The 140172-nt window shown below is 29.6% G+C and overlaps 22 protein-coding genes across 48 annotated transcripts in view; 15 read left to right on the forward strand and 7 right to left on the reverse strand.

The window, feature by feature from the left end:
- Nucleotides 1-4621: 4621 nt before the first annotated feature.
- not (non-stop) lies at nt 4622-9058 on the forward strand. Its single transcript, XM_035083490.1, has 7 exons — nt 4622-4739; nt 5520-6160; nt 6605-6737; nt 6830-7045; nt 7134-7548; nt 7637-8200; nt 8278-9058. The coding sequence occupies exons 2-7, from the start codon at nt 6041-6043 to the stop codon at nt 8333-8335; spliced, it is 1506 nt and encodes a 501-aa protein (XP_034939381.1). The 5' UTR covers nt 4622-4739; nt 5520-6040; the 3' UTR covers nt 8336-9058.
- Nucleotides 9059-9250: 192 nt separating this feature from the next.
- Nucleotides 9251-11758, forward strand: LOC118066881 (hexosaminidase D-like). The gene is given in 9 exon segments (XM_035083268.1): nt 9251-9279; nt 9362-9416; nt 9522-9737; nt 9806-10094; nt 10097-10153; nt 10223-10297; nt 10359-10830; nt 10924-11010; nt 11080-11758. Coding segments are annotated over 9 exon segments (1455 nt in total). The 3' UTR covers nt 11255-11758.
- Nucleotides 11759-12704: 946 nt separating this feature from the next.
- LOC118066861 (ionotropic receptor 25a-like) lies at nt 12705-16099 on the reverse strand. The gene is made up of 5 exons (XM_035083230.1): nt 15862-16099; nt 14640-15799; nt 13717-14567; nt 13297-13635; nt 12705-13225 (listed from the first exon to the last, which is right to left on the reverse strand). The coding sequence occupies exons 1-5, from the start codon at nt 16061-16063 to the stop codon at nt 12886-12888; spliced, it is 2892 nt and encodes a 963-aa protein (XP_034939121.1). The 5' UTR covers nt 16064-16099; the 3' UTR covers nt 12705-12885.
- A 1306-nt stretch (nt 16100-17405) lies between these two features.
- P5CS (Delta[1]-pyrroline-5-carboxylate synthase) lies at nt 17406-33647 on the forward strand. 2 transcript variants are annotated; one of them, XM_035083448.1, is made up of 6 exons: nt 17406-17552; nt 30597-30964; nt 31029-31365; nt 31524-32989; nt 33084-33374; nt 33460-33647. In XM_035083448.1, exons 2-6 carry the CDS (start codon nt 30863-30865, stop codon nt 33616-33618), a joined length of 2355 nt encoding a protein of 784 aa, XP_034939339.1. In that variant the 5' UTR covers nt 17406-17552; nt 30597-30862; the 3' UTR covers nt 33619-33647. The 2 variants fall into 2 exon arrangements, with proteins under 2 accessions (XP_034939339.1, XP_034939338.1); XM_035083447.1 differs by lacking the exon at nt 17406-17552 and adding an exon at nt 28368-28676.
- Nucleotides 20592-29669, reverse strand: Oct-TyrR (Octopamine-Tyramine receptor). 2 transcript variants are annotated; one of them, XM_035083469.1, is made up of 2 exons: nt 29611-29669; nt 20592-23646 (listed from the first exon to the last, which is right to left on the reverse strand). In XM_035083469.1, exon 2 carries the CDS (start codon nt 23627-23629, stop codon nt 22412-22414), a length of 1218 nt encoding a protein of 405 aa, XP_034939360.1. In that variant the 5' UTR covers nt 23630-23646; nt 29611-29669; the 3' UTR covers nt 20592-22411. The 2 variants fall into 2 exon arrangements, with proteins under 2 accessions (XP_034939360.1, XP_034939361.1); XM_035083470.1 differs by lacking the exon at nt 29611-29669 and adding an exon at nt 28911-28988.
- Nucleotides 33648-33651: 4 nt separating the features above from the next.
- U4-U6-60K (U4-U6 small nuclear riboprotein factor 60K) lies at nt 33652-35718 on the reverse strand. Its single transcript, XM_035083466.1, has 3 exons — nt 34933-35718; nt 34249-34837; nt 33652-34177 (listed from the first exon to the last, which is right to left on the reverse strand). The coding sequence occupies exons 1-3, from the start codon at nt 35453-35455 to the stop codon at nt 33718-33720; spliced, it is 1572 nt and encodes a 523-aa protein (XP_034939357.1). The 5' UTR covers nt 35456-35718; the 3' UTR covers nt 33652-33717.
- On the forward strand, nt 35683-39150 carry LOC118066973 (WD repeat-containing protein CG11141). Of its 2 annotated transcripts, none has more exons than XM_035083451.1 (3): nt 35683-36047; nt 36117-38138; nt 39019-39150. In XM_035083451.1, exons 2-3 carry the CDS (start codon nt 36164-36166, stop codon nt 39027-39029), a joined length of 1986 nt encoding a protein of 661 aa, XP_034939342.1. In that variant the 5' UTR covers nt 35683-36047; nt 36117-36163; the 3' UTR covers nt 39030-39150. The 2 variants fall into 2 exon arrangements, with proteins under 2 accessions (XP_034939342.1, XP_034939341.1); XM_035083450.1 differs by lacking the exon at nt 39019-39150 and adding an exon at nt 38222-38436.
- LOC118066983 (protein IMPACT-like) lies at nt 38448-40039 on the reverse strand. 5 transcript variants are annotated; one of them, XM_035083471.1, is made up of 5 exons: nt 39915-39979; nt 39669-39832; nt 39372-39604; nt 39003-39248; nt 38448-38898 (listed from the first exon to the last, which is right to left on the reverse strand). In XM_035083471.1, exons 2-5 carry the CDS (start codon nt 39687-39689, stop codon nt 38586-38588), a joined length of 813 nt encoding a protein of 270 aa, XP_034939362.1. In that variant the 5' UTR covers nt 39690-39832; nt 39915-39979; the 3' UTR covers nt 38448-38585. The 5 variants fall into 5 exon arrangements, with proteins under 5 accessions (XP_034939362.1, XP_034939364.1, XP_034939365.1 ...); XM_035083473.1 differs by having other exon boundaries at nt 39669-39701; nt 39915-39962; XM_035083474.1 differs by lacking the exon at nt 39669-39832 and having other exon boundaries at nt 39974-40039.
- On the forward strand, nt 40019-43104 carry deltaCOP (coatomer subunit delta). Its single transcript, XM_035083468.1, has 8 exons — nt 40019-40157; nt 40351-40390; nt 40501-40724; nt 40799-41190; nt 41248-41415; nt 41497-41810; nt 41892-42208; nt 42298-43104. The coding sequence occupies exons 1-8, from the start codon at nt 40155-40157 to the stop codon at nt 42385-42387; spliced, it is 1548 nt and encodes a 515-aa protein (XP_034939359.1). The 5' UTR covers nt 40019-40154; the 3' UTR covers nt 42388-43104.
- LOC118066984 (DNA-binding protein RFXANK) lies at nt 42738-44085 on the reverse strand. The gene is made up of 3 exons (XM_035083476.1): nt 43580-44085; nt 43155-43508; nt 42738-43034 (listed from the first exon to the last, which is right to left on the reverse strand). The coding sequence occupies exons 1-3, from the start codon at nt 43841-43843 to the stop codon at nt 42840-42842; spliced, it is 813 nt and encodes a 270-aa protein (XP_034939367.1). The 5' UTR covers nt 43844-44085; the 3' UTR covers nt 42738-42839.
- Nucleotides 43946-44825, forward strand: LOC118066985 (EKC/KEOPS complex subunit TPRKB-like). The gene is made up of 3 exons (XM_035083478.1): nt 43946-43995; nt 44026-44127; nt 44221-44825. The coding sequence occupies exon 3, from the start codon at nt 44228-44230 to the stop codon at nt 44768-44770; it is 543 nt and encodes a 180-aa protein (XP_034939369.1). The 5' UTR covers nt 43946-43995; nt 44026-44127; nt 44221-44227; the 3' UTR covers nt 44771-44825.
- Nucleotides 44811-55705, reverse strand: Npl4 (nuclear protein localization 4). 3 transcript variants are annotated; one of them, XM_035083453.1, is made up of 13 exons: nt 55585-55705; nt 54648-54783; nt 54220-54300; nt 53941-54148; nt 53601-53766; nt 53369-53506; nt 52991-53294; nt 52776-52913; nt 52556-52703; nt 52317-52477; nt 46177-46328; nt 45558-46010; nt 44811-45254 (listed from the first exon to the last, which is right to left on the reverse strand). In XM_035083453.1, exons 2-13 carry the CDS (start codon nt 54666-54668, stop codon nt 45242-45244), a joined length of 1983 nt encoding a protein of 660 aa, XP_034939344.1. In that variant the 5' UTR covers nt 54669-54783; nt 55585-55705; the 3' UTR covers nt 44811-45241. The 3 variants fall into 3 exon arrangements, with proteins under 3 accessions (XP_034939344.1, XP_034939343.1, XP_034939345.1); XM_035083452.1 differs by lacking the exon at nt 55585-55705 and adding an exon at nt 55355-55437; XM_035083454.1 differs by lacking the exon at nt 55585-55705 and adding an exon at nt 55355-55437 and having other exon boundaries at nt 44811-45454.
- LOC118066978 (uncharacterized) lies at nt 46594-52052 on the forward strand. Its single transcript, XM_035083459.1, has 4 exons — nt 46594-47198; nt 47780-48103; nt 48288-48437; nt 48528-52052. The coding sequence occupies exons 2-4, from the start codon at nt 47780-47782 to the stop codon at nt 49872-49874; spliced, it is 1821 nt and encodes a 606-aa protein (XP_034939350.1). The 5' UTR covers nt 46594-47198; the 3' UTR covers nt 49875-52052.
- LOC118066979 (uncharacterized) lies at nt 55229-61765 on the forward strand. 6 transcript variants are annotated; one of them, XM_035083463.1, is made up of 11 exons: nt 55229-55426; nt 57135-57240; nt 58077-58168; nt 58800-58909; nt 58999-59121; nt 59206-59537; nt 59656-59952; nt 60034-60224; nt 60311-60499; nt 60787-60843; nt 61000-61765. In XM_035083463.1, the coding sequence occupies exons 2-11, from the start codon at nt 57147-57149 to the stop codon at nt 61231-61233; spliced, it is 1719 nt and encodes a 572-aa protein (XP_034939354.1). In that variant the 5' UTR covers nt 55229-55426; nt 57135-57146; the 3' UTR covers nt 61234-61765. The 6 variants fall into 6 exon arrangements, with proteins under 6 accessions (XP_034939354.1, XP_034939355.1, XP_034939352.1 ...); XM_035083464.1 differs by lacking the exon at nt 55229-55426 and adding an exon at nt 55541-55672; XM_035083461.1 differs by lacking the exon at nt 55229-55426 and adding an exon at nt 56512-56678.
- A 44-nt stretch (nt 61766-61809) lies between these two features.
- On the forward strand, nt 61810-64845 carry LOC118066977 (sodium-independent sulfate anion transporter-like). Its single transcript, XM_035083457.1, has 9 exons — nt 61810-62042; nt 62138-62364; nt 62433-62628; nt 62720-62937; nt 63015-63354; nt 63420-63722; nt 63792-63937; nt 63999-64329; nt 64394-64845. Coding segments are annotated over exons 1-9 (1929 nt in total). The 5' UTR covers nt 61810-62041; the 3' UTR covers nt 64561-64845.
- Nucleotides 64846-65255: 410 nt separating this feature from the next.
- On the forward strand, nt 65256-68502 carry LOC118066976 (DNA primase large subunit-like). Of its 2 annotated transcripts, XM_035083456.1 has the most exons (9): nt 65256-65271; nt 66007-66122; nt 66211-66545; nt 66613-66834; nt 66907-67065; nt 67149-67536; nt 67602-68108; nt 68177-68276; nt 68354-68502. In XM_035083456.1, coding segments are annotated over exons 1-9 (1905 nt in total). In that variant the 5' UTR covers nt 65256-65269; the 3' UTR covers nt 68430-68502. The 2 variants fall into 2 exon arrangements, with proteins under 2 accessions (XP_034939347.1, XP_034939346.1); XM_035083455.1 differs by lacking the exon at nt 65256-65271 and having other exon boundaries at nt 65633-66122.
- Nucleotides 68503-68682: 180 nt separating this feature from the next.
- gw (trinucleotide repeat containing adaptor protein gawky) lies at nt 68683-83914 on the forward strand. Of its 9 annotated transcripts, none has more exons than XM_035083240.1 (11): nt 68683-68853; nt 74609-74771; nt 74896-75073; nt 75254-79206; nt 79293-79487; nt 79975-80133; nt 80677-81120; nt 81186-81524; nt 81651-81874; nt 81947-82337; nt 82620-83914. In XM_035083240.1, the coding sequence occupies exons 2-11, from the start codon at nt 74703-74705 to the stop codon at nt 82962-82964; spliced, it is 6297 nt and encodes a 2098-aa protein (XP_034939131.1). In that variant the 5' UTR covers nt 68683-68853; nt 74609-74702; the 3' UTR covers nt 82965-83914. The 9 variants fall into 9 exon arrangements, with proteins under 9 accessions (XP_034939131.1, XP_034939132.1, XP_034939133.1 ...); XM_035083241.1 differs by having other exon boundaries at nt 81660-81874; XM_035083242.1 differs by having other exon boundaries at nt 81204-81524.
- A 17288-nt stretch (nt 83915-101202) lies between these two features.
- Nucleotides 101203-102698, forward strand: LOC118066958 (SKP1-like protein 17). 2 transcript variants are annotated; one of them, XM_035083422.1, is made up of 4 exons: nt 101203-101439; nt 101511-101760; nt 101833-102132; nt 102204-102698. In XM_035083422.1, exons 3-4 carry the CDS (start codon nt 101833-101835, stop codon nt 102420-102422), a joined length of 519 nt encoding a protein of 172 aa, XP_034939313.1. In that variant the 5' UTR covers nt 101203-101439; nt 101511-101760; the 3' UTR covers nt 102423-102698. The 2 variants fall into 2 exon arrangements, with proteins under 2 accessions (XP_034939313.1, XP_034939314.1); XM_035083423.1 differs by having other exon boundaries at nt 101203-101760.
- Nucleotides 102699-102971: 273 nt separating this feature from the next.
- LOC118066959 (ribosomal RNA-processing protein 8) lies at nt 102972-104221 on the forward strand. The gene is made up of 3 exons (XM_035083424.1): nt 102972-103622; nt 103700-103936; nt 104008-104221. The coding sequence occupies exons 1-3, from the start codon at nt 103342-103344 to the stop codon at nt 104219-104221; spliced, it is 732 nt and encodes a 243-aa protein (XP_034939315.1). The 5' UTR covers nt 102972-103341.
- On the reverse strand, nt 104203-108387 carry mus301 (mutagen-sensitive 301). Its single transcript, XM_035083421.1, is given in 15 exon segments — nt 104203-104661; nt 104729-104863; nt 104946-105059; nt 105167-105340; nt 105416-105511; nt 105580-106128; nt 106199-106339; nt 106418-106655; nt 106735-106880; nt 106949-106966; nt 106968-107146; nt 107243-107519; nt 107597-107775; nt 107845-108018; nt 108088-108387. Coding segments are annotated over 15 exon segments (2724 nt in total). The 5' UTR covers nt 108290-108387; the 3' UTR covers nt 104203-104559.
- Nucleotides 108388-108912: 525 nt separating this feature from the next.
- On the forward strand, nt 108913-109842 carry LOC118066960 (general odorant-binding protein 56d-like). The gene is made up of 5 exons (XM_035083425.1): nt 108913-109054; nt 109143-109200; nt 109303-109494; nt 109575-109639; nt 109715-109842. Exons 1-5 carry the CDS (start codon nt 109001-109003, stop codon nt 109739-109741), a joined length of 396 nt encoding a protein of 131 aa, XP_034939316.1. The 5' UTR covers nt 108913-109000; the 3' UTR covers nt 109742-109842.
- Nucleotides 109843-110900: 1058 nt separating this feature from the next.
- The window catches only part of LOC118066868 (dopamine receptor 2-like), a 59093-nt gene continuing 29821 nt past the window's right edge, over nt 110901-140172 (forward strand). For 2 of the 3 annotated variants that reach the window (XM_035083248.1, XM_035083250.1), the window contains exons 1-6: nt 110901-111014; nt 111430-111483; nt 111590-111661; nt 111902-112140; nt 112230-112376; nt 128338-129685. In XM_035083248.1, the coding sequence (XP_034939139.1) occupies nt 128499-129685 (1187 nt within the window). In that variant the 5' untranslated portion in view covers nt 110901-111014; nt 111430-111483; nt 111590-111661; ... (1 more) ...; nt 112230-112376; nt 128338-128498. Of the gene's footprint in view, nt 111015-111429; nt 111484-111589; nt 111662-111901; nt 112141-112229; nt 112377-114810; nt 114947-128337; nt 129686-140172 lie in introns of those variants that run through there. The other variant, XM_035083249.1, reaches the window with a different exon arrangement.

The following is a 140172-nucleotide window of genomic DNA, read 5'->3' on the forward strand; positions in this document are numbered from 1 at the left end:
TTTCAACCGTTATCAATATCTACTTAATACTTATATAGAAAGATTAATTATATTGCTACTCTACTTCACTATTCGCAATACCATCTATTCATAATTTTAGTAAGTAATTGTTATAAAAATTAAAATTGACAAGAATGAAATGATGATATAAACAAAAACCTAAATGAAGATGCTATTACCATACCATTTATATCGTTACTCATCATCGATACTTTACTACTTAATAAATAATAATAATAATACTATTATTACTTATTATAAAATCTACTGTACTATTAACATATTACATGATATGAAATGATATCTCGTTCATCGAGTACGCATAAGTGATGATCATGAAGCTATATAAATCACAAGATCATAAAAATGACATCAATATTTGTTCGTTCGCTCGCACTTACGTTGACTGTCACATTGGATAACATTTAGGTCATCTCTTTTTCGACTTACAGAAATAGAAAAAAATTTTGCAGTAGTCATTACATGTCTCGCCGCGGTTGGGACCAAACGTCTCCTAATATACTTTAAGCTATTTTTTCGCACCAGCAACCAAACCTCTCCATTAATTATCCATCAATCAGTCAAAAAAAGAAAAAAAATAATTCTTCATAAGAAAAGAATCATCATGACTCCTTAGTCAGCAAACAATTGGTGATACGACGATAAATTCTTTAGTATTACCGTGGGTAATTCTCGTCGGACATCTACCAATGGACACCATTTGATGCTTCCATCGTTGAAAAAATGTAAAGAAAATTTTGTTTTTACTGTGTCCATGGCAATGTATACTTGATCCTTGTATATTAAAATGAAATAATTAAGTATATAAAATACAATTAAGTCAGCATTCTCATTCGATTAAACCAAAAACGACCTGTGTTTTAGACAGTTCTTACATATGAGTATTTAAATAACCATTGTTTGAATAAGCATCAATACATATTGTATATAAATAAATAAACTACGAACGCACTGCATTCAGTAGGTTGTATGGAGTGCGAAAGAGAAAAAAAATATTACTTATATACTAATAAAATAAATTTTGCTTCAAACTTGTACATGTAAATAATATATTAATCAATATTTATACTTACTCTTGCACTAATTTTGTCAGCGATGTTATAAAAGCCACGAATTGACTTGTTTTTCACTTTTATTGCGTGATCTTTTCTCTGTCTATCTAACTATTGATTAATTTCATTTCTAAATTATATATATTTTCATTGAACAAAAGATATTCATGATACAATAATATAAATGAATAAAGACAATTAAAACTAATTTCCTCCTCTTGAACCCATGAAAGTGTCTCATCTCCAGTTAATTGTTGCGGCGAATTTGTACTTAACTCGGCAGATTACTTGAATTACTCTGCGAGCTTTATTAAAATATATGTATCTATTGTATTATATAGCAATTAATTAATTATACATTTGACATTATGTAAAAAAAAACGATACAAGAGCAAGAGTTTATCTGGTATGTTCTCAAAGTAAATTTAACAAGGTGCGATAAAATAAATGATAAAAGCTTTTTCGCACATGCCATTTTGACAGATATAATTGCAAAATAAACGCAACGAGCGTAATATATTGTTTAAAATAAAAACGAGAATAAAATCAATTCAATAAAATGCGATAAAATTATTTAAAAACTTATGTGACAACATATAAATTGAACGAAAGAAACTAAGTAACTTATGTACGTCAATGAATATAAAAACTAACTTCGTTATTCAGAGTAAAATCATATTTTTCTGTCGTTATTGTTATTAATGAGTGTATCATAGTGATTTAAAGTAATTAACATTAAAAGGATAACCAGTTATTGCATAAAAAATAACGAAATGAGAATAAAAATGAACAAAATAAAATGCAATTAAATAAATACTTCATTCATGGTAGTATATTGAATATTCAGGCATTCATATGTAGTTTAGAGAAGCAATATTTTTACCCAAACATGTTTATTTGAATATTTAATTACAATTTATGTGAAAAAATATACGTTATATTATTTAAACAATTCATTCGTTTTTTAAAGCTCTTATTTTATACATGTGGTAATGAAAAAATTTTAAAATGTAAAAATATAGCTGACATTTATAGATTTATCTATCATTAAAAAAAAACTCTTTTACAGTAATAAAACAGTTTGACATGTAGCCAATAAAAAATTTACTAATTCTTCTGAAAATACATTTGATTTATTATTCATAAAATAATTTTTCACCATATTCTTAACACGAAAAATATTTGAAGTTAATTTTAGTTATCCTCCAATATAACTAAATTAAATAAATTAATCTTTCAAAGTGAAAATATTGCCACTCTATGGTAGTTACAAAATATTTCAAAAATTTCTCATTATACTTTGATCTTTCATTTATTTGGTTAATTTATAAAATTAAAAAAAAAAAAAACAAATTTATTGAATCCCGTAAATTATATTCACTTTTACTATTCACCAATATTTTTTGCAAAAGTTAAATTTCATTGTGTTATTTATATCGTTTGCACAACTTTTAACGCACGATATATATAAAATTATGAACTCATTCTTTTATTTTTGTAAACCACAGCTCCTACCGTTTATTAGTGGTCAAAAAATCCTACATTTTCACATGAGTCAGTTCTTTTTTCTGGCATAAATATTTTATGCGTAAATTTAAACTATGGTCACAACAGTTAAGATTATTAATAAAAAAAATAAAAAACAGATAAATATAAATCATCAATTCTTGCTACACTCCAAATAGACAGCTTGGAATAGGTAACTAATTTCACATGTATACATATGCATAAAAATAATTTATGAAGGTAATAATAATATTACAAAGAATATGCGTCGAGTGACAAGAGTAGTATGGTCATAAAATAAATAATATGTACGTACAAGTGATTAAAAATAGTTTAATGACTGTTCAAGTTGAACTCGTTGAATGAAATTTCGTCAATCTGCGAGGATAATTTTTCACGTTTGTAATGATAAGCTTTTAAATTTACGTTCGTTAGCAATGAAATTATACAATAATTCAAACATTAGCAGTAATTACAATAAATTAACTCAAAAATTGAATGAAAAAAGATCGATTAAAAACTTATGATGTTAAATTAACAAATAAAATACCAAATGTCGCGTTCGACGGTGCCGTAGGTTTGATCTTACCTACGTTGTACATAAAGCACTGCCCCACTTATACCTGATGAAAAAAAAATGAATTTTTGCATGACTGATCCTTAATGATCGAAATTGCAGCTCATTACTAAAAATACATGTATTCCTTAAAGACAAAGGTGATAAAGTTTAACGATTATGTGCTCTCTAGCTCATATAAAATATATAATCGTGCTGAACTTTGTTATCTTTAGTCAACGATTTATGTAGATCGTTTGGAATCGGTTGAAACGTATCTTGTTGATGTACGTTACATGACATCGGTAGTTTTCCTATGAGAGTAAAATGAAAAAACTCGTGTGAAAAAATTTATAGATTAAGATTAAAACATTAAAATTAGAATAAATAATCCTCACTGAATACTCAAAAATAAAAACTAAAATGCAGTGAAATAAATATCTGATTGGATATTATTGCAAAAGACATAATAAATGAACATTTCTGTTCAATAATTAAAGTGCTCCAAAAGATAAAAAATTAAATGAAAATCATTATATGGAAAATTATTATTATAATTATTAATGTAATAATAAATGAAATAGACATTATTGTTATTACTATTACTATTATTATTCGGGATCATTGGACACCATCATTTCTTTCTACATCATGCATTGTTATTAAATTTCATAGTATCAGAAATACTTTAGTAATAGATACTCCAATGCATGACACTTAATAAATAATAAACGGAACGAGAGATTAATTACAATATTTAATCGAGATGAATCATCAACCATTTCACTGTGTGAATGCAATAATCATGTTCTCAGGTTACTGTTCCATCCATTTCAAATGTTTAAAGGCAGACATTAATTTTTTTATCAATAGAAATAACAAACTTATTTAACAGTATGTATCCAGAGAGTGGTTATTGCAACGAAACATTTTTCTTTCAATAATTAATAAATTCATTCATCATTTTGCAGAATTATCATCAATTTATTGTACATACCATAGGTAATGAGTAATCCAATAATTGGTATTGACTTAATGTTTCGCCGTTAAAACTACATACCTTTTCAAAATAATCCTAGTTTACTATTCAATATTTATGGAAATTGGAATGGAAAATTTCAATGCATCCATTTATTTATGTGTCTAACTTTCTGTCGTAAATATTTCAACAAGTATTTAATAACTAAATAATGCTGAATATCCTTCTGACCTCAGACAGGTACCAGTATTAGATACCTTAATTTTTCAAGTTTAGTCTTAACGACTTAATAACTCTTCATACCTGTACCCCTGACATCTACACTGTAGAATTTACAACCTGTCTAATTTCGTTTCATCCTAGAAAATAAATAATAACCTTAGAATATCGTATAATGTAAAAACCATGTATATAAAATAAGAAATACCTCGTTGAGTGTAGAAACAAGAATTAATATGTACTGGAAGTTGCAAGATTATTATTAAACGAAAAAAACGTAAAATGTATATATTAATGGCTAGTGTTGGAAAATTTACTAAACTTTTCTTGTAGATAAACTATTAATTATTGAATTTAATTGGTCAATAAGTATACTGAAAGCATACCAGGTCTTTTATGAACAGTTGTAAGTATTGAAAAAATTATATTTTTTACCAAGATCAATTGCATTAGTATGACACTGACAAAAAAAGTAGAAAAACAACTTATTTTGTTAATTACTTTTATCTTACTTTAATGGAATGAAAAAAAAAACATGCACAGGCATGTCAAAAATAATCTATTTATTATTAAAAAACTAGATTAAATATTATTATTTTTCATTGGTGTTTCATTGTTTATCAATGATAATTTGAAAACAAATTTGACAGTAGAAAGGTTAGAAAAAACATGTGACAAGATCTACTTGTGCCATCTATCAGTCAAAACGATAAAAAACATCCGCTTGTCGTGCAAAGTTCACCAATAATTACAATATTTTTTAAATATTTCTATATAAGATTTGCAAATAAGTCGCCAATTTGACAAATTTTTTTAAAGTAAAAGAATCTATGGGAAAAATAGATCTGTAAATTCCAACAAAATTACCAGAAATTTTCCCGTATATTTTGTACCAAGCGTAAATGAAGCCGATTACATTATAAACTGATGAAGGTAGACGTAGACAAGGATATTATTATTGCAGTACTTGAGACCCAATTTAGTTACAAGGTGCAACATAACCATCAACAAGATGCACGGTCATTCGGATCGTCGCCAGTTTTTCTTATGCTTCAACACTAATCCTATTGTGATCATTTTGCTTAGTTATAACTTTAAGTAACGAAGGTAATAGGGAATAGGCGACAGGGCAAGTGGGAAATTACCATCGGAGCAGGTAAAAGAGGGAGGGTACTTAAATTCCCAGGTACACAATTGGTGGTTGCTGATTCGTCGGGCACACACTCATCAGGGGAGAGGAGCTAGTGGAGCATAGGAAGGGACGAGCATCTTATATACCGGCTCAGTATTGCAGTGACCAGCTGAAGAAAGTTGGTGTCTGAAAGTGTTCAGTGGAAGTTTGAGTAACGTAGGTTAACAGACATACATTTTGGAGTGTATAATTTGTCAAGTCAACTTGTTAAAATTTTTTAATTCAGTTCCTAGTGCATAAATAATACATAATAGTGCCTGACGTGTTCAAAAATCAAAGCAAAAGTGTTAAGGGCTTACGCGCTTTTCCATGTCAACAACACGCGCTATCCTTCCAAGGCCAGTGTGCTACGCCCCGTGTATATACAGTTGCATTGTTTTGAATTGCACGGTACAGTGGTGTAAAAGTTTACCGAGTATTTCAACATTAAGAAAGCTCCGAAACATCAACAGTGGTGTTCAGAGACATCAACAACGTGTAAAACCTACGTCAATCTTTGCAAAAGTGGGACTGAGATGAGTGACCATGGCTGTATACATTTGAATAATTTCAAAGCTGCCAAAGGGATACAACCTTATAAAGTGATACATTCATATTTTGTAACGAGTACTTCAACAGAAGCACGAATAAGAAAGGTATGACATCTCATTTCCAAGCCTCCGGGCATATAACAGTTTCACGCCGGCTGTCGATCCTGCGCCCTCTTCTCTCTTAATTTTACTCAATCTTTTTTTTCACAACCGACGCTACTTTTGTCATCCTTTTATTGCATGCCAAATCTCTAAATAACCTTTTTTCTTCATTAAATTCCTATTATTTTTGTGAGTGCGAGGTTAGGCTCCGCTTGACATACCAACATATGACTCCTCGTGAACTTATTCAAGTGACAAGCCTGTCGTGGGATCAGATGTTAATGCTAGCAACCCTGTATTTACATACACACTCGCCAACTTGACATCATCTGTGACAAGGCTCACACTTGAAATTCATTCACTTTTCCAGGGTCGGAAATCGCAACATGAACCCTGTACTAAGTTTTGTTTTTATTCTATTTATATTTTTTTTTTCTTTTTTTATAGGCAGTTAGCTGTCTATGCCATACTTGTAAAACTTACAAGGATCGGCTACACTCTTGCCTTCATTGTATATTTTTTGGCTGTTATGCGAAAGGACACATACAGGAACATGCCAAAACAAAAAAACATTTTTTAGGTAATGTATTGAAATTTTTTTTTTTAATATTGAAGTCAATCATTATGGAGTCAGCTGAATAATAAAATTTATTTTTTGTATATTTGTTACAGCTGTTGATTTGTGTTATGGGAATATTTTGTGCTTCCAATGTGGGGATTATGTTTATGACCGCGAACTATTAACTGTAGCAAAGGCACAATGGAGCGAGTCAGCCAAGTCTCTCAGCTTAGGAGAATTTTATCGAGCATGGGAACCGACTCAAGTGGAAGCAGAATTACTCAGAAAGCATCCACGACGACGTCGTGTCCTAGAAAATTCCACGATTGGTCAGTATTTAAAAAAAAATAGTAATGGAAAAAGAAATTTTTTGTTGCTCATTTATAGTTTTTAATAACCAATTAATTTTTATTTTAGGTTTGAGAGGTCTTATAAACCTGGGCAGTACATGTTTTATGAATTGTATCGTCCAAGCACTGACTCATACTCCATTATTACGAGATTATTTCCTCGCTGACCGTCACCACTGCCCTCAACCAAGCCGATGTCTAGTTTGTGAAGTGTCTCATCTTTTTCAAGAATTTTATTCAGGAAGCAAAGCACCACTAACATTACACAAACTGCTCCATTTAATATGGACACATGCAAGACATTTAGCTGGGTATGAACAGCAAGACGCTCATGAATTTTTCATCGCTACGTTAGACGTACTACATAGACATTGTGAAGCTGCACCAATTTTCGTGAAAGATAATCCTCACCATTGCAACTGTATAATTGATCAAATATTTACTGGTGGCTTACAAAGTGACGTTGTTTGCCAATCTTGCAAGTAAGATATCTCTCTTATTCATAATTTAATTATTATTCATTTAAAATATTTGTAACAGTAATATTAATAACAATATGAAATTTTTCAGTGGAGTCTCCACGACAATTGATCCATTCTGGGACATATCTTTGGATCTTGGACCTACCGCTGGAGCCTCTGGCTCGGACTCAAGTGGACCTCCAACATCGTTAGTTGATTGCTTAGAACGTTTTACAAGAGCTGAACATTTGGGTTCTAGTGCGAAAATAAAATGTAGCAAATGCCAAACGTACCAAGAGAGTACCAAGCAGCTAACAATGAAGCAGCTGCCAATTGTTGCGAGTTTTCATCTCAAACGATTTGAACATTCCAGCATCCAGGACAAGAAAATATCCACATTCATTTCTTTTCCAGAGCAGCTTGATATGACACCTTTTATGTCTCATAGAAGAAATGGAAATAATAATTCTACAATGGACGGTTTACCGAAAAATGGGGAAGATACAGCATTCAGTGACAATAGATATTCTCTGTTTGCTGTCATTAATCATGAGGGATCTCTCGAAACTGGTCATTACACTGCTTTTATTCGACAACAAAGGGATCAGTGGTTTAAATGTGATGATCATTTGATAACGAGAGCCCGATTAAAAGACGTCCTAACGAGTGAAGGGTTGGTATTTGTTTTATTGATCCATTTCTTTCGAATTTATCTAGATTTTGTTTTTAAATCAAAATTATTTTTTACAGGTATCTTTTGTTTTATCACAAACAAATTTTGGAGTATGGACGTAGTAATAAAATATGAAGAATCATCCCCGTAATTAATTAATTTATTTTGTTTATATTGATAATTTTTTGGTAAAAGTAATTCTAAATTTATTGGAAATCGAATGCTTAATTGCTGTATTTATTTACTGCCGGTGGACACAGATTTTTTGAATGCTTAGATAGCGTGAAAGATTGTGTTTATAATCATGTAAGCTTAAAGTTAAAATCGAGTGAAAAGAGAAAGCGTATATAAATATATATATATAATGAATTATGTGAGTATGTTAAATACATATTTTAAATTAATTGTTGAATTCTTTTTGATAATTAAGTCAAAGTGATGATAAACACTTTAAGCAATCAATTTACTTATGCGAAACCCTGAATTGATCGAAAAATAGTTTTAAGATTAGCTCAATTTTTTAAAAACAATCCTATCTTTTGTAAATCGCTGACTGTTATAAAATCTTTTTCTCTTCGCCATTATATACATATATGATCTCCCGAGGATAGATTTTGCACACTCTCATATTAGTTGACTCATTTATTTTTTCCAATTTAAGACTGCAAGGTACAATGACAAAGCGTTAATAATTATGATGCACAGATAAGATTTTATCTGGCGGATAGGCTGTGTTTGCTATCCTTGGTCAGATCATTTTTGTACAAACGATATAAAGAATGTAAAGGATAAATTGTTTTATCCTTAATGCGATTTAGTTCGCCCGACTGTGTACAATAAATTAATGTTTCAAAATAATTGATTATATGTTATTATTAATATTACACCCCTACCTCAAGTATTTTTAAACATAATTAAAAATAACATTTAAATGGTCATAGCTAAACTTAAATACATCTCAAACAAAATTCGAATGATATTTATTTCGCGCCAATTTAGCTGTCAAATATAAATATAAGCTAATTTGATTCATGTAGTAATGAAACAAACATGGACGACTTGACGTTTGGTTCACACAGGTAAACAAGCAAATAAACCTTTTAAAAAATCATAGCAAAAACGGAAATGACAATAATTGTAAATATTTTATTTTCGCTATAGATTAGTTCACCTTGATCTCAAAGGAGCTCCTCCTCGAGTTTCTTACTTTGAAAAGGTATAAATTCCGACATAAACAATGCTTTACCACTCAATAACATTGCTCTAAAAAAATAACAAAAGTACAAGTAGCTATGACGTTATTTCTGACATAAAATTTTAGTTGTTTCCTCTCTTGAGAACATGGGGAGCAACAGGATTACTGTTAGAATGGGAAGATACATTCCCATATACTCGCGAGTTGACAAGAATTGGAAGCAATGGACCCAGCAGTTTAGGCTGTGGATATACAACCCAAGAAGCCCAACAAATTCTTCAGATTGCTGGAGATTGTGGTTTAGCTGTTGTGCCTTTAGTCCAAACTTTTGGTCATTTAGAGGTAAATTTAGGGAAAACATTGAGTTCCTTTAAAAGAGTTATTTTCATAAACTAAATTATTTTTTATAGTTCGTTTTAAAACATGACGAATGGAGGTCACTCAGAGAAGTAGAAAATTTTCCCAGTTCTATTTGTCCATCAAATCCTGGGACATTATCTTTAGTAAAATCGCTTATTCGACAAATAGTAACTTTTCATCCAGACATTCAATATTTACATATAGGTGCTGACGAAGTATGGCATTTAGGTCTTTGCAGTGTATGCACAAAGCGAGCTAGTTTAAGTAAGCATGGAAAATCATCTCTCTACTTAGAACATGTTATGGCGATAGCTCAATACATCAAGGAAGTGTATCCTTGCCTAAAATCATCATCTGGGATGACATGATGAGATCAATAGACTCACAGGTTTTGAATGGTATTTTGATAGTTATCCAATATTTTATTTAAAAAAAAATATTTCAATATAAACTTAAATTCATTTTAGAGTATTACGTCGGTAAATATGTTGAACCGATGATATGGCATTACAATTCACGTGAAACATTTTCCTTATCACAAGGTAATTAACAAACTGAAAGCTAAGCTGACTGTTTGAGTGACATTTATACGATTGTCTGCAGAGCTTTGGACAAAATTTAGTTCTGTCTTTCCTAATATATGGGCTGCAACAGCTTTTAAGGGAGCTACGGGTTCATCAAGGCAAATTCCAATTATTAGTCATCATATCAGTAATCATGAGAGGTGGCTGGAAGAGTTAGGAACACATGTCAACAAGATAAATGAATTTCGTGGCACAGCTTTCACTGGGTGGTCTAGATACGATCATTATGCAACAATGTGTGAGTTGTTACCAACAGCGATACCATCGTTGGCATTATGTTTAAGGGTTTGGCTACATGGTTATACAGAACAAACGCACATGCAAGTCGCTAAGAGTTTAGGGTATATTGATCACCCGTTGCACATTAATCCACAAATAAGGCCAGCTCCTATTCCTAGCAATCTTTCATATCCTGGATGGCAGTTAACTGGCGGCATTGAGTGGTTTTTAAATTTTAAAACCAAGTTTGATAACACTGTTAATAGTGAACAGTAAATATTTTTCTTTTATTTATTCCGATCAAAATAAACTTTTCTAATCGATTAAATAGATAATTAATACACGTATGAATTTTTATTATTTAGAATAATAACTTGGATGAATCCTTGGCAAGTTTCAAATAATTATACCAATCCTATGCAACTTGAAAGTTTAGTTCCCGCATTTACTGAGTAAGTAAACGAGTTATAAGTTATATTGATTTGATAAAATGGCAAATTGATTTCATGTATAATTTTTAGCATGCTTCTGGAATTCTCTTCATTAGAGTCTTATTTGAAAGTAAATATGGAAGCTATATACTTCACACCTACCATTGACGAATGGATGGGAACACATCTTCAGCCGATGAAAAATAAGTTGTTAGAATTAAAACAAATAGCAGAGAACCAAATAAAAATAAATAGTCGTGGTTGAGACTTTTGAGCTGATTTTTGAAAGACTGATGAGAAAATATTAACTTGTTTTTACATGCGCTGTGGAAATTTTTTACACTTTTTTATTTATTAAAAATTTAGTTTTGTTATGAAAATTTTTAAATCGTGTGCTAAAATTTTGTTGCAATGAATTTCAAAAAAATTTCACTCAGTTTTACCAATGAAATATTTAAACAATGGAGCTCCTTAGGAATTCCGTCAGAATTAATATTTTGTACATGAGTTATTTCGGTAATTTAATTTGCAATATATTTTCAAAAGTATATTCTGTATTTAAAAAATTGTTGTAAAAGAATCTGTTATCATACGCGTATCGTTCACGTCTATAACGGCGTGTGTAATACTGAGTTAATTATATATAATGATCTCATTATGAATGTTCCAAATCAGCAGATAATATTTTATTAATTGTAAATAATCATTGTATCTATAGAAATTATTTAAAGTCAGAGAATAATTTTATAGGTTGTCTATAAATAATGCATTAGAGAAATAAAACACATTAATATGACTTTAATGTATAGTTTTATAAAAAAAATTTCTCTATAGAAATTGTAAAATTAAAATTATAATCATAGAATAATAAATTCTATTCATTTATCAAAGCTATGTTTGCACAAAAGTAATGAAGTATATATTGGATCTGAACAATGCCCAGTTTTACTACCTTATGAGTTTATTGTTAAGAAGAGACAACTTTAATGTTTCATAGCTCACTGCAAATACATTGTCTCGAATAATTCCACTGTCACAGTAATCCGTTTGCTGTTTAAATGCAAATCACGCAAACGGATTAAGGGAAATCTTTGAGCTTCTGAAAATAAAAATCAAAAGCAGAATATATTTCATTCAACGTATCAGAATCGAGAAGAAAATTAAAGATGAAAAATGTCGCAGCTTAGTAAACATCTTTTAATTAAAGAAAAATACAGAAACTTGTAGTTTTTTTTTCGATATTGTTAAAAGCTAATTTTTTTTTCATTTAGTTCAATGTTAATATTTATATAGTATTATTACGAAAACATTCTTGAAAAATAAGTTAAAGTACATATTATAACATATTGATTGAAAATAATGGGTAACAAGAAAATTGACTTTTTTATTTTTATGAAATGATAAACATTACGAACAGTTAGGAAAATATCTTTATTCTCAGTTTCAATTCATGAACAATTACAAAAAATATCAATCTTCAAAAATAAGTATTTACGAAAAATAGTAAATAATTCATGAAATATTTTTCAATAAATTGAAACAATTTTGAATATTTGAATAAAATTCATTAGAATAATTTTAATTAATAATTTACAGGATAGTAAAAAAGTGAATAAATAGTACGAAAATATTTATTTACAAGCTATTTAAATAATTTTAAACTTTGTTAATAATTATTTACTATTTTTTAATCAATATTCAATAAAAGGGACAAATAATTCATTAAGAATTAAAACTTCGTGCAGTCAACAAACCGTGCTCTGGATTCGTCACACGATCAATTGAGTGAATAATAATCTAAAAAAAAATATATAATTTTTGAAACTTGAAAGATACTGTGTATTTTTAAATTTGTAAAAGCTCTTATGAAAATAATTTCTATTGAAAATAATCCTTTTAAAATCGTGAACGAAATTCAGAATTAGTTTGAAATGCTGCACGAGGTTTTAAAGTAAATTTAATGGGTTTTACTTCCTGTGAGGATCCTTTGGTCATTTGCTGACGTTTCTTCTCTTGCATCTGAGGTCTGTACCGATAGTACCAATATTCGAATGCAAGAGTCATACAAGCTAAGATTATTCCCACAAAAATAACAATGAAAACCCCTCCGATATTTTGTATGCTGATTCCGTCGCTTTGGTCGTCTTCCTTCTCGCACTCTTTCTTATTCGGATTCTTATTCCACCACTTATTTTTAAGTTTTTCAAGTTTTCTCTGATTAAGAAGCCTTAGAATCCTAGAAAAGAGACATTAAAATTTTTAATTAGTTTGATGCAATCTACATAGCTAATTAATAAAGAGTCTCACGCGTTGTTAAGTTGATCTTTTAAAGGAGAGCCTTGTTGAACGGCTAAAGCATAGGGCTTTCTTGAGAATTCATCTCCTACCATTATCAAATCACAAGTAGTCATAGCAAGATATCTTATTTCAGTAGCATCACCAATAAAGGCAAATTCAGATTCCGATTTGTCTGGTTGTAGACGTCGAACTCTTGATATTGCAATCTCTTTTGAACGCGGGAAACCAGCTTCATCCATTGCTTGAAACATTTTAGTATATCTGTCACTCACAGGATAATCCCAAACAGCAAGTTTTGCTCTTTCTACATCAGACAAGCTATCATTTAAACTCATGTCCTTCCAAATCCTATTTGATCAACCAACAAATTTTATTAGTTTTCACTTAGGTTTTATTATTTTATTTTTAATAAATTCATGAAATACATACTCGTAAAAACGTCTTTCAATGTCTGACATACGTTGAAAGTATGTGTATGCTTCAGAAGGTTTCATTGGAGCATATTGAATTTTGTATTGTTTGCTAAGATCGTCAAGTGACTCTACGGGAGTTTCCAATCGTGACACGGTGAGAAAAGCAGCAAGATTAGCAGTATAAGATGCGATGATGATAAATCCAAATAACCACCAAGTCGCAGCTACTAATCTTCCCGAGAGATTTTTCGGAGCTTCACCACCACCCTGTGGAGTTAAAGACGTCATACAAAACCAAAGACACTCTTTTAAATCAAAATTTCGCTTTTCATCATCATCTTTGTATTTTTCTTTATTATTTTGGTAGCTATATGGAGACCACCTGTCGAAAATCCACATCAAGAAACTTGTGAAGAAATATGAAGCTAAAATACACAACCATACATCGTCTTCTAAAACAGTTAAAAATTTGAATAATGAAGTGGGCGCTTTTGGTTTTAACATCAAAATTGATAGACCAACTAAATCGTAATAAGGTACTGTAAAATCTACAACGTTTTCTCTTTCTGCCATAACAGATAATGTTCCTACTGCAATATCGGCACGTTTTGCTATTAATTCTCCTATTATTCCACTCCATGTATTACTCGACTCATTGTAAGTTCCAAACTCTCCATCATCTGGTTCGTAAATTTCATATTCAAAGCCGATGATTTCACGAATTTCCTCAAGCAAATCGATGCAATAACCAAACCATTGACCCGTCTCATTATTGTATTCTACAAAAGGTGCTACTTGGACTGTAACCACTCGAAAACTTGTCACAGCTGTATGAGAACTAACCGTCTTAAAATATTCCGGCACAATCTACAAACAAACAAAAGAAGCTCAATAATTTTGATAAAACTTTGCATTAAAATGAAGCTGTAAGCAACCAACTTGTAATTTTGAACCTATTCCAACAGGCCATGTTCCTACATTCAATGTCGAGTCTGGATTACCATTGTTAATCGTAGTCAAACGAATATCCATATTGAATTGAGCATGATGATTACCATTCTCGGAATCCCAATGGAATCCAGCGAAGGTTGGTACAAATGTAGATTTAGATGTAACTTCTTTTAATTTGGAAAGAAAGTTGATTTTTCTAGATGGAGTATTTGATCCACTATATTCATCACAAACAATATGAGGAGGTTCGGAAGGCCACATGTTATCTATGACAGCCAATCTCATAGCTTCGACACCAACACGAACTAAATCATAATAAAAAGCTGACGTAAGTACCGGTAGTGATAGTAATCCTCGAGCTGTAAGCTCTCCAAGTTGTTGTTGATTTTGTACTGTAGCTTGCGATTTAAAAAATAACACTGTCAAGTTTTCACAATTACATTGAGGCGTAAATTCATGGTCCAAGGTTAATGCGTACCAGCCGTATTTTGGTCCTGTAAAACCTAACTGGTTAGCAGTTGCAAGTTCATCAGCAATTGTTTTTTCTCCTCCAAGAATGAAAAAATTCACTATGTCCAAGTTTCTTAATTGCTTCATTTGATCTGTCATAGGTGGTCCATATTCTTTGGCTTTCACTATGACGTGTCTCGTAGGAACATTTAACAATAGAGATTTATACTTGTGGTCCATAACAAAATGTTGATCAAAAATAATAGCAGCATTACTGATGTTCATATCAGAAGACATATGTCGAACAGCATCAGGTATCATATCTGCTGGAGGCCTTATTTGAATTAAATATTTCATAGCCTCAGGAGACAAATCTCGCCAGTTTCTTAGATCATCTCTTTCACCGAATTGAGCTGATAAAGTTGGTATTCCAACAGCTTTAGTAAAAGCAGTTACTACTTCACCTACGGTTCCACTCAACGTTGTATCTAATACCAAGTCTGGAACATCAGGACCTCCAGCGCGAACAGCTTGGTCCCATACACCACAAATTTCAGCTAAAATTTCATTAGAATCCGAAGAAGAAATAGCGATGGAGATAACTTTGCCAATCCAATCAGGATTTTTTCCTTTTATTTCCTTTATTGCATTAGATACACTTTTTTCAGCTTGTTCATTCAAAGCTTCGTTGATAATGACTAAAGAAAAAAGAATACAAGAAATTGATTGATATAAAGATAAAGAATTAAATATCACCTACATAAATTAATAGGTCTAGATGGTGCAGGAGGAATTGTTGAGGGCTCTTCTTGAGGTTGATCTGATATTGAACCATCGGATTGTGCTGAATCAGTTGAGAAAGTATCGGAAGCTTGATCTGGTGCTGGAGATCCTTCTTGAGCGTGGATACTTAAAATTCCAGCAGTAGTTATAAGTATAAATATGATTTCTAGTGGCTTCATGACTGAGTTATTGAAGCCATCAAGTAACAAATACACCCTGTGGCTTGTAGAGGAAAACTGGCATATGGATAAAAAAAATCCTAGTCATCAGGATGCTCAAGTTGATCGTGTTTGTCCATCCGTTGCCTCGGGGATGACCCAATCAATCTACCACGTCGTTACTTTTCTTCGGTCTTTTTCTACTGTTTGTCCTCTATGTATTTATATTTTTTTTTTCTCATTTTATTTCATTATCCAATGCTATTACTTTCACACTAACTGACGTTTTACAAAACGACACGTGGCAAAATACATTATTACTTTCCACACATTGCCTATACTAATTGCTTTACTGAGATATGCAATGTCATCAAAACTATTTTGCTACATTTTATACATTTTTATTGTCCTGATCTTTTTTTTTTACAATAAATCACTGCTCTTTTGTATTGAAAATTAAAATTTTTTCCATGAATAAACTCCAACAAAATATCAACACATACAAGCTAAATGCAACTAGAAAAGCATGAAAGCCTGTAAGATTAAAAACCATTCAAGCATATAGAAATTTATGAAAATAATCGAGAAATTGAAGTTTCGATCTTTCTTCGCATCATTTCGTATAAATAATTTTTATTCAAATATTTGAATATATTTTTTCCAATTAATTGATGACTCAGCTTTCAAAACAATCAAGTTTAACAAGTAATGACATTTACTGCTTATCAATACGTCACATAAAAATGTATGCAAATAATAATAACTCATTTAAATATAATTTATGCATAAATTGATATCCATTTCCCTATGATAATGTAATATCTTCGATAATATATAAAAAAAAAGAACATTTTAATCAGCAAATGCATTATAAAAATGGAGTAAAAATAAAATATGTGGAAATGATCAATAAGACATTTATAAAAGTTGACAAATAATAGTAATATTAATCATTAGATCATTGTTGAAAAATATTCATTATTTCCATGCATTATTGAAATTTTTCTCAATAACGAATGCAAATTTTATTCATCAAACATAACCATGACAATAAAAGTCTTGAACAATAAAAAAAGATACCATCCTTCATATTCAATTTGGCAAAATAGTTGATGTTCATAGCAAGGCTATAATGTCTCCATAAAACAGTGAAAAGATTCTGAAACAAATGTGAAAAAATTAATCAAAAACAGATGATAAATAAAAGCAATGTTTTAATCTGAAAACGGCAAAGTGGACATGTCGAGAAAACTTTATGGTCGAGGTAGAATGAATATGAATTTACGATCCTGGGGGGTGGGAGTAGAGGGTGTTGGAGAATCGAGAAAAAGGATTAGCTTTTAGTTCCAGGCCCGAGGATCTCGCGTGTGGTTGTAGTAACAGCGAGAGTAGACGTATCTGAAATGAAATTGTGTTGCAAGGGTGAGATATATGACAGGGTTATGTGATTCTATGAGAAGGGCGTCGCACGCAGTGGTGCACGGCTATACAACGTTATCAGACACGTCAGGTGAGTCCTGGGGCTCGAGCTTGTCGGCATATATCGACTATTTGCCACGCTTGCGCACTATTATTACCCAAAACCGTCGATTTTATTAAGAATTCACGGTAGTCTTAAAAATTTTAGCAAACCTTCAACCTTCAATAATCAACTCTGTTGGTATCTCGTACGAGTATTGTCAGTCTTGACAGCAGGTGGTAGGGTTATGTTAGGATTTTCAATTGAATTAATCAATAATCATTTTTTAAATCATTTTATTTTTCATTTAAATCATTCAATTTCTAATAAATCCACCGATCTTTCATCTCTTCTCTCACGAAGATGATTTATAGCTAAAAATTTCGGTTATTTTTCTTTTTACAAGTTATTTATTTCTTTGTAACTTACGTTATTGCTCACGCAAATGTGACGCAAAAAGAAATCGCGTGTCAAGAGATGGAGTTTTATTTTCTGGTTGCATTTTCTCGTTTTTGAATGTCTTTCTCTTTTTTTCTTTTCTTTTTCTTTTTTTTTACATAAATCACAAGTTTATCGACTTAAATAAAACAATCGTAGATTTTTTTTTAATGAATAATAATCATAATAAATAACTGCATATACACAATATAATCGAATAAATGTACCCATTCACTCTTTTATTTCATATGTGATAAAATTCAAAATGTTCTTTCTCGACTGAATGTTAAATTTATTATTATTTACATGTATCAGTCGATGCGTTGAGTGAACGTCCTTTGATCAATGACAATTTAAATAATATTTCTGTCTATACTGCTTATACATCATTATACTCAATTTTGAAATGTTTTTAAATCGACCTTATTTTTCAAGTGAGGGAAAATTCTTTCAACCTCTTTTTATCGAGCTTTCAAACACATTCAAGTATTTTTAATTCACCCAACGCTGGTAGCAAACTGGTCGTTATACCTCACTGCCTCCATACCTATTATATTATATTGCTATACTTGTAAATCACAACCAACTGAGTATTTTTTCTTTTTTTAACTAAACGTAAATTACACATACGAATGATTATAAACTCTATCCACTCGTATCCATAATTTACATAAATATATATATTTATTTATTTGTTAATAATAAAGAATTATATCTTTAATTGGGCAATCAGGCCCTACATTTTCTCCCTGAGCTTCTTCCTAGTTCGAGCTTCATTTTTTTTTCGTCATCAATCATTAAAGAAAAAAACCTCGAAAGCTGTGAGTGGCTTTTTTTTCTTCCACAAGAGTTATCCACCCGAGTAAACACTTGGAAATGTAGTACTTTTTTTTAGCTTTGTTCTTTTTTTTTTTACAAGTGATCTTATATTTACCTTAACTTTAGATTTTAAATTAAATTTTATTGTTTACATCTTTGTTTTTCGTCTTTTTATCATGAAAAAATATAGTATGAAAGAAAGTAAAGAATACATATTATTTGTTGTACAATAAAAAATGAAATAAATTTAATTTTAAATTAAAATAGACTTTAATTTTTATGCTTGCAATGAAATGCAGAAATTGCATTTAATTATTTGTTTTGTTATATATAATTTCGAGGTGAGACAAGGCATTGGAATTTTTGGAATAATCGATATTTCGAATGTCAATGTAAACCGCGCTTAGTATGTTATGTATATATATCAAGTATTCCATTTTGTTCTCTTGGGAACAAAGAGGAGGATAATTTTACCGCAAATAACCAGACTCTACTTTGTCAGAAAGCAGCTCAAGGAGAAATAAATCGTCTTATGATAAATCTATACAGCTCGAGCTTCCTTCCCAAGGCAACGAATAAGCAGAAAATTTTATTTACAAAATCATATTAAATATTTATAGAAAAATGCATATTATATATTCAATCATATGAATGAAAAACCTCTAATTTAAATTTTCAAGGCGATAAATCTTTATTTAAAAAATGTCAAAATCACTTTTCAAAAGTATATTAAAAACTTATAAATAATTGAATTAAAAATTAGTCTTTCAGCATTGATTGATTGCTGTTATTATACACGGAGAAAAATTCCAACAAACTTAGTACAGTAATGTCGTGATGAAAGAAAACTTTTCTGATAGAATTACAAATTAGTATATGGGGATATAAAAAATGTGGTACAAAGTGTTATTACAAATTATAAGTAAATAATTCATTTACAATTTAATAAATAAATATTTTTATGATTAAATTAAAATGTAATGAAATAAAAGGAAAAAAAATAGTACAGTAGAAAAATAAGCTTTAAACTGTTTGAAGTATGATGAATAAGTCAAGTTTTACTTAACTTTCCGTAATAAAAATAGTATTTCTTATTTTCTTTTTTTAAGCTCCTCTATTTGTATGTAAAAAAAGCCATCATCATAATTTTTAATAAACGATAAACTGTATTATTAATGAATTTCAAAATTGACTTTAAAATATTACTTTAAATGAGCTTAAAAAGTTTTATGCTCCAAAAGTGAATAATATATTTTATCAATAAAAAATTCAATTTTTTATAGGATTTGAAAGTTTTTTTTTAAATATTAGGTAAAACAGTTAATAACTTAAAACTTCAACGAACTTGATAGATGAAATATTTAATTGTAAAACTCCTATAAAAAATATTCATAATTTTTATATAAACACTTTAAACTCTTTGATAAATATAAAAAATACATCTAAGCATAAGTATTTTTATTTAACAACAAAACTTATTTTTTTCAACATTTATAAATATTTATTTCTCAACTATCTTTTTTAAGTTTCAACTTATCTATATTTTATATATTTATTCTTATTTATTCAACAAAAATATCTAATTTTTCGTTATCATTTAAATAAACCTCTTCGAAAATTGTGCAAACATGTAGCTTTATACTGGACAAATACAATATTTCCATATTTTTATTTCTATTTTCCCAGTTAGATTGTTAATTTGAACAGAAAAAAAATCTACGATATTGCTTCCATCAATTCAATCAAATTCAATAAAATGTTCAATCAAAAACGCTTCCTAAATAATTCAATTTGCTTTTTTATTCAAAAAAAAAAAAACTCAAATCTAAAAAAAGTTTAATGAACTTCATTTTTTTTAACAAGTCTAAGCTTTGTTATTGAATAAAACCATAACCAAGTGCATAGAAAAAAATTTTATTTCATCTTTTTTGCATAAAAGCTTGAGTCACTTTTATAAATCATAAACCTACGATTCAAATTTTATTGCATTTAATGCAAGAATGAATTTTTCTTTGAAAAAAGTATCATAATAAGGTATATTTTACCTCATTCATCAAAAAACCTTAATAATAAATAAACAAAATAAACAACCACTCAACAAATAAATGCCTATTTATTTGTCTCCGTGTACTTTATCAGCTTGTCTATGTCTACCCATTAAAAAAATACATCAATCTAAAAGTCAACTATTTCCAAATCGATATCAATTAGTTTGCATAAAAAATAGATTAATCAAACTGACCATATTGAATAAATTGTATATAATTCAACTAGTTGAAGCGTACGCTTTCATATATTCAATCAATAACAAAGTGACTATAAATATAATTATAACAACTAACATATAAGAATAATAATAATAATAAAAAAAGTGTTTTTGAGATGAAATGGCGAAGAGATGTGATGTCTCAAAGAATGAAAAAGTCTGAAAAGTAATAGACAAAGTTCAATTATCTTAAAATGATATAACACAATATAAACCAGTATGTGAGTTGAAAGTAAAAAGTACTAGTAATATTATCCTGATATCTACAACAATAAATAAACTTTACTCTTGTGTGAACGTGATATCAGGATATATACCCATACATTCACCACCTCCTAGAAGTCTATTGATTGCTTGATGTGCCAATGCCTTGGTCAAGAGAGTTCGTGCTGTTATTGGACATTACTTAAATTAATTACAATCACCGCTAAGTTTATCATTTTCTCAATTAAAAATTCCCATACTCGAAGCACGGCTAAAAATTAATGTATATCTCACAACCTTATCACAACCTTATTAGAGTATGTATGTTTGTATTCCGATTATAAATTCGGACGTTACAATATTTTTTTTCGATTTTTCATCATATTATTTTTTTTTTGTTGTCACCGAGGCTAAGTCGATATGTTTGTCGACTTTTTGTCGCAATATTTAAATATGAATTTTATTTACTTAATAGTTACTTAATAATTATAATACTCACAACCTTAATACTTGGAATTATATAACGGAGATTACGGGGGGATTGACGCTCTCTACTGGCAATTAAAATCATTAACCTATTAATTACACGAGTCTTCGTCGTTGCTAGTTACAATTATATGAATTTTGGATAGTGTAATTCCAATGTCTATCATCATCATTACTGTTATAACAAAAATGTTCTTTCAATTTCAATTCTAGATCTTACTCCTTTCATATTTACTGTTTCTGTTTTTTTCCTTACCTTTCTCTCATTTTCATGCTCTTAGTCTGTTCAATTTCCTCGCAATTTTCTCAGTTCTCCAGAATTGTATTGCAAAATGAGAATCGAAAATTCTGGAGTATTGATAAGAGAATAAAAGATGATAGAACAGAGAAAGGCAGAAAAAAATACAGAAAAGCATTAAAAGCAGCGCAAATGATTTCAATATCCTTAGGTACAATTGTTTTTTGACCTACATAGTGAAGTTTGGTCAACTTTGTAAAAAAATGTGTGTGTGTGTGTGTATTTTTTTATGTTGAAGTTAGCAAGTTCTTTCTTGTTTCCGTTATTTCTAGATTTGAATATGTTATGTGCTCAATGCACTTGTGATTTTAGCAAATCTCTAGCTTAAAATGAAAAAATAAGTACTCAAATACTTGGAAATATCAATCAAACGTGAGTAAATTCACGAGGCATTGTGGATCAGCGAATGTGAAGCAATCGACGAAAGGCTCTTCTGTAATCTAGGTTAAATATCGTGTAAATAAGAGGATTGAGCGCACTGTTGACGTACCCCAGCCAAGTGATGAAGTAGACGACACGTTCAGAAGGACAACAGGCTGGACAAAATGGTACGATTACGTACATGAGGAAGAATGGTAACCAGCAGACAACAAAGACACCCATAATAACTCCTAATGTCCTGGCGGCACGTCTTTCTTTAGATAATGAAATTCTCTGACGTTCTTCGATGAATTGGTAGACAGTGGTGGAAGTGGTATTCATTGTTGTGACCCCGTGTCTTCGTGGATGACTGCTGGTACGTGATGGAGTTGCATTAATAGTTACCTCCGTCGCAGCTTCATCGTCAACAACAACCAAACTACGTTTGGCTTGAACACGAGGTGTCGAACGTTCATTATGATTTGTTTCACTACTGACAGACTCTTCGGCGTCGTCTGCTTCATGTTTTTGTCGTGTTGACGCGACAGCACCCAGACGACTCTGTCTAGCACGCTCACGAAGACGCCGTCGGGTCGCTAGAAATATCTCCAAGTAGACGAGACTCATAAGAAGTAGTGGAATAAAAAAGGAACCAAGTGATGAGTAAATAACATAACCTTGTCTTTGTGTCAACTGACAAGGTGTCCCTGGCTCAATTTCTTCCGGCCAATCATTCCAGCCAGCGAGCGGGGGTGAGCTTATCGCTCCAGAAAGAATCCAAACTCCAGCTATTGTTGCTAACACTCTCTTCAATGTTCTCTTTTGCGCGTAATTTATGGGATCTGTTATGGCCCAATAACGATCAAGAGCTATCGCACACAAGTTTAAGATACTTGCTGTACAACATAGAACATCACATGTAAGCCAGAGTTTACATAGATGGATTCCAAATATCCATTTACCCAGCAAGAGGTAAGCCACATTAAATGGCATCACCAATATTGCCACTGCCAAGTCTGCAACTGCCAGCGAGACGATGAAAAAATTTTGGACTATTCTTAAAGGTCGATAGGTGAATACTGATAGTATCACTAGTGCATTTCCCAGCACTGTTGCAAGCACTAAAAATCCTAGGATCAAAGCAGCTGTTGCTGCCTCCCAAGGTGGCAAATTCGAACCTGAATCTTCCTCTGCACTACTGCAGCTGTCGTAATCATCACTCGCCATCGTCCCGCCGGATTCCCCGCTCGCATTCATCCTCTCCGGAATGGTTTCTAGAAAATAAAGATACTATTATTGCTATATTACTTTTTATTATGTGACGAGCATTATGGTTGAAGGAAATGTAAAACAAAATAAACCTATTACAGAAGTTCATTCTGCTTTATTTGATAGTAAGAGAAGTTTATTTTGCACAATTTATAGATATGATTCAATTAGCACAAATTGTCTGTAAATAACTTTTTTTCATATATTTGTTTACTATTTTTAAATTGATACTATTCGAGAACCATATTTATGGACTCCTCTGAATATTGATAGATTTTTTAAATATTTATGCACGACATTGTTTTTTAATCTTAATTTTATTGTTATTTGATAACGTGAACATTCTAAAAAAAAATTGAAAATGTTTTAATTGACTCTTAGAATAGCATAGAGAGTGAGATGGAATTATCCGATAAAGTCTAAAAATACCAGATCCAAACTTGTTCAATTTTTATCATCAATATACTTACAAGGTGATCTACAATTTCAATGACGAACGTTGATAACAAACACTGGAATCGATTGGAACAAACCAGTATTTTGTGAAATGCAAAAATAAATTCTAATTATCAAAGATACGAATGAGATTACGACAGATCAAAAATAGTTTATCCATATTCTTTTCTTCTTCTCAATTATATTCTAGAATATTTACTACAATTTCTGATTAGCTATTTCTGATTATTGCAAAATTATTGTAATATAGCAATATAAATATTTTTACAAAAATTTTTCTAGGTATTTATTTATTTATAAAGCTTGTAAAATTTTTGAATCCTTTTTTTATAGTAATTTAAATATGATTTAAAAGAAAATTCGCTTCTCATTTTTCTATTCTCTACTGATAGCTTTAAGGTAAATGTACCAGTACGCCGGATATGAACCTATCCTCATGATGGTAGCATAAAAATGAATCTATAATATAACCATTTTTCAGGAGTAGAAAATCATATGGATAATATTATCAAAATTAGAAAATTTTCTTTATGTTATTTACCTTAAAATAAATACCAAAAGATATATAAATATTTTTTTAATAATATTGCAGCACTAGAATGGTAAATTATTATTAAATAAAATATGAATTTTAACAACAAAAAAGTCTACTCAATTGTAAATTCCTGATAGTAATCAATTGAATAAATTGTTATTCATTTTATCAAGTTTTCAATTTAACAGAAGATTATTTTTTAATAGTTGTTTTGATGTTATTAAAGATATTAAACTCATTTGACCTAGAAATTATTCATTTGGTCATAATATTAATAAAATATACAAATTATTGGAAAGAATATTTTACACAGAATCCGTGGAATAGATAATGCTCTGAGCCGGAATAATTATTCCACGTATGTTAATTATTCTCATAAATATTTGGTACTTTTTATCATTACTTTCATAAATTTCTCCTAAAGAGCTAGTAAATTGTTCACTTTTTAAAGTCAGTTTAATCAATAAATTATGCAAGTTTATAATTTATGATCACTAATAAGCAATTTAATTACCTTCTATCAAAATTGATGAGTGAATTTGAATCCTATGTGTCAAAAATTAATAAATTTCCATAAAACACTCATTAAAACAATTATATTCAATCACTAAAATTGCCATATACCAGAAAACTTTGACATTATATTTAGTTATTAGGAAAATTACTTTATTCAATGTTATGTGAATATTTCAAAAAAATACCAAGCTCTATTCATTGAAACATTTTATTATACGATGAAAGAATATTTTTTGGAATCCAATACTGAGCTTTTCATGACTGATCAAAAATATTCATTTTCATTTAATTTATCTCACAAATGGAAGACTTTTTTCAATCAATTTATAGCTTGCTATACAATATTTTTTTCATTGTCTATTTTTCCCCTCAAATAACGATTATCCATCATAAAAAAATGTTTGAGGCATGGAAAATAAAGATAATGTTTCAAGCCAGGGTGACAAGTCGATCAATTTAGCTTAATAATTAATAATAATATTTATTTTGATGATAAAGTGACAACCCTAGTCATGGAATCTTTTATCGACACTTAAATACATAAAAAAGTATATTTATTGATATTGAATAATAAAACAAAATAAATATTAATATTGAAATCAAGTGCTTTTAACGGTACAATTTTCTCAAACTATCTTTAAATCATTCATTCAAATTTTCGCTTAAAAAAGGTAGTTGAAAACATTATCTAATTTTATGTTAAAATTTATATTGAACTTGAATGACTGATAGAAGGATTCTATTCAAGTAAAAGCTGATGATTTGAAACTTTACTGAAATATATTCAGACAGTGGTGATTTTACTCCAACTACTACTACCTTTCAAACTCAACACAATTACACTTTGTTGAATAAATGAGGAATATTTGGAGTAAAAAAAGTTCTTTCCATTTACTCTATTTGATTATACATTTTTTAATCTAATTCCTAATTAATGCTATATTATAAATGAAAGGCACTCAATTACTAGATACGAACATAGTATAGTTAATATTCTAAAGCCTCAAGTGAAGTACATATTCCAATGGGAGATCAAATCTACCGCAACATGAATTTCCAGCATGTCCATGTGTCCATGACCACTAGCGACTGTTTTCCCATCCCAAGAGGCTTCAACCACTTTTCCCCTTGGATTCCACTTTGATACCTCGTTAACGTAGCCAACTACGATTCGTATGACCAATTTCAAAAGCTTCTCTACCTTTTTTGCATTGGAATATCATTCACCTAAATTTAAAAACTTTCTTAATTACCCCTAGGTTGGCTATTTATCACCCGCATTATGAATTACTCTTTTTTGTCTATAATTTCGGTTTTCATCAAGTTTATAACTGGCTCTAGAAACTTGAACAAGAAGAACTTTACCTTCTTATAAATATTCTTTATAGTTTTACATAAAGTTGAGAATATTGAAAAACTTTGATTCGTAATTGACATTTCTATCAATGTTATGACACAATAGAAGTACATTATCTACAAGAGAGAGCACCTAGTTTGTTATCAAACAGAAAAAATATTCTCAAGAGTTTAACTACCCTTTCTGACAGGTACCAAGAAGTTCTCCAGGTTATTGAATAAGCAAACAACTTTCTGCATTTGCTTTCAACTTTCAAGAATATAATTATCAGAAGATTCTTATATACTCAGTCAGCAGTTCAAGATGCTTATATTAAATATAATATGGTTTAAATATGAATAAAAATATATTTAAAGCTATTCAATTCTCTTATAATTTAAAACCAAAATGGTAACTATTCTTTAAGGATTTTTAATTAATACCAAAAAGAATAAGAATTATAAAATTAAGCATGTTCAGTAGACTCTGTGAATAAGAGAAAGAAATAGAAAATAACAAGAAAAAACTTGACGTTTGTATAACCGAGGAGTCACTTTCCGGGTCAACTCTTCTTTATTTCAAATTGACTTGGATCCCAAAAAATTGGGACAAGTGAGAAGACAACCGCTAGACATAAACGTACTTTTCAAGTTGGACATTTCCAATTTATTCATTCAAGAAATATGCTGACAATATTGAACTTGAAATGATTATTTTCTAAAAATAACTAACTATCAACCACTGCTGATTAAATATTTGCTATTCGACGTGAACAAGTTAGTATCATATATCCATCAGAACATTATAATTTTGGAGCTTGCTAAAGTATTTTTTATCAAAAGACTTTTTATAGTGTGCATTTTTTTTTGCTAACTAAATATCTTTCTAAATAAAAATTATCAGTGTTATAAAATTAATAAGATATAATTATTATATCTAATATTTCTCTTCATTGAATAATTCATGTATTATTTGAATCACAATTAGACTAAGTGGGAAGTTTTGATTGTAAATAAATCAATTTACTTGGATGGAAACTATTTTAATCAAGTAAATATTGTTTGGATTAATTACAGTGATAATTTAGCAGAGCAAATTTGCTTTTATTATTATCAAGAACATACTTGGGATGAATAAATTTAATTAAATAATTTTGTTAATAATGAAACTTTCAACTGTTTCATGTCATAACAAGCTAAATAAAGAGATTTTTATTTATTAAAATAACTCAGAAAATGTTCATATATGTGTTTTTAATCAATCATCTAAAAATTCTTTTTTTTTTTTTGATTTTTTTTTTATCTTTATTACAAATATCTTTGAAATGTATTTATTTCCAAGTTTACAATTGGAAACAACGAAGCGCACTCATACATCCAAGTTCACTGAATTGAACAATAAATATATTTTGAAACCACTGTTTTGGACAGGGATCAAAACAGAAACTGTTACCATCTAAAACAATGAAGTTTCGATTCCAAAAAGTAAAAATGAAGAATTTTTATGCCACAATTGTGACAAACTGTTATTTAAAATGATGATTGAATAAAATGTTTTTTATGAAAAAAAATTATCAAGAAATATTCAAAAGTTTAGTAATATTTTAAACTTTGTCATTCTAATAGTAAAAAAGGATCTTTTGGAGCATATGAAGTTTTAATGACATGATAACGACAATATTAAAAGCGTCATAAATAAAATTCATAGTTTTTTTTCCTGAATTTGGTCTATAAAAGAATATTTTTATAAATATTTTTCATAAAAAGTAATCAGAGAGATAGTTTTTTAGTTTTATGTAACATAGTCTTGAACAAAACAAAAGAATTCTAGCAAATACATTCACGAGTAATGCTCTTTACTCGTATTCTATCACACTCTAACTCTCGGGAAGTCTACTCGAAAGTGTTCAAAGCTGGACAAAGGAGAGCATCAATAAGAGAGCCAAGTGAATGAAGTTGTTATACAATTAATTAAAGGAAAATATTTGTTTAACATAGCGTTATATAACACTAAATAATTGTTGCAGATTCGCAACAACTTGCAATTATTTCTTGTTTATTTAAATGCTTTGTTTTCAACCCAAAAGAGTATTTGATCCGTGAAAAAGGAGATATGAACAAGCGAAATATTAAATTATTTGAGCAACACTAATTTGTATGTTGATATTATTTCAACAGGAATTGACACTAAAGGTAAATAGTAAACAATTATGATTCAAAGTTTAACCTTTAATTTAGAAGCATAATCTTGGATTAGAATATAAGACGTATGACCTTAGCGTGTAAAAGCAAGTGATGAAAGTATTTAACGTGCACGAACGCACGTCTCTCGTGCAAAATAAAATTATTTCCCGTAAGGAAGGATTGAGTAAATGGAGCTTGAAAGGTCTATTGAATAATCCAGTCACGAGAGAAAGCGCTAGTAACCTTTGATTGTTTGTTGATCAATTATAATCCATTTGAAGAAAAATACAAATTAACTTGTGGTTGTTAATTGTAGTAAATAACTAAGTACTTATATTATGTACACAGTGTAAGAAACAAGCGACATTTATGTAGAGTGGGTGGTACGATCGGTTATTTATAAAGTGATTTGCGATAATCGATAATCTGTGGCTTTCTCTGTTGTTTCTACTACCTCGCGATAAGCCCTTTCCTATTATATCTCTCGTGTACACCTCTCATATTGCCACCAAAGCAGACTAGAGGCAATACCACCCCTATTGATCACTCAAGCACGATGATTTAGCAAGTCGATCGCTTGGTTAACCCACGCGATTAATCACTTTCATGAGAAACTAAAACTTTGCTCCAAATGATAATCCCTTTAGGAGATCCCATAAACGTTCACCAGGAAACTTTTTTTGCTTTTTGTCTACTTGTTAGACACTATTTGTCATCTTTACTTTGATACTTCTTCATACTCTGATCATCTCCATAATCCTGATACTCTCATGTTTCTTTAACATGCAAAACAAACCAGCCACAAATGATTATTTATTGCCGGAAAAAATGAATTTCATGATTCAAAGGATAAAAGTTAAATTGCTTTATTGCTAAATAATTATTTCCGGTTGGTTATCATGAATAAATATAAAATCACAAATTTCACAGTTTTTATTATTACCTGAGGTCAGTTTTCAGTTGTGATACACGACGGCATGGTGAAGCCGTCGTAACCGTCGTTCGACGAGCACTAGGTCAAGTTGGTCTTTCTTTCGATGCGCCAGTGACAAGGGTCGCGTCGACGCTGATGTCGAAAATACGGAGACGCAGGCGCGTCCGAATTTATGTTAATAAAAGCAATAAAAAATAATTCTGGTATTGAATAATAAAAAAAATGTATAAATTTTATCCAAGAATAATGTCTTAGAATCCATCTGTAATAAACAATAATTCAATTGAGATTGAACGAAATTCAACATCAAATTTTCAACATCATCACATGGATTTCTAACTAAAAGAAGCAGTTTCTTACAAGTGTAATTGGTCGTTAACACTTTTCAACCTTCATTGTATCAAACCTTCAGAGTGGAAAGTAACTTTTAATTCTTCCTGACAGTTTTCTTTCTCTCTCACTTGAACAATCTGCAACTATTGAAAAGAAGAATAATTATTGACTCAAATCCTTATTCAAATTTATTAATGAATTTTACAAAATATACGGGTTGATAATAATAAAACAAACATACATTTACTTATCGATTTTGATCTTTTTTGCAGCTTGAACTCGTTAAAACAATCGCCTCTTAGGACAAAAAAGAGAAGGTTAATTATTCAATTATACTTTTTCTTTTTTCTCATCCTCTCACGCTACATACCATTTGAAAACTAGTATTATCGTTTTAATGTATTTATCAGCTTATCCATAAAAGCCTAAATTAACGTCGTTTGATCACGCGATGATCCTTTAATTTTATTAAAACATTAGTATTACAATGGTTAACTATCACGAACGTCTAATCAATGAGTTGATGATAGAGTTATATCGCCTTTAAAGGAGGTCCAAAATGATGATTTAATGACTTTGTTACTTGAAACTATTATAAAACTCATGTAAATAATTAGATGAAATAAATAAAACATGATATTTTATTGTTTTTTGTTTTACAGATCAAAGTTCGAGCTTCCGCAAACATCAGTAGGGTCACTGGCATTAACGTATCATACTTTACGTACTCCTGATGTGTGATTGACAAGTACAAGAATATAAAGAGACTCATCCTCATGCCTTCTAATCTTGTCTTGATACCGATAAGGAGGTCTCCCCAGCCTGTAAACGATTGCTGGCAACGTCAAAGCTTCAGTAGCTCATTGTTCGATCGTCGGGTATAATTCAACGATTTTTTTTGTGCGTAATATCCTTGCCAAATAAAAACATGTACACTAAGTTGCTAACAAGATGCTCAAGGACGAGCCATCTGTCACAAACAAGGCTTGTATATGCCTCTAGTTGGGCTTGGATGCCACGAAATCAGTCTGTAAGTTGACTCAAACAACTCCTCTACTTCACCTCATCGACTCAGGATTTTTTTCAACTTTCAGACTCATCCAATGGAATTGCGTCGTCAAGTACAGACGACTGAAAAGTCACGACAACAAACTACCTTCACTGATAGAAGTCAGTTTAAATATGCACGGAGATTAGTTGTTAAGCTGGGAAGTGCAATCATAACGCGGGAAGATGAACATGGATTAGCGTTAGGCCGCTTAGCATCAATTGTTGAACAAGTTGCTGAATGCCAGATTGAAGGTCGTGAATGTGTTATGGTGACCAGTGGAGCAGTGGCTTTTGGAAAGCAAAAATTAACACAAGAATTGTTGATGTCCCTTTCTATGAGAGAAACACTTAGTCCACTTGATCATTCTCGAGAGCATGTAGGTAAGTTCGCATTAATGATTGGTCTTTGAGCCTTAGATTGCCATCGTGCCTATCAATTGCTTATCATTTCGATATTTGTTCTACTTTAAATCACACTTTAATGATAAACTATGCTAAAAAAAGCACAAAAATCAGATAATATCTTAAACTTATTGCAGGAAATTTCTTAGAACCTCGGGCAGCAGCGGCAGTAGGTCAATCTGGACTTATGTCTCTATATGATGCCATGTTTGCACAGTATGGTGTGAAATTGGCCCAAGTTTTAGTAACAAAGCCTGATTTTTATAATGAAGAAACAAGAAAAAATCTTATTAGTACTCTAAGTGAGCTAATTAGTCTTAATATTGTACCAATAATTAACACTAATGATGCAGTGTCGCCGCCACTTCCAGTTGATGAAGAGGTTGCTGGTAGTGGTGGAAGGAAAGGCATTTCAATCAAAGACAATGATTCTTTGGCTGCAATGTTAGCTGCAGAAGTTCAAGCTGATCTTCTAATTCTCATGAGTGACGTAGATGGCATTTATAATCTACCACCTTGGCAAGACGGTGCTAAGTTGCTTCACACGTTCAGCTCTGACCTCCGGGAGACCATTAAATTTGGAGAAAAGTCCAAAGTTGGCACTGGAGGAATGGATTCTAAAGTGACAGCTGCTCTATGGGCACTCGATCGTGGAATATCAGTAGTCATTTGTAATGGAGCACAAGAGAAAGCTATCAAGGATATTTTGAGTGGAAAAAAGATTGGTACTTTTTTTACTCAAACTCCGATTGCTTCAACTCCAATTGAGATCGTAGCAGAAAATGCAAGAGTAGGAAGTAGAATGCTTCAATCATTAAAGCCAGAAGAGCGAGCTGATTGCATCAGGACTTTAGCAAATTTGTTGGAAAATAAACAAAGAGATATTTTAGCAGAAAATTCTAAAGACCTTGAAGAAGCTTCAAAGTCTGGTTTGGCAAAGCCTCTTCTTTCTCGTTTATCTCTCAATCCTTCAAAGCTAAAATCTTTGAGTTCAGGTTTACGTCAAATAGCAGATTCATCTCTAATGAACGTAGGAAGAGTATTAAGAAGAACCAAAATTGCCGAAGGGCTTGAACTAAAGCAGATTACAGTTCCTATTGGAGTACTTTTAGTGATTTTTGAATCACGGCCTGACAGTTTACCTCAAGTAGCTGCGTTAGCTATGGCTAGTGCGAATGGATTACTTCTAAAAGGTGGTAAAGAAGCTATATGTAGTAATCGATGTCTTATAGAACTAGTGAAAGAAGCTTTAAATCCATTTGGTGCTTCCAACGCCATCTCTTTAGTATCTACACGTGAAGAAGTCAGTGATCTTTTGTCAATGGATAAACATATCGATTTAGTTATTCCACGGGGAAGCTCTGAGATGGTTCGAACGATTCAAAATCAGTCCAAACATATTCCAGTTCTTGGACATGCTGAAGGAATCTGTCATGTATATGTAGATAAAAATGCCGATCTTCAGAAAGCTTTAAAAATAATTCGCGATTCTAAATGTGATTATCCAGCTGCTTGTAATGCTATGGAAACTCTTCTTATTCATGACAGTCTTATGGAAGGAAATTTCTTTCAAGAAGTTTGTCATATGTTAAGAAAAGAAGGTGTAAGTTTAATGATTACATCTATACTTTTCAAAACTGTTTTACATTTATAAATTTATTCTATTTTGAATAGAAATAATTTATTATTATTTTTAGGTGAAAATAAACGCTGGACCAAGACTACGGGAACAATTAACTTTCGGACCGCCTACAGCAAAAAGCATGAAGATTGAGTATGGGTCTCTTGAGTGTACAATCGAAATAGTACCTGATATAGATGAAGCAATTAATCACATTCACAAGTATGGAAGTTACCATACTGATGTTATTGTTACAGAAGATCCAAGTAGAGCTAAGCACTTCCAAAGAGAAGTTGATAGCGCTTGTGTCTTCCATAATGCTAGTTCTAGATTCGCTGACGGATACAGATTCGGATTAGGAGCAGAAGTAATTTCTTATCTTCACTTTTATAAAAATTTATCAATGATTAACGTAATGAAATAATTTAATAAGCTAATTTATTGCATTCAAGGTGGGAATTTCAACTGCGAGAATTCATGCAAGGGGACCAGTTGGTGTTGATGGGCTTCTAACAACTAAATGGATTCTGACAGGTGATGGACACACAGTTCAAGATTTCTCCGAAAATGGAGGACTTACTTATCTTCATCAAAATTTATCTATCGATTAAAGTCATAATATTGCGAAAGAGAAAAGATAAATGTAAGAATATTTCAAAAATTTATTTTCCCTGCAGAATATAAAATATTTATAAACAAATTTACGACAATCACATGCCTTCTGGAGCCCAAAACTTGAACGTTCGATCATACGAACTTGTTGCGATAAATTTGTTGTCTGGAGAAACATCAACGGACATAACTTTGCCGTCATGTCCTTGCAAAGTTTTCAATGGCTGCCATGTCTTATTAGACCAGATTTTAGCAGTGTTATCATAAGAAGCCGTAATCAGATATTGACCCTCACCTCGTTGATATTTGACATCTGATAAGAGATTGGTGTGAGCTGGAATTGTGTACAAACATGTGCGTTTTCGTAAATCCCAAATTTTACAAGTGTTATCTTCACTTGCTGTAGCCATTTGGAAGCCATTAGGTGAGAAATTAATTCCAAAAATTGACTTTGAATGACCTTCCATGAACATAATACATCTTCCTGTTCTGAGATCCCAGACTCTACCGAAGCAGTCATGGCCAGCAGTAGCTACTACACTACCATCAACTTGGAAGCTAGAGAAAAATATTTCTATTAATTCTATTAAATTCTTTGATATTGGCTGACATCAAACAAACTAAATTACCTGATACAGTGGACAGCCTTGGTATGTCCTTCTTGATGAAGAACTTCTTCTTGCTGTTCAAGATCCCAAAGTCTCCATGAAGAATCATAGCAACAAGTTCCCAAAAATCGGCCAGAAGGATGAAAGTCAATTTTGGAAACTCTTTTCTCATGACCTTCAAGTTCTGCAAGAGGTTCTTCGCTAGTTCCACCAGCCCATAGCTTAACTTTTCCATCAGCATCGCAGCTTGCTAAAACACATGCTCGACTACTATTTTCACCAAGAACGTCCTCTGTAATGGTTGCTTTTGGATGAAATATAATACAACTAGCTAAACGATTATGTCCTTTGAGTGTACGTAAAAGTGTACATTCAGGTACGGACCATAATTTACAGCAGCCTGACCATGAAGCGGTAGCTAGGAGTTTTGAGTCAGGACTAAACTGGCAATACGAAATAGGCCTTGTATCACCAACTTGTGAACAGTAAATGCTTAATATTTGAATTTTCTTCAACAATTCTTGTTTTCGAGCAGTTCTTGTTGCTCCAGGAAGTGCTAATTCTTCTCTTGCTCTTTCTAATCTCTCTTTCGCTCTAGGTAATGAATAATCTACAAAGAAATAATATAAATATGAGTTATATGAATAAATTATTTATCTTAAAAATGCTTGTATATTATTTATCTTAAATAGCGAAAAATATTACGTGCAATCCATTTTCGTGCTATCCGTAGCGACTCTGGTCCCTCATGGTACCAAGTCGTTTCAATTTCCTTTTCCACAATGTGTAATGGTTTATCTTCATCATCAAGCTTCTTTCTGATCGCATCTTCCCCTCGACTAGCAAGTAATTCTCTTAATCTTGCTCTTCTGTCAGCTGGACCCTCTCCAAATAAACATATTGGCTCACCTAATTGTCTTAAATTTTTTTTCACCTCTGAATCATCTGTTGAAACATTAATTTGTCGAGCTTTTTTTCTTCTTTCAAATTCTTCCAATAAAGCTTGTTTATCCTTGGACATTTCATCTTCCAGTTCCATGTATTCATTTGAAATGTGAATATTTCCCACCGCAGCAGGAGCACTTGATTCATTACCAGTAATTGAGCCATCTTTGTCTTCATCTGCATGTTCTGCTGCTGCCAAACGAATTCTTTCAGCTTCTTCGAAAGATCCATAGTGAACAGTTTTCGTTTTCTTTACATAAACTAAATCTTCGTCGTCAGACATTTTTTAAACTATTTACAAATTATTGTTTATGTACTGATTTAACCTCTTAGCGGCAACTATCACTTTTTAATTTTTTTTAAATTTGTATTTACACGTGATAAATGTTTAGTAAGGACATGTTAAATTAGATTCTAAAAAAAATTAGAAATAATATTCAGTGAAAATAATATTTTTAAATCAAAATCATGTTGATTATTTCGATACACTGTCGTGATTCTTCGACTCCCCGGCAAATGTATTGAAAAATTGAAGGTTAGAAATATTTTTTGATCAGTTGGTAAACCTGTGTGTTATGAAATAAAAAATTCTTTTGAAAACGCTCCTTTATTACTGCTGTAGATAAATAATTTCGTCGTGAGTTAAATGCCAAAAACTGAATGTCAAAATTGTTTACATTTTAAACATTAAACAATCAAATTATGAATTGAATAATAATTTATATTGTAGTATTGTTAAGTGAATTATTATAGTGTGGAGTTAATTGGTAAAAAAACAACGAATCAAATATCTAATGAACCAAAGCTTCTAGAACATCGCCTCATGTGTGAATTTTTTTACATTTGCATACAATTTGCCGCATTTAATAAAAATCGTAAGTAATTTTATTTACTTTAAGACAAACTGACTGTAAAAACAAATTTAACAATTGAAATTTTTGTAGTTGGATAAATGAGTGAAATTATGTGTGTGTAATCACTCCAAAAAATAATGATGACTCCGATGAGTGAGGATGGAGGACCCTTGAGAGAGTGGGCGCCGCTTACCAGTTTGTTACAGCAAATACCGGTAAAACTGCAAAGTGGAATATTCACCCAAGATATCATTTTTACATGCATCGATGTGGTACCAGAATTTATTGCTATTGGAACCAATTGTGGATTAGTTTACTGGTATGATCGAGCAACTGGCGATCTTCAAAGGCTTCGATGTGAAAATACTTATGCAAGCATCACGTGTCTTCGTTTGATATCCACAGTAGATTACATGGTGGCTGCAGGAAATAGTCAAGGAATCGTTACAGTTTTCCAAATACCAAAAAGCTTGCCAGAATCATTACCTGATAGTTTAAAACCTAAAAGAAAAAAACAAATTGAAAGATATAATATTGGAGGACTACATAGAAGTCCAGTTACTTCAGTTGAATGGTCAAAAAATGGTATGAAATTATTTAGTGGAGATCAAGACGGGTTGGTGGTTTTAACAGAAATAGATTTTTACATGCATTTATCAAAATCATCAGAACTACTAAATGAAAAATATGCCGTAGTTCAACTTAGTTATCAACAAGGCTTGCTTTTAGTTTCTACGCTTTTTAGAACTATTTTAGTTGACCGAAATCAAAATAATAAAGTATCTCAAGTTGGTCAAAAAGAACGCAAAAGTTTAGGAAAATTAGGAGCTGTTTTTGCTACTCGTCACACACCAACTCAAGAGCCAATTATTTATGCTAGCAGACCTGGACTTAGGCTTTGGCAAGCAGATAAAAGTGGAACTGTTTCAAAGACGTTGATATTTAAAGATGCTGTTCAAACTAGTAACACAGAAGTTATGTTATTGAATCCAGCTCCAGAAAGTTTGAAAAAAAAGAGAGGAGAACCAACATTTGGTGTTCTTTTACCATTTTGCGATGATCTTTTCGTTACATACAGTGAAGATTATATTCACGTTATAAATCCAGTAACAATTGCAATTACATCTGTAGTTTGTGACTTGAGAAAAATAACAGATGTAGCGTGTACTCGAGATGAAATATTTGTACTTGAAGGTGAAAGGAATATCATTAGAATTGCTTATCATCCGGAAGCATGTAATGTGGAAATGAGCGAGGAAACGGACAAAACGCATCCATCATTTGTCGAGATTAGCAAACCGGTAACCGTCAGCTTACTTGGATTGACATCGAAACTTAAAGAAAATTCGATTGTCTCAACAATACCATTTAGCAAGATTACACCGAGTAATATTATTCAAGCATTAAGCGCATTACCATCACGGGGTGGAGTTGATCCTAATCCTGTTGTTAAAGCAGAAGAAGCTACAGAAATGCCTCCAATTCTTCCATTGGATATCGACACTCCATTGATTACCGAAATCAAAATAGAAATGGAATATGGAATAGAGGATAATAAAAATAGCAACAATAATCATAATGATTCAAAGAAAGATCGGCGTCAGATATTCCAAAAAATTAGTGAACAAGATTTTGAGGATGTAGTTTTTACACCGGAAAAAAAGAATAAAAAAATTAATAAATGTGACGATGAAAATAGTACAATAAACCAAGATACATTTTCAAATGTTAATTCGATTCATGAAACTCATTCTTCACTTTTAACTCTCAGCATTGACGATGGATCACTTCTGAAGCCTGAAAGAAATTTAGAGACGCTACAAAAGGATGTAGAGAATAAGGAAAAATTACTTGCTGACGTATTAAACTTTGATTTATCGGAATATATGTCACGAAGCCAAATTTATTCGCTAGATTCAAGCACTAATAATTCACTTAATACTATCACATATGTAAATTGTACAGAACCTACAATAGAACCACCAGTATTGAATACTGAACAGAATGATGTAGCGAGTGAACATACAGATGAATCAGATGAAGATGAAAGTTATAATAAAAAACCGTGCCAAAAAAATGGACGTTCAATGGAGCTGGAATATCAATTTAATGGTAATCCTTTCTTTTAAATAAAATAATCTCAAAACAAGTTAGAATAAAATTGTTAATTATTATAAAACATAATTTTTTTGCAGCCCTCGCGAAAGAATTCGTCTCCTCAACAGTTTTTGACGAAACAGATGATTGGGTGGTTGTTTCATCCGTTGAATAATTTATCTAGACATTTTAAGCCTTTCCCTCTGTTCTTAGCACAATTTTTCGTATTACTAAAATTAGTTAAACTGCTTTAATTATGATACTAATATTTATAACTGATCATATAAATAACATTGCGTGCAATATTATAAATTTTCAATTTTATCTATTCTTCAGAATCTTATACATTGATTATTTTAATGTTAGTTAAAGTTGTTTTGATATTTTTTATGCTAGTCATAAAAAAATATATAAATCAAGCATTGTTGTATCAAAGATATTGTTATTTACATATATACAAATTCACTTTTTGTGATCTTTATTTCTGCTTATTAAATTTGCAGTCTCTAAAGCTTGTCGAGCTGCATTATTTATGTGTCGAAATCTATCTGGTCCTAAATGTATTCCTCCATACCATCTGGATACAACAACTATCACATTTTTTACATCAACTATTTGTAATAAATGTAATAATCTTCCACCTGCTTGACTTTCTCCATCATCTTCACAATCTTGAGCTACTATTTTTGTATCATCATTCAGTATTCTGTATGCATAAATATTATGAGTAGCTTGATCTATTTTTTTGATTTCCAGCAAACTCTTCAAAACTAACCTAAATATTAAAATAGTCATAGTAAAATTTTCTTGATGATTTATGGTATTAAATAAATAAAGTATTAATAATTTTCATTGATGAAAATAATTATGATAACCTACTTGACTTGTTTAACAGAAAATACTTGAGCTGCATGGCCTTGGAATGAACTTTTTCTATCTACAATTACATCACCATGATAAATCTTTGGACATTCTTCGATATCATTTAATGACGGTACTATTTGGGCTATCTTTTCATCATTTTCTTCTGAATTTGGTTCTTTAAGATCATTGTTATTATTTATTTGTAATTCTTCTCTAATTCTTTCAATCCACGCATATAAAATTGGTTCGCCGATCGCTGATCTAAATAAATATTTTAATTATTAATGTAAGTTTTTTTGTGTAATGTTGATAAGAAAATGACAAATGATTGTAATTATATAAAATAAATACAGAAAATTAAAAAAATTTTTCGATGAAACCTACAAGTATACCTCTTCAAGAAGTTGACAAATATGATTCTTTTGTTGAAAATTTAAATGAGGTGCTGATAATTCATAATACGGTGGAGCAGAAGAAGGATAATCATTAGATAATTTAACATAAAGTTTTACGAATTTATCTCCATCACGTATATTCATACTAAAAGCTCGATTCTCTTCATCTTCTACTTGCCAATCGTCTCCGTAAATAGCCACTAAGGCTTCAACTTCATCGATCTAAAATAAAATATTGATAGAAATTTTTTTTATTACATTTTGTTTATTATTCCGAAAACAATACCTGCTGACTAAGATTATCCATGTCGATTAAATGCTAAAGACATGAGCATGAATTATCAAGTTTTAAATAGCAATATGTTTTGGTGTGATAAAAAATGTATTCATACGATAGAACAGGAAGTGGAAGTAGGTAGAAAATGCTGTGATTGGTGGATATTTAGCATACTGTAAATGTGTGAATGACATGATCAAATTCATAAAATAAACATAAATAAGAACAATTAAATAAATAAAAAAAATACTTTACTGTACATAAAAATTTTTCTCAATTTCGGAGCAGCTACAAGTGGTAGCATTATTACTTACTTTTCATTTTGTCGCCACAGTGAAAACTTGCATGAACGTCACGTCTGCACACGTCATCTAAAGTGCGCCCCCTCTGTCGTCGCTTTTCCTGATGTGATATGTTAAAGATACGCTGGCACAAATCAACTGTTTATTAGGTTAATAAATACACCGCTACCGAAATAATAATTGGACCATCAAAATGGTAAATATTTCAAGATTTGAATTATTTTATTTCTTTATACAATAGCCACACCCATGCTTATAAAGTCAATTACTTATATTCTACTAATTAACCATTAATCTCATCTGCCATCCTGATGTTCATTTAATTGCCACAAGTATTTAACTAAAATTTTATTAATTCTCATTGTTAATCGATAAATTATATATTTTAGGTACTTATTGCGGCTGCTGTAACCACAAAAACCGGGAAAAGTAAGTACAATACTTTTTTTTACATCATGTATTTACATAACCAATAATTTACTATTTCGTTATCATGATGATCTTAAGGTCAATATTTGTAATTAATTTTTTTATTTCAGCTATTATTTCCCGGCAATTTGTGGAGATGACAAAAGCCAGAATAGAAGGTCTTTTAGCAGCTTTTCCAAAATTAATGAGTACTGGAAAACAGCACACTTTTGTAGAAACTGAATCAGTTAGATATGTCTATCAACCTTTGGAAAAATTGTACATGCTTTTAATCACAACTAAAGCGAGTAATATTTTAGAGGATTTAGAAACTCTTAGATTGTTTGCTCGAGTTGTAAGTATTGCTTTCAAATAAATTAAAAGAAAAATTGATTAACAATAAATTAATATTTTTCTGTCAATCAATAGATTCCAGAGTACTGTAAGTCTATGGAAGAATCTGAAATAGCTGACAATGCATTCAACTTAATATTTGCCTTTGACGAAATAGTTGCTCTTGGTTATCGAGAAAGTGTAAATCTTGCACAAATTAGGACCTTTGTAGAGATGGATTCTCACGAAGAAAGAGTGTATCAAGCTGTAAGGTTTACACAAGAACGTGAAGCTAAAAATAAGATGAGGGAGAAAGCAAAGGAATTACAAAGGCAAAGAATGGAGGCTAATAAAAAGGGTGGTATCAAAAGTCCTGGCTTTGGAGGAGGTTACGGGAACACAAGTAACAATTTTACTCCAACTCCTACAGTTGGAGACTCTGCTAATTATGTGCCTGAACCTATCAAACCAAGTTATACGCCATCTTCGTAAGTTTAATTATTATTCATGTTTTTATTAAATTTTATTTAATGTTATTTTTATAGAAAGCCTACATCATCTGGACCCAGTGCAATGAAATTAGGTGGAAAAGTTCGCGATGTAGATTCATTTGTAGATCAATTGAAAGAAGAAGGTGAAACAGTAGTTGCCAATACTAAATCTACGGACAATAAGATTGCGCCTATAGCGCCACAAATAATTAACACAGAACCGTAAGTCAATTTTTTATAAGCTGACTGTATTGAACAGTATAGATATATCAAAGTCTATTAATTTTTCAATAACGATTACAGAGTACATTTGAGGCAAGAAGAAAAGCTTAATGTTCGTGTGGGACGTGATGGTGGAGTTCAATACTTTGAATTGCATGGTTTAGTGACACTTCATATATCTGACGAAAAATGGGGCCGAATACGTGTCCAGCTGGAAAATGAGGATGCGAGAGGTATTCAGCTACAGACACATCCAAATGTAGATAAAGATCTATTTAGAACACACGGACAAATTGGTTTGAAAATTCCAACAAAACCATTCCCATTAAATACAGACGTGGGTGTTTTAAAATGGAGATTGCAAACTCAGGATGAAACGGCATTGCCGCTTTCTAGTAAGCAGACTCACATTTAAAAATTATGATTATTTACAATTAATTTGAAATTTATTTTCTAATAATTTTCTCAATTTTTAGTTAATTGTTGGCCCTCGGAAAATGGCGAAAATGGATGTGATGTTAACATTGAATACGAACTTGAGCACACTGATTTAGAATTGAATGATGTGCTAATTAGTATTCCACTACCAGTTGGTTGTAATCCTATTGTTAATGAATGTGATGGTCAATATACCCATGCATCTAGAAGGAATACACTTGTTTGGTCATTACCTTTGGTAGATGCATCATCAAAATCTGGCTCTATGGAATTTTCAGCACCGTCCACAACTCCGGCAGACTTTTTCCCACTCCGAGTTTCATTTACCTCGAAAACTTCCTATGCTAAGATTAAGGTACTTACATAGTTTTTTTTAATGCTAAAAGTTACAATGTTTTTTTTAAACAATTTTCTAATAGTACTCTTTTCATTTTTTTTTTTAAGGTCGTTGATGTGCTTCTTGTTGAAGATGAAAGTCCTGTTAAACATTCAGTAGATACGGTATTCCTAACAGACAACTATGAAGTGGTATAATTTTATACACAAAAATACAAATAGAAATTTCTTTGTATTCACAAAAATATGGTAGACCATATAATTAAAGGTGGATAATTTATGAATCAATTTTTTATGCCTAAATGCAGTCCAATTTTCAAATAAAACGAAAAAAAAACAGTTTTCAATCATGAAAATTTATACAGATCAAACGTTAATGGCACTGATATCACTTCTTCATTTTTAAATGAAATTGTGAATAGCTATATGATTTATTGATAGTTGATGATTTAAGTAGATAAAAATAATATGTCGTTTAATGCATTTCTATTCTTTTTTTTGTTAAGTATTATTTTTAAATGTATACATTAGAAAAATATATGTATAGCTTAGGTATCAAAAACATAACAAGTTATTTTTATTAAAAGCTGTAACCTCTTGGAAATATATACAGTATTGTATTCTTTTCATCATATCAACTACAAAAAAATTTAAACTACTAATTGTTGTATTAAATAATTTTCAATAACGGCTTTGGCTGTCGATGATTTTTTCAAGATCGCTGCATGATATGCGCTAATATTGTGAATATTTCTATGAGTTACATCAGCACCACGTGTCAATAACTCGTAACATACATGGGGATGATCTCCATATGCCCCATAAATTAATGGAGTATTTCCCTCCTGTAAAAAATTATTTAAAATTCATTTCTTTGTACATTTAGACTTAAATAAATAATAATTTTAAACTGACGTTAATATTTCGTTCTATAATTCACAAAAAATGCTGGTTGAGCAGTTTACCTCATCAACAACATCAACATCAGCATCATTATTAAGTAATAATTTCACAAGGTCATGATGGCCATTAGATGCTGCAAGATGTAATGCAGTTTCTCCATTAGGTCCTTTGTAATTTTTATCAGCTCCAGCTTTGATCAATTGTCTAGCACTTCCAAGTTGACCGTGAGCAGCAGCCCACATTAATCCTGTCAGCCCATTTTTATCAAGAGCATCTACTGATACTGATTTCAAATGATCAGCCGTTAATTCACCTTGTCCCGCCAATGTGTGAAAAGTTATATCACTACTAGCATATAATTGAGGAATTTCAGTTTTCGTATTGCCTCTTTGTAAATTCGTGAGTAGTGTTGGAGGCTAAAATAGTGTAATCAAATATTGATGTTAGAAAAGTCACATAAAAATCATTATTTCAAAAAATTCCTAACCTTATAAGGTTGAAATGCACTTGTTCTAGTAGCATCTTGCCAAGCTCCTGGCGCCCAATGTCGTTTATTTTCAATTGGTTCAGCTTTACAGTCAATGTTTACATTTTCTGGCTTACAAATTAGTGGTCTCGGTCGAATACCAATAGATCCTTCACTTTTATTATCATTTGCTCCATTTTTACTATCGTCTACAAACTCGTATGTTTCATTTGGCTCAATTATTTCTTCTTTTAAAATTACTTCCGTATGAAATTTAGGATCCATTATCAATTTATTTGAATAGCATTACTACACCATTCGAAATTGAACTTTGTTTACTATTTTCTACAAGCTTAAGCTTCGGAAGAGTTTCCATCTATTGTTATGACAACGGTGATAGCGGCCTAATGTCATGCGTCGTTTAGAGGCTATATAAAATTGTGAATATTACTCTGAATATCATTCAAATTGTGAATATTACTCTGTAATCAGTGATAATTAATAACATTCGTAGAAAAATAATTTATTAATGATATTTATGATAAAATTATTATTAAATAAAAATTCAGGTTAGTAATATAATAGTTAAATTTTTATATTATATAGATTTATTTATTTATTCATTTATCACAAGTGTGAAAATAATTTAATTTATATTCTAGAGTCACAATGGAAAAAGTATTTGAACAACAACTGGATCAAGATACTGGAAAATCACTATCATTATATTTCTATACCAATGTGAGCAATATGCCCGAATTCCGGAAAAAAGTATTATCAGGAGAATTAAAATGTTGTATCCTCAAAGTATCTCTTATAATAGATGTCTTCCAAGTTGTAGTAGCAGCTAATAAGGCAGTCAAAAGAGAAAAATTAGGTATACTTGTTACAAAATCTGTATTTACTGAAATGATTTATCTCATGTCACTATCAGATAGTATATCTGCATCATTAAATCGATTTGGAGCTCAGGACGACGATGAAAATGTTGTAATAGTTGTAATTCATGAGAAAGAAAACAAAGAATATCCAGAAGAAATTGTTAGTCATATTAACGGTCAGCTAACCTCATTTTTGGACATAAGGAAATGCTGTAATGAGAAATTAATTAAGGAAATATACAAAATAGGTCGAAATGAATTAGAAACATCTAGTTTAGTTGATGCTGTTATTAGTAGGATAGGAGGGAGTTATCCAATTAAAATGAGATAAATTTTGATACTTATGTTTACATGAAATAAAAACTATTGGGTTTTTTTTAATATTATACCGTTTTATTATTTATTTCCACTAAATTAATCATATTCTTGAATAAAATCACCCGACCAAGACGACCTGGACCAATTAAATACAACCAATAAATTCTGAAAAGTTTTCCAGTTCAATTGCAATGATAATTACAATTAATGTCATTATCTTACTACAATCAACAGTTTATTCAATCATTAATTTATCATGCATAACTTTTCATTTTTCACTCCTGTATCACAGTTATCACTTGTTTAAAGTTTTATAAATAAAAGTCGTTAAATTATGGTACAGTTTTTACGTGAATCGGTTGTCATCAGTCGTCATACGGATGTATATCATGAGTTTCTTTTTCTCAAATGTTTTTGTTTATCTTCACTTAATTATTCTTCTTCATTGCTTAATTCATCACGTTTTTAAGGTGTCGCATCCTACTCAGAGAAGCATCCTACAAGGATAATCCAAAAAATTAAATAGATAATTTTAACAAAAACATTATTCATTTATACTTTTAATGATCAATATCATGCACACAAAAAATAAAATCGATATTATTTGGTGTTTTTATTTTTGCCTGACAAAATCAAGATCGAGAAGAAAATAAGTTAAATGTAAAAACTTGTCCAGTTCTTCAATATTTTCTACATCCTGTATAAAAAAAAATAAACAATGTTTAACAAATGAAGAAATAATAATAATAATGTAAATGAATAAATTAAATGAAGTTGATATTTTGCAATAAGATTAATACCTTGGTAAACTGCACATTTCACAAGATCCTAATTCAGCTTGATTTAAAAATGTACAATAAGGACATGTCCAAAGTGGTTGATTAGATGCAGGACCAGATCCAGTACCAACATTTGTTCCATCAGCACCAAATGCAGATGAAGTAGCCCTCATAGTGTCATTGCCGAAAGTAACAGTTGGTGATGAAAGAGAGGAAGACGCTGCTGTAGCTGATATTAATTGTTCTACTGTTGCCCAGTGTTCACTTCTAGCCCAATTGCGTGCTTTCTCACTGTCATTTAATCTAATTGCTTCCAAAAGCGGTGCCATATGATCTTTCATTGGGAGCATGTCCATTGTAGCAATGAATAACAATAAATGGAAGTCTGATATAGCTTCGAGAAATTGATCCGATCCAAATTGCTGCATATACGTACATAAAGAATCAAAATCTTGTACTTGTCCATCAACCAGCCTTAAAAAAAAAATGTCACAATTAACGAGAGTCTATTATGGCTTTATAACTACAACTTATTATCATTAAAATAAAAAGAAAACAACATTTTTATTGGCCTGAACAATAATTCAATTATTTTCAGATAAATTGAATGATTTTGTTTAAAAGTGTTGTGTTAACTTACCTATTTTCTACTGGGAAAGGATTGACATGATCACTAGCAAAGAACGTAAATTGAGGTGTCAAAGGTGTAGATGCTGGCACATCAACCAATAAGTACTCAACTGGAAGTGGTCTGGCTAATCTCAATACTTCATTGCCATATGAATCTTTCTCCTGGAAGAGTAAACATAAAAATATGAAATCATAAATGAAGCATAAAAGAATCAAAGTTGGCGCGGGTTTGATCGAGTGGTGAAATGGGAGTTGAGAAGAACGTACCATACGCGCCGGTACGCGTATGAGTTATCGACTTTTGGAGGGGTGAAGCGGGCAGAACGAAGGTTTTGCAATGAAGAGGAGGAGGAGGAGGAAGAGGAAGAGAAGGTGGAGAAGTAGGAGGAAGAGAGCAACAGCGTTGGCAAGTCAGTAGCGACACTGCGCCCTCGCCGTTTGTTGAAATTGTATGGATGTTTTCATATATGTGTTGGTGTCGGTCGTCGTTCGGTTGCTCGCCGCCATGCTAGTGGTTAGTCTAGTGAACCAAACGTCATGATGTGGCAATACGTTAGCACAAGTTAAAGAGGTGTCTGGGTGACACACGGAGTTGCCGGCAAGTCGACATTATGCAGTCCACATAACCCGTTTGATAACGTCTCAACGCGAGCGTGATTGAAAACAAAAAGTCCGTCAAACATCGCTTACTAGTGCCGCCTTTGGGCCGCGCGCGCGATCAAGGGAAAAAACAGAGCAGGGGGGAAAGAGAGTAGTATTAACTAAGAGTAAGAATCAACTGAGAAATACCAACATCATTTACAAACATACATTTCAAAACAATATTCTTGATTGATGGATTCCGCGTTTTAAGATGCCGCACAAAGTTAATTCGGTATTGATACTTTGATGTTCAAGCAGTAAGGCGCGGGATTTCGGACGCGGGTGTGTAGGACTGCTTCTACGATATACGATATACAACTTGGACTTGGCGTTGAGAAGTACGACGACACGGACTTCTCTTCCTCGGTGCAACATTCTCCAACCAACACGGTATGACTTTAATTCATAATGAATGGACTGATAAATAAACAACCCAATAAATATATATCACGAGCTTTAAAATTCATCAAATTGATACAAAACGTGGCCGGCCTCATCACTGTCTCTCATGTGTGTATTGTGTCTATTGACTCCTGTGTGTATGTTACCTCATCAATGTAACCAACGTGTAGTATGTTGTGTCTACATTTGACGAATAAAAAGCGCGGTAATTTCATAATTATTAAAACAATATTGAAGAAGTTAATTAAACATATTGATTAGTAATTAAATCACGTGATTAAATCAACAAAAATTCTAAAGCTACGACAAAATAACTTGTTTTTGCGTAGTTGCGTATATGCAGTCAGTGGCTCTTCCTCTTTCATTAATCTTCTCACTCCCTCATCTGCCGGTCTGCCAACCGCCCCTTTTTTCTTCCTCATACATCGAGCTTCCGTAAACTTTTGGCGGGCTTTTAAGCGCACGCGTGATATCAATACCTACTTGTTACCCAGATTGTTTTTTTATTCAAAAATATATGTTTCGTAAATCGTATACATTACTAATTGAGAAACAACAATATTTTCTAGATGCTTGATCCAAGTGTATTAACGGATTTAGAGGAATTGACTCTATGTGGTTATTGCAAACAAAAGTACAATAATGCTGAGCAATGTCCAAAATATCTAAGCTGCAAGCACTATTTTTGCTTGCGTTGTATAGAAAATAATTTGTTAAAAGGACGTGAATTATTATGTGCTCATTGCTGGAAGAGAACAGAACTTGGTGATCAAGGACCTGATGCATTACCTACTAATTCTCCTCTACTTGCCTTGGCCAACAGTTTTTCCTACCTCAAAATTAATTCGAGTAACAACACATCTTGCAAACAACAAACTGAGAAAGAAAGAAAGGTATTTATAAATTGATTTATGAAAATGTCTTTAATAATCATTCGATGAAAGCACATGGCAAACAAGAAGCCCTATTGAAAACACTATATTTTAATAGGATTATACTTCAAGGTTGAACTTCATGTATCTTTAGAATGGATAAACTTTAGTTTAGCTGAAGTATATAATTTATGATTTGTTCCAGAGTGAAAATTGTCACACCCATGGAATGCCTCTTGCCTTGTGGTGTTCATCATGCTGTGTATTACTATGTCGAGCTTGTGCAACACCTCATGAACATCCTGGCCATCAAATAAAAACGCAATCAGATGCCAAAGAACAACTTATATCCGACGTAAGTAATTTGTTCAATTTAAATTGAATAAAAAACAAGCGATAGAAAAAAGAAAGAAAGAGAGAGAAAAAAGTGATTATTTTTTTTCAGGTCCAACTGGAATTAGTCACAATGGGAAAGTTATCCACAGAGATTCAGAGACTGGCAACGCAGCAAAGAGAGTTTTTAATTAAAGTTCTAGAAGCTTGTGTTACATTGAAGACACACGTAGAGACTGATTTGCAAAATGGATGGACTCACTTTCCAGAAATATCAGAAGCTCGGGAAACTCTTGGGAAGGCGAAAGCAAGTTTACAGGTCAGTGACGGACCAAGTGATGTTTATAGTCTTCATTCTCATCTTGTAATGGAAAAACAGAGGTTACAAAGCAAATATCAAGAAATGATGCTACAATGTCAATTGGATGATTTAATCGGTAATTCCCGAGTCGTGTTTGATTTCCCCCTTCTAAAGCAAGCCCTTGCAAGTATTCATTCAGGTGAGCCAATCTTACTTCAGGCACCAGGAAATGGACGAGTACCCAATAATCTAGCGGCCGCCCAAAATCCTATTCTCTTCCTAGCGAATTATTGCATGTCTCAATTATATTCAAGATATGTAGTGAGCAAACAGCACATTCAGAATGGTTCTATTGACTATCACACTAACATGATGCCAGCTCCAGCTCCACTTGGATCTATTCAAATTCATCCAGTTCCACTAACACAACAACAACCACCACCACCACCTCCTCAACAACAGCCTCAATTACTTATTCCACCTGGTTCACCATCAGTAAAACCAGTAGCAACAGCTCCTAATTCCATTCTTCAACCTCAACAAAATTCTTTCATACAAGACAACAATTCAAGTGGTGCTAGTGCTGTTGGAGGCCTATCAGCTGTTCATTCACCAACAAGCAACAGTAATATGACAGTCGCACTTCGTGGTCCATCAAATCCTTATCCAATGTATTATTTTAATATTGAAGTCAATGGATCTCCACATGGAAGAATTGTTATTGAAGTACGGCCTGATGTCGCACCAAAAATGGCAAAAAATTTTAGCGTTTTAGCAACGGGTGAAATAGGTGTAGGTTACAAAGGATGTTCGATATTCCAATGTTGGGAAGGTGAATCAGTAATCACTGGCGATTTTGAACTTAATAATGGTCGAGGTGGACGTAGCATTTATGAAGATGGCTATTTCATGCCTGATGATACCAAGTTTCCTGCTGTTAGAGGCGCAGTCGGTATGCGTCGAACACAAAAACGACACGATAATTTTGGAATGGTGGGTTCGCAATTTCGAATAATACTTCAAGAGATGCGTGGTTTTACTGGTATCTTTGGGCATGTTGTTGAAGGTTTAGAACTAGTTGAAAAAATATCTACGTTCGGTGATCAAACTGGTAAACCTACCAAAACGATTATTATTACGAAATGTGGAAAATTGTAACGCACCATCGATAAATGAGTGCAAACAAATGCAATTCGATGACCTTTATGCGTTTTTGCAATTCGGAATCATTAGGAAGTAAATGTATTGTGTGAAAAAATTTCATTGATTAAAAGAATCATGGTATAAATATATATATATATAAAATAATAATATAACGGCGTGACCATCGTTATACGTAGGTTGCACCTTTTGTGCTTATGGTGCACTGTTGAGTTTAATTTAAGTGAATCCATTAACACTATACAAATAGAGATTTAAAGATGTTGAATCTATTTTTGAAGCGAGAATATAAAGAAGAAACTAAGAAAAATAATGATGTTGAAATTGATAATAGATCCATATTTTTTGCTATATATGAAAGGCATCTATATCTGGATAGAATGCCATGTCTACGAAAAACGACGATGGTTCCAATACATACGTACCTCATATCGATCGTAAAATCGATAAAAAAAAACAAAACTTTTTAGCTATATAAAGTTTATTTTGACACACGACTTGTCATTTATAATCATTATATATTTTCTCTTCTTGACTTTACCTATACGATAAAACTCTAGATTTTTTAAAGAGGTAATCGCGAAAGATGGACCTTAGTTTTGACGATATATTTAGCAAGCGATATGTATAAAAAAATAAGTGTATTAATGAAGAAGAAGAAGAAGTCATGAAAAAAAGATGAAAATTATTATAAGAATTATGACGAGTGTGTGAATAAACACATGTTGAATTTATATATTATGTATGTAAAAATGATTATTATATGCAATACATAATATATAAATTCATAGATATATTTTTAGTTGAGGACTTGTGTGTTGTTGGTCAATGTAATTGAAAGATTTTTTGTGAAATTTATAGAATTATCAATGGTGTTAATTATTTGATTGTACAGCAGCGAAAAAATAAGGTTGACTTTAGAGACAAATAAAATGTCTTCCTTATTTTCTTTCGTTACTCCATGATTATTGTACAGATCAGTCTTATGAAAAAGCTGTACTGTATTATAATATTTAGAATCTAAATGTGCGAATATATATGGGGCCTAATTGCAAGCGTAGACCGCGAAGAAATGTCCTCGTGATATCAAAATAAACTTCCGATCGTCAGTGGCGACAAAAAATCTTAATGAATTATAATATTATAAAATACAAAAAAAAAATATATAAGACAAAGAAGGAATCTACGCGATGTATATCTGAACAAATCATTCCTTTATAATATATATATGAAAAAATATATGTATATCAAAATATTAAAAGATTACATATGCGTTAGAGAGAATAAAAATTGCTCGTATAAAATGTTCGTTAATTCTAATTGTTATGTATTATAAAGTGTAAAAACGAATATTCCCGCGTAATGGTACAATGGTAGTCCAATGATAAGACGGTATTAATCGTGAAAAATAATTAGTTATGAGAAGAATTAAAAGAATGCACTCACACGTAATTTCTTAAATGTACACATGGAGAGGTAATATTGCACATCATGTTGTTGTGAACGCCTTTTTGTGAAGTGAATTTCATTTTGACGTTAAATATAAAAGTTTTAAAATTTGTTGGTTGTATGAAAATTATGTACAATTAGGCGAGGTAATTATTGAATAAGGACGCGGGAAGAAAGGGAAAATATAAATGTAGTTAAGAATGAGTATATAATAATGATAGATATCATTATTATTATTAATGAAAAATATGTCATCGTATTATGACAAAACATATTAAACATATATCCTGAAGTGTGCAAATCACGACGAATTAAAACGAAATAAACTTATATTTTCTGAGCTCCGATGTAGCCCACGTGTCCGCGCTAATTAAAAAAAAATTACATTTAAAAACAATATTATTCACGATATTATAAAAACACGTCCTATCTGTACATAGACATATATTTTTATGAACGCGACGAGGTAAAAAAAAAACGCGTAGATTGTAATACCGATTTCGATGACCTTCAGTTGTATCCTTACCCTCGCAAATCGAATTACAACAGTAAAATATATCAAGTCTAAATAATAAAAAAAAAACACAATCTATCATGACTAAATTTGTAAGTTGCATTTTAACTATTTTTTTTAAATTTTTCGTTTCACATGTGTTGTATGTTTTTGTTGTATGGCAAGGAAAATTTTTAACTGAAAGATTTTTTTTTGTACTATTGACAATAGAAGTGAAAAAGTTTGAAGAAAGAATTATTGTTTTTTAACTGGCCTATTGTTACTATGATAATTATTATGTATTATTGTTCATCATCTACGCATGGGTTTAATAGACGTTATTTCAACCAAATGTACTTGAAAACAATCTATCATGTTTTGTTCATAAAATATTCTCTATTTCGTTCATGAAATTGTTTTTTATTTACCTTAACCATCCTTTCCTTTTGAATCAAGTAATATCAATAATTTTTTAAGAAAAAAATTTTAAATCTTACCTTATAATAGACATCTGGGACGTATTGTTTATCTGATGATTCACGAACATATCCAAGTTCTGGAGCGTCTTTTGTCGGTACCAAACAACCATCACGAACTAGAGCCATGCACTGATTCGATACTTGATAACCTTCCATATGAACTTGGTTCTTTTCGTCTCCTGTTTCATGTCAAGCAGTGATGAATTAGTAAATAACACATTAATGTTTATAATAAATATAAAATTTATTAACTGTACCTGTGACACAAACAGTTACGAATCGAGATCCAAAAAATCCACTTGGTGAAAAACGACAAGGATTAGGATGCTGATTTTGAAGATGACCAGCCATCATGCACTCATCAGCAGAAAGAAAATGACTCTGAATATTTCGAACATGCTTAACCTATAAAAAGAAATTAATAATCATTATGATTTGATATTTGCAATGTGAATAATAGTAAAAAGTGCTACATACAGTTCCTTTTTTAACGTCTTCAGCTATTAAATCTGTGAATATCCAACCAACTCTTCTCAAATCAAGTTTTTGAGCCAATTCTTCAACAAGAGCTTCCCTTTCATCAGTTAAAAGTACTATTGAGTCTCTAGTACTTTCCTAAAATACCAATAGAACAAATTAAGTATCAAATTAAATATTAAATAGAAAGAACAAAACTATAACTGAAAAATTACCTGTGGTGGTTCATAAATTGCAGCAACCACTGCTCGTATTCCTAGAGGAACATCTGAATGAACTTCATATCTCCCATACAGATAACCTAAACGTTGATGACCGGTACTTCGCCAATAATTAAGGAAACGTTCAACAAGACTGGCGTTTTCAAACATTACATTGTCAACATGACGGTAAGGCTGTCGATTTAATGTAATAGCGTTTGGTTGACATTTACTGCAAATTCCACGCGGCCACGGAGGATGATCCTTACATCCTCTTTTTATACGACAACTAATATCTTCGAGTTGAAGAAATTTTCCTCTAAAAAATTTAAATAATCAATTTTATGTTACATTTATTTTATGTTATAAATTTTTATATTAATAAATAATTACCGATCTACTCCGGCAGTGAGTTTCCTGAGATAAGAATGAAATGATAAATGTTTCACATTTTGTTGTTTTAAATATTCTTCATCAAATGGTTCCAAAGGTGAACAGTTAACGCAGCAACCATTTGCTCCGTGCCTGCAGCTGTTGAAAAAAAAAATACATTTAAATAATACATTATTGAAAATATTAATATGAATGAATAATTGTTAATGAAATATTCATTACATCAACTTACAGTTTTTTGTCTCGTTTACGTTGAATTTTTCCATCCATCTTCCACAATTGTTGATCTACATCATCTTCATCAACATTTGTGAGAGGTCGTGCATTAACTGCAGTAACTGATGTGGTTGATGAACTTTTACTCGTACTAGGTGTGACATCCATTGCAACTGATTCTTCTAAAATACATTGTTTACAGGCATCAAAAGGATTAATATAAAAAAATTAGTAGCATAATACTCCAAAATGTAAAATATTCATTATAAATAATTTAAAAGCATAAAATTTTCTTTGTTCATTTATACAGTATACCACGAACTATAATTTCATACGTCATTCTAAAAATTACTCACTGTGTGTCATGGAATCTTGTGATGCAGTACTCGTTGAAGGAGTATTCCATATAACCATGCCATTGACTGGTGCCAAATAAAGCATATCTCCATGACCGAGTCCACATGAGGAAACTGATTTACTTTTACTAGAGTAAATTTCATCTTCATGATTTTTTTGTTTGTACAAACTGAATCCAAAACTATTTAATTGGAAAGCATCATAAACCTATAAAAAAGAATCATTGTAATATGGTAGTATCATTTTTTTTTTCTTATGAATTCTCAACAATGCTCTACCTTCTCAAAGAGCTGACAGACAGTTTCTGTAGGATCGACATTAATCCTTTTCGTTCCTTCAGGTGATTGAACTCGTAAGGTCTAAAATAAACATATCAAAATTCAGCATTAAAATGAAAAAAAAATCATAAATAATTATTAAATAATAAAATAATAATTATTATTCTTGATAAATATAACAATGATGCAGCATAAAAGGAGATAAAGTATATTGAATTGTGTTGATCATAGAGTGTACATCGTGGACGTTTCTACAGCAACCGCAGTAGTTATTCTCGAAGCGTGATTCAGTAAACATTGTTTCAAGTCAAGGTAAAACGTGCTTAAAATGCGCAAGAAAAAAATAGTAATCTAGCTAAAGAATATGTATATATTACTCGAATAAAATATAAGAAAAAAAAGATAAGCAATTTAATAAATAAACTTACAATTAGATTTGATTTTGACATTTCACCGGTGGCCCTGAAGCATCAGCTGTTCAGTGTAAACCGCTTGATCTAACTTCCGCAAATGTTGCAGTGCGCTGTGCTCGTTTAGAAACTTATTTGAAGAAAGCGTCGATCTCTGTCAAATTAGATAATTTCCTATACAATCTGTCCTTTTCTCACAAAGTTGAAGAGAATATAGTTATGTTAGCCAAAAAAAATGCCAACAGACTTATCGATAGAGCCCTCCCACTCCAAGCGTTACTTGGCAGTTTATTTATAAGGAAAACTCAACTGATAAGTCAAATTGTTGCGCTCAGTTGATGATAGATGTCACCCTTGATAAATTCTAATTCGTTTTATAAACAATAGAAAAATTTTGGAAAAAATGAAAAAATTGTTAGAATTCAATAGTAAAAAAAAATTCAAATGATTAGGATAAAAATTACTGATAATACAGAAAGTTAATTACTTAAAAATTAGATAATTTAATGTTTAAAATTGATTAGTTTGCGAAAAAGTTACTAGTGTCGCTCGCTGTCTAAATTGCACTAAAAAATTTTATCCACTTTTTTATGAATAATTTTAAGCTATTGTTATAAATAACAATGTCATTCTAGCAGAATCAAAAATTTTTCCAATCAGTAAATATTTTAGTTTATTAGTTAGCACATGCGTGTCAGTAAATATTATTACACGTTATTAAATACCTTAAAAAAGTTTGGTTAATTACTTTGGAGTCAATTGCAGCTGAGTTGCATAAACTGTGTAAATTGTGCTGAGTAAGTTAACCTCTGAGCTAATTTGACGTATGTCAAAAACGTATTAGTTTAATTCAATAACGTTTACTTATTTAGCATTGAAAAATTCAATAAAACCTTTTAGATTATTCAGACAATTTGGAGGAATAAAAAATTTGATTTTTGGTGTGCGAACATACCAGTGATTAAGCCCAAAAAGGAGGAAAACTTAGAGCTTTTGTTAAAATTTAAATCTTCAGCTGCGCACTGTAATTGTTTTCATGAGAAGTAAAAAATACAGCATTATACTACACAAGTTAAAAATAATTTTAATTTGAATTGATCTATTAACCGATTGTTTGAATATTCACCAAAATATTTATATTTAACATGATCAAATTCACGTTTTTAATTATATCATTTATTATCATATCATGCGACACGGATTGCTGTAGATATATTGCGCAAACTTCAACTTCACAGGCGCATAAACATTTAAAGTGTAGACTTCCGCAAATTAGATATTTTAAAGATCGTTCAATTTATAAATTGTACTAAGGTTCATTTACTTTAATTTTTTCGAAGGTCATGAAGTTGTTTTTAGATTCAAAGTCTTCAATTATTCGAGTTTTAAGTCAACATTTAACTGAACAATAATCTTTGAAGTTGATTCAAAATCAAGGCTTTTGTATAATTATACATAGTGATTATTTATCTCACAATTATTTTATACCATCATAGAATACCTAAACAATCACAATGTGGATTCAATTCATCAGTGAAATGATAATTGTCCAATAATTCAGATAAAAACGTCAACTTTTTTTAGTGACAATTATCTTAATGAAATATTTTATTATTTTTTTAGGATCAAAACTAAATTTCAAGTTGTAAAAATATCTTAAGAAAATGACTGAAGCAACAAAACTACTTAAAGCCAAAATAGATCATTTAAATACTCTCGTTAAGTTCCTGGATGACCCGGTTGTTATACTCTTTCTGATCCACATTACCTCAAAGTTATTACGATGACCCCTCTTACTTCTGTGTAGTTTTATCTTGCCAAGAAGTACCGCCCTCTCCTGCTACTCTTTTCCTTCCTCTTCTTCTTCAATATCATCATACAAGCTCACCCGCTGTGAGCGGAGAATTTTGGTCGTGAGCGTGAGGGTTGCATTTAGTATTCAGTTGCCATCTAGTAAGGACTCAAGTATATCCACTGTTTACTTCCAGTAAATAATTATTTATTCAATCCATCAATCACTTCTAGTCCAATAATACTTCTATGATCCAGGTATGTCAGTTATAATAACAAAAAAAGTGTTGATTGTCAAAATGTATCTTGCAACAATTCCAATTGAATCAGCTGATGCTCTTGATGTGTTCTTGATGCTGATAACATCACTCACTGTTAGATCAATTTGCTTGATCGAATGCTGTCTATCAATGTCTCTTGCATTATTTTCTCTCTGGTTGATGACCGTTCGAGTCAACGTCCGAATATTTGCACACTCACATGAGATTCTTATTTGCGTCTCGGTATCTTTGGCTAATAGTTTCTTTTTCTAAATTATTGTCATTATGTTTAAATATATTTATGATCTCAGTCAAGTTCCAGTGAGTGTATTATTGAACTCTTCTATTTTAAACTAATTGACGAATTTTCAACCCAGTTCATACAAACTTTTTTTTAATTTGATATTTTAATTTTCAGTCAAAATTAGTTACTAATGAGTAATTTATTTTTCAGATTAACAGAAAAATGGATGAAAATGATGAAATGGGAACCAAAGTGGAACTGTATGTATACGATTTAACAAAAGGAGCAGCCGCAATAATGTCGCAGATGCTCATAGGTATTAAAATCATTTAAAACTATCCAAATATCTTATTAATTTTACGCATGAACGTCATATGAGAGAAGTGCGTTAATAAAAATATATTCAAGTCACGTGTGAATCGGTCATCGTACATTTCTGTTTCTCACAGAAACAAGACTCGGTTATTTGTTTTTATCTACATCAACCAATAGGCGTATTGAAAAACGTCATTGAGAACTCATGCCAAATTTACGTGGTCCATGATCCTCTCCAAATCTTTTACTATTTTTAATTCTTTTGTCTGTACGAAAATATCTAATAATAAATCATGATCATACACTCATCTTTCGTAAATATTGATATTAATTCGACCGATTAAAAACAGATATGAAGGTAAACTATTAGTTATAATACAAAGGAACATTGAAAACATAAATTAATTCATACAAATTATTTTTATTAACTTGGCATCCAGAATTGTGGAATCACATAAAATTGCTCAAATAGAATTATCTTTGGGCTATTACTCATGAAGAAAAAGTCATAAGTTATTTTTAAAAGACGTATGAAAATAATTTCCAACTAACATCATAATCTTCAGTCATATTTTGATTTTCTCAGGGTAAGATCATTGAGGAGGGTCTTGTTTTTTTTTTATACCAAACTCTTAAATATTAAATAACTCTCAGTTAAGGTTTTAAAAACATTTATGTACTTAACTTGAAAACTCAAGAAATGTTTTTTGGTCTCTAAGTACAAGTGAACTCTCAAACTAGGAAGTAACGCGCCTAAAATTAGAGAACTGGGTTGACTTGGCTAAATGACACTGGTATTTTTTTGACAAAAATACAATTTACAATTAATTGTTTCAGGTCGACATCTGGAGGGTATTTGGCACACAGCAATCGTAGCATACGGTCGTGAATATTTCTTTGGACCATCTGGGATTCAAAGCATTCGACCAGTAAGTATATTAATATTGATTAAAACATCTGCAGTAGTTGATCGATGACTTGAAAACTCTTCTTTTATCTATAAGATATTTCGATTATGATTTATTTATTGATCATAATGAAAAAGAAAAGAAAAAAGTCAAGAGATGTAACCTCAGTAGCAAGCTATGAGATACGATAGGTCTGAGATGTACACTAAATTTGGTCTGAGCGCTTCCAAAAATAATTTCACCCAACTCAAACTTCTCTCACGCAAGCTTCTCTCTCTTACGTTCCATACGCTTCCTGGTCAGAAGCCTGTGCGAGTGAAACAAGCCGGTAAGTCGCACAATTTCCTCTCTACCTCTAGGGTTTTCTTAAATTCAAGTCCCTGACCCGACTAGTTTACTACCACTACCACCAACGTTGCTACCATTACCACCATTAGTTACTTGTCTTATTGTTAACATCTTGGAGTTAGTCCGGCAACTGTCACGCGTGCTTCGTTATCATAAAACCTGATAAATTATTAGTAGTGATGTGTTAGTGTGTTTTGATGTCGTGTCAGCTAAATTATTTTTGGAAGCACTTGCATAGATTCATCATCACACTTCTTACAATAATTGGAAAATAAGTTTTCAAGCAATTTATATTTTTTTCTAGGGCGGAACTGTGCTAAGTGAACCTCAGAAAATTGAAAAACTTGGTGAAACCTTTTTACCGTATTCAGTGTTTTTAGAGTACATAAACGGATTAGGAACGTCAAAGTTTGCGTAAGTTTTCCAAATATTAATGTTTTCATGATGCAAAAATAATGTTGAAGTCCATGACATTTATACACATTTAAATTAATTTGTCACAGACCCGGTACTTATCACCTGCTTAGACTCAACTGCAACAACTTCTCAGACGAGGTGAGCAACTTCCTGGTGGGCTGTGGTATTCCAAAATACATTCTCGACTTGCCCGAAGAAATTCTCAAGACGTGAGTGTCATCGCGGGAGAAAAGTAGCGAGAGAGTCATGACTTATTTATAGCTAAACAACTTGACGCAACTTGTCTCATGCAGGCCCGTAGGACAGGCACTAGCACCTCTGATAGAAAACCTCGCCACCAGTGCAAGTGCAGGATTCACGGTCGGTCAAAGGTTTGTGGAGCCAAGGATTCAACGTGAGGCTTCTCCAGAATATCAACTGCTCGAGACTGCCATCGAAGAAGCTAGACTGAATTCAATCGCTTTAGAGGAAAGGAGGAACGTCTTAAACGAGAAGCTTGCTAGGAAGGAACGAAAAAAGAAAAAGAAGAAGAAGGAAAAACACGATAAAACACCTAAAGAGAGTGGCAGTGAGAGTAATAGCACAGGAGGACCATTCAATTATACAGAAATGGCAGATAGTGAAGGTGAATTTAATTATTTTTATATTATAAAATTCAGAAAATAATTATTACGTTGAAATTTCAATTGAGACTTTTCAAAGTAAAAATATAACTCATCATAATATTCTTATATTTATTTTAGTTGTTGAAATGCAACCCACTAATGGGGATGTAGCAGCTGAGATGTTACCGTCTGACCGAGTTTTACAGATGGAAGCAGATGAGAAACGTGATCTTGAAGAACGGAAACGCCGAAGGGATCCACCGATAGTATTTAAAGATATTGTAAAAAGCCTTCGTGAAGAGTTTATAGCTCTGTCTGAATTATTAGAAGGAAAGTTAAATAATGCAGAGAAAGAAAATCTTGAAGAGCTCCGTCTATATGTTTTAGAAAATGAAGGTTCATGGGCTTTGGGTGATAATTTTCTCAATTTTGTTGGTTGGTTTTTTATGAGCATTCTCTCTTAATCGTTTATCACAAAAAATAATGAAGAATAAATCTTTAAAATTATTTTTATAGGCCGAATTTTATATGATCCATCACTAGAAACTAATGCGAAAGTAAAGCTTTTGAATATCTTGGGAATGTCTGCTCTCAAAGATGATATTATTCTGTTGCTACATCAAGATAGGCGAGAACATACAATAATGAACTATGCTTTTGACATTGATCGTCATCCTGTCGAAGAACAACTGCCTTTATCACAATTTGTAAGGGGTGTTTCATGAATATTAATCAATGTATTGATTAAATGGTTATTATTTAAAAAAAAAATTAATATAATACTTAATTTCAGATGACAAATATGTTTGAAAATTTAAGCAGCTCCGAATGGTTACTTTATATCTCAGAATGGCAACATAATAACCAGAGTATTAGTAATATTAGAGTTACTACTAAGGTTGCTGTACACTCTTTACTGTCGGATTCACCAGACCTCCAAGCATGCGGTGCAGCTCTTATTCACAACCTTGCTTGCAAGGAGGTAAAAACTGTGGTCTGTATTATCGCTTTGTTTTCAATATGTTAAGCAACTATTTACTTATGGTACAGTCACCTTAACATTCACCTTCAAGCCGATAATAACCTTCTATGAAAGAAATGCTGCCTTTCAAAACAATCAATAACTTTTAAAAATCAACATCATAATCAAATACATCATTATTTTATTAACGAGTTATATTAAATAAATTTATTGTTGCTAAATGTTCCATCGCTTATCCGTGGCTAGTCAAAATTCATTTCTCTGTAGGGTTATGGGTGTTTTTTCAGAAAATGAACAAAAACAAAACACTACGGCAACTATTACCGAAAGGCAGCAGTTCGAAGGTATTTTTTCCTTAAGTTTGTTTTGTCAAATGCAGGAAATAAATAATCTGCATTATTTAAAGCTTGTATTTTTTTCGTATTTACATCCATTAGTAGCATCAGTAAATACTTGAATTAATAAAATTTTAAATATAAATTTTTGACGATCACTTTTAGGTATTTGATGATGTTGCTGTTGAATTGACCATGGCCCTACTACAATATTTCAATGGCAATCCACCGGAAGAACAACTCTACGCGTGTATGAAAGCTTTGGCACGATTTACTCAAATCAGTGGACACGAAGTACCTCAACTCATTCAGATGATTGGTCCAGAGCCAAACAAGTTCCGTGGCACATCACGACGAGTTGATGAAATGATCGACGAAGTTAATAAAAAGTTACGCTGAAAAAACTTTCTGCATATTTTCGAGTGAGATAAACTTTTTTTATATGGAAAATTCTTATCATATACAAATTAATTACTGATAGAGAAGATCCGATAATGAATTTTATCTGTTGATTTTTAATTTTTTATACTATCCGATCTTATAAATAATAATTACACCTTTTAGTCTCATTGGGTATTTGTTATGATAAATTGCATTTTATATTCTGTTATAAAAATTATTGTAAGAGACAAACTTTTTACTAATTTTGTTGAATTATCATTGAGTGTATAGTAAAGTTTATAATAATTGTTATTATTAATAATAAAATTTCTGTATAAAAAAGGAAGATTTATAATAAACATAAACGTTAAAAGGACTATCATTGAGATAAAAAATATTAATATTATGAATATTATCCAGAAATAGAAAGCCTAATAAAACGTTTAGTAGGGCGAATGAGAACAATTTCTCACTGATATACATGTGTCAGATGGTGCAAATCTAAACCACAGGCAAATGTAGATGAATAAAGTGTCATGATATCTTTACATTAATGAATTGCACGTTATTTCCCACTCTAACATTGAAATGGTATTCAAGGCTCGCATTCGCTCAAGTCATTTCTTATCACTACTAAACCAAATTCAAACACCTACTAATTAGCCTTCGCCATCAGAGTATTTACTGAAGATTAATAAAAATCATGATTTTTTTAATAATTTTGTTAAAACAAGTTTCAGCAAATAATTGGCAGTAATCAGTTTATTAGTACGCCTCTGTAACAGAGGAATATTCCCGAGTGTTTAAGTCGATAATTTATTCAACAAGTAAGTTTATTTTTTATATAATATGTATTTATTTTTTTTTTATTATTTCTCAATTATAAGAATATTCGGTAAGTTTATTTGATCAAATTCGACAGTGATTTCTAATGACGTAACTATCAGTGATGAAAGTGATCAACAGGTGATAAATAAAACAAAGAAAAGAGTTCAAACTTTTATAAAAAAACATATCCCAATTACGAGATGGTTACCAACATATTCACGATTTTATGCTATTTCTGATTTTATTGCCGGAATCACGTTAGGACTCACGATGATTCCACAAAGTATAGCCTACGCTGCTCTTGCTGGCCTAACGCCACAGGTATTTTTATTTTTATATTAAAATAAAAAAATAATTTATTTCAATTTATTTAGAATTTATCTTTATAGTATGGTTTATATTCATCATTCCTTGGTGGTTTCATTTATGTCTTTTTTGGTACTATCAAAGAGGTGTCTATTGGAGCTACATCATTAATGGCTTTAGTGACAATTGAATACACTCGAGATATGCCGATAGATTTTATTGTTCTTCTGTGCTTTCTAGCAGGCTGTGTTGAATTCATGATGGGATTAATGAATTTAGGTAAATGTTTATCATGACATTGAACTCTGTGAAATTGATACTCATTTTTTTTATCAACGGTAACTGATAATTTAAAAATATCTCTAATCAGGATTCCTGGTAGATTTTATTTCATTGCCAGTTACTTCTGGTTTTACATCCGCTACATCAATCATTATTATTATTTCCCAGTTACCTGGACTTTTTGGATTGAAATTGAAATGTGAAAATATTGTTGATCTTCAAAAATTATACCAAAACTGGGGAAATATTAAATTGAATGACACACTTTTAGGAATTAGTTGTATTATTTTATTATTAATTTTTAGAGTAAGTTTGATGATTCTCTGATATTTCAATCATTGAAGAATTATATTTTAATCAATATTTTATAACAATTATTGCAGAAATTTAAAGACTTGGATTGTTCACAAATTAAAGAAAAATATCTAACTGGAGGATTGATATTAGAAAAGACACTGTGGTTTTTGTCAGTATCTAGAAATGCTATTATCGTTTTTATAGCTTCATCTATAACTTTTTCTCAAGATAAAAATGGGAATAAATTGTTTGCAACTGCTGGATCAGTTTATCCAGGATTACCTACTTTTGCTCTTCCACCTTTTTCGTCCCAGGTGGGCAATGAAACATACAGCTTCACTGATATGTGTGCTCATTTAGGAACAGGAATTTTCATGGTACCTCTTATAGCTGTACTAACAAATGTAGCAATTGCAAAAGCATTTAGTGGGTATCATTAACACTATAATTTAATTGTATTGGCATTAGTTATATTAATGTATCGTTTTTAGTGCGAGATGGGCCAGTAGAAGCATCACAAGAAATGTTGACCCTTGGTGTTTGCAATATAGCAGGATCTTTTGTATCATCAATGCCAACATGTGGAGCATTTACACGAAGTGCAGTTGGAAGTGCTAGTGGTATTCAGACGCCGATGGCTGGAATTTATTCTGGCACTATGGCACTTTTAGCTCTTGGATTTCTGACACCTTACTTTGGTTTTATACCTAAAGCTACACTTTCTGCTGTTCTTATCAGTGCTGTTGTTTTTTTGATCGATGTAAATATTCTGAGGATTCTTTGGAAAAGCAGCAGTGAGTAGATCAATTTTATTAATTCAACTAAAATAATAATAAATTAATTGTTTCTTTCATTATTTGAAGAAAGAGATATGGTAATTGTGGGTGGAACTTTTTGGATATGTCTAGTCTTCAACGTAGAGACTGGATTACTTTTTGGTACTTTTACTAATGCTTTATATTTATTATACTACTCTGCAAGACCGAAAATTGAAGTTCAAAAGCTTAAGGTACATTAATAAATATTATATCATTGTAATCATTTTATATAATTATTTTTATGTAATATAGACATTGCACGGTGATAGATACGTTTTAATCAAACCAGAAGCTGGTCTCTTCTATCCAGCAGTTGCATATTTAACGAATTCAGTCTGTAAAATAGCACGGAATGAAGCAAAAGGAATTTATCCTTTAATTGTAGACTTTGAAAGATTTCAAGGAGTTGATTACACTGCAGCTAAAGGAATAGAAAAACTTATAACTACTTTTGAAGGGAAATCCCAGTCATTGATGTTTTTGAATGTTAGTCAGTATGTAGTTAATTTAATTATGAATCTCAGTAATTTAAAAAATTTTAAATTCATTCAAAATGAGGATGGCATCATGGACTTTTTTGCAAGTAAGTTATAATTTATTAATTTAATGATTAATGCATACTTTATAACAATTTATTTGATTTTCAGAAGAAAAAATCCCAAAATCATTGACTAGTGCAACATTTGCTACTATGAATGAAGTTTCCAATAAATGTACAGAAGTAGAAAAGACATTACCTGAACAAGAGTCTTTATTGGCAAGTAATCAAGGCGTCAAGAGTCATGAATTAATGCCACTCAATTCATCAAAATAAAATACTAATTGTGTATGGAATAAACCAGTTTACATTAAATTCTTCATTGAATTATTGATTGATATGACTGAAAGCATAAAATTGAGAAAATTTTACTTACAACGTAAGCTAACGTAAAGATGTAAACAAATTGATAAAGGCTGAATATTTGGTGTCATTTGACTTATGCCAAGCATTTCGATATGTTCATAATGTTCAATTTTGTAATATAATTATATAAAAGTTGTTTCACTTTTAATCTCTTTGTATATGTATTATCACAATAAAATATTTTTTCATTTGTCAGTTCACGTGAAAGATGTCTATAACCTGCGGTAAAATCATAGAAAAACCCTAGCATAACAAAAACAAAAAGACTTACATAATTTTTTGGGTCACTATCATCTGGTAAAATTTTCACTTATTAATAAATATGTAAATGGTATTAATTTCTTTTGTTATAAATAATCAAATGTTTTTCTAAATATTCTTATTACGACAGATATACTTCAAGTTAAGGCGGTATTTGAACATTGACGCCTCTATTGTAGATAATTCAGCATCGAAGATATGGTTATCAGCTGAGAAAATGGATTAATTGGAATTGCGAACTTTAGAAAATGTGTACATAATTCCTGGAAAGAATTATGTTGGAAAATGCATTTTCTTTGATCTTGGATTCAAATGCATGAGTGAATTTTGAATTCAAGAATTAGAATAATGAATAAACATGTTAAGTATTGTATGATTTAAATATAAACTTACAAGTGTAGCTCACGCCTCAATAAGAAATAAACAATCCATGATTTATTTTCATCATAACCTTGTAGCGGCCATCTTGACGTTAAAGCGCGGCAAATCAAATCATAATTATTCAATTTTCTTTTTAATTTTGTTAATAAAAGAAAAGATTGGATAGTAAAAATTTCTATCTAGCGCACTGCAGCATAAAATAAACTTTTATTAGAGACCAAACTTTTGTAGTAAAAAGATGGATTGGCAGAAAAACTAGGAAACTACGATCCCATGTATTTAGATAAGGGAAATCAGATGGCTACGTGACTTGAACCCAGCCTTGAGAATTGTACATGAATCAAAATTTTGGTATTTGTGTTCACAACTCAGTAGTTTTTTTTTGTTACTCATGTGTGTACTTCTTCCCGCATGTGAACACGCATGCCAGTTCATATCGATCATTGCTTGTGTAAATACTTCTCAATGCAACCAGAGAAAAGAGACCTATCTATATCACTTCATTCTCTAATGCAGTTCAAAAGCAACATTGTTTACATTGTTTCAAACATGTGTTTTGACAGTCATAGAAGTGGTTATGAATGAATGCAGTAAATTACTTACTCCAAAATGCTAAATAATATTTTCGAATGTTGAAGTAATTTACCAAAAGTCAATCATGGACAAAAATATAAATATTTTATGTAATCAAAATAAATTTTTGTTTAACCGTAGGAGTAAAAAAATGAAATTACACATTTTTTATCCTATGGATCTACAATTTTATGAAAATGTACCACCTCCAATTACTGCTGAGCAGTTGTTGAAAATTACAATTGAAAGAATTTATGGTAAATTTTTATTTATATCAAAAATTTGAAAAATTACATTGTAATTCTACTGATAGTAGTATTAAATCAAAATTGTTTTTATTTTCAGTCCTTAAAATAATAAGTTCTGTAGAAAGAGGTGTTGGATTCAAAAATAGAGAAGAAAAGAATATAGCAATTATGGAAAGACTGAAAAAAATTGGAAGTGATAGGTATGCTAGATTAATAAGTAGCACTGGATGTAGGATGTATTCTGAAGAAACTCTTGAAGATCGTGTAATTGATCATACTTCATTTGTGGCACTGAGTTTAGCATTAATTACTGATACGCAACTCTATGAAGTATTTCAAAGACTAGAAAAACAATTATTTAAAATTAGAGTATCAAATTTAGATGAAAAAGCAATATATAAACTTTTAAATCTCTACAATAAATTTCCTCAGGTAATACTATTTATCTATTAACTCAATCGTTTAATTACAAGTTGAAAATTTTTTTATTATATTCTAGGTTAATAATAATGAAAAACAAGAATTACAGCATCAATTGATCAATTTTATTGATAATCCAAAAGATTTACAAGGAACTCAATTTTTCAAAGTTCCAATATCTCTTTTACTAGGAGTTATTAATTTCCATGAGGTCTATTTTGATAAAGGTATAGCGTACATACCTTTTGATCAGATCAGAGCTGTATTTGAAGGGCTGTTTCGTGAAAATTTGGAGCAACAAGTAAGTAATGGAACTGTATATAATTAAAATGAGTGAATCAATGACTCTGAAAATTAATAAATATTTATTTAGGTTTACTCAGTGAATATGGAACGACTAAATTATTGTTTTGAAATATTCGAGCAATCTAAAAAATTTAGTGAAATTCTAAAAGAAATCGGTGATAAGTTCATCGAAGTTCAACAATATTCTGCAATTGGAGAAAAAATCGTTGCTTCTGATGTTGATGAGGTAAATATCAATAATTAAATTAAAATAAAATTACAATTTTCTATTCATACTATATTAAAAATTGAAAAAGATAATTTTTTTAGCTGGCTGTTTCCTCTTTCCCACCTTGTATGCGTGTTATACATGAAGTGTTAAGATCACAACATCATTTGAAACATGAATCTCGATTGCAGTACACATTATTTCTCAAAGGTGCTGGACTTCCTGTTGATGAAGCTATAAAATTATTTAGTGAAGAGTTTTTGAAAAAAATCTCAGAAAAACGTTTTAATCGAGAATATAAATACTATATTGAGCATGCTTATGGATTTAGAGGAAATAAAACTGATTATCATCCTCTTGATTGCTGTGAAATTCAAAAAAATCCCACTGCTTTTGGAGATTGCAATGGCTGTTTATTTTTGTCTAAGTCTACAACAGATATTGAGGATCTAGATGTCAAATTATCTCAGTGGAAGATTTCTGACAATCGTAAGTGACGATTAATTTATATACATTGTTCCTCTTATCAATATCTTCAAAGAATTTTTTTTTAGATAGAAGAGAAATCATCGAACGAACTAAGAAAGGGAATTGTAGTAGTGCTTGTGCTTATTACTTCAAGATAACAAATAATTGTTCTTTAAATAAGCCTGTTAAACATCCAAATGAATTTTTTTTTGATAGTCGGCATGTTCGTGCAAATCATTTTACTCAAAATAATGATAAAGATTATCAAGATTTGAATATCGAGAATTGTCAAAATGTACGTTCAATTAATATATTAGCTGATCAAGAATTTAATCAGTCAGTACAAAGAACGAAATCGAAGGTCGTGATTGAAGTAAATAAAACAACTCCAATTTTTTCCAACAATAAGAATGAAGTAGTTCATGCTTCGACAAAGGGGGGGATTTCAAAAGTGTCAATAACAAATAGCTCTATCGATAAAACAATTTCCAAGTTCAATGGAGCTAAGAGTGTTGCATCCAGTGCAAATATGATCAATCACCCTTCAAAAGGCCCCGAAACTTTAGTACAAAATCATCAAACGCTTCCTAGACGTAAATGAAGAATTTAATTTGAATATTATCTATCAATAAGAATAATTAATCATAATTTTTATTTTTAGATTATTTCAAAGCTATTCGACCATCCATGGCTACTTTTGATGAACTCATTGGAATAAAAAACATTCAATCGGGTTCAATTATAACGTACGCACCCAAAAGGTAAATCAAATAATTAATTAAAAATAATAGCTTTGATAAATATTTAAAAATATTATTCATTACTTTTTACTTGATAGTTTGGATAAATTCGACACCAATGATGAGATTTCTTCAAATAATTCTCCAGTGAGAAAAAGAAAAAGGAACGCATAAGTCATATAGAATATATTTAATCGTAATAAATATTTTTTTTTCTATTAATTTAAATTATAAAAAATGAAAATATGAAAATAAAGTATTATTTTTTCATCACATGTTTTGGCAGTAGAACGCTGCCTTGCGGTATAATTTAGAAACAGTAGTTGATACCACCAGTTGAATTTCCCTCCATTTAATTGGAATAGTTCATGCTGTAAAATGGCGTCGCTGCTTTTACGCAGTTCCTATAAAATTAGTTGCAATGCGCCTTCCTGTGGTAACCTCTGTAAACTCTGTGCCAAGCAATGGAGGCTCATTGTCAATAAAATTCCATCGTAGTACGTAAATGTGTTTTTTGAACGTGTTAAAAGTGAAATTTTTTCCGTGTGATAGTGAGATTTTCTTCGACTGTGAACATTCTTCGAACACATAACCGGAGGTAAGTCAAATATTTGTATATTTAACAATATTTAAGTACGTAATCAAGTAGCATACTCCGAATGCAATCGTCGCACAAAAAATATAAATACATACTCATGTACGCGTGAGCATACCGTAAATTCTATAGATACAAAAATAACTTTAGTACAGATGAGAAATGATGTTGAGTTGTTATTCAATTGATCATATCTATAAATACAATGACACAACAATAATTAGTATTGTTATAATCAATTGTTTGCGCCAAACGCATCAATTTCAATACCGCAAAAGGTACTCAGCTGCCATATTGTCAGTCAAATAATTATTTTTGACTGTAAAAATTCTGAGAATGAAATGAATACTTGATATTTGTATATTATATCAACATTTTAGACATTGAATTTAATTTTTAGAAATTAATTAGAATCAACTTCATTTGTACATTTTGAATTGTAATGCGAGTCGATTTAAGAGTCCTAACGGCAATTTGTGGCCACGCCAAAAATGGGTACGCCACGAGTAACTAGATACATAACTGCGAAAGAACCGTGACGAAAAAGCACGAGGTATTTTATATTATGATTCTTTCTCACGATATTTTATGGAGATGCTTGCGAAATAAATCAAATATCATACAATCGACTAGCTAGCTAATATCTGTAATAATTATCACCATGTTATTTTTACTAACCTTTTTTAAGTTTCATTTTAATTCAGTACAGAGATGATACCAATTTATTTACCGTTATATGCATTGTAATTATTTTTCAATTATCATTCTTAGTGTTATTAATATTACTAATGCATACAAGTGGCAACTTGGAAAGAGAAAGAAACATTTTGTCATAGACATTTTAATAGATGTGATAATTAAATCACTTAGAATGAGATCTCTTTTCAATGCTTACCCATTAAATAAAAGGTATAAAATTGTCGCGATATTTCGTTTAAATGTTGATTCGATATACTTGCAGCTTTAAGGAGCATATTCAGTGGGAGTGTCTGTGGAATGTGGTCACACTACTTGCGTTTAGTTTTCTTTGCTTGTTCATCTTGCTAAAATGCTTTGCTTTCTTATTATGCATCCATAGCAATTGCAATACCATCTACATATTAAAATGCAAATTCTCCAACCAAGTAAACATATAATTACGATTATTACAATTGAGATCCTAGACCTTTGCAATGGAAAATAATTAATAAAAAAAAAAATAACACTAATTATGACAAAAATAGTATCTTATTAGATAATAAAAAAAAACTTATTAAATTTAAAATAGTTTACGAAGTCATGATAAGTAATATATATATAACCATATAATTTACAATAATGTCGATAAGTAAGTAAAGTCATTACCAATAGATATTTCATAGGTCTTGCATAGAAAAATCAACAGAGTTAATATTTGACATTGATAATAATAGGGAAATACGTGTGTGGCCTTGAATAAATGTAGGTTACTCATACGTAAATTAGAATAATTACAAATGAGGACAATGTGTGTGATGACGGAGTAAATCAGAGAGTAGTCTTTGTTAAAGAGAGTAGAAGAGAAGGATGATAGGAACGTGTACTGTTAGAATGAACAGCAACATTCTAAGGGGCTAGAGTTACGGTTGTTCCGCTCGATGTGATGCTTGGCAAGCGTTGCTGTTTCACGTCGCACGAATCTTCCGTCAACTTGTGTCTATATGAATTTCATCATTTTAAATCCTATCCGGTGGTATATGAGAGCCCAGAATGCGGCCATGACGTAGTCTAGTATGCTGAGAGTGTAAAGGACAGATGATGGGGAAGAGAATAAAAGATTGAGTGAGATACTCGGCATTTATACATGTATGTATATAACATGCACGCGGTTTCGTAATAAATATATGCCGGGATAAAATAGCCAAGGGGGAGAGGGTCGACCTTGCCCCGCAACTGGCTGACTGCTTGTTGCCAAGCTACACAGTATATATAGCACCCGGTTTAAACGCATACAAGTAAATAAAGTAAATATTATTATTATTGTTGATGTTATGGGTTTTATTAAGCAGAAGACTATGACAATTCGTTGGGTATTATAATTAGATATCATCAAAGAATCAAGATAGATGATATGCATAGGATCATTGACTGTTTAAACCCTTTAAATCTTCTTTCTTTACTTGACTTTTTATACATCTTTTTCTTCACGTTTCTTTTATGTCATCTATCAACTCACGACACTCGTCGACTACTTCCTCAACCACTGACTCTGTGTTATATAATACTTGTGCGTGTGTATGTCCATTTGTTACGTGTGGAGTATGTTGCATAGGATATAGATGATATGGCTAAAATAACAGAGGAAGAAGAGGTGTTGAAAAAAAAATATCAGTTAATTTTTTTTGTTTTATTCTCACACGCTCCAATATTTGTTCGCGCCTAAACACCACATTACCCATGTGTGACAATTAGCAAAGCAAGACCATTTAAAAAACTGCTAATTGTCCATGTCAGATAAGCCATCGGATAACGTGAGTCAAGTGGTATATATTTTTTTGTTAAGGTATACTTTTCATATACGTAATAAATTATATACACATTTTATCATATTTTGAATTATTAAAATAGCTTGAAAACAGAAATAATTATGAATAAAATTTATGTTTGTTTGTTTGTTTTTTTTCTTCCATTTGTAGTATGTAATTAAATAAGTCTGGAATAGAATACAAAGATGCGCTTGGTTACGGATAATACGTCACAATCGACACAGTGGCTGCGGCACGCAGCAGAGAGAAGAGATTGTCTTCCGTTCCCCGGGTTCCATACATATATATATGTAGAATAGTTGCGCCAAGTTACAATTTTGTATGCGCAAATGTCTTGAAAATCAGTTTCTTTCCAGTAGCTCTAGATTGTATATTATTATTGTTATTTATATGCTAGCTGGCTCATTCCAACGATTCACAGCTTTCTCCAATGATAATCCTGCAGATGTTGTGATACACATTAGAAACATCAAAAGATATAAAGTAGAAAAATATATAATAAAAAGTTGATGGCTGAAGATGATAGAAAATAAATAGGGTGGTGAATCTACAGTTTGGAATGAAATTGTTCTTCATCTTTGTCTGCTCCATTTTCTCCTGAAAAAGATGATGGAGAAAAGGAGAGGTATTGTGGAGATATATAGAATCGAAGTTGAGTAGAGAATAGAAGGGCAGACGCGCGCCAGAGGGAATGGCGTTGTCGGTGTTAGTCTAGACCTCACCAACTCACTGTTCTTGTTGGTATATATATATATGGTATATATACATATATCTGTTGGTAGATCAATAATTTCCGATACTACTGTGAGGCTCTTGGAAGCCAGTCACGACGCTTCAATTTTACTAAAGGCAATGACAATTATTTTAAACTTTGCACTTTTATTATGTGTGAGTATATATGTGTGAATTTTTGAATTAATGCTTGAATTTTAAATCTTATTATTATAGCTTTCTCCGTATGATTAATTTTACCATAACATGCTGATTTAAATGATAAATAAATATACTTCAATTTTTAAGATACATCAATTGTAAGCGATAAGTTGGAATTGTTAAATTGTTTTTATATCGATTACTTGATTTTATTCTATTTTTTTTTTATCGAAAGGAATTAAAAATGTTTCATACATTAAAAGCTTTTTTTTTCATTATTTATCTGCTTTGGATTGATAAAAGAAAAAGCTCTACTTTTTTTTATAGATAATGAATCCTTACTCCTCGTGGGTAGAAAATAGATATTTATAGACTTCACGTAAGGGTAAATAAAAGATAAGATATTTTATTTAATTTTTATCTCGACTTTTATGTTAAAATCAAACAATTTTCGATATAATTTATATGAACTTTAAACTTTACTTAGATATAAATAAATAATTTATTCAAAAGCTTCTGGATATATTAAAAAAAAAATGATAACCTATAAATTATAACATTTTATTCTAAAAACTTTAGATAAATTATATTTATTACTTCAAAAAAGTATGATGTAATTTAATTATAAATAATTTTTTTTTCCAATCGATGTTTAGATAATTATACGAATTTCCCGCGTAAACGGAAATGAATCTGAAGTTGATAAAAAACTTATCACACCATATTTCCCTCAAAAGGTAATATAATGTTGGTTGAGGTTGGTTAATATAATTTTTTATCAGCCCTTGAAGAACAAGGAAAATTGATATAAGTTAGGAAAAAGGGTGATGGAAAAAGGAAAATCAGCATGCGCGTGAGTGTAAATTAGATAGCATAGGGGAGAGTATAAGTCATGATGATTGGTGGACAAAGTGGTTTCACAGCGCCACAGTGGTCGTAAGTGGTAGCATTGGTGGCTTGTCGTGAATGGAGTACCGACCATACGAACGTGAACGTGGCTTCGTGCCGCACACAAGTCGCTCCCGTAGTCAAGCTTGACGGGAGGAGGATCGTTCGAAAGAATAGCCACGTTACCGCGAGTACGGTTTGCTATTCCGCGCTAGCGAAATAGCTCCGTGCAGACTGTCTGTTTTCTTCAGGGCCCAAAGCGTAAGTTTTGCCTTTAAAATCAAATAAATAATACTCCATTAAAGTGAAATAGATCTAGTTACTCCATTATTGTGTGTGCAAGTATAGATTTGGAAGCCATGAGGACAAATATATGAAGCGTGTTTTTAGTGATGAACAGTGTTGTGCATTTTCATTGTTGAGATCCACTGTTTTTAATTGTTATCTAACCTTTTTCAACCACATTACATGAAAAAAATATCGAGCAAAGAATTTATCAGCTCAGTTATTTACGGATTTAACATTTTTATTTCACAGTGAGATGCAATATTTATTCATCATAAATTGCTCAAGAATTAAATAATCTACAGTATAATATATATTGTGATACAATTATTATCAGCGGTGTAACACCAACCTTCCTTTCGTTTTGGTCGAGCAATAGTTTCCCGTGGTCTCTCTTTTGCGTCTCTTGCTCAGAATTGCTGGCTGACCTTTCGAAATATACATCGTTGGACGGTACGAGGGTGTGAGGGGAAGAAAGGGGCCACACTAGAATAAAGTATAGTAAGGTTCCGCGAAGAATTTATTTTCACTATGTAATGGGTGCATGCCTGTGTTGGATAATGTAAAGTGGGATGCGATCTACCGTTGTTCTCCCTTCTCCTTTGTGTATTCTTTTACTCTCTTTAGCTCTTGTACCCATTGACAATCCCTAGTGATTTGTGATGAAATTTTTTCCACCATATAAACCTTGAGAATTACTACGAAGTATGGAGTATGATTCTTTTTTTCTTTTTTTTTTTTATATTTTACAAATCGATACTCTTGTCTGCGGATCCTATATGAAGCCTTTTTTCTTTTACTGTGCAACGATACAAGAAATTAACATGTATTAATATGTTATGTGCTTGTAAGTAGTAGTTATTAGTTTAACTTTCGTCAAAGAATTTAAGAATAGTGTCAAATGAGTTCTTTTTCAACGATTATTTTGTTCTATTCATGCTTTTGAATGCAAAGTATACTACGTTTCAAGATACCTATCTTATCTCAAGTCTTTCCTGAATTATCTAAGCCTTTCCCTAACATTATGATCGTCGTGTGTAGCAGACTAAGTGTGAACGAGAGAGAAAGATTTATGTCGCAAAGAAAGAGATTTCCGACCGGGTCAATACTCGCGATTTCTCTAAGTTGATGTTTAAATGATCTAAATATTTCTTTTTAAAATTTAAATTTTACTGATTCCATTATTAATAAGTATGATCTCATTACAGATCCCTATTGGCATGGAGCTAGGAGCGCACTGATAGTGATAATCTATGAGATCTTGGTTTCTATGCATTGCCTGCCAAAGAAGAACTGAGCCCAATGTTTCCACACAATTTTAGTTCACATGAGATTTCTACTAAAACAAATGCCTTCGTACAAAATTCCAAGGTAAGTGAAAGGGCTTAGTTAAGAGAATATTATATGGAACATATAACAATGAAAACAATATTGAGTAATAATTCAATAAGTTGATGAATGAACCGTCATTATCTTCAGTGTTTATTATTTTCAGGGGGATGTAGTAGTATTAGAGGAAAGCAGTCTGAGTGGGGCGCGGGAAGGGGAACGACCAGAGCATGCTAGGTACTGTGATATCAAATTCATAAACAGCAGCATGAAGGCAGCACCTACCAGCCACCCCAAAGCTACCGTCGCCAATGACTTTATAACCGTCCTGCCACGCCAATTTGGTGAGTATTAATGAATTCATTGAATATGTCGTTTGATACTTTGCTAAAGCTAATGGAGCATTAATTGCGACATGCTCATGAAAGTATAACGGTGGTCATAGCAAGACGCAAATTGATCATTTTTTATATGACCAATTAAAATAGGAATAAAGAAGAGTGTATTTTATGGTGCTGTTGCAGGTGAGCTCAGCTTTGCCGTTGGAGGTGAGGCCTGCCAGTCAGTGGCAACAGAAACCACAAAAAATTCAACAACAAATCACCTTCTAACCTACGATAATAACGATAATATTATTATTAATAATAATTATAATCACAACAATGCAGAACATAATCATCACAAGTACAGAAAGCAAAATACAACACGAGGCTCGCTTGGTCAGCTGGGCAGCTCCGCTGATAAGTCTAAGTTTATGTCTAAGCCGTTAAGTGATAATAAGGATAGCTTTAGCAATGTAAGCGTTAGGGTACTAAAATTAAGTCTACATATAAAGGATAAAATGTGCGATGCGCGCCGTCCTGCTGGGGTAGCTAGCCTAGTTAGGATACCCAAGTCTGATCGTCCCCAGCGGCAGCCGTGTCTCGCCAATATTGTCGACAATTACTTCTTACTAGGGTCCCGCCTTAATCAGGGCGACAACAATAACCTTAAGGCTAATCTTAGTCTGATAAGTAATAATAACTCAAAGTCTGTGATATTGCTCAGCTCAACCAGCTACGGTGACTATTATCTACTTGTGGCCGGAGATGGGTTTGCTCGTCAACAAGATCTTAACACCTACATTATTTTTGTTGGAAGTAATAATGATAATGATAATTGCAACGGATTGAAGAATGTGAAATTACTAGGTGATAAGTACTCCCTAGTTACCATGTGTGATGATGGAGAAGTTATTGGCCAGCTGGTCAGCCTACTGTCTTGGAGTCTTGGATTTACCAGCAATCAACTATTTATTATCATCATCAACAGTGATGTGCATTTTAATTGGCCCACTTCCCCAGCACTATTATTATCGTTATTATCATCAAGTGCTCAGAAATTCACGGCGCAGTACAATGCCTGTTCTTCCATTACGCTTATCGTTTCCAAAAACGAAATTATCGATCACACTCTGCAATTTTTCCTGATTAATAATCTCATTGAAGAATTACGAGCAATATCTCTTAATACTACCACTACTATTATAACTACTATTACCACTATTTCTCAACTATTTTGGCATGTCACCGTAAGCAAGCTGATGCAACGCATATGTGTTCCATTACTGATTAAGAATAAGGTTTACGATAATTACAACGTTGGTAATAATTATTACTATTATTATTACTATTATTATTATTATATTGATGACAGTAGAATTAATGATAAGGACAAAAAAGAGATAAAAAATATTAGATACAACAATAATAATCCAGATGTTATCCAAGACATTGTTAACGTCGCTGTGTGCTACAAGACTAGCTGTGTAATGACTACTAATATTATTAGTATGTTAGGGTCTCAAAATGATGGTATTAGCTGTACCGAAGCAACAATATTTACTGTTGGTGCTCTTTCATTTCAGGATAATTATAAGTCTAACAAGCCTCTAAATAATAGTTATAAGAATTATAAATATCAAGTGTCTACTAAGGTTGGTCATGAATCTAACTTTAATATTAAGTCTGTATCTATGTTTACGCCGAGCGATAAGTCTAGTGATAAGTCTGAAGAAACGTCTCATCAAGCTCGACTTGACGTAAACTACGACGACGATGGCGTGGAGTGTGTTACATCGCCTGTCAACATTCCTACATTGACTACCTGCGAGCCTATGATGACGCTTAATAGCCAATCAGCTACCGTCACATCCCAAACAAACAGTGTACCTGTTTCTCGAGCCAACATCGAGATAAATAATAACAATTACTCGAATGATAATACATTAACGGTACAATCCGTACTAATCGCTAATGATAATCATCAGTGTTCATCTGATGAATCTATTTTGGACGATCATCCTCTGCCGACTAATGGTCACCAACACCAGCAGTATCTTAATTCAAGTCAATCAGTTAACACAAAAACAAACACGGCATCAATGCCAGACACTCGCTCTTGGGAAAAACTGATAACATATGTACGAATTCTGACTTCAGCTTTCCTCAAGGCTTACAAGAACAACGAGAGTGACTGTGAAAATCAACGGAATGAACTTAAAAAGGCCTTGAATTGTCTCTTTGCTGAGAAGACATGCGCTTCTCAATATTATCATCAACATCAAAATTATTATCATGATACTCCTACATATAATGACCCTATTATGGATTACAAACGTCGTTGGGGCATACCAATGATTCTATCGTTGGCAGGTGGAGGTGAAAGCTCACTTAACAATGGTGCTAGTTCCAATTGGGGTTCAGCACCAGCTACAACTCCGAACAACAATAATGCTAATCAATCTGGATGGGGTGGAACACCAGGCAACGCACCACCATCGTCAGCTAATTGGGGAAATAATAACGTTAATCGCACTGGAAATCCTAACCAAAACCCAAACCAAGGTCCGCCTAGCAATCAAGCCAATTCTGCAAATACCAACAAAACAAACAACCCAAATCAATCATCTAATTCACAGTCTGGTCCGCCTGCATCTCAGCCACCAAATCAGAATAATCAGACCAATCAAAACAATACTCAGTGGACTCAAGGAAAATCAAATACTTCTGGTCAAAGTCAAAATCCTTCTGCTTCGAATAATAATGGAAATACTACATCACAAACGTCTAATTCCACTTCAAATAACAATTCAGTTAGTAATACATCTACCGGATCAGTATCAGCTAGTTCACCACCCAGTACTAATCCTTCAACTAAACAGCAACTTGAACAATTAAATACCATTAGAGAGGCACTTTTCAGTCAAGATGGATGGGGCTGTCAGCATGTAAATCAAGATTCTAATTGGGACGTACCTACATCACCTGAGCCGAGTATATCAAAAGATGGTGTACCATTGTGGAAACCACCAGTCAATAATGGAACTGATCTTTGGGACGCTACTCTACGTAATGGTGGTCAACCTCAACCACCACAACAGGCTAAAACCCCATGGGGCCACACCCCATCAACAAACATTGGTGGTACTTGGGGTGAAGATGACGAAGTTGTTGATTCATCCAACATGTGGACTGGTACTCCAGCACCAACTCAACCCAATACCGCTCAGTGGCCTGGCGCAACAAGTAATCAAACTGGATCCAGCTGGGGAGATCCACGAATTGATTCACGAGACCCTCGTGATTTACGCTCAGTAGATCCACGTGAAATGCGTGATCCTCGTGATCATCGCATGTCTCTTGATCCACGTGAACATATCCGTGTTCTAGATCCTATGACACGCGATCCACGTATGACTGATATGCGTGGAGATCCTCGAGGTATTTCAGGACGTTTGAATGGAGCTAGTGCAGATGCTATGTGGGGACCACCAGGTCCACCTCATCATCAAATGAGTCATCAACATCCATCTGGGCCACCAACTAAAATGCTCAATCCATCAAGCATGAATCAGTGGAGTGCACCACCACCTAAAGAAATGATGCCTGGTAAACAAACAGGCTGGGAAGAACCTTCTCCACCAGCTCAACGAAGAAATGTACCCAATTACGATGATGGCACTAGTTTATGGGGTAATCCAACCGCTAATCAACGTGCAATGCCAAGCGGTAAAGTATCACACTGGAAAGATATACCAGCAAATAATTTAGGACGCGGTGGAATGCAATGTCCACCTGGAATGCCACAAAATCGAATGCCTGGACAACCAACTATGAAACCTGATGTAGGTGGACCAATGTGGGGACACCCAAGTGGTCCAGGTGGTCGCAATGGTTCTTGGGGTGAAGGACCACATGAAGGAACTAATTGGGATGACCCTAAAACTCCGGGATCTTGGAATGAGCCTCCATTGAATCCTGCATCTTGGGCTGGACCTTCAGCTCATAAACCAAAAGCCATGGGACCATCGAGTAGCTGGGGTGAAGCTGATATGGAGCCAGGACCAAGCTGGCCCAATCCGACGAAACCAGCACTTACCAAAGAAGTTATTTGGAACAGCAGAGAGTTTCGCTATCTTTGTGACTTGGGCTATAAGGTAATTATCATATTTAAAAAAAAAAAATTAATGAAAAAGTTGGGTAAAATTTATTTTTATTTATTATATTATGATTTATTTTACAGAAGGAAGATGTGGAAACAGCCTTACGAAATCGTGAAATGAACAAAGATGAAGCTCAAGAATTATTGAGCCAATTACGAGGTTTGGATCAATGGCGTAGACACGAAGCTCCATCCGGTTATGATCCAACAAGTCAACAAATGTCATCAGCATATCCCAAGTTTAGTCATGTAGCTCAACAAATGTCTTTCCCACCGGTAAGTCAACTTAATTTGCATGAATTAAAAATTATTTGTTTCTCTGTGCAATTAAGAAATAATTTCAAATCTGGTTTCTGGATTGAATATGAACAATAAGCATAGTTTTTCTTCATGAGTGAATAATACTAAAACAATAAGAGAGATTGCGTGTGAATCTGAAGTCTGAATGCATTTTTGCTGCTATACAGGGGGTTATTATTTCCAAATAAAATGGCTGAATTGGGAGGGAAATTGGTGGCTATTTTTTTAAGTGGTGAAGGGATTATCATCAGGTATTCAGTTGATGATACAAATACAACCAAATGATCAGTAATAAGTATTTCTATTGATCCCTTTGATGTTTATTAAATTATTTAAAAAGATATTATTACTATCATACTCTAGTGAGTGGTTTCTGGTTGTATTCGTGGCACAATATTTAAAGTAGAGTATTGAAGCTGTTCGGAAAAGGGAATGGGGTACAGGGTGTTCGTATGTAACGCAGGGGGCTGGAGTGCCTAGCGGTGCGGCAACCGGCAGCGTAAGTGGTTCGGTGGCCAGTGCAAGTCTCTTGAAGCTCCAACAACAGCAACAGCAACAACAAACAGCAGTTCCAATGCAGCAACAGCCAAACGCCAATCCGCCGCAACCGCCTTTTAACCAGGTGAACTACCTGATAAACGGCACACGCATACGCGCACTATCTATCTTTTCTCTTCTTTTCTATTTTATTTCTTTTTAGTATTGAATTGGTGCAATACATACTCACTGACCTTTAAAAAAATTGAAGAAACAATATTTTTTTATATTTTCTCGTATTGAATATCTGAAAATAAAATAAAAGTTTGCATCAATTCAATAGCCAATATTTTAATTAAAATATCTACACGAATTGGTTATTTATTTGTTTATTTTTTGTTGGTTTAAGCCTGTATATTTTTGTTCGTTTTTTTTTTGTTTTGCATGAGCATTTTTGATCGCTTTGTTTTTTATTTGCAAAAAATACTATTAAGCTTGGATAAAGACTCTTTTAGCACAGTAAGTAGAGTCTATTCAACCAAACTTATGCTTAATAATTCATTTATTAACACACTATTATATTTTTTTCCATCATTAAGTTTCAATTAATTTATTCTGAAGTATTAATAGAATTTTTTTTAGTTGATTGATTAATCGTGTTTAATTTAACAATTGAAAATATTTGCAGGCGTCGAGAACACCTCAAAATCCACCGAGTGCACAGCAATTACGGATGTTGGTACAACAAATACAGCTTGCCGTCCAGGAAGGCTATCTCAATCAACAGATTCTCAATCAACCGTTGGCTCCATCAACTTTGTTCCTACTTAACCAATTATTGCAGCAAATCAAAGTACTCCAACAGCTCCATCAACAGCATTCAGTGCAAAGTTCACTCAAGGGAAACGGCCAACATGTTTTGCAAATTAGTGTTCAAATCACCAAGACGAAGCAACAGATTGCTAATCTTCAAAACCAAATAGCTGTTCAACAAGCCACTTATATGAAGCAACAACAGCACCCAGCTGCTCCATCACAGTCTTCAGATTATTACAAGACATCAGTTCATGATCCAATGTCAGCTCTTCAAAACAGCTTTAGTGATTTAACAATGAACAAAGAGCCTCCAGTGGTAAGTTTTTTTTACACTTAGTGTAAACAATGGATATGGAAAATTACTAAAAAGTAACATAAAAGGTCTTTGATAATTCACAGAGCCAACAACAGTCAAGATTGAATCAATGGAAATTGCCCTCGCTTGACAAAGACAGTGATATGGGTGGTAATGAATTTTCACGTGCACCAGGTTCTACTAGTAAACCACCACCAACACCTGGTAGCTTAAGTCATTCTCACAGCAGTCCTAATATGAATCCATTACTAGGACAAAGCGATGGTACCTGGTCAACAAGACTTGGAGACAGTGGATGGCCAGATGCTGGTAATAATGATGCAACTGATGGCAAAGATTGGCAACCACCAAATCCTGCCTTTACTGATTTAGTTCCAGAATTTGAACCTGGCAAGCCATGGAAGGTAATCAATTCCCAGTACTGCTGGAAATTATTTAAATATTAATTAATTGCTAAACATGTATGTACTAAAAATCATTAGTATTAAGAAGTTTACCTTTTCGAGATAACCTATATGTAATCCTTTTAGGGTACACAGATGAAGAATATAGAAGATGACCCCAGTATTACGCCAGGTTCAGTAGTAAGATCTCTTTCTCTTGCTGCCATCAAAGATCCAGATGCAATATTCTCATCTAGTTCAAAGACTTCACCACCACCAGCACAGAATGTTGATGCTACTACCATTCCTAGTCTCAGTAGTTCCACGTGGAGTTTCAATCCTCCTGCCACTACACCTAGCACGTTCGCCAGGTTTGTGCTTTTAATAATTATCAGTATTATTTATTTTATATGTAAAAATGATTATTTATTTGATTATTTTAGCTCTAAGAATACTTGGACGGATTCCGCACCACCACCAACAGCCGTTACATCTGAGTTGTGGGGTGCTCCAATTAATAAAGCTCGTCAGGGACCACCACCAGGATTAAGTAGCAAGGGTGCTGTTGGTAATACCAGCAATGGCTGGACAGGACTTGGAGTTAGTAGTAGACCTTCTAATTCTAATTGGTTAACACTCCACTCTGCGGCTAGTAACAATTCCGGTTGGCTTGTTGCTGGAACTTGGCTCTTATTGAAAAATCTCACGCCACAAATTGATGGTTCAACTTTAAAGACTCTCTGCATGCAACATGGACCTGTCCAAGATTTTCGCCTGTACCTGAATCATGGAATTGCTTTCACAAAATACTCATCACGAGACGAAGCTAACAAGGTAATATTATTTATTCAATTTATTTTAAAGAGTAATGAATAACTGGGTCACATTTTTTTTTATACATGACAAAAAAGTTGAAGTGCAGAGTATAAAATTAATTTTTTATTCAACATTTTACTAAACTGGAAAAAAATGAAACATTTCAGAAAATATTTAGTAAAAATTTCCATACATTGTTATCAAGTTCATTTAAATGTAAATTCATTTAAAAACTAATATTTAATATTTTTTCCTATGAAAATATCTAACCATTATTGATATATTTTGATTCTTTCACAGGCTCAATTAGCTTTGAATAATTGTGTTCTTGGCAACACGACGATATTCGCAGAATCTCCAACTGATAGTGAAGTGCATACTCTTCTTCAGCAATTGAGTCACGGTGGTCAACAACAAACAGGAGCTTCCGGCGGTAATGGCTGGGGATTAAGACCATCCAACAAAGCCGGACCACCACCTGATACTTGGGGAGGCAGTTCAAGTCAACTATGGAGCGCTCCTTTACCCAGCAGCAACTCACTTTGGAGTAATTCCGGTCTCGATAGCGGCGATGCTCAAAGAACTACACCGAGTTCTCTGAACTCTTATTTGCCTGAAAATCTATTGGGAGGTGAGTCGATGTAGAGGGTGTGACGATGCACGCTCAAATACACGACATGTGACGAATAAGATCTGCTACTACAACAGGGATCTAAATCAACGCTTAAAACTTGTCAATCAACGCCAGCTACATTTAATACCCAATCTCTTCCCGGTTTGTTTGACACTTTTTACATGATATTTGTCTACTTATCGAATCAATTCAACGATAAATTAATTAGGCATATACAACTCAATAATATACGGCAGTGCGGCATCTGAACGATCGATGCAGATATGTGTGTGTTGACTTGTCGTCAGCAATATCTTCTTGAAATGTCAATTACATAAAAGACAATGATGCTATTATCGGAATGAGTTACTTAAAGAAAAATATATATTCTCGAGTCCGGTTCTCTCGGGTGACAAAGAAAGGTCATAAAGAATTTAAAGAACAGCCAAACGATCTTACTGCGATAAAACAAATAATTAAATAAAATAATAATTAAAAAATAAAAAAAGCAAACAATCATACAAGTAAATATGAAATATTTACAATCCGATCGATTTTTCGGAGACCATTGAATCAGGGATTTAATCATTTATATCCAATTCAAGGCTCTCTTCTACGTTTAGAAGTAGATGATGTTAAATAAGCCATCAAGTTTTTTTTTTTATTTTTTTATTTCTTCAATAGAAATCACGAAATTTCAATTACAACTTCATCATTATTACCTCAATCATGATACTACGCACAATCGCTGTTGTATATTTAATTATACAACTGCGATAAATATATATAAATATTCAAATGAATAAAATAAATTATTAATCAGTATAATGCAAGTGGTAAATGTATTTCGTACTTTCTATTGAAAGCAAAGACAAACCCAAGGCCAAAGGTCTCTGATCGTTTCGGGGAGTGTTCCATTTTTTGCTGGACAGTTCGAAGACTGCAGCGAGTATCAAACTTAGACTGTATCAATCTAATCAAATTCATAAACGAGCATTGACGTCGCTGCCCGCCGTCCTGCTGTGGATTAAGAGAATAGGTAGGGAAATGATTTAAAAAGAAGAAATTATGGTAATTAATTAAAGAAGAATAAATTAAAATAAAATAAAAAAAAAAACTGATTATTCAGGCTGGCCGGGCAACGACACAACGATACCAAATGTTATCGCAATAACGTAAATTTTATTCTATATTAAATCTAAATGCCACCTGTCGTGCCAATGTCCAGTGTGTCTCTGTACCAATTATTAATATGTAGAGTTTAAAACAATTGACGAGGATAAAAAAACTATAAAGCATAAAAAATTTAAAAAAAACAAGTAAAACTTATTAATAATAGTAATGGTTAAAAATGTCGCATGAAAGGAATTACATTTTAATTAAGTCGAGTCAAGTCGTGGTGGCATTAAGTACTGGCTGGTATTATTATTATCGTTATGCCTCCTTGTGATACAAAACGTGTAGGAACGGCCGAAAAATTTTAAACTATTTATCCGACCGTTCGTAACGTGAACAAAAATAAAAAAATATATAAAAAATACAAAATAAATAATTTTAAAAAGTTACATAATAAATTTGGAAAAATTGTAAATCGTGAGAGAACAAATATTTCAGATCATTGTTCTCATTGTAATCAATAGTTTTTCCAACGTCGAAGGTACCTGATGGACTGAAAACCAAACGACGAGCGAGCAAAAAAAAAAATAACAACTTTTTTTTTAGTTATACTAACAAAGAAAAATAACAGATCCAAATGATTGTGTTGTAATTAATAGAAAACAATAAATAACAATTAGTTATTATCAGATTTAATAACAACTTATCATTGATATATAATTTTATTTGTGATTTTTAAGTGAAGGGAAAAATGAAGACAAAATATACATGCCAATTTTAATAAAACACCACGACTATACGCCGTTCTCTTGTGAAAAAAAAATAACACTATATGTACATTACATAATAACGAGGACAGACTTGCACACAAACGATAAAATTTGTTTTACTTAATTGATAGGTCGCGTGCATGAATTTTTGTGTGTGAATGTTGAAGTTGTGAATGGATTTTTAGGGCTATGGTTAACTAAGAAAAATGGATAACAATTATTTAATGGGATAATTTTCATTCCCTTTTCAATGAAATAATTGTACATTTAAAAAATTTAAAAAAATTGTTTATCACTATATCATTTTTTGTTTTTCAATTAAATTGACTAGAGCCCTAATAAGCTGTATCCTAATGTGGGTGTAAACTTAAGCTATTACCTAAGTGTTTTAACAATATTTAAGGATTGCTATATAGTTGCCCGGTCAGATCGCGAGTAGAATATATATAATAAATATATCAAACTACTCTCTGAAAAGATAGTCAGAAGTAGAGGATTCACATATTATTCCTCTTACGTGGCATTTAGCTTCGATACTCAGTTTTAATTGCGGGATTGTGTTCGTCAAGTCGTAAAGTATTTAATTAATTATACTTTACGCAAGACTCGTCAGGGTGTGAAAAGTACTGAGAAAGATTTGCAGATTTAAAAAATAAAATTTTTTAATTCATAAAAAGAAAATAATCTTGATTAAATGAAATTTTTAAGTATTCACATTGTACTACATATGATTAACTACCGTGTGTTAAATAAAAATAATATTTATTAATAGAATCAAAGACGATATGGTGAAAAAACTTTCTCAGAGTAGTAGAAAGATATTTGTTGTGATAATAATATTGAATTTAGGCACTTAGGGTTTCTCTGACGGATCAATCTATATACGAACGTTCATATAAGTAGACGTGTACAGATGATAATGAAGATAATGATGATGATGATGATGATAATAATAATAAGGGTTTGGAAAGACATTAATGAGGGAGGGTGGAGGATAACGCCTTTTATATCACCCCAAATATAGGCGCAAAATAATAAGAAAAAACAACCATAAGCAACAAAATATCTAAAGAAAAAATACAAAAATGATATAAAGTAATGATAAATAATAATAACAATACAATAAATAATTTTAGTTATATCAATAATGCGCTTGTGTGCGCTCGTAGTCCCCCTCCTCCCCTGATAACCATAAACATATACCCATAAAATATAATTTTAGTACTGATAGAATGATGATATAAAAAAAAAAAGCATTACAATTTTTAATATTAATATATAAATTATATATATATATTTATGGAGAGCTATTAGCCTATCTTACACTATTGTTTAACAATTATTATTATTATGATTATTATTATTATTATTGATAGACCATAGTCATCTAGTTAAACAAACTGTCGATTATCAATAAGTGTTGTGACAAATGTATGTGGCAAATAATTTAGGCACACGCTGTGTTTTATGTACTACACCGTATTAAAAAGCTCTTGTATATTAACGCGAGTCGAGATTTATCAAAAAAATCAAAATCATTAAATTATACTATCACTATTGTCGCTCTTTCTTTCAAATCATTGGATGTTAAAAAAATTTTTATTAATATTATATACTATTATTATGATGATGATTATTATTAAATATATGAATTATTGTACATGTGAGTGCATCGAATACGTCGCGCACAACTTTCGCTGCTCGTCCATTACTATTTAAGGATCAATGTCTTTCCTATGTAATTATTATTATTATGATTATTATTATTGTTGTTTGCTCTCTCCCTAATCCTCGCGCTCTCATATACGTATAAATAATTATTTAATCCAGTATTGATTATTACTGGAATAAACGCGTATTTGAACATGAAATAATAATACTTAAATAAAATTACGTGCCTATCTTCTATTATTATGTCCTTCTACTGTAATTAAAAGAAGAAGAAGAAAAAAATTGATAAATATTTTAAAAAATTTAAACCGCGATTTTTCGCTTAACAACGATGCGGATACAATCATGACAAAATTTTTTACACTCAGCTTTTAACAGCAATATATTTAATTGAGTGTTTAAAAAATTTCTTTTTTATCAAGAAAGAGCGACACTTGTGATATTATTATCGATCCTCGCTGCAGAGTCTCTCGAGTACGTCTAGCTTTTATAGCTTTTATTGAATATTCCAAAGTGTCTTTTTTAAAAATCATTATTTTTTTGCTCCTTTTTTTACGTATATAAAATCCAAACTATCAATTAATCATGAATGAAACAAAAATGAAAAATATGTACATCTTTCCTCATATTTTAAGAGTTTAGGGAATATTGATGCGACAATCCACACGGGCACGACCAATAAAATAATATCAGCAGCTATTTTTATTTTTTATTTCAACTTGATTATATGAAATTTTAATGATAGAACTTTAAATAAATATAAAACAATTAATAAAATACATCCACATGACATCTCAATGTGCATTTTTAGTGTAGGTCGTACTCGTATTGGATAGGGTTTGTAAAATGTGAAACGATTAATAGGACGCAAGAAAGCGATATTTTCTAGTATACATAATTAGATTAAGTAAAAATTAAAAAAAAATAATAATAATAAAATAAAAAAAAACACCTGCAATGTGATATTCTCGTGTCTTGTCCTACGAGAGACGTTGTTCTGAGATATAGTTGGCGTTTGTCTTTGTGCGTACATATTTAGTAATTAAAAAAAAAAAAATAATAATAATAATTAATGCAAAAAAAAATCATTTAAAATCCTAAAAAAAAAAAAGAAATAAGTAATAAATAAATGAAATAATCATTAGATAACAAATACTGAATTAATGTTTGAATTTCAAAGGAGAGCAAATGAGATAGGGTATAAGATTTAAAAATAAACACAATTACGTTTAAAACAAAATAAACCCCAAAAAAAGAATAATTCGAAACCGTGTATGTGAATATGTGAAATGATCAGATAAATGTTAAATTATCATGGTTGTCGTCGTGTTCTCAAAGATGAATGTTGCGATATTTTTTCCAGTACTCTATTTTTCCCATCTAATAATTATTATTTTTGTTGTTCTTTATTATAACTGATTGTAAATTTTAGTTGAATGAGTGTCTTATTATGATTATTATTATTGATTATATATAGATTTTACATATATATATATATATTTATAAATTAAATATATATATGAATATATATTTTTTGGTGTACCGGGTATTTCTTCCGGCGATTGCTATTCGCCTTCTGATAGTCCGTAAAATCTGATTTCTATGCCATTTTAGTTCGTAAGGGTGTTTAGTTTTGCTGTTTTCTGTTTGGTTTTATTTTTATTATTATTACTATTATTATTATTATTATGATCATTATTACAATTATAATTATTATTATTATTTAATGTTACGTTTGTAATTACGCAGTAAAAAAAAAAAGTCAAATCCGTCGTCATTATAGTCGGCCTCTTTTTAAAATAATTTTATCTATATTATTATCATTATTATTATTATTATTATAATTAATTAATATTATAATTTACAATCAACTTGGCACGTTACTATCAATTATTCGGTGCAAATGATGTGTAAAACAACTTATTGATCTATTTTAAACTCAACTATTAAATGTGTCTTAATGTTTATAACAAAAAAAAAACAAAAATGATTAAATTTCGAGCTCATATGACTCACGCGCACATTCTCATGTCAAATTTTTAAGTTAAAATATTCATTCTGTTCATCGATCAAACTTTAAATAATATACTACTACTACTACTTTTTTTTTTAATTCTGCTCACAATAATGCATTTAGTATGCTCGATATTGTTGGAAAAAATGAAATTTTATCACTATTTTAGTTTCTTTATTTTTGTTTTTGTTTATTAGATTCTAGTTATTATCTCTTCTCTGGATGAAAGTAGTAAATACGATTTACCTAATCGGCCCTCAAGTCTCGTACCTGAAATTTCAACGTTAGTCGTGCGGCTGATAATGTTACTGCTCCTTATTAAATTATTCTGGAGTTGACTAGTCGAAACACTACTACGAAATAAATAAATAAATAGAAAAGTTTTAAATAATGAAAAATAAATAAATAAATAAAAAATTGTCAAACGCTCAGTTGCCCGCGATACATATGGATTTATACGCTTTGTTTCTAGGTTGTTTGTATATTTTTCTTCTTAACTACACTCTTGACGAATGTCTTAAAATGGCCAGAGAGAAAGTTTGTGAAAATGAACGAACGGTATAGGTAGGAAGATATTAAAGTTATGTGAGTAATTAATAAATGTATTAATCTGCTGATATAACTGATGATAAATAAAAAAAAAGATAATACAAAACATGTTGGTTCGCGTTAAAATAATAACGCCAGTATCAATCTGTGATCTATTTGACGATCTACTATCGAGCATTTACGTGTTAAATAATTCATTAATTAATTATTAATTAAATGAATACACGTAAAAAAATAATTCAATTATCCTCGGGCTTTGATTCCTCATTAAATACACTTATATAAGCTTGAATATAGTAAGAAAATTAAATCAATGAGAGAACAATGATGAATAAGTTTTGAAATAACGAAAATGAAATAATACCATTACTATTAATTAATTAGCATAATTTTCTAAACAAACAAAAAAATAATAATATTGCTATAATTATTGCTGTATAGTATATTCCCAACTGCTGCAACTATTACTGTTACGATAATTATTGTTGCTGTATTAACACCTATGATTATCGTTAATTGTTATATCACCAACTAGTACTCAATGCGATATTTATATACTACTAAATACACCACCAATCACATTTGTATCATAAATATACTCGTACGCCTTAATTATTATCTTTCAATATATCAAGGTTTTTTTTTCTCTTATGCGCTTATATGTATAATAATAGATATGTATGGTGATTGGCAGTAGACTGTTTTTTCAAACGCGTGAGGCAATAATTATTCGCAAAAGAAAAAAAAATAACAAAGGGATCTCGTAAATACAATTTCATTATTAAAGATTCGTCCATTGTATCGTGGATTACAATTCGTGATAAAGGCAATTAGTAATACACGTGTTTTTATGCAGCGAGTATTCATTCGATCTACCTCGAACATTTTTCCTATTTTTTCAAAGCTGTTTTAATACAATTTTCATCAATTGTTTTTTTTTCTTCAATTAATTAATGCATAAATAATGAAAGCTCGAAAAAATAAAATAACTTGATTAGATTATGATACAAAATAATACTAAAAATTGTTGTGCTAATGAGAGATTTTGCTGGAATGATTTTATCGGGCCATTCCAATTTTTATGTGTGATTCGAATGTTTTTTAAACATTTCCGTGCCAGAATATAATTATTCAAAGCGACTCTTTCGTTGAGGTATATCGACTAGTCGAAAGGTCGCGTCACAAACCAAAACAACAGGGTGTGATTTTTTGTCTTAAAAATAAAGTAAATAAAAAAATATTGAATAAAATAAGATAAAGATGACAGAAAATGATAAATAACATTTAAAAAAAAAAAAAAGGGGGTTACACTTATATAACTGACGACGGATAAATTCAGTTCAAACTTAGTATTACACGTGAGATACAACGTAAATTAATAAAATAAAACATTAATTAATGAATTGACATGTGCGTGAAATGTGCACATAAATGAAAATAAAAAATAAAATAACTAGCTATAACTTTTAAATAATGAAAATAAATAAATAAAATCACTCATAAGGGTATTTATTTATAGATTGTGACAATTAATATCGTATATGTAATATGCATTAAAAAATTTATAAAAGTAGTATGCATCAACGTAATATATTATTGAATATATATATTTAAATATATATTATATATCGTGAGTAAGATAACGAAGAGAAATTGTTGCTGTATACATAATAATAATTGATTGTAAAAAAAAAAAAATGAAAAAAAATAAAATAATAAGTGTTCATCCAATCCGCGAATATTAACATACGCATACATACATGTACTCACACGCGACAAAGTCATTTATTTTCTTTAAATTATTTCAAAATATAAATTTTATAGTTTTATTCCTTCGTGGATTATCTCCCTAAATTTATATTATGGCGAGGCTCTACGTACGTCCGTCTTTAATAGTATTCACAAAGAAAAATAAAAAAATGTTTAAGAAGAAAATATTTTAGATCATTAGGTGCATTTTCTAAAAGGGGCGACGCGTGTTCATTCCAATTGATCGACTGCGTTTTGATGATGTTGATTAAATATTTATCCAACTGTGACTAAGCGATAGAAAATACAACGGATTTTTTTTTTTTTTTGTATTAAGCCCCCAATGGAAAATTATACAACTCTTGTGATTACTTGAAAAATCAATTTTTCTTGGTATTATATTATTGCTTCCAAATTCCTTTTTTTAAATTATTTACGTATTTATTATTAATTACGTAATTATTGTGTATACTTAAAATAACTTAAAATTATTATTACCAATACAAAAAAAAAAAACAAAATAACTAAAGCTTTATTGTTATTTAATTGATGTGAGGAAAATGTAATGAAAAAATTGATTTTTCATGAGCACAATTTCATGAGGGTATAAAAAATAAAATATAAATTTTTAATTTTTTAATTTAAATATTGTTGACAATAAATTATTAAATTTTTTATGACTAAAACAAAGAAAAATATTGACAATTTATTGCTATAAAATATGAATTAAAAAAATGAAAGTTTATAATTTATTTTTTATTAACTCTTGAAAATTTTGATAAATGTCAAAGGGTGCAGAATAGAAATTAAGCGCAAAGTAACAAAAAAATTAAAAATAAATTTAAGGAGGAATAAATAAAAAGAAAAAAAAAGAGGGAGTTTTAGAGGGAAGGGTGTGGGTGAAATAATCCTTCTCATCACTGCTCATTCGAAGCCAAAAATAAAAATAGAGAAAAAAAATGCCTATGAGGGATCAATGTAACTTGAAAATATCAATAAGAACATATTTTTAGAGTATATTCTATCGCGGAGTGTCTACCGAAGCATTAACAGTGAACGGTAATTGCGGTGGGCTATATATATAAATATAAATGTATGATTAATTGTCCCTAATAGATTTTTAATGATTAATTAATAATAAATGATCAGTAATAAATAATTTAAAAAAAACAACAAATAATCATAAGTGAAGTAAAAAAAAAAATAAATAAAAAAACAAAAAAAAAATAATTGCGCGTGTGATTGTTCGATCTCTACGGGCTATTTCTTTTTATCCCGCTTGCTTTTAATGTCAATTTTATGTAAAAAAAAAAATGTTACAAAACTCTCCACTTTTTAAATAATTATGTTCTTATCGTACTACTGGAGCAAATGGAAAGATAATAATTTAATAATTAAAAAAATAAACAAATAAAATAGAACAAGTGATCTGATTCATCTGAATCCCAAAATAATCTTAGACTATTGATTATAAAAATAATTATTATGAATCTAAATAATTTTATCTATTTAATTATCTACTTATTATTATAAAATACTTACAAATAAGGCCCACCCAAATATCCTCTGCGATTTGAGGACTTCTATTATTTTTTTTTTTTTCTCTCTTAATTAATTATTAATATAATCAATAATAATATTATTACTAACTAATAATGATAACCCTAATTTTCATAAATTAATATTTACGATAATAATAATAAAGATAAAAATAATAATATCATTGTTCAAACGAATCATGATGTCCAAAAGAGGATAGGCTTAAATATATTGAATCTGTTTTTTTAAATTCATTTTAAAAAAAATATTATTTCACGCTGAATTGCGACGTTATTTTCCTGTAATTCGAATTTACATCAGTAATTAAAGATTTAGTAACGAATAAATGAGAGAACGAGTCTGTGTTCATGGTAGAGTGAGTGAGATTTAAAAAAAAAAAAATGAAAAAAGAGGCATGGTACGAGGGCATTGACTCTTTGATTATCTAGAGTCTTATTCGCGGACAATTTTGTAAGAAACATTTATTGAATAACAAAAAAAAAAAAATGTAAGAACAAATTAACGCGAGAATAATGAAGTCATAACATTAAAGAAGATAATGAAAAAACAATTAAAATAAAAAATTCATTAATTAAAAGAACGGCGAAACCCAATTGCTCCGATATACGCTTAATTGTGTTGCCAATCATACTGTTAAATAACTTTAATTCGTTTTTAATCTATTGTATTTAACGCATAGTCGCGACAAATTTTTTTATAGTTTTTAATACTTTGCGTCAAAATATTATTATTATTATAATTATTATTATTACTATGATTATTATTATTATTATTAATGAGTAGCTATATATGCTTTGCTGTGGAATATATATGTATGTATATATATGACACTATTTATTAATTCTTTCTCTCCATTGTAATGTGGTGTCAAATATTAGTAAACATTTCAAGTATTTTTTAGTGTACATCTATGATAAATGACTTATAGTATGTTTTCAGTAAGATATAACAAATACAGAGTTCCCGAATTTACTTTATATTTTAGTAATTTATAATTAAACTAATAAAACTTACTAAAATAAAGTTAAAAAAAAGGAAAATTTATAATTGTAAAATAAATAATATTTTATCATTGTCATGAAATTTTCATGAGCTTTTTTAGCTATTTTTTGCACAACAGTGCCTATATAAATTTTTTTTTGTTTTTTAAATTTATATTCAGTTTGTTGATTAATAAAGATAAATAAAAATAAATAAATGCTGATAATTTTTGGTGATTAATTGGTTAATAAGTAATTAAAGAATAAGTAACGAGTGAATAAGTAAAATAATTAAATAATGAAAAGCTTCCAAATGTCGGGGACTCAATTAATTCAATACAAGGAGAGAGAAAGAACGATAAAATTATAGTGAAAATGAAAGTAAAAATAACTAAAAATGCATCGACACTTTCCGTAAATTGTTAATTAGTTCCGGGTAATAAAGCGCAATTAATTAGCCAAGTTATTGAATTTAAAAAAAAAAAAAACATTGATGTAAAATTGAAACAAATAATCATTGTGCATAAAAAGAAAAATAAGTGAAACAATGAGGAGAGGATAGAGAAAAAAAAAAAATAAAATTAATACGGGAATTCCATATTTCAGTGCCTAAGTACTACACGATATATAAATATTTATTGTGGAAAAATTCGAATAAAAAATTTTTTAAGCGCGCGATAAATCCTGCTTCTTCCAAATATTATTGGCTTTCACTTATTGTTCGGGTCTATTTAAGCAATTAAATAAAAGCAATAAAATAAAGAAAAAAAAAAAGGTATCAAGTCAAAATGCATTGCAAACTTATTTAAGTTTGCCTGAATCTAGTCCTATGAGAGAAATATGAATATTCAATTTTTTTCCTCTAAAATAATAATAAATACAGAAAAAAAAAATTCGGGCGTAAAAGTGAAAGCTTCGTGCGCAATTAAACAGATATTTAGAGTTTAGAGATCAACAAGTGACCTTACAAGTCCCCTTTTTCTCCCAAAGATCTCCTTTCTCTGAGTCCTCTTTGATATGAAATGTACATATATAAGACCCATCAATTCTCTGTCATCTCCTCCCAATTTTAAATTTTTATTTCACGTTTATAATATTTTTTAATAATTCTTGTTATTGTGAACTGCAAAATCAAAAATAACGTGTGCTTAGGAATTCTCGTAAATGTTGATTAAAACAAGACATGATAAATTATTGGGGCGCTGTAATAAGGTTTAATTGACGAAATAAAAATTATTAAACGTGAAAAGAAAAGAAAGAAAAAACCAAAATTATATATGATTAAATTAATTGAATTAAAATGCGCCAAATTGTGCCCTTCACCCCTCCCTCCTCCTCTTTAAATTGCACGTAAATACATTTCAGTGTTTCAATGATTAATAAAAAAATTTGAATGAGATAAAACACAGTGTTGTATAATAATACATATAATTAAAAAATTAAAAAAAAAAACAAAACAAATGAATTTATTATATACAAGAAAAAAAGTAAAAATAATAATAATATAAAAATATATTTAACCGATAATATGTTACACAAAATATATTATAATAATAATAATGATTAATTATTTAATATTATTACTGTGAGTATAATATTATGCCAATAAAATAAACGCGAGTATTAACGATGATTCAACAACAACAAATTTAAGCAAAATAATGTTTAAGATTAATAATAATAATTAATTAATTAAGGAAAAAAAAAAATAATGAATTCTGATTAGGGGTCTCTATGTGAACTGTGTTGTGAGCATTAGGCTATTTCTCTTTTTTGTAGTTAACTAGATTTTTAACAATTTAGTCTTAATAATTGCGAATTATGTATATACCTGGATGCATATTTACCTATTATGCCTCCATGTATGTACTAATTATTTATATTTAGATTTTTAATTTTAAGCAAAAAAAAAAAAAAAACAATTATTGATATTGTAATGAATAATAATAGAAAAGAAACATCCGGGCAGAAATTACATTGATGATACACTTACTCATATGCAATCACGAAAGTTTGTGTCTTATCAAATTTGAATTAATGAACTCTATTAAATTGCATTCTCGTCGATTGTTTATGATGTAAGGGTGTCTAAGTGTAACAAGGGAAAACAATAAAAATAATAAACAAAAAAAAAAAATAATAAATAAAATAATAGATTGCGATGAAGTGAATTAATAAATAATTCTTTAACAGATACGTTCCAAAAAGTGTGACATTGTTATCCCAAAGTTCGGAGACATTTACAATTTTCAACTGTTTATAATTTACAGTATTGAATTTATTGTTTAAAATTCATGTTATTGTTACATCTATATATATTTATAAACTTTCATGACAAATGATGTGTCAAAATTTTTTATTGATATGGGATTTGATGCTCCGTACCGTAATAATGATAATAATAATTATTACAACAATGACGATAATAATAATAAAAAAACAAAATACATTTAAAAATAGTGATGATAATGATAATTGATATTATTAACACACGCTATTAAAGTATAATAAATTTTTCCACAATTAATTAATTGACTTTAACAAAAAAAACAAAAAAAAAAGTCAAACTTTGATACGTCTGAACTAAGTTTTAACTGGTCAATACCCGCGCGCTCGCCAATGCTCATTAACTTGGAGGACCTTAAATTTAAGACTGTTCTTTTTTAAGCCATAGAACTGATATTAATGAAAGATATGGAAATTTGAAAGATAGATAACACTCGAGTCAATGATGCTAACGTTTTTGTACGTTTGCAAAAAATTCTATACTTAACCACAGGTGATTACAGAAAAAAAAAATAAAACGTTTAAAGTAAAATGATAACAAAATAGTATACATATATTTTATTTAATTGTTAAGAGTGGGAATAATGTAATGTTGAATAGAATTTTGAGCGTGAGCCTAGGCCTTTCTTATGATCTTTATTTGTTTTTTTCTTTAATTTAAAAAAATATATATATAAATATATATATTTATGTATATGTATTTTCATTATTAATTTTTGTAAAAAGTATCAAAATGAGAGTAACAATGATTAAAGTGAGGAGATCTGGAGAACGCTCGCCTTTAGGTGAACACCAACATTTCGTGCAATCGTAGGATTAATGATATCTTTAGCTATTAAAGTCTATTTAGGCTGTACAATAAACGTGTGGGTGGCTCTGTTTTCTGTTAGTTAAAAAAGAAGTTGTTTAAAAATACAGAAAATAAGAGTCAATAAACAATTTTTTATTAGTTTAGACGAGATCAGAAAACAAAAAAAAATATATCTCAATCGGTCGGAGATAAATATGGAAATTTTATTAACGTATTTCATTTTTAAATTAATTAATCAGTAAGAATTTTTTTTTTAAAATTAAATAATAAATTATTATTATTATCGATGTAATTGAATTTAAGGTGATGATACGAGAAAAAAAAACTGAAACAGTTGAAAATTGTAAATAAGGTTTGAATTATTCTCCAGAACTTGAAAATATGGCCTTAATATACTTATCATAAACATATGTAGATCGTGCATATTGTTAGCTGACTATAAATGTTTTTTTTTTATCAATAATAATATAAAGTGTGATTTGAGTCGAAACTAAATGTAAAATACATATTTAACTTTGACTCTGACGGACGTACAGAAGATGAATAAAGCCGCATACCAACTTCCCACAGTTAATACTTTGGAAATGAAATAAATGAACAAAAAAAACAAATTCAAATAAAAGGGGATTTTGGAATGCTAAAAAAAAGCAAGCACAATGTTAATTTCGATACCAGTATATAATATAATAATAATAATATATGTTGTAAATGATTATTATTATTATTGTCCAGCATATAATTGTCATATATTTTGTATCTAAATCATTTATGCAGAAGATAAATTTTCTTATTTTTAATTATTCTTGCTAGAAAATGAATAATCCGACGCATATCGAGTTGCAATCATTAAAAACATTTTATCTACGTATACACAACAGAATCATATTTAAATTTAAATTTAAACAATGATAATTAATTAATGAAATTAATATGTTTGCGCAATGGCTGTGCGCATTTTTTGTGACACAACATCCGGCTCTCGTTTTAATCAAGTTTGCTCAACTCACATTAAACAATTAATGATAGTAAAGTATAAACAAACAAATTATCGATATCTAAATCGTTATTTCTATTGTTCATATTTATTTTTTATCATTTTTGCATAAACTACAAAGAATCAAAGTCCACAACGAGCTATTTGTGAGTGGGCAAACATTATCCTGTGATCCGGATGTTTTTTTTTGGAAAATAAAAAATATTATTTTCTTTTATTTTATCCTTTTACGCGAAAGAAAAGTATCAAGCAGCTGTACCTAAGTAGTGTAACATTGTCTTTTTCACTATTATTATTATTTTTATTATCATTATTATTAGTATGATTATTATTACAATCATTTTTATTATTACATTATTATAATTATTATTTTTATTTTATTATTATTACTATTATATTATTACTATTATATCAATATAATTATTATTATCAATAATTATTATAATATGATTAAGATTATTATAAATAAATAAAAAAAAATGATTAAAAAATTTTAAGATTTCTTTTGACTGCTTTATTTTATTAATTCATTATTAAGTTTTATTTAATTTAAGTAAGTAATTGATATCATGATATTGGTCAATTTTTCATTCAATTAGTGATGTGAATTGAGTGAAAAAAATTTTAATCGATAGCTGCATAATACGTCATTTTAAGATAAAATTTAAAAATTAAGCTCGCACATATTATTGAGTTTTAAGTTTAATAATAAAAAATAATGGGGTCCATCATTTCCCTTAATAATTTTAAACATAAAAAAAAAAAACAACACATTGATAAGTGAACGTAATTGAAAATTGAAATTATCGACATGAAAAATAATACATATTAATGTTTGACGCGAGTTGAAATATTGCACAGATACATATGGGTAAAAAACATTTAACATATTAAGTCTAAGTATACATGCATTTAACATCACTATTAATTAAAATAAACTACATAAATGAGTAATTATTAGTATAATTAATAACATATATGAATTCTATAATAAAATATAATTAATTAATAAATACCGAAAAAAGCAAAAACTAAATAAATATATATTATTATGATTATTATTCTTACATATATTTTTGACGATAATACATAAGAAACATATGATATGCATGTTGGTGACAAAAAATAGAAAAAAAAACGAGACTCATGGCAAACAAAAAAATAAATAAAAATGTAACTGTGACTTTTTTCGAAATAGTGTAATTATTATTATAAATATAATTCCATGGACGATAACTTTATAAATTGTACGAATGTGAACGGCAAAGAAAATTGATAAGACAGATTAAAGGGAAAAAAATAAATAAAAGTAATGAAGTGTCTCAGATTAAATTGATTAACAATAAAATAATAATTGAAAAGCAAAAAATGCATTCAATAAGTATAAAGCTATAAACGAATGAAATAATCTTCCGTGTTCTGTGTGTAAGTAGTATTGTAGTACCTATTAAATGGGAATAAATAAATGATAATGTTAAAAAATAATCTTATAATACTAATAATTAATAACAATAACAAAATTAGTCAGTAAGTTAACAACAATATGAATGAATTAATAACGATAATTATGATATTAACAATAATTCGCAGCTCAATGTAAGCGAATAAACAATAAATATTATACGTAAATAGTTGAATTGTAAAAAATAATAACATATGTCTGTCTACGTGTCTAAACAAAATACAATACTCAAACACACACATTTATCGGCTTGTCTGTCCAAGTTTGTCAACGTTTATTACGTAATGGTGTAATTAATTATTAAAGGAAAAAAATATCAATCATAGCAGTGAATGTCTTTGTCTGCAACCAAATCTGTTTTCCTTTGTAATGAAGCTATTTTATAAGATTTTATGCAGACTTAGACAAATATAGATCTCAAGTTGAATATTTCGGAACAAAAAAAAAAAAAAATAATAATGAAAAAAAAAAAATAATAATAATAGAGAAAGATTAAAAAAAGGTAGAGTTATGGTGAAAGTTTAACTTTAATGACTCCACCTTTTTTGTCTTATAATTTTTAGTATTTGTGATCAATTGTACCACTCGTGCCAGTACCGAGACCACTTGCACTTGATAATGTGCAGGGTCATGATTGTGCATTCAAAGGCGTGATTCATCTGTGGTTTTAATAATTCAGAATCTATTAAATACTAATAAATAAAAAGTCTTTTACGACGTTTTCCGTCAATGTTAAATAAATTATATTATTTTTTAATTGATTTTTTTTCTACTTTTTCGAATTCATCTAAATTAGTTTGAGTCATTTTGACGTGGTGTGATATCATATCAAAAAATGAAACGATACTTATGTAATTGATGATGAGTATGATGATGATGAGAGTTAAAAGGAGAAGAAAGAAAAAAAAATAATGATTAGTCAAATTATCGGAGTGCACATAATAGATTTTCATCGAAAGATTCGCCTATATATTGATATACTTGAATAGCAATGTAATTTTTATTCGATCACGCACAGGATGATTTTTCAAAAAAAATTAAAAAAAAAGAAAAAAAGAAAATATTAGAACATGGAAAAAAAAACTAGATAATAAAGTAATAAATAAAATAATGTGGGTGCTTGAGAAAAAGCAAGTTGAATTTTTCTCTTTTTTAAAATAAAATAATAATCAGTCGTATCTGACGTGGATAAAAATGATGATAGTTATCAGTATCCGTCGTTGCGGGCTTTAATTATTGTTAAAAATTAATTCGTGTTGAATGATAAGCGAACAATGTAGTGTAGCTTTATTGTCAACGGGCGAAAAAGCATGAACGACTTTAATTATTAAATTAATTAAATGATAATTATAGACTAAGTATCAAATACATTTTCAAATTATGTTCTTTGTAAACGTTCCATTTGAACGTTAATTAATTGTATTAAATGATGCAATGAAAATCTACGTTGTGAATTGTATTTGCAGACTTTTTGAAAAATAAATCATTTGTGACATGATATATAAATAAGTGTGGTTTTGAGTGCCAAGTGAAGTAAAGTGTCACAGAGAATGAAATTTAAAAGTATGTGGAGGAGAATAAGGAATGTTACAATTTTTTTTTTATCAATTCCCAATTAAATATACAGTGGACCAGGCAACGTATAAGAAGGCGGTTAAAAAACAATTAAGTGTGCTCGTAACTTCGAACAGTAATAATCGATGTTATATTGTATAACTATAGAATGAGATTGTATCACACAAAGGATAGTATAAATATTTGAAAATTTGTATTTGAAGTAATAAACAAAAAAAAAAAAGAGAAAATCTTAAAAGCTAAATGAAAAAAAAAAAATGTTGATTGGATAAACAGGTACAAGGTTTTAAATGAACAATATGATAAGCAACAAGAAGTGCTTTTATGAAATACAATACTATTTATACCATCCTGAAATAAAAAAAAATATAGCACATGATAGAAAATTACGAGATTAAAAAAAAAGGTGTATTAAGTAATATACATAAAGTACATATAAGTATATTGATAAAAAATATATATTATTACATTACGACTTAATAACTATTAATACAATTACGTGATTAATAATATATTATATTGTGACATTATATTGTAAAATAATATAATTCAATAAAAACAGTCATTCTATCAAATACATTTCTAGTTTTATATCTTATTGGTATTTCAAATTAATTTATTCAATATTCATTGATACTTTTGTCAATGGAAGATTAAAATGATATTGCTATAATATAGTTAAAAAACATTAATATCGATGAAAAATGATGACATACAGGTTTGGAGCACATTGCTTGAAATATTTGAATATAGATATTTGTTGATCAACTGCACACGTGTCATTGAGATATACGTATTACGAGTCAACACCATAACCTTTTAAAATTTATTTTTACTATTTAATGTGTTATGGTGTTGATGAACTAAACCATTTTTTCTATGTGATATCATGTTTTAATATAAAATATTATTTTATTTGTAACAACGATAAGTTTTTAGTGAGCAAAAAATTGTTGGCAGAGTTGATATTGTGAGTTTTAATTACCTTTTATTTTGTTAATATTATATTAATTTCATTACATTGAAAAATTTTTACTTCAGATGTTAAATGACAACGGAACATATATTCTCAAGGTTTCGTGATTTTTCCTAGGGACAAATGTATATTGGGCAAGAACATTATTGTCAAGAATCATTTATTGAGACAAGTATTTGAATATCATTAATGTAGAAAGTATTAATGATTCTTATGTTATTGAATCTATAACGTAATTTAATTTATGCAAACTAATTTTGGATGAATTAAAGTAGTGTTCAAAAATAATAATACGTTATATATAAAAAAAGAAAGGTATTTTATCCGTAAGAAGTAAATCTGATTTGAATAATGAAATATTGAAAGTATGAATTATTGAATTTACAGATGGCTGGTAAAGAAGAAAAAGCAAAAGATGGTAATCAAGAAATAGAGTTGATAAGTTTAGATAAAATAAGTTTTAAAGTCAAGGCAAACTTACTACAAGAATTTCCTTGGTTTGCTGGAATGATTAATTTTGAACCAGACAAAAATGTCTTTGACTTCAAACGTGTAGATGGAGAAACTTTAGGAAAAATTATAGAATGGATGGAATATGAAGGAAAAGGAGAGATGCCTGCATTAATTGATCCTGATACGAAATTACAAAGACAATTAACACCGTGGGAGGAAAATTTTTTAGCAAATGTAAGCAATTTATTTTCGTTAAAATACTATATAAATAATTATTATATATACGAGTTAAATTGTTTTTACAGATTGATGATAAAAAGCTAGTACAACTAATGATACATGCTGATTATTTTGATATAAAAAATCTTCTGGAGATATTGACTTTCGTTACATCACAAAAAATTGTATTATATCCCATTGAACAAATACGAGTTATGTTTGATATCAAAGAGTCAGGATATACACCACAAGAAGAACAAAAACTTGAGAGCGAGATACAATGGGCTGTTAGATTCCAAGATTAAATAATATATTAATATTTCAAAATATGCATAATAATTAAATAATTTATTTAAATTATATTTTTAGAAATAAAGTTAATGAAAAAATTGTCATTTAATAAATTTGTTATCGATATTGATGCATGATATCACCCTATGACATTCCAGATAAATATGTACAAGTGTGTATAGTGTATGTCATGTATATGTATATAGCAACTAAAATCACGTGGCTCTTGTAACAATTATTTATTGTGTATTATAAAGTAGTAAATGAATAATAACAAACTTCTTAATAAATAAATTTTAATTAAAAATGAATATTTTCACTGAAAATACGTGGGATACTGATAAAGTTGGTGACAAACTCACTCAACAACTTTTTAAAAAGGTATGATATTATTTTGAGGTTATGTTTTTGTTATTTATCATTTCGGAAAACTCTTAATAATGTAATTATATATTTCTTCCTTTTTTTATTTAAATATATTTAGAAGACCAAGAAATTAAAGAAAAAGCAGGGTGACAAAGTTAAGTTGTTAAAGTCAATGAACAAATAAAGGTTAAACAGAAAAATGAACAGTCTTTAGGAAAGGCCAACAAAAAAGGTGGAAAAAAGAATAAATTATTAATTAATAATGGCATAGATAATTCATCTATTTCAAATGATTCTGGTAGAATAACGAAAAAATTCAAGAATTCAAATAAAAAAGAAAACAACATTGTTAAACAGCATTCTAAAGAACCAAATAAGAATACAACAGTGCAATCATCTTCCATTTCACTGATCACGAAGTCGAAAAAAAAGCGATTAAAAAAAAAAGAAAAACAAAATCTAGAGAAGAAAATTTCAACAATAAGTGATAGTGATAAAGTTTCTAATAAAAATATTATTAAACTACAAAACAAAAAATTAAATATTGACAAAATAAGGCAATTATTAATGAATAAAGATACTGACAACAGTAATAAAACTGTTAATAAAAACACAAGTAAGAAAGCTCAAAAAGATTTATCTTTAAGAGAAAGAATGATGGCTCAATTGCAATCATCTAGATTCAGATTTCTGAACGAAACTTTGTATAATAATGAAAGTAGACAATCATTAAAATTATTTAAAGAAGATCCTGAATCTTTCAAAGCCTATCATGTAGGCTATCAAAATCAAGTAGAACGTTGGCCATTGAATCCGTTAGATTCGATCATTAATGCTGTGAAGAAAATGTAAGTACATGAAATTAAATAAGTGATTCGTACATACTTTTTTAATTGTTACTAAATTATTATTTTGTTATTCACAGGCCAAAAGATTACATTATTGCAGATTTTGGCTGTGGAGAAGCTAAATTAGCCTGTTCTGTTGAACAAAAAGTTCATTCGATAGATTTAGTGGCAGTTAATGATCGAGTAACAGCTTGTGACATGGCACATACACCACTTCTTACTGATAGCATTAATGTTGTAATTTTTTGTTTATCACTCATGGGTTCGAATCTTGCAGATTATATTCTGGAAGCGAATCGCGTTTTAAAACAAAAGTATGTACCTCGTTAACATTTTATTCATGTTTAGAATTCAATTATAAAAATAATTTCTATTTATTTTTCAGAGGTATTTTAAAAATAGCTGAAGTAGAAAGTAGATTTGATGATATCAACACATTTATAAAAGCCTTAGAAACTTATGGATTTGAAATAATATGGAAAGACTTATCTCATAATTTATTTTACTTCATGGATTTCAAAAAAAAGCATACGATAAATCGAATGGATAAACATTTAGATGAAATCAAATTAAAACCTTGTTTGTATAAAAAAAGGTAATTTTAATTATTTTTATAAATAAAGAATTGTAAAAAAGAGTACAAAAATGTATCACATATTATTGATGAGATCTTCACAATTACTTTAAATGTGTCTATCAATAGTGTGAATTAATTATTTCATCTATGTGCTCGCTTAAACAATATATTGTGCTTCGAATATATTGATCTGATGAGCACACCATATTATATAATTATTATTCAAAATCGTTATAAAAAAAATATTGCATTTTTATGTATTAATAATTCGTTTTACGTTATGAGTATTTAGTACAATGATTCATATTTTTCATTTCTATTAAATTAATTAATTATATATTTCTAAAAAAAAATCTCAGTCTATTTAAGTAGATTTTGAGTAAATCGTTGACAGGTATCTAAACCTTCCATCATTTCAGCCACTTCCTCTTTGAGGTTCTCCATTTTCTCTAATAATAAAAGCTGAAATTGTTTCGTAGTGTAATCATTATGACATAACAAAAATGATTATAATTCTAAATTTACTTACATTTGCAGCATCAATTATCCGGGTAACTATTTTTTTTGATAAATTTTTTACTTTTCCTTGTAATTCTATAGGATTTGCTGTAGCGATAGATTGCAAAGTTTTATATCCTGCATTGTATAGTTGTCGTGCACGACCCTAGTTTAAAGATTTAAAAATATTAGATATTTAAATTGTAAAAATTTTTTTTTTTGCAATAAATAGTAATTAATTTCCATACTATTTTCACTGCTGGTAGTTCCATTAAACTTTGAAGCTCTGTAGAGTTGCTATAAGTTAACTTTTTATGAAATGATGTAAATAAATCTGTGAAAACCCAAAATTCGGGTAATTCCTGAAAAATGAATTCGGTTGATCTGATAAAAATTTTCAACTCACAATATAAATTTGTACACAGAAAGAATAAAAAAATAACAATAGATTATCGAACTACATGAATACCTGACATAATCGAACAATAGACATTGAAAAAGATGCAGCAGATGTCAATAAATTTTGTATAAGACCTCGATTTACTTGATATTTTTCTGCAACAGTATACATTGATTGATGTTGCCATATTTCATACAAAATCAGTGTTAAATAAAATCTATTTATTACTCTTTGCTCAACATTCTGAAAAACATTGAAGAGTGCGTTTTTATTGCCATATAAAATAATTAATTCGAATAATTAAATATACAGTAATACCTTCGGCATTTTTTCATCTCGTATTTTCATGATTGCTACTTCATCAATTCCTAGAATTTTTGCGACCTCCATCTGTGGTGGAGATAGATTAATCACCTACAAAATGAATAATTTTCAATAACAATCTAATTATCAAGTTTTGAAATTCGTTTAATGATAAATACCGCGTCATAATATACACAACCGACTGGTCTCAACTGATTAGCTAATTCATAAGGTGTAACAAGGTATAACAAATGAAGAACATTATTTAAAATTAAATGTTTTTGAGCAGTCTTTAAATCTCTGTAAAGAATTCTCGCTAATTCCAAATCAAGACATCCTTTCATAGCTGCTTTTCCTAAAGTTGATAATTCTAATTTACTAGTAGCTGTAATAACAATTGATTTTTTCGCTGAATTTGATTCATTATCCATTTGAGATTGAATATGCACAGCCATATTTGATTGATAACATGGCTTATATTTTATTTTTAATACTTGAGCTTTAATGAGTTTAATTATAGCATTATCTGTACATTCTTTTATGTTGATATTTAATTTTGATGCCTGAACATTTAAAAGTGATGATTGTATCAAGTTTTGTAGTTCATTTCGAGTTGTGGCCAGTGACAACATTACAGAACTCAATATTAAGTTATTTATTCCACGATCTTCTTCTACGTTCAATGTACTCACACAATCTTCGATCTTTGACGTTAAAAGCTCCCGTATCTGAAACATTCATTGAATTATTCTTACTTGTAAGAAAATTTAGAATTATTACATTCTGTTTATGAAATACCTTAGGAATATCTGATGATTGACAAATAACTATACTTTCGCCTATTTCTCCCATGCCAGTTCGTCCAGCTCTTCCGATCATTTGCTTATATCGACTGAGATTCAAAAATTCATTTCCAATATACGGACTTCTTAAAATGACCTTAATAACATTTTTCATAATTTTAGTAAACTAATAATTAATTTAATACATAAAAAATATTCTAAAATGATTATATACTCGTCTTGCTGGCAAATTAACACCCGCAGCCAAAGTAGACGTACAACAAATAACTGATATAACACCTTCCCGGAAGGCATCTTCTATCAGTCGTCTTTCTTCATTAGTTAATCCTGAATGATGATAAGCTACTCCATATTGAATGGTTTTAAACAAAATTGGACATAAAACATCAGCTTCAGCTTTCAAATCACTTAGTAATTTTTGTTTTTCTTCGATTTTATGACTTTTTAACGATCTAGAAATAAGAATATTGATGAAAAAAGTTCTTAATTATAAATAAAAATGGTTGATATTTTAACAATATTTACACTTACTTTAATAGTACCCGAGTTAATAGTAAAGCTACATTTTCACAGTTTTTACGACTAGCACAAAATATTAAGCATGAATGTTGAGGTACTACATCCATTACTAAACCTCCAATTTTATCAGGATCTATTTGACGGGCACTATCAGAATACTAAAGAAAAAAATTTGTAATACAAAACATTTTTTTGATTAATTTTATTCAGTACTCCGTTCACTTACCGGATAATTTATTTTTTTTTTCATCTATGAATAAATCTTCTTCTCGAGGATCAATTTCCCACAAACTATCACCACATTTAATGTACTCTTTGAGTTGAACAGGTCTAAAATTCTGTGTATATAAATCAGCTTTTAGAAATTTAGCAATTTCTTCAAGATTGCCTATAGTTGCACTCATACCAACTATTTGAATATTCTCTAAAAAAAAAAAAAAAAAGAAACAAAATGCTTTATTTTGCATTATTATTCAAGAATATCATAAATAACTAATGTTAAATATAAATAGATTCATACCACTTGAATAAATTAATTTGGTTAGAAGTCCTTCTAGAGTAGCACCTCTACCACCATTTTCACCAATTAAATGCAGCTCGTCAACAACAACTAATCCAATCTCTTGTAATCTACCAACTTCCATTAAACTGTTTACTAAACCCGAAGCTTTTTCAATTGTACAAATATAAATAGTATTCTTTCTTCGTCTTTTAACTGGGGGATATTGACCTTTTCCCCCTGCATATTCTTCAATTAAAAAATCTAAGTCTAAAGCAAATGAAGTCATCGATTGAATCTAAAAATTTAATTTTCCAATAAATTTGTTTTTTTATTTGATAATTAAGTTTAAAAATTAATATTTTTGCTACTTACTTTTTCCTGTACAATTGCAACATATGGAAGAATGAATATAGCGTTTCTTTTATTACATAAAAGTTCTTTTAACATGAGTATTTCAGCTACGAGAGTTTTCCCTCCACTCGTTGGTAAAGCATAAATTAAATTTCGACGTTCCTTGATTGCATTTAAGCTCAAACATTCATGCTGCCAATCTACAAAATTATTTAATTATGAATTAGCAAATAATAAATATTTATTTATCATTATGAGATATTATTTACCATAAAGATCAGTGATATTTCTAACTTTTTTAATCAACTGTTCGACTTCATTAGGGAGCCCATAAAAATTATTTGGTCTTTCGAAACTTTCATCAAAACAGTCAACTTCATTGATAAAATCTTCAATTATTGTTGGTTTTGTCATCTCATAATTTTCTCTAATATGACTAGAACCTGTTTATTAAGTAAAATATAAAGTTAATAATAATTTCACCTTTACGTACATAAATGATTGATAATTACCTTTAAATGGGGATAACCCATTGCCATCTTCAATCCATGTCGTTTCATTCCACTCGAAATCTTCATGGAGTATATCATTTTGGAGACAAGTTACATTAATTAACTCCTCAGTAAAATTACAGCTACTCATTGATTCATTGAGGATATCAACCAGCTGTGATTTGGAGATGATTTCATTGAAATCTAAACACATTTCATCCATGTTATTATAAAATTATATAGCATAAAACAAAATTTTAAATAATTATTAATAATAATAAAAGGTATTTGTAGGATGCTTGTTAATAATTATTTCTAAAACTTCACTTTTTGAATAACTACTCCAAAAATATATTAAACCTCTAAATCTAGATTGTAATAAGTTAATATATATATATATGAAGAATAAGTAAAGTATACCTGTAAATAAAGTAGAGTAATTTTACTCTATTAGAAATAATATTACGTTTAATATATCACAAATAAATAAATACATAAGAGATTCGAGTAAACAGGTGTAGAGAGTTGTTGACAAACTTTAAGGTTATGATGGAATAAAAGGCGGTTTCGGAGTATTCGTTTACCACAATGTGATTGGTTCATTTTACGTCAATCACAAAACAGATAAGTAGTGTGCTAAATGTAGAAATATTTGAATTGTAATTAATTGAAAAATATACATTTTACGAATACTAATGATATTAATAGTTTTTATACCTCAAAAAAATGTGATTAAAAATTTTTTCATGTTCTATCAACATCTATAAATCAAATGTTATTGAGGTAATCGTTATTAATCGTTTAGCCAATAAAGATTGTATTATCGATAGTAAAGACTTTTATGAGCCTGAACATAACGAGTCAATAATTTAACAATAGTAATCATTTTTATTTTCCTTTTTACTGTAGTGAATATTTTCGTGTTAAAGCCAACATGAAGATTTCAATCGACATGATATTCCTATCTTTATTGGTCTCTTTCATTCCGGTCAGTTTTTAATTAACTAGTATTAATTATTATCGAATAATTTTATATTAAAAAATTTCAATGAGTCGTAACCATCCGGATATTCCAGATACAAGTGGGAGCAGATATTCGAAAGGACTGTCGTAAACAAACTGGCGTTTCGTGGAGTGTGTTTTTATTGCTTTTTAATATTAAAAAATAACTTGAAAAATCGTTAAAATCGACATAAACTGTTTGAGTATTTAAATAAATATTATTTATATTTTCAGACTCACTTAATAAACTGAAAGCTGGAAATTTTGTGCAAAAAGATCCAAAATTGAAATGTTATCTAAAATGTTTTATGCAAAAGAATGGAATTTTTGGAAAAAATGATATCGATGTTGAAAAAGCTCTAAGACATTTACCACCAGGCTTACAAGTTAAATCAAGAAAGACATTAGAACGTTGTCGAAAAATACGTAATTAATTTATTTCTAAAAATTTCATAATTTTCATTGTTAATTTCATTATTTAATTATTTATTATTTATTTTAATTAGCAACAAGAGGTTCTTGTGATAAAGCTTTTCAACTTGCTCGATGTTTTTTCACAATACAACCTGAAGTAATTATCAAAAAATAATATCAGCCATAAAGAATATTTCTTCTTCATAATAAAAATTTATTTCTATGTTTTCAGGTACTCAGCAGTGTTCCATTTGTTTAAAATGATCCTAGTGCTATTTTATTCTTTATAATCAATCAAAAAGTTCTAAATGAATTTTAAATATGTAATAAAAAATTAAAAGTCAAGCCGTGAGTTTAGAGGAAAATTGAAATGATTTTTTTATAATGATACTTATGAATAATAAATAAAATGATGTCTCATAGAATAATGATAATTAACTGCCATTAATAACACTGACATTTCATTAATTATCAGATGGCAAAGTAGAGAAAGGAATATTTCACTTATGTCTCATTACTCCGCCTGATCTCTTTCTTACTTATTTCACTTACATGTATAATTACCCTTTCAGCAGCACTCCACGCATAATAAATACATTAATTATTCAACTTTACGTCCTTTGGAATAATGATTTTATTATTACATAAATATACATAATTTATTTATTCACATTATTCTATTTTCAAGACATTAATTTTATTGTTTATGAAAATTTATCGCACAGATAATTGAATTTGAGATTTTCTTTGCTCCAATATGTATTTTCCTAATAGCTAAAGAAAATTGAATGTTAGTTGAATGAATTGTTTGTTAAAAACAATAAAATAAAAAACAATTTTTTGTCACAGAAGATATTAATAGTTAGATAGTAGTTGAAGAACGATAAAGCTCTAATTTCACTCAACCTACCTAGAGTATACTTAATTGAAACTTCATTAACAACGCCCTCAAGCTACGATTAAAGTTAATTTTCGAATATTACTTCAGTCATGATATCGCGAAAATGTACAAGATCTGCATCAATAATTTCTATCAACTTTTTTAAATAATTAGAATATTTAATTGAAATTTATTAATTATGATAATTAAAATTATCATATGTATTTATGTTAATGACGATAGTATATATATATATATATATTGTCGTCGTTAACAAAATTAATTTTGCTTACCTAATTTTTAAAATAAATATTTTCTTGTCTTTTTTCCACTCCAATTCATAAATGACCAAAACTTATTCCCATTTATATTACTCCCACTAGTAATATCTTGCTTTCAATCCATTCAACATTCTAGAACGAAAAATTGATTTTTTTTTCACAAGCACAGTATTTTTGTTCTGCTTGGCAAGAAAATGATATTACTTTTTAAAGTTTGAAAAAATAAACAAAAGACAATTTGTTGTTGATATTCATATTTTTCATGTTTTACAGCTGTCAGTATTTCGGCTTATTTTTTAATTTTGTATTTGAAAATTATCGGGTTTTATTTATTTACTAAATTTTCAAGTCATCATGTGTGATCATTGCGCGTAAGTTTATGAACCAAAATATTTATTTCATGTCTATAAATATAATTATTTTTATTAAATCAACCATTCAATTAATAAATCGTAATTTTCTTGAGTAAATAAAACGTTAAACAAGCCATAACCCAATTTAAAATAAAAACAAATATTTTTTAAATTAAAATAAAAATTTATTTCATTAAAAAATTCTTTAAAATATTATTAAATAATCGTGTTTCAATTTTTATTAATAAAAAAATGAACGTCAGAATAAATTATTTAACATCATTCGAATAAATAGATAAATATTTCAAAGATAAACGAAAATTGTTTAAATAAATAATAACTAAAATTGTATGACAAACAATTAACCACTTTATTTTGGGTGATTTAAAATTATTTGTCAAATATTAAATAATAATTGTTTTAATTAATACAGAAAAATGACATCCCAGAAAGATTATGCTGGTCAAATAACCTGTGCGTGTGACAGGTAAATTACTTTGTAATTTAATTTTCAACGTATCTCATGACTCATTAAAGTAATTAATTAAAAACAAATTATAATTAATTTTTGATTACTTATATTTATTTCACAGAGATGGAAAAGGTATGAAAAGGTCTAAAATTGGAGAAAGGGTAAAAGAGTATGTTGGCTGTTGTGATAAAGAGTGAGTAAAATAATAAATATTATGTATCTTCACAAAAGATAGAATATTTAGATTTAATTTTGAACAATAGATAAATCCTTGTAAAAATAAGTAGTTGACCTTGGCATCATAAATGGGGAGGGTATTTTGAATAGAAACAGGGCAAGGGTAATATGTAGAATATGAGAATTAAGTCAAGTAAAAAGGTCAAGTATGTGCATACCCAAAGTTAGTAATAGTGTGCCAAAAACAATTGTACAGAGGGAAGAACGGGAATGGTAACTGCTGTGGTGCCAAAAATTGTCTTGGAACTAAGGAACCTGACAAATGCTGCAAAGACAAAAAATCTCCAAGTGTTTCTACCAACCGGAAATCAAATAGTAATGGCAATACTGCATCTTGATGTAACTGTCATCCTCTCTTCATTAACAAGTTGCCCATAAAAATCATCCAATCTTCATAATGAATGAAAAATGAATAAATATCAATAAAATTCTTTTGTTAGTACTTTTATATATTTCTGAGACTTGTTTTCAATTTTAAAAAAATCATTAATGAATAAATAAATTTTTGTTTCCTATATTGATAGTTGGGAAGTGCATATTTATTAAAGCGTGAATAGAAATGTTTAAAATTACTTGGAATGAAAAGGAGAGAGAAAGTTTGAAATCGAGCTATATAAGATAACAAAATCCAAGCTTAAATTGTTCCAAGTTCTAAGAAAATTTGTGCACAAGTATGTCTACTTCAATTTAATTATAAAAGTTTTCTTGAATCATATTTTGAACAAACAATAGTTATGATGATGCTAGTTGAAAACAATATAATCAAGAATAATCGACACTTATATTTCATAATTCCTAACTATTTTTATCAAACTATTATTACTTTTAAACCTAAAAATTTTAACAAATCATTAAATGATTTTATGCTAAATTTTAATTCATAAATAATGAGATAATATTTTCAATTGATTTTTGAGTCATATAAAAGATGTTGAAGACCTTGAAAAGTCTTCTGGGTCACTATTTTTATTGTTTAGAAAGTCAAGGCAAAGGAAAATATAATAAATAAACTAATTGGTTCTTAATGAACTAATTCGATAGTTGAACAATGTTAATTGTCTATCATGAATTTATGAGAGTGGCAATAAAGCTAAGGCTTAAATAGCTGAACAGTCTTCACAAAGTTAGATGAGATAATGTTAGATGGTAGTGAGAAGCATTTTTCAGGGTAGTTAGTGGGTGAAGGGGAAACAGAAGCCGTAAATCAGTCGTCTCGAAAATAGATACATCGGGGTTATGGAGACAAACAGTTATTGAAGAAGGAAAGGAAAAGGCTGATGAAGGCTTGTAAGCCTATAAAGGGAAACAGAGACTCACCAGCAATGAAGTAATAACCGTAATAACGTGGATGAGATCATCGTGTCGCAACGAGCAACCCAGGGATTCGTGGTCGGTTGGATAAAGATTAAACTGAGATTTCCTCATGTTCCTCTTTCTCTCTTTCTTTATCCCTCCCTTTTTCCCTTTTACATCCTGTTCCAACCTCTTTAGGATCCACTATCATGATGTCTCGTATCTAATAGAGAATACAGCTTGCAGTTAATTCTATCCCCTGAGAGGATAAAAGGATATCATTTAATCATGAATATCAAGATCTACGTCTTAACTAATAACAATGTGCTTTTATATATTTTAAATACGTCGTTTGTCAATATCAAGTTATCAAATCATTCCTTTTATTACCAAGTTTTTTTTTTTATCTTATATATTTTATTTTCAATACATCATTTTTACTAGGATTTTATCCTACTCCTTTCTAAAATTTTATTTTTCAATTTATATTTTATTTTTTTGCTTTATCATTTCAGTAGATATTCCATAAGCATGATGAATTTATTCAAGTTAGGAGATTTAATAATAAATAAATTCCTTGGAAGCAAGACTTGTCTAGTACTAGAGTAATCTGGTCAGTCTTGGTCAAATGTTGAATCAGGAATGGACCAGGTTTGCTTCCTACTAGGGTATAGACTTCCAAGCTTTGAGGCCTAAGATTGATACAAAATCAGTATGAATTTGAACGGAATTGAATTATTTAAACAAAATAAAATATTTTTTTAAAATATTAAATTTAATAGAATCTTTTTTTTTTTCGTTAAAGATTGAAAAAGTATTCTGTTAAGCTTAGGCTTCAATAGTTCTTGAAAAGTACTGAGAGGTCAAGGAAATGGAGCTTTCATTGAAAATTATCATTTTCATTTTTTTTTTTTTTTAGTAATCGATAGTAATAATCTAGCGTGAAATAAAATAGAGAAAAAATCGTTGCTTTTTTTCTGAACAGTTTCATTGATTATAATTCAATGACAATAATAATATTTTTTTATGATTCCTGGGAGAACGATGAGATTGATAAATATCCATTATGATAGCAATCAACAATTTATACCAACATTATACACGAAAGATTGAACAGCAGCGTAACGAAATAATATAGATGTTTTAATGACAAATACATTAATTAGGTAAATAATAAACAGATTGAACGTATTAATTTGGCTCGTAAAATATATCAAGCAATTATTTGATAATAAAATTCTCATTATTATTTATTCATTAAATTATTCCTTCTGTCTCTCATCAATAAATAATTAAATAAATTAATTTAAAAAATAATTTTATCGAGTTATTAATTCAGTAGTAAACTAAAAAATAAGTCAGCCACGAGGAAAAATAGTGAGAAATGTCGAATTATAATATCATCATGTGTTATCAATCACACTTTGGTGGTACTTACACTTATCTGTTGAAAGTGTTTTCGAAGATTAAATACAGAAAAAGTTGAAAAATAAATCCTTTGAAGTTAAGTAAGTGGAAATATTTCACTTGGAGAAATCCCTGGGAATAGGACAATCTAGTCACAGTTATCAACAAAAAAAGTAACGTTATAAGACGAGTTGAGGAGTAGATATGTATACAGAAACATTTAATTCTGTGTCTGATTCTCACTACGCATGCGTTGAAAAGGGCTAAAGCTTTGCAAGCCACGCGGTGATGACAGTCTCTCTCAAACCGCGAAACTCCCGCCTTGGTTCGACAACAGCTTTTGGCAATCTAATAAACTCTGTCGTGTTGTGTTGTGAATTTTCTTGATTGTTTTTAATTTATCATTTTGTTTGGAAAATTTATTTATTTATTTTCGAAATATTTTTTACTGTTTTTGATAATGATAATACTAAAACAAGTACATGGATTTTAACAAGTTTCAAGTGTTCTGTATTGGTTTGAGAATATTTAAAATATACAGGTGATGAATTTTTTATCATTAAATACTATTAAATAAAATTAAATGATTTTAAATCATAAAAAAATGAGATAAGCTTTTTTTCTTTGGAATAAAAATGTTTAAGTTGGAATAAAAAAAAATCATTGTTTATAAAAATAGTGATGGAAAGTTTTTATAAAAATTTTTAAACAATTTTAAAGTTACATACAACAAGAATTAAGGATATTGTCTACATCAAAATAAAGACCCCACACATGTGACGTTTATTAATGGCAATACTGTCACAATTTGATAAAGGGACGGTTTTTTTATAAAAAGTTCTATTAGAAGTAGAGTTTTTTTTTATTGAATGACGATTTTTTTCTGTACTGAAACTTATACATTTCATTTAAGTTAAATAAGAAAAGATTGAAGAGAAGAGATAGTTTGACGTTAAAATTTAATTTACACGTACAGTTATATGAGCAAAAAAAAATGAAGTGATTCTTTTTATAATTACTGGAGATAATTGAATTTTTACAAAATTTTTTTTATTCTTCTTTAGGCGCCATTTTTGCACGTTTTTTTCTTTGCCCAACTAGGGTTGTCAAGTCATAAAAACGATTAAAAAAGTTTAACTGGATATCTTGAGGCTAAAATCTCTGGACTTAGAACTTTTAAAATGAACGTGATTTTCTCTTGGAAAAAGTTATCAAGAAAGAGTGTAAAAAAAAAATTTGTATGAAAATTTATAAATAATGTGAGGTCAAAAGGGAATTTTGTTAGATAAAATTAATTTATGTCACTCATCCATATGCTTAACAAAGTTGCAACTTGAAAAAATTTTACATCTATTTATTCATTTACCAAAATTAGATTCACAATAAAAACCATTCAATATTTATTTATAAAATATCTTAACACTTCCAGTAAATGAAAAAATAATTTAAAAAAATTTTTTTTGATAGGAATAATTGTCAGTAGTGCTTACAAAATGTTTATTTAATCATCAGGTGATATAATCTTTTGATATAAATCATCGTTTGTTTAATTATTTGCAAGAATATTTATTATTTAAATATTTATTAAGTCATAAACTATATGAAATTTTTTTCATGAGCAAACTTGTGTTGACAAAATTCTCTAAAGTAAATCTTGCAACAGATTACTACTTGAAAAGTTAACGAAACTGTTATGAATTTACTCCAGGGTATTTTATCAGATTAAGAATGGTTAACGTGTTTGTCTATTTTTAAAGCAACGATTATCTGATAATAATAATGAGTACAACCATTTTAACGTGTTTATTAAATCTAATTATTTAGAATATTTATTTTCGAAACATTTTATTAATAGAAAAAAAATTTTTATCAATGAAACAACTGAAATTATTTGAAGAAAATAACTAATCTGATCAATTCCATGATGAGTTCAATCATTATCTCACAAAAAACCACAGAAAAAATTCTAGCAATTTCTTCGCTTAATTTGTTAATTGATAAGTGTAATCGCAATGTTCACGAGTGAATAGAATTATTTTTATGAATCTTCATTCAATATATTTAGAATGATAAAAATGATCAAAAGTCAATATCATTAAGTATTATATTATTAAAAATTTTCAATTGCTGATTTTTTAATCAAATAAACGGCTATTCAATCCAGTAAATTGGAAAAAAATTAATTAAATATACTTCAAACGAAAGCTAATTAATATTTATGATAAAAGAAATTTTCACAATAATTAAAACTCTAATGACATAATCGTGAAAATAAATTTATCTTCAAAAAACTTGTACCTGTCAATAACTTTAATGCAATTTCTATCTCAAGAATTTTGTGATTTCCAATTCCTATTTCCTGTGACGATGGAATACGTTATTACGATCTAAATCTTTTTTTGAAACTTGCACGCACACCTTGCAAACGAATCTAGTGAATATAAACTGACGTAGATTGATGGATAGTAAGATTTCTTAAGAAGTAGATAAAAAATTTGAAAAACCTCATGCATGACTTAGTGTGCTTTCTGTAAGTTAAATAAATCATTCATATATTGAATTACTTAAATAGTAAATCGATACTTTTAGCCATTACTTCATTACCTAAGTATCTAATGGTACTTATAACAAAACAACTTACATACGATTGATAGCGGAAGTGTCACAGATAAAGGCCATAAGGATGAGAAACAACAGAGTGTAAGAAAGAATAGATTGATATGAATGGAGTTAGAGGTAATGGATTATCGTTATCTACAAACCCATTTTACAAATAAAGCAAAAACTAATGAATTATTTTCTTTCAATGTCCTTGCAAACGTACTAAAAAATACTCAAAGGATCTTCTGTTCCAATAGCCGTGTCTTAAGAATAAAAAATCTTCTGTTAATTAAAATCAGTTGTGCTATTTTTTTATTAAAAAAAAATTTTTTGAAAAATAATTTTTAAAATTAAAGCAGAAAATGTCGGACTTAAATAAAATTATTCTATTTTTTCTAAAGTTTCTTATTTTTTTCAGAAATGATATTTAGCTCTATCTAAAGTATTATACAATAAATAGGGTCTCATATTTCGTGGAAAGGGAATTTAAAAAGTATATGGAATAATTGCATTCGAATCAGAAATGTAGCAACAAATCGAAGGGAGAAAATTGTCAAAGGGACCCCCGAGATTTGTAGAAATGTATATTATTTGAGTAAATAGTCATATATTCCCTCTGTAGGTCGACCTAAGTATACTTTTAATCGTTTATGATAACGATTTTTATTTATCTTGGACACAAAGCCATTAGTGAAAAATATATATATAACATTATGCGATACTTAAACTCACATTTGTACATGATTTTGCTTATGAAGATCACTTTTATGACTATCTCGAGCTATTAGCCACCCTAATCACTTCTGCCTATACTTTTATCATTCATAATATTTATTTATTTATTTATTATCATCAAAGACAAAAATAATAATAACATAAAATTTTATTTACAACTCATCTGAAAATTAAAAAAAAATGGAATCGCTAAAAAATTTAAGATATTTTTAATAAATATCTGAGAGTGAAATTCCATTAACATTCCTATTGGAATGGATTTTCATTAATCTAATGCTTGTGCTCAATAGCAAAGAACACTAATCAAACGTCTGGAATATTTTTTTCCATTCATTGACACTCTTACTTCAAAAGACTTTTACAGTCATGAATTTGCTGAAGAGAAAGCGATACAATCGCCAGAACGAGGGCGGAATGAGAATATAGGGGTTACTTCCAAACTTACCGCTTAAGTCATGTATATCCATGCTCCTTTCTCACGATGTTTGACCATTCCTTTCCACCCAATAGCTAGTACGTGGGTCTGATACGTATTATATTCAAATTCCACTATCCACCATTCCACTATTAAGGTCATTAAATGACTTTTGTCCTTTACATTTTTCACGAATTTTCATGTTCAGTCTTTATTTAACAACAAAGTAGTGTTGGTAAAAATTTTAAATTAATTCATTGAATTTTATTATTCTTTAATCAAATTATTAGAATTGAACTGCAAAACTTTGGAAATCTAATAAAAAATGAGCAACTTTTTAAATAAATATTTTGATTGTTATTATCGTGTTGATAAACTCTGAAAACTATCAACAACAATTGTATTTTGACTTCAATTGAGCCTTGATAACAGCTCGAAAAGTAACAAAATACCATGATAATCGAGATATTAAACCTATAATTGATTTATCAACATTCAAAAATAACTGAATTGTAAAAGTTCGTTTCCTGCTTCATTGATGAAACCATGCAACACAACATGGTGATAAAATCATTTGACAATTGATAATAAAAGCACAATAATAAAAGTAAAAAAGAATATTTATTTTGACTGTTCCAAAGTAGAGGGAGGTAAATATTAATATAGCTGAAAATAGCATTAACATTTTATAAATATATTTATTTATATTTAGCTGATAAGCTGAAAAAAAATATTTCGATCATACATCGTTCGTTTTTTAGAACATTAAAAATATCACACTGTAAATCTAAGGTATAGTAAAATAACACACTTCGAGTGTGTTTAATGTTAAATTTCTATACACAAATTATAGAACCTTGTAATTATTTTTAACACACTTCAAGGTGTGTTGAAATCTATAGTTTGTTTACAGAGTTTAATATTAAACACGTGCAGGTATGCTTACTGTAACACAATTTAGATTTACAGTCTAAAGATATGACAAAATTAAGAATTTCTAAAATAACTTCCTAATATCAAATTAAAAATGATCATCAATAAAAGTATTTGACAATTTTTAAGATACAAAATATTAATATTTTCCAAGTATTCAACTGAAAGGAACTCCTAAACTCAATCTTAAGTTGAATGAATTAAAAGTTAACGAAAGACAAAGAGAAGAGATGGTACATAAGGGATTGGAGTAAATAATCTATGAAAGACAAGTTCAATATCACCCTTGTATATCGAATATCGGTCGAGCGTGTCTCGATAGTCTCTCGTACTTTTCTCTTCTATCCCCTGTTGCAATCATCAACCCTCACTCTTCTTATTTCCATCTCTGTCTCTCTGTCACACAAAGATGATTGAAACTTTATCTATTATCCAGTCCAATAATAAGCAAGTCTACATAGTCCCGTAAATAGCACTTAATTTGCCTCAATAAAAACCATAAATACTCCGCACTCTTGCCATTCTGACCTTAAATGTTAAATGTAGACATTTCACTCACGTATAAACTATTCCACGTCATCTGTTTACTATTTTTATTTTTATATTCATCCATATATATATATATATCCTTGACATTAAATATATGTATATGTAAAAGAAACATCGATAACATATTCTTCTTTAAAAAACATTATCGATTTTATCTACACGAATTTTATTCTTTCACATTCCCATAAAGTTAAGTAAAATATCCTGTTGATCTGTTTTGACAGTCAACAGTTGTATAACTTTACAATTCAATAGAAATAGGAAATGGTTCAATCAATAACACATTGTTTGATATACTAATGCCAAAACAATAGTCGATAAATCGATAATAGCCTTAAACATAATTGAGAGAATAATTGCCTTATTTTCAAAAAGAATCTAATGAATTACCAGACTATTTTTCTCAATGTAATGTAATTGTAGTTAACTTTATATAGTGGTTGAAAAATTCACTCTCCACACAATTTTTTTTTTCACTTTTCTTATTTTTATTTATTCCTCAATATATTATTTGCTTTTTTTCTTCATTCCTACTGTTTTATCTCCTTACCGTAGCTTTTCATTTCTCTCTTTTATCATTAATTTATAAGACTCCGGTAGTTGACTGTATATATACAGTTATACTACTCTCCTTTATACCTTTTCAAGCTTGAAAATCGTTGGAAGTTTCACACTTTAAAAGTGTTGAAATATTGCAGATATGAATTTATCCTTCACTTGAAGGTATTTTTTTTTATTTATGTCTATATCATGTATATTTTTTTTTTTTGTTTTTATTTCGGATAATAAAATATTTATCCACGAAGAAGCTGGTATCGATTCAATTTTCACGTACTTGAGTTTGAGAGGATCAAAGAAAAGCTTTGAGAAAAATATTTACATTTAATAATTATAGTAACTAGGGTTTGTTTCTATTTATTTTTATAAAAATCTTAATAATAATAAATTTTATATTTTCATGTTGATTAGCTTTCGTTTCAAAATATTTTAAAAGATACTTCGGCACATAGGAAAGATGTAAAAAATTGTAAAACAAAAAATACTGTTGAAATGCAATAAAAACTTTTATATTCGGTTGTAAAAATTTTTTTAATAATAAAAATAATGGGTCATTGAAAATTAATATATATATATATATATCTCGCATTGGAAACGAAAATTAGTTGGATCAACTAAAATTTGGAGCTGAATATTGCAAACTAATATTCCTAGTTAATCTAATTAAAAAATTTAGTTGAAAGGCTATTGTATCTGGAATCGTTTATTTAATTATATTATAATTAATATTCGTTTTTTTTCAACTTTTTTTTTTCATCATTCAAACTAAATTTAGTTCAATTGACTGAATTTTTTCAACTACAGAATTTAGTTGAATCTACTAAATCTTATTTTTGTTCAGTGTGGAAGTAATAAAATTCTCTGATTTCTCAAGTAGATCCGATTCTTTGGAGTAATTGAAGCTAAATTATCCTTGGAATAATTTTCAGTAAAAATAAAAGCATCTGAATAGTTGTAAATCATTGATGATATATGTATTTTTGTGTTTTAGTTGATTTATTAGTAACCAAATTCAACATCGATCTTTGGACTCTGATAGTCTATAACTGTAGAGAACGAATCGTTGGAGAACGTTTAATCTGGTAGAAGTACCAAGGCTAGAATTTTCTCTAAAAGAGTTATTTATTGCTTTTCGTCTGAAATTTCCCAAGTGTAAATTGGTTGTTGAGAACAGTAAAAATAAAATATTTTTATATTAAGTTCAACGTTCTTAACTTAACTCTATCATTTAAGAGTTCAAGTAATCTTGGATTAATTTTTTCTAATTAACAAAACCACCTCAATCATCACTTTTGTCTGCTTCGTGAATATAAAAAAAAAAATTTTCCTCTTGATGACAGTTCTAGTGTGATAACAGTTCTTACGACTCACAGTAAAATATTATTAGAAAATTTTTAAAACAAGCATAAATTCAGTAGAGTAGAAAACTTTATGAAAAAGGACCTTTTTTAGAAATACAAATACCTATAGGTAGATCGTAATTCAAGTACATCATATATATTACAACAACCAATTTTCAAATAAGTACACAGTATGTTCATAACGACTTTTAATTCAAAAAAGTTTTAAAAAATTTACAAGTCTAATTTCAATTTATGATTCACGGGTGGATCACAATCTCTTTGATCCTGAATTTTAGATACAGTTGTCGGTACTGGATTTTCTTGTTTCGATTGAATTTCAAAGACGCTTTGATTTTTTTTTTATAGTCAAGTTGAATTAAGGTAAATGTATTCCACCCTGATATTATTTTTTAGAATAATCTCTATAACCAAAATTTCCTTTTACGATAATTCCGTTCTCTGGTTTTCGTTGATTGGTACTAAAGTGTAGCAGAGAAAGGAAATTAATCTTTTAAAGAATATCCTTCGGAAATAAGTCAAGTTAACATTGAGTATGTGAGATACATGTAGGAATATATCCTTTAAAGCTCTCTTGTCTTTGACACTTGTTCAAGAAAACTGCATGTTGACAGTATATATTTCCGCCAGTGACTGTTTCAACTCAAAGGAGTATTATTGACATAAATGATGTAATAAAACAATATCGATACTAGGCAATTTGATCTTAGTAGTTGGCAATGTTATAATCCCTGAATTCACAGCTGTATAATTTTATAGTTCTTGTAATGTAAATATCCATCTCAACCTAGAACATAAAAATTTTATAACTTTTATATTTTTTTTACAATGTACGTGTCCGATAAAACCGTAAATTCTTCCCTCTCTTACTGATTTTTATGTATAGAATACATATACTTTTATGTTATTATCAACTCCATAAACAGAAAAAAAATGATTTTTCAGGAATAAACTTTCTTCTCAGGTAATATAATTTTTTATCACATTAAATGAGATTTGTTTATGAAATTTTTAGATTGAAAATAATGTTGGATGAACGCAAAAATTAATTCCAGATAAATAAATTTATTTATTTGATATAAATAAATATATTGACTCAAATAAACTCAATCAAAAATTAAAATTAATTGAAATGTTTAAGTATGAGCTAATTAATTGATGTATGAATCTGAATTTTTCTGATTGCCAACTTTGATTCACCTGCATGTATACTGACAATCTTGAACAGATTCACTAAGTCTAAAACCACTTGAAACCAAGTTCAATAAATCTAGGTTGAGAAACCAAACCACTTTCTGGTTGGAAACCAAGCTGGAATGTTCTAACTGATTTTTCTTCAACTGAAATCATGGCAAAGTTAAATTGAATTATGTTCATAAATAAACTAACAACGTGATCATAAACTCTTCTCAAAGTGATAAAACTTAATTAATAAATTAATGAATAATGATCATTCTTAATCGTGTAAATAAACTTTCAACTAAATTATTTATCATTTATAAAAGTTCTATTTAAGCTTAATTATAATTGCACTTGAATCTTGATGACAATGAATCCAATTACTATTTATATTTCAGTAACATGTATTATATATTCAATTAATAATTACATTTTAGCTTTATGTTAATGAAAGTGGTTTCTAGTAATAATCAACCATCAATGTCATCGTGTTAAAATCATATATCAACATCTGTAAATGTCAGATTTTAGATTCAAAGGCTTAGCAGTAGGCTTCAAAGCATGTAGGTATGTCAAACCTCAATAGATGGGGAGTTCTGTTTACTGTTCTAATGTCACTTGCAATATTGCTAAACTCTAAACATGCTCGTGGTTATATTAACATATAAAAATTCACCAATTTTCAATTCAAACTTAGTTTCACCCACTTTTACTCATTCAACCAAATATCCTTTCATCATTGATTCATTCGTTTGTCTTGGAACTCATTACTTCAACTTACATGCAATAAAATCTGTTTTAGTAGTCTCATCTCAAGATTTATTTACTTTCCTCTAATCAATGTCAGGTGTAATGATCATCACAATAAAACTTCTAATACTCAAATTTTTAATTATTTAAAACATTTAATCCTTTTTAAGTTAAGCTTATGTAATTAATGCTTTAAAAAACTTTTAATGGATAAAATAACTAACTTGATTTGAAGGTGTTTTTTCCAATAAAAAAATGATTTAGAAATAAAAGAAGTTGGATTGGAAAATTTTTAATTGGAATAATAAAGTTTTCTTGATAGTTGGAATATAGAAGTCAGTCGATTGTAATGCAAATTTGGTCATTTAAGAATGATATTGATCGAAAGTTTGCCTTCTGATAATCATGTAACTTAGATGGAACTTGGAGGATATGAAGGAATGATATTTGTGTGGCATCAAGAGTCTAATAACCACAATTCAACCTTCCTTCATGCTCTCTTTTACCTCAATTTACTTAAGCTCATTGGATAGACTGAAATTTCATACATTTCTATCAAGTTTAGTGTTCACATAAAAAGAATTTGACATTTTCTAATGATTAGTTGATATCAAGTTTATATACACAGCTCAATTATCCTGACTGGTTGATAATTAAATTAAACCTTCATTTTTTTTTTTTTTCATTTTACATGCCAAGCTTTTTTGTGCAGGACAATTTTTTTGTGTCACAAAAAATAGGACTAATTACAAAGAATTTAACTAAAAGAGAATACTAAGCGTATGTTAGGAGAAAGAAGTATTAATTAAAGACTAAAAAAGATTCTACAGAATATTTCATTCGCAAGTTTTAATTATATTTGACCAAATTTCAGAGTAAGAAAAAAATGTTTTATATTTTTAAACTAATTCACTTCCTATTTAAATATGAATATTGAAGTAGTTGGTAGCTTTTATTCTTTCTTTTATACATAAACTAAACGGATAATTAGCTCAGAGTTTGTTCTTTTAAGCGTGCATAATTTTTTCTCTGTTTTCATCAAGCTTTCAAGGTAATATTCATTTTCATATAGAATTGTACAAATATACTCTTTAATTTGATTCTCAACATTCGATATCTGTATGTATTTTGAAGTTTCTATGAAATTTAACTTGTAAACTAAAAGAAAATTAAAGTCAGAGATTTGCAAATATAAAAATGAAATTTATGCTAAGGGTTTTGGCAAATAAAGAGAAATAAAAAAAAAATTATAAATTATAACTTCTAACAATTTTGTATAAAATTAGTATCTAGTACTTTACTTGAAGTTACATTAAATGAAATTAAAACGTCAACTTAGACAAAGTTAGAGTTAAATGAACTGTTGTTTACACTTGTCTGCTATTTCATACTTGTGATGGTATAGTTAGATTAGATGCTATTTAAAATTCATGCAAAAAATACTTTTATACAAAAACTTGATTTATTAAAGCCTGTGATGATCAATCAATATGTTAAAAATGCCTAGATGTAAGCAGAAAAAATATTTAATAAGTGATGGCTTTCATCAAGTCCAGAAACTATGGAATATGTAAATTACTCACAAGTTGATATAACATTATTCACATATACTGTTGGAAATAGTTTAATGAGTTTGCTTAACTGATTGTAATTTAAATTAACAATTTACTAAATTTATTTATCTATTTATTGCGTGATAGAATTTTCGAAATTCTTCCTTATTACTGATACCTAATTGGAGAAATGCCAGTTAACAATAATGAAATACTTATTGCCAAAATTTTTTTTCCCTTCCTGGCAGCAAAAAATATGTTACACTTATTTTAACGTTTTGAAAATTAAAAAAAGCTTTTTAAAATTAACAGCCCGATATTTTATTTTATATAAAAAAAAACAGTTTTATTCATTACAAATTTTTTAACGTGGTTTTTTTCATTGAGGTAAATGGAGTTGACAGCATTAATGCTTTTGGGAAGTCTGAAAATTTTTTTCAAAAATAAAAGCAACTTATTTCATGAATTTATTCCTAAAAATTTGGAGTAAGTTATTATAAATTAAACAACTTCCTATTAATTAGTTATGAAGTAAAGTTTGACACTTGGCAATCTGGAGGTTTTAAACTATTGAATATTTTTGTTAAAATAATTTATTAAGTGATCTTTCATGATGAAATGAACTCAATGAAATAAAAAATCACTTCTTAGTTTGGTTTATATTTTTTATATGTCTTTCAATTAATTATATACAAATGATCACTCTAGTTCATAACATAACTATGTCTTTATTTTATTTATTGTTTCAATAATCCATATTTGTAGCATATTTTCCATTTTTCACGAACAAATGTTCATCATTGGAATCTTTGATTCAAATAAAAGTCATATAATCAATTGTCTTTCTACCAAGGCAATTATTATAAATAAAAAACATTTTCATTGAACGGAATGAAATTCCATAAGTAATTTTTTCGTTTGTCTTTTTATCATATGATCATATTATATCAAAAAAAAATTCCATGATGATGAATGGTGAATACCAGTTGGGTCGTCCAAGTAAACAGAAAGAATTTTCGATTTTTTATTACCACAGAATTTTTATCGTAAAACTTTATAAAAGATAACTCAAATTCTTTTCTAATAAAATGAAAAAATGTAAAAATTAAAATAACATTTTATCATCTATTTTTCTATCGAAAGTTTATTAAATTTTAAAAAAAAAGTACTTTTATAAATATAAAATATTCGATGAAAAGATAATTAAAGGCAAATTTTTTCACTAGTTTCAAATAAATTGATTAATGAACATAATTGAATGTATACACAATAGGTTGAATAATGAGAAAAAAGGAAAAAAAAAATAAATAAAATTGGAATAATTTATCACAAATAGTGTTGTATACAGAGCTTTATGATGGGGTGTGAATTACGGTATGTAGATGGTAAAGCCTCAGGTGTAAAACGATTCTAGAAGGCTACTACACAACCTGCTGGATCGAATCTGCTTTGATCAAGTAGCGGTAAACATTCACCCGGATCACGGTTGAAAGCCTGACCCTGTCCGAAGCTCTGACCAGAGGCTGTCTCATTCGCTTCTATACCACTTTATTCGCTTACTCTCAAACTAGAGTATACGTCGTGTTTACCACCACATACCTCGATACTTCACTTTATTTCTCTTCAATCTCTATACACCACCAACGGTCTCTTTTTAAAGCTACCAATATATATATCCCACCACTCTGCTTGTTTGCATTGATGACAATAAAAAAAAACACTAAAATAGCATCACCTTTTGTGAATTAGTAAATTCCTTTTTACTTGCCTTTTCTATTCATTTGTATTCATGATCACCACTCACTTTTTCGTCTCAATTGCTTACCATATCGCTGATTTTATACAGAGAACTGGGTTAATGAAGAGTTTTTATATGTTTATCATTTTATTATATCATATATTTTGTATTTGTATGTAGTAAGGAAGATCTTTTTTGCCCAAGAAATATGTTTGTTTTGTTTAACTCAATTATCTTTGGAATAAAATTGAGTTCAATTATTCAAATGAAAATTTGAATTGATCGTCAAGTATTTTATTTATTTAAGAACAACTTTTCACTTTAGTAAGTTTAAAAAAGTCTTGCCTTATTTCTTTAAGATTAAAATTGTTTTGAAAAAAATTTCAAGAGTACTTTTTATTGATTATTGGATCGTTTGAATAATTGGATAATTTGTTTATTGTGGGAAGAGTCTTGTTAGTTGTAATGTCGTTTCAGATAAATTGAAAATTTATTAAAATTTTTGAAAGAGTAAATGTAAGATTAGTAAATTAAAAAGTAGTAAAAAAGAGTGATTTTTAGAATCGAAGTCATAAAACGGGAAAAAGTTTTGTTTTTTTGCTAACGTGTGGTATTTTTCTCTTTTAAGATGTTTTAAAGTTTAATTAAGAATTTTTGAAAGAAGGTTTTACGGTTCTGCCATAATAATGTTTACAACTTTATATCAATCTTTAGTGATAGTAAATTTTTCATTGAATTTTGTCTTTAGTTTCACCTTTGTTTTATTGCTATTATTAACTCATGACCTTGAAAATATAATTAAAATTGATTAAATTATTACTTAACAAAAAAAAATTTTTAAATCTTCATTTTTAAAAAAAAAATTTACTTATAAATAATATCTTTACAGCCATATAAATTATTTTGGAATGTTATATATAAAGAAATTTTGATCTTCTAGTAAACATTATATTACCAACATAAATTATTATGATCATTAAAAAGTGTTATGACATTGTAAAAATTTTTTTCCCCCATTTTATGTATTTTTAAGTTTCTTTATAAACTTTAGTATTATAATCAGACAATTTTTTTGCATAATATATCATATTTTGATATATTGAATAAAATTAAAACAAAAAGAATAAATTAACCTTGAAATTTAATGAAAAAAAGATTTAATTTTTTGAGTAGATTAAAAACGATTGGCCTGGTGAAACAATCACATCTACGTATCATTTAGATGTAGGTTGAAATGATGTGTACGATAAAATGGAAGTAGATTTTTTTCTTTTATTTTTTTTACGCTCGACGGTGTCGTACAAATTAATTTCAATGAATTGATTTGTTGGGATACTGGTGCAGGGAAAATTCAGTGTATTAAATGTGTGAATTCCAATTGTAACTGGTATTTAATTTATTGCGACACGATGAACACTTGAATACGATTAATGAATTGAATAGTCCCATTGTACGTAATATTATCTTGATACCAATAAATTTAAAAAATTTCCAACAAATTAAACCACTAAAAATAATGAATAATTAAATCATCTAAAAAAGTCAATTTAACTGTTTCAGCTTTTAGAATCAACCCTTTTAATCTTGCTACATAACAGTAATAACAGAGAGAAAGGGGATTCCCTCGGCTAGTGACAATGCGAAGGCAGTCGAGACAGTCACCAGGTGGAGCAGGTTCGACAACCTGAATCTCTAACCTCAAAATCAACTAAAATCCTAGAATGATGAACGAGAGTGACGTCTATTTATTCAATTGGAACGAGTCGTCCATTTTGGCGCTGGATTTGAATCCCACGTTTTACAACGCAAGTTATTTTATTAACAGGACGTCGACTGATTTGTGGGATTTAACAAGTGACCGTGTTGGGTTGGCAATAATGTTATTTTTGTTCTCAGTGGCGACAGTTTTCGGCAACACACTAGTGATTCTCGCGGTTGTTAGAGAGAGATACCTTCACACAGCGACTAATTACTTTGTTACATCACTAGCATTTGCCGATTGTCTAGTGGGGCTGGTGGTGATGCCTTTTAGTGCTATTTATGAAGTTTTAGAGAACCGATGGCTTTTTTCAATGGATTGGTGTGACGTATGGCGATCATTAGATGTATTATTTTCTACTGCATCCATTTTAAATCTCTGCGTTATCAGTTTGGATAGATATTGGGCCATTACGGACCCTTTCACTTATCCAACAAGAATGAGCAGAAGACGTGCTGCCATTTTAATAGCTATTGTTTGGATCTGTTCAAGCGCAATATCGTTTCCGGCAATAGCTTGGTGGCGAGCAGTTCGAACTGAAGAAGTACCAAAAGACAAGTGTCCATTTACTGAACACTTGGGTTATCTTATTTTCTCGTCGACAATTAGTTTTTATTTACCATTGTTTGTAATGGTATTCACTTACTACAGGATATATCGAGCAGCTGTGATTCAAACTCGTAGTCTCAAACTTGGTACAAAACAAGTTATGATGGCGTCCGGTGAATTAGAACTTACTTTAAGGATACATCGAGGTGGTGCGACCAATACTCGACTATTTAGAACAGCATCAAGTACTCCTGAAGATCTTCAGGACATGGAAGAACCACTTACACTTCATAATAATGGACTAACTCGTATGCCTTCAGCGAGAATTAATAATAAACAACATCTTGGTAAAAACTTTTCGTTGTCTAGAAAGTTAGCTAAATTTGCTAAGGAAAAAAAAGCTGCCAAGACCTTGGGAATAGTCATGGGAGTTTTTATTGTCTGCTGGCTCCCATTTTTCGTCGTAAATTTACTATCTGGATTCTGCTCCCGATGTATTTACAATGAAGAAATGGTGTCCGCCGCAGTTACGTGGTTGGGATGGATCAACAGTGGTATGAACCCAGTCATCTATGCTTGCTGGAGCCGAGACTTTAGACGGTGAGTCTCTTTTATCATGTTTATTATCGTCCAATTTATTCACCTATTCATGCTGAAGTGTGAATATATTTTTTTCTTTTTTCAACACTAACTTCCTTTTTTAAAAATAGTTACGCTAAAAAATTCGATGGTCAAGCATTTTTTTTTTATTTACTATCAAAAAAATTCAATTGTTTCTTTCACAAATACTTTTTACAAAGTGAAATCTTTTTATTTTAAAGAACAAAATAAGCTATCGTATTGAAGTTTTTCTCTAAAATTGCATTTCATGGACAAAAGCAATTTCGTTATTTAATCATTTTGGTTTTCAAACTTTTTATTTAAATAAAATGAAAAAAAATATGCTTCAAGTTACAAAAAAAAAGCTGATTATTAAATAGACCACTGCCTGGAATGAAGTCAAGAACATTAGAGAAGGGCGTTAATATTGATAAAAGTAAAAACTATTATGTATATTTAATTACTTAGAAGAGTAAGCAAAAAGTTAATGTTCATAAAAAACTTTTTATCAGTATTTTTTTTCATTAGCTTAGGCTTAAGTTTCTTTGTTTTTAATCAAGCTCATCGTATCATTTTTTATCAAGCTATTAATTTAATTAAATACATTCAATAAATCAAATGAATGCAAGCGAAATACACTGATATGAAATTTTTATTGATACGTTCATCAGTGTATTCCGCATTGTTGATACTAAAAAAAATTATTACTAAGCCAAAAAGTACAAAATGAACAAAATAAATCAATTAAATCGATTAACTTTAGAAAACTTTTTAACTTTAAATTCAATATTTTTTAAACGAATTTATTAAAAGCTTGAATATTTCAACTAATTCCTATATTTCAATTTATCTTTCAAATACTTTTTTTCTTCTTTTACCATTTTTCCAAGTGTCTGCTTTTTATCTTATCCTTTCATATTTTTTTTTCTAACTCGTAAGCTCTTCTAATACTCACGAATTGGTGTCTTTTTCATTCCATTTGATATGTCATACGATTTGTAAAGCCTTTATACTGACAACACCGTGATTATGCTCTTTTGAATCACGATCCAACCACAAAAAGATCAATTGTGAAAGTGTTGTCCTACTCTCAACATCAGTGCGTTAAACGGCTTTACTTCCCCAGTGTGACAACTACAACGAACATACTAAATCAATAAAAGCGAACTAACAGGGGATGAAGCGAGTAATGTTCAAAATATATTTTATATTTTGACAAGTTCTATAATGGGTGTAATAGACGTGAGAACTTTTATTGTGTAGCTTCAATACATTTCCAACATTCCGCTTTCATCAGTGCTATTCGTGAAATGATAATTATCTCACAAATTTTAATAGAGATTTAATTTTATTCTTTACGTTTAAGGCATTTTGATTGAGATTAATTTTTTCTTAGGATCTTTTTTTTATTACACTAGAATTAATGATTATTGAAAAATAAAACGTTTGTTTAAATAAAAGAATCAGGTTTTATCGTACCATTGTTAAAAGAATATATTATTAATAATAATTTTAATCTAAACTCTTCTCTAAAATAGGCATTAACTTTATTTTTATGTTTTTCAAAGTTATTAATCAATATGCATAAAGCTACTGTATATATTTTATAAAAAATATTAATTTTATTCTAAAGGACTTTAGGTCTTTTTTTTTTATTTTTACAAAAAATCTGATCTATACAATTTATGTTGGAATTATTTATTTATATTGATTGAAAAAAAACCTCTCAATAAAAGAATCTTTTTTTATTGATATTTATGATGGTGTATTTTTTTATTCTTTTTTATTAGTTTGAAAAACTTTTGATGGATAGTTTTTGGTAAAAATATTCTACAGCTTTTTTTGTATTTTTTTAAACTAATATTCAATTGAGGTAAAAAAATATTTGCGTACATCTGCTGGAAAAATATTTATTTGTAATTAATAGTTTCTCTTTTATGTAATTTTTTTTTGATATGAGATTTAAGAATATTTCTCTTTAAGGATTCTAGTCAGAAACAACGTCTCACATTTACCTTTGAAGTCCAGTTTTTGGTGCTAAGTAACCTAGGCAAACAAAAAACCAAGCCAGTCTTTGTTTAACTTTGGCTTACTGAGCAACCCAAAGTAAATTTAAATACCAAGTTTAAGATATCGGTCATGACAGTATAAATTTTTCACAAAATAAAATTTATCTAGTATTTTTAGTGTACTTTTAAATTAAAAAAAAAATCAATATTCAATTAACTTGATGGAAAATAATTTCTTTAGAGCTCATTATAAATTTTTTACTTGAAAATATCGTGAATTTTTCTATCATATTCTGTGACAATTATTTTATCAAGATCGTCAATAATTTTTGCAAACATTGGAATAATTTCAGTGTCCTTGAGGCCATTTAAGGGAATAAAAATACTTTATGTAAGTTTAAAAGACCATTTACGTAGACTGAAAGCTTTCTTTTAATGCATACCTCAATAAGGGTGTTGATGACTAGGTAATATAAAAGCATTTTTCAAGATAATCCTTGGAAAGATGTTCTCCACCAAAACTCAGCAGGGAGGAAGTTATTTTTCAATTGATCAAGTGATTTAAGAGCATTCCTTCCGGAAATATATTATATAAAAAACGATATCTTCAATATTAAATGAAACATTGTTAAACAATTTTCAAAATTATCTGAAGAATTTTCTGCTTCATATGAATTTAATTTCTAGTATTTTGGTAAATTCATTGAATAATTAATTAAGTAATGACGTTCCACACATAATTGTTAATTAAAGATAGAAATATGATATGATGTAAAATGATTTTCTATTTCATTAATTCCTTAATTGGTTCAAACCAACGTTACACTATTTAATTATCGATAATAGATGTAAATTAATTATTCTGTAATGTATTAAATAGTACCCTTATTGCATCTCACCTTTGATAATTCAAATTACATTAGTGATAAAATATCATAAATTATAAATGAAAGATAAATAATTTCAGTATTCCAGCAGCTACTATTTCCTCATTGAAAAAAAAAATGTTTACTCAAGTATTATTATGATGATAGAATATCTTTTGAGAAAGAAGTATTATTCTACTTTTGAAGAAATTCCTATCCGTCTTGATAATGAATAGAAAATTTAATGCGATAAAACGATAAAAGTTCTGTCGACTTTCTAATAAAATAAATATTAAAGAACATTAAAATTCAAAAGTATTTGAACTTAGTGTAAATATTATTGACTAATAATATTAAAAAAGTTTTCTTCTAGATGGAACAATTTTATTGATTCAATTTATTGAAGAAATTGCCGAGTTGGAAAGTAAATCAAATAAATTCGTTGAATATTCATTGATAAATCAGTGGAAAAACTTTGAAATTTGTTTAAAAAAATATTTTTAAAGAGTTTTTGCAAAATAATATACCTAGATAACTTTTTAATAATAAAAGTGATCCACACTGATAGACAAAACCAGAGCAAGATGACCTTTTGGTCCAAGATGAATCTCTTCAAAAAACTTAAAAAAAAAAAAGTAAAAATCTACTTATAAGGTAACTAAAGAAATAAAAGATTATTATTTAGATTTAAAAAACTCTACTGATTAAGAAGCAGGCACTCAAAGCTGTCATTAGAAAACAAACTCCTGATTCACAAAGTTATCATCAAGCCAATATAGACGTCTGGCATCCAGCTTTGGGGCTCAGCATACATTAGCCCAGTCCAAGTAATACAACGATTTCAATCCAAAGCTCCCTGTAAATGCTTCCTGGTTTGAATAAAAGTATTTACAAGGATCTTGGAATAAATACTATCAAAGAAGAAATAGCACTATTCAGCACGAGATATATCGACAGGCTCAACTACTATCCGAACTGGCTGGTCTCAACGATTCTGGATAGAAGTAACGAAACACATAGACTCAAAAAGAAATTCAAGCTACTAGACCTACTATCGAGATTTATAGAGTGAAGACTAAAAGGTTTTCAGTACCTAAAAATATTATAGGACTTTTTAGTGCACATGAATAAACCATCACAATTACTCATTGTTTAATTGAAACAGATTTGTAATTACACTTATTTAATAAAAAAAAATTTTTTTTGTCAAATAATTGAAAACTTCAATTAGCAAATATTTTAACTCTTCGATATTTTTCTTTGAAACTTTAGCACATTTAATATAAACGAGAATAACAAGAACTTTGTTTGCTCGTTGTTTTCTTGTAATCTAAAACTAAATTTACAGAACACCTCCAATTAACGTCTGTACGTATTTTCATAATGTGTTCACATAACAGCACTCCAAGTAAACAAATTCTCCGAGGAAATATTTGTACCATAATTAAACTTCTGCCATAGCAATTAAATACCCAAGACAAATCCTCACAACCTATAAGACATAATGAAACAATTTATTACATTCAAGTACACTAAAAAAATTATTTTTATTATGTATTTAAGTAGAATAATTAGTTTTTGTACGAACTTTTAAGTGCATTCTGGTAACACTCCTAACATTGATCTATTTTTTAGAATCTAAAGAATGAAAATTGGTGGCGACATTTGTTCTCGTGACTAATTAAACGAGAGATTACGCTAGAATATTAGTTCGATAGAGAAAGATAGATAGCAAGTTTATAGCAAAAAAAAAAACGTAATTTATTTTGATTGAACTTTTTTCTTCTTTTAGAATGAAATTTAAAAGTTTCTATTCAACAGATATCTTTTAGACGTTTTTTATTCATAATAACTGTTATTTTACCGTCAAGAATCTGCTTTTAATAAACCTACAAGGTGATAATTTTTTAAAAAGAAATCAAATAGTTTTATTCATTCTCAGTTATTAAATTTAATGGTATGGAAAGAATTAGATTTTATTTCTTGAACATGATTTTTTTATTTTTATCACTCAAATCAATGTTTAATGTTACTTAAATAAATAAATATGTAAAAAGTCATTAGAAGCTTTTTTTAAAGAAATTTAATACTAAATATTCCTTCTTCCCTTGCTCCTACAATATTCTTCCTCCAAGAATAAGAATCATATCTTTATAAACAATTAATTATACATAAAAAAATTTATTTTTCAATGCTGTAATAATTTCAATTTTTCGCTATATGTTGCTAACGACAACCAATTGGCCATAAACTTTTATCGTACCATGTTCGTCAAGCGTAGTTATTCTAAACTTACATTACTCATATCATATCTTGCCATCAGTAAGTAATAATGTAAAAGTAGTTTAAACCACATAAGATTTAAAGTGAATGTTTTCTAAATCATGTAATGTGAGCATAAATAATTCTCGTTAAATTTATGAATATATTTTCAACAGTAACAGGATACTTAGAGAAAGTTTACAAAACAAACGGTCAGCCAAGCTTTCTATTAATAAGGAGCATAATGTGAAAATGAAACCTTTTATATTTTGATGTTGGTAATTACTTTTATCATTATTCTGATTCTAGTTTATATATTTATTTAAGAGATATTTTACATGAAACTTAAACAACTAACACAAACTTTCTAATCAAATTCCAACTTTATTAATAAAATAAGAAAATGGCTGACTAAAATCAGATATTTCTACTTTTTATGTTTTTTTTTTAATTATGCATGCTAATAGTAGGAAAAAAAATATAAACCGGTTGAAATTATTATTGAAAATTTTTGTTTATAATAGAAAATTGAGTTTTTAATAGAAAAAATTTTTTTTTGAGCTTTTTAAGTTAAAAAATCCTTTATTACATTGCAATAACCACTTCTAATCAGTGTTTGTCATAAAAAGAATAAAAAATTGTCCATTCTCAGATTACCACTAGATTGATAATTATAAAATTCAAAGTATAAAATAATAAATATTTGGAAACTAAAAATTTTAAATTAGAAAATAATAAAAAAACGGTGGTTAAATATTTCAATTACAGATTATAAATTCTAATTACTCATTGTCAGGTGTAAATAGAATCATTTGACATTGAACAAATGTTTATTAAAGTATTTTATCTAACAGTACGAAAGCTTAGGATGGTTGTAACAATATTCATAGATGAATTATCGAAAAAAATATTTATAAATCCAAAAAGCTCGTATTTTTAGGATACTGTTTATTTTATGCATTACAGTGATTTTAGTTTATAAATTGTGCATTCTGGGTCAAATCACAGAAACAATCGCCAAACTGTGTAATCTGGAGGTTTCGTTACCTATTCGTACAGTATGGAAACTCAATGTTTGTTCAAACTTACTGTCCCAATGTTAAACTACATATATGTTTCATCCACATTTCAGTGTTATTTTCCAGATTCAAACTTTAGCTCGTATGTATCCGATTTAGAATCCGCACGTTCTCTCTCAATTTATTGTTACATTTAACGTGAATTTAAATCCAACTTCTTATGTAAATGATTCACAAAAAAAAGCTCTAAACTATCAATCATATCATAACGAATTTTTTTTCATCTCAAAATCTATTAACACAGGCAATTCTTTTTTCTTCTTGTTCATACGTTTTCTCTACATTTTTCACTACGAGTCCACTTTTAAGTTTTGTTATTCTACGAAATTAATGTTTGCTTTATTAATAACTCTATTTACAATACACTCCATGCACAATATTGCGCAAAACTGACAAAGCAAATTTGCGAGATAATTTGTACAGTTAAAATTTCAATATTTACTCAGAACTGCAGATGTAAAATTATAAAATTGATGAATTCTAGTCGTGAATTCAAATCGTCGAATAACCTGACCTCATTTTTAAATAATTAGCAAGTCTCGTTTAAACCATAGATAAAAAAAAAATTACTAATTTTTTATTAACCACTAATATGATAAAATCAAGTCTCAGACGAGGAAAATTGTAAACATTAGCTTCTGATAACAGTGATGGAAAGCCATCATCTTGACATCTCTTAGGCTTATATTGACAGGGCAATTACTTATTCATTACCACTCTTCAACTATTGCTAATCAGGTAGTATAAGGGTAACAATAGTTGAAAACTTTCCCATTACTGCTTTATTGCCATTACATAAATAATTACTTAATGACCCTAATCTTATTAATTTGTTTATAATGATTCGAATTGAAAATATAATTTGGATAGAAAACATTATAAATTGGTAATTATGGTGGAGTTGTTGTTTCAACTGACTCAAATTTTGATAAATATTTAGTGATAACAATTGTCCGTCACGTTTTAAGTGAATTGAATATTGTTAATTATAATCAATTTTAAGCCGATTTTAGTTTGGAGTACATAATTACGGATATTTGTTTATTTCGCATAATAAGAGATAATTATCCAGCAATAATTGACTCGGTTTATATTGAACTCTTTATGAAGAAAAACAGTGCTGCAACAGGATGACTGTACGATGTTGCCTAATAACGCAAATGTCCGATTATAGACACAAAACACCGCCCTACTGTAGTAACAGAATTCTCTTGCGACAGAACTTTCTTGTGACAAAAACAAGTCTGCCCTGAAATTGTAACAGTCCTGTGCAGACACTGAATATTTTCCTGTTTTAACATCTTGGTATTATTATGTTGTAGGCATGATACTATTTTTTCTCATCCTTAAAATCAGCATTGAATTTTTATTTTTTTGTGCATAAGCTGAACTTCTAATTTAATAATTCAGCATGATTCTAGGATTGAAATAAATAATTCTATGCTGCAGAGTGAATATAATCCTGTCTTGAGAAAAGAGTTCTTACAATTGCATTATAAAAGTTGTAATAAAATCAGAAGAAATTTTCTTAGTATCATGCAACGTACTATGATTACTTTTCATGGTGAAGTAAATTTTTTCTCAACAATTTCCTCTGTGTACGATATTACATTGGAGATAGTTTATGAGTGTCATTTTAACACGTTGCAAAAATGCTTGGGCTTGCAAAAAATGGACTACTGAAATTTTTTTTTCTTTATTTTTAAAAAATTACCCAATTTCTTCAAGAAAAAAATTATTTCAACAAAATTCATTCTAAAATTATTTTTTTTAATTTCTTTTTTGTTTAATTAATATAAACTAAACGTAATAACTGTTTATAAAAATATTTTCAAAAGATTCCTGTATAAAAAAATTTCATTCCCCGAATGTTAAAAAAACTTTTAATTTTCTAAGCGTATTAACTGGACTCATATTACTTAATGAAGAATAATTTAATTAATTAATATTACATTCTGAAAACGAACTATTCCAGTGTATAAACTAAAGTAAATAATCAATTAATCATCACATAATCTCTCGTAAACATTGAATAATTATGAACTCGTTAAAAATCGGTATAATTAATATTGTCACTTATTAATTGAACTCGGTGTATACGCTTTAATCATATGAAATCCTAGACTACAGCTCTCTTATGATATATTACCTCACGTGTCCTGATATTCGAATCTTCTTATTCAAACCCCTGAGGCTTCTTCACACTTCATTCAGTATCTCGTTTCTCTATCCGTTAGCAACACTATACTGAAAAGCAGTACGTTGTATCATATTACTAAGATTGATTGTTTATCTGACGGAAATCTCTGTTCATATAAACCGAAGGACCAATAAAATCAATTTTCATCAGTATATCTCTCAATAACAGCTGTTATTGTAATTTGTTCGTCAATCGTCATTAATAAGCTTTATGAGAGAACAGTTATTAATTATAACCCTATTTAATCGTTAAGGATAATAAAAAAACGAGTTTGTTTCAAAATAGAACCAAGGATAACTGGATTATTTATTTTACTAAAAAATATCGATGTAAAAGACGTTTTTATTTTCTATTAATAACTAACTTGAAGGAGTTAATCGTTTATAAAAAAAATAATTAACGATAACAAAATGGGATATTTTTCTATTTTCGATAACTGATGTAAGATAATATTTGAAGTCAACTATTTTCTATTATCTTTTTTCATTATTTGATTTCAAAATTTTCTAGATTTTTTTAAGAGATCAATCTTGGATTAGAAGGTCATCTTACTCCGGTTCTCACACATTCTTAAAGCCTTATGGCGGTGATAAATCGCACATACATTTTTTTCTAAATAAAATGAAGTTAAAATATAATTTTGTATTAGATTGGGTGTTTTGTTGTGATAAAAAATATATATGTGAATACTACATCAATCTTCGTGGATTTTTAAGTTATTATTATTAAATTAAATGGTTGAAAAAATTTTCTTTGTAGAGAACTAAAGAATAATAAACTTTAATGTGCTTGAAGAATTCATTAGATTTAATTAATAAAATTTAAATGAACAGTAATTACTCCATTTAAGAATTTTTATTTTAAGCAATTATCCCTCTTGTCATTCGTAACAAACAACACGAAATAAACAGAAAAAGGAACACTAATTGTTGCAAAGTGGATTACAAAAAAATTGAATAAAAAAGAATTGTAAACTGTGTTGCGAATAACAATACAAACAGTTTATATATAGATATATATATATTAAGTATTTCTTTTTTTTCGTGGATATGATGTTAAACATAAGTTGAAAGTGGGACAAAAAATCCAAACAGATAAAAGAAAACTAAGTAAAAGTAAGAAAAATCTGAAAAATGTCGATTTCAAATCTAGGATTCCCATGGATTTATTTCAGACATTTTGATTCCTTAAATAAATCATCAATATTTCCACGTCACTTGGCTCTCACCCAAAGAGTTATTCTTCTTATTCAATAGCTCTTCTATCTTCCCATAATCCTTGTAACAAGTCCATCATTTTTGCTAGAGAAATGATTCTTTTTTTTCGATATCTCAGCAGTCGTGATAACAATGGATACGAGAATATCAAGATCACATTTTTAAGTATATATTTCAATCCATTTTTTTTTATCTCTTCTTAACAAACATATTTTTTTTTCATTTTATCAATGTCACTGTAGTTAAAAATTCACACGTAACATTATTGGTTTTTGAGTACACAATTCTGCTAGATGAAAAATAGTGTATCGATCTTGTCGATAAACATTTGAAGAATCTTCGAATTGAATACAATCCTTCGCAATCCCATAAGAAGAATCATCCATTTTAAATAGCAGGGGATCTATTGTTTTTTACAGAATAAAGTATTATCGACCATTTTTATCCATAATCATACCAAAGTCTCCAGAGAATTAAATACTCTTGAGCTTGTTTGGTTTTTGAAAAATGCAAGCTGCATTATATAAACTTAATTTGCAAAAATAATGAGTTTGCATTGTTTTTGCACAAATGCAAAATATTTTAACCCTTCAGATGATTATCATAAGTCAATATTTAGTATTAAAAAATGATAAAAAACGTGCGCACAGTGAAATTGTGAGGTTTAATTATATATTTACTAAGATAACTGAACTGCTATAGATTTACGAACGTTCATCAAGTAGAACAAGCGTATCTATGGTTGCCCTTACAATTATTTACATTCTAACTTGCCCCTTAAACCTTCAAACCAACAAGATTAATTCGTCCGTATTAATTAAGCCTGCCTGAGGCAACGTTAATTACGTTAGCCA

The sequence above is a fragment of the Chelonus insularis genome, unplaced genomic scaffold (assembly GCF_013357705.1).
Source record: "Chelonus insularis isolate UGA/USDA-ARS -01 unplaced genomic scaffold, ASM1335770v1 contig_358_pilon, whole genome shotgun sequence".
Taxonomy (NCBI): domain Eukaryota; kingdom Metazoa; phylum Arthropoda; class Insecta; order Hymenoptera; family Braconidae; genus Chelonus; species Chelonus insularis.

What these genes read in the sequence shown, in the direction of transcription:
- not (XM_035083490.1), top strand. Translation starts at nt 6,041, where the DNA reads ATGAGTGACCATGGCTGTATACATTTGAATAATTTCAAAGCTGCCAAA. An exon ending in CCTAGAAAATTCCACGATTG is followed by an intron (nt 7,046 to 7,133) that starts GTCAGTATTTAA and finishes TTTTTATTTTAG; the next exon opens with GTTTGAGAGGTCTTATAAAC. An exon ending in GTTGTTTGCCAATCTTGCAA is followed by an intron (nt 7,549 to 7,636) that starts GTAAGATATCTC and finishes GAAATTTTTCAG; the next exon opens with TGGAGTCTCCACGACAATTG.
- LOC118066861 (XM_035083230.1), bottom strand. Translation starts at nt 16,063, where the DNA reads ATGAAGCCACTAGAAATCATATTTATACTTATAACTACTGCTGGAATT. An exon ending in ATCTAGACCTATTAATTTAT is followed by an intron (nt 15,800 to 15,861) that starts GTAGGTGATATT and finishes TTTTTTCTTTAG; the next exon opens with TCATTATCAACGAAGCTTTG. An exon ending in GAATAGGTTCAAAATTACAA is followed by an intron (nt 14,568 to 14,639) that starts GTTGGTTGCTTA and finishes GTTTGTTTGTAG; the next exon opens with ATTGTGCCGGAATATTTTAA.
- Oct-TyrR (XM_035083469.1), bottom strand. Translation starts at nt 23,629, where the DNA reads ATGAATGCGAGCGGGGAATCCGGCGGGACGATGGCGAGTGATGATTAC.
- P5CS (XM_035083448.1), top strand. Translation starts at nt 30,863, where the DNA reads ATGTACACTAAGTTGCTAACAAGATGCTCAAGGACGAGCCATCTGTCA. An exon ending in ATATGTTAAGAAAAGAAGGT is followed by an intron (nt 32,990 to 33,083) that starts GTAAGTTTAATG and finishes TATTATTTTTAG; the next exon opens with GTGAAAATAAACGCTGGACC. An exon ending in GATTCGGATTAGGAGCAGAA is followed by an intron (nt 33,375 to 33,459) that starts GTAATTTCTTAT and finishes ATTGCATTCAAG; the next exon opens with GTGGGAATTTCAACTGCGAG.
- U4-U6-60K (XM_035083466.1), bottom strand. Translation starts at nt 35,455, where the DNA reads ATGTCTGACGACGAAGATTTAGTTTATGTAAAGAAAACGAAAACTGTT. An exon ending in AGCACGAAAATGGATTGCAC is followed by an intron (nt 34,838 to 34,932) that starts GTAATATTTTTC and finishes ATTTCTTTGTAG; the next exon opens with ATTATTCATTACCTAGAGCG. An exon ending in AAGGCTGTCCACTGTATCAG is followed by an intron (nt 34,178 to 34,248) that starts GTAATTTAGTTT and finishes ATTTTTCTCTAG; the next exon opens with CTTCCAAGTTGATGGTAGTG.
- LOC118066973 (XM_035083450.1), top strand. Translation starts at nt 36,164, where the DNA reads ATGATGACTCCGATGAGTGAGGATGGAGGACCCTTGAGAGAGTGGGCG. An exon ending in GCTGGAATATCAATTTAATG is followed by an intron (nt 38,139 to 38,221) that starts GTAATCCTTTCT and finishes ATTTTTTTGCAG; the next exon opens with CCCTCGCGAAAGAATTCGTC.
- LOC118066983 (XM_035083471.1), bottom strand. Translation starts at nt 39,689, where the DNA reads ATGGATAATCTTAGTCAGCAG. An exon ending in CTTCTTGAAGAGGTATACTT is followed by an intron (nt 39,249 to 39,371) that starts GTAGGTTTCATC and finishes ATATTTATTTAG; the next exon opens with ATCAGCGATCGGCGAACCAA. An exon ending in TTTTCTGTTAAACAAGTCAA is followed by an intron (nt 38,899 to 39,002) that starts GTAGGTTATCAT and finishes TTTAATATTTAG; the next exon opens with GTTAGTTTTGAAGAGTTTGC.
- deltaCOP (XM_035083468.1), top strand. An exon ending in TTAGATTGTTTGCTCGAGTT is followed by an intron (nt 40,725 to 40,798) that starts GTAAGTATTGCT and finishes GTCAATCAATAG; the next exon opens with ATTCCAGAGTACTGTAAGTC. An exon ending in CAAATAATTAACACAGAACC is followed by an intron (nt 41,416 to 41,496) that starts GTAAGTCAATTT and finishes TAACGATTACAG; the next exon opens with AGTACATTTGAGGCAAGAAG.
- LOC118066984 (XM_035083476.1), bottom strand. Translation starts at nt 43,843, where the DNA reads ATGGATCCTAAATTTCATACGGAAGTAATTTTAAAAGAAGAAATAATT. An exon ending in GTGCATTTCAACCTTATAAG is followed by an intron (nt 43,509 to 43,579) that starts GTTAGGAATTTT and finishes ACACTATTTTAG; the next exon opens with CCTCCAACACTACTCACGAA. An exon ending in ATGTTGATGTTGTTGATGAG is followed by an intron (nt 43,035 to 43,154) that starts GTAAACTGCTCA and finishes AATTTTTTACAG; the next exon opens with GAGGGAAATACTCCATTAAT.
- LOC118066985 (XM_035083478.1), top strand. Translation starts at nt 44,228, where the DNA reads ATGGAAAAAGTATTTGAACAACAACTGGATCAAGATACTGGAAAATCA.
- LOC118066978 (XM_035083459.1), top strand. Translation starts at nt 47,780, where the DNA reads ATGCTTGATCCAAGTGTATTAACGGATTTAGAGGAATTGACTCTATGT. An exon ending in AAACTGAGAAAGAAAGAAAG is followed by an intron (nt 48,104 to 48,287) that starts GTATTTATAAAT and finishes GATTTGTTCCAG; the next exon opens with AGTGAAAATTGTCACACCCA. An exon ending in AAGAACAACTTATATCCGAC is followed by an intron (nt 48,438 to 48,527) that starts GTAAGTAATTTG and finishes ATTTTTTTTCAG; the next exon opens with GTCCAACTGGAATTAGTCAC.
- Npl4 (XM_035083453.1), bottom strand. Translation starts at nt 54,668, where the DNA reads ATGTCAAAATCAAATCTAATT. An exon ending in TCCCAGATGTCTATTATAAG is followed by an intron (nt 46,329 to 52,316) that starts GTAAGATTTAAA and finishes TTACTCTTCCAG; the next exon opens with GAGAAAGATTCATATGGCAA. An exon ending in CCTTTCCCAGTAGAAAATAG is followed by an intron (nt 46,011 to 46,176) that starts GTAAGTTAACAC and finishes TTTTTTTTTAAG; the next exon opens with GCTGGTTGATGGACAAGTAC.
- LOC118066979 (XM_035083460.1), top strand. Translation starts at nt 56,966, where the DNA reads ATGTTTAAATATATTTATGATCTCAGTCAAGTTCCA. An exon ending in ATGATCTCAGTCAAGTTCCA is followed by an intron (nt 57,002 to 57,134) that starts GTGAGTGTATTA and finishes TTTATTTTTCAG; the next exon opens with ATTAACAGAAAAATGGATGA. An exon ending in TTAGGAACGTCAAAGTTTGC is followed by an intron (nt 58,910 to 58,998) that starts GTAAGTTTTCCA and finishes AATTTGTCACAG; the next exon opens with ACCCGGTACTTATCACCTGC.
- LOC118066977 (XM_035083457.1), top strand. An exon ending in TTGCTGGCCTAACGCCACAG is followed by an intron (nt 62,365 to 62,432) that starts GTATTTTTATTT and finishes TTATCTTTATAG; the next exon opens with TATGGTTTATATTCATCATT. An exon ending in GATGGGATTAATGAATTTAG is followed by an intron (nt 62,629 to 62,719) that starts GTAAATGTTTAT and finishes ATCTCTAATCAG; the next exon opens with GATTCCTGGTAGATTTTATT.
- LOC118066976 (XM_035083455.1), top strand. Translation starts at nt 65,951, where the DNA reads ATGGACAAAAATATAAATATTTTATGTAATCAAAATAAATTTTTGTTT. An exon ending in TCTACAATAAATTTCCTCAG is followed by an intron (nt 66,546 to 66,612) that starts GTAATACTATTT and finishes ATTATATTCTAG; the next exon opens with GTTAATAATAATGAAAAACA. An exon ending in GTGGAAGATTTCTGACAATC is followed by an intron (nt 67,537 to 67,601) that starts GTAAGTGACGAT and finishes ATTTTTTTTTAG; the next exon opens with ATAGAAGAGAAATCATCGAA.
- gw (XM_035083236.1), top strand. Translation starts at nt 74,703, where the DNA reads ATGTTTCCACACAATTTTAGTTCACATGAGATTTCTACTAAAACAAAT. An exon ending in CGTCCTGCCACGCCAATTTG is followed by an intron (nt 75,074 to 75,253) that starts GTGAGTATTAAT and finishes GTGCTGTTGCAG; the next exon opens with GTGAGCTCAGCTTTGCCGTT. An exon ending in AACAAATGTCTTTCCCACCG is followed by an intron (nt 79,488 to 79,974) that starts GTAAGTCAACTT and finishes TATGTAACGCAG; the next exon opens with GGGGCTGGAGTGCCTAGCGG.
- LOC118066958 (XM_035083423.1), top strand. Translation starts at nt 101,833, where the DNA reads ATGGCTGGTAAAGAAGAAAAAGCAAAAGATGGTAATCAAGAAATAGAG. An exon ending in AGGAAAATTTTTTAGCAAAT is followed by an intron (nt 102,133 to 102,203) that starts GTAAGCAATTTA and finishes TTGTTTTTACAG; the next exon opens with ATTGATGATAAAAAGCTAGT.
- LOC118066959 (XM_035083424.1), top strand. Translation starts at nt 103,342, where the DNA reads ATGAATAAAGATACTGACAACAGTAATAAAACTGTTAATAAAAACACA. An exon ending in ATTAATGCTGTGAAGAAAAT is followed by an intron (nt 103,623 to 103,699) that starts GTAAGTACATGA and finishes TGTTATTCACAG; the next exon opens with GCCAAAAGATTACATTATTG. An exon ending in AATCGCGTTTTAAAACAAAA is followed by an intron (nt 103,937 to 104,007) that starts GTATGTACCTCG and finishes TTTATTTTTCAG; the next exon opens with AGGTATTTTAAAAATAGCTG.
- LOC118066960 (XM_035083425.1), top strand. Translation starts at nt 109,001, where the DNA reads ATGAAGATTTCAATCGACATGATATTCCTATCTTTATTGGTCTCTTTC. An exon ending in AGAACGTTGTCGAAAAATAC is followed by an intron (nt 109,495 to 109,574) that starts GTAATTAATTTA and finishes TATTTTAATTAG; the next exon opens with CAACAAGAGGTTCTTGTGAT. An exon ending in TTTTCACAATACAACCTGAA is followed by an intron (nt 109,640 to 109,714) that starts GTAATTATCAAA and finishes CTATGTTTTCAG; the next exon opens with GTACTCAGCAGTGTTCCATT.